Source organism: Microtus pennsylvanicus, chromosome 12 (genome assembly GCF_037038515.1).
Source record: "Microtus pennsylvanicus isolate mMicPen1 chromosome 12, mMicPen1.hap1, whole genome shotgun sequence".
Taxonomy (NCBI): domain Eukaryota; kingdom Metazoa; phylum Chordata; class Mammalia; order Rodentia; family Cricetidae; genus Microtus; species Microtus pennsylvanicus.
The window spans coordinates 91,557,989-91,678,106 of NC_134590.1; the positions used below are offsets into that span (position 1 = coordinate 91,557,989).

General features: G+C 52.3%; 4 protein-coding genes across 6 annotated transcripts; 3 read left to right on the top strand and 1 right to left on the bottom strand.

The window, feature by feature from the left end:
• The first annotated feature begins 873 nt into the window (after positions 1-873).
• Positions 874-20,439, top strand: Acer1 (alkaline ceramidase 1). The gene is made up of 6 exons (XM_075943572.1): positions 874-1,049; positions 14,848-14,962; positions 15,049-15,190; positions 15,777-15,914; positions 19,152-19,289; positions 19,533-20,439. Exons 1-6 carry the CDS (start codon positions 957-959, stop codon positions 19,699-19,701), a joined length of 795 nt encoding a protein of 264 aa, XP_075799687.1. The 5' UTR covers positions 874-956; the 3' UTR covers positions 19,702-20,439.
• A 9,209-nt stretch (positions 20,440-29,648) lies between these two features.
• Mllt1 (MLLT1 super elongation complex subunit) lies at positions 29,649-72,162 on the top strand. Of its 3 annotated transcripts, XM_075942582.1 has the most exons (13): positions 29,649-29,847; positions 38,493-38,673; positions 45,101-45,183; positions 58,766-58,909; positions 61,554-61,679; positions 64,208-64,741; positions 66,814-66,901; positions 67,814-67,922; positions 69,555-69,654; positions 69,745-69,816; positions 69,910-69,981; positions 70,060-70,213; positions 71,368-72,162. In XM_075942582.1, the coding sequence occupies exons 1-12, from the start codon at positions 29,836-29,838 to the stop codon at positions 70,186-70,188; spliced, it is 1,650 nt and encodes a 549-aa protein (XP_075798697.1). In that variant the 5' UTR covers positions 29,649-29,835; the 3' UTR covers positions 70,189-70,213; positions 71,368-72,162. The 3 variants fall into 3 exon arrangements, with proteins under 3 accessions (XP_075798697.1, XP_075798695.1, XP_075798698.1); XM_075942580.1 differs by having other exon boundaries at positions 70,060-72,162; XM_075942583.1 differs by lacking the exon at positions 61,554-61,679 and having other exon boundaries at positions 70,060-72,162.
• A 2,385-nt stretch (positions 72,163-74,547) lies between these two features.
• Positions 74,548-85,004, bottom strand: LOC142832418 (long-chain-fatty-acid--CoA ligase ACSBG2-like). Its single transcript, XM_075942818.1, has 13 exons — positions 84,872-85,004; positions 84,309-84,532; positions 82,408-82,496; positions 81,950-82,070; positions 80,711-80,791; positions 80,225-80,377; positions 79,923-80,129; positions 79,444-79,625; positions 79,127-79,360; positions 78,008-78,225; positions 77,707-77,846; positions 76,272-76,518; positions 74,548-74,630 (listed from the first exon to the last, which is right to left on the bottom strand). The coding sequence occupies exons 1-13, from the start codon at positions 85,002-85,004 to the stop codon at positions 74,548-74,550; spliced, it is 2,112 nt and encodes a 703-aa protein (XP_075798933.1).
• A 3,639-nt stretch (positions 85,005-88,643) lies between these two features.
• Positions 88,644-115,859, top strand: LOC142832816 (long-chain-fatty-acid--CoA ligase ACSBG2-like). The gene is made up of 13 exons (XM_075943573.1): positions 88,644-88,698; positions 93,755-93,984; positions 96,373-96,461; positions 98,169-98,289; positions 99,414-99,500; positions 102,271-102,420; positions 105,620-105,796; positions 112,129-112,310; positions 112,399-112,632; positions 113,766-113,983; positions 114,747-114,886; positions 114,981-115,227; positions 115,786-115,859. Exons 1-13 carry the CDS (start codon positions 88,644-88,646, stop codon positions 115,857-115,859), a joined length of 2,004 nt encoding a protein of 667 aa, XP_075799688.1.
• The last annotated feature ends 4,259 nt before the right edge of the window (positions 115,860-120,118 follow it).

Consider the following 120,118-nt stretch of genomic DNA (forward strand, 5'->3'; position numbering starts at 1 on the left):
ATTAGCTCAGTCTGGCCTCAGACTTACTCTGTAGCCTTAACTCGGGATTCTCCCACCTCCATCTCCTGAATACCGGGTTGACAGGTGTATGCTGTCATCTCCCGCCATGGATCCCGGGGCTTCCTACAGGCCAGGTCAGTGCCTCCTCCCCAACAGAGTCCAGCCCTGCTCCTCCTGAGACATTTTTAAAGTGCTATTTTATTCTATGTGCTTGAACATTTGCTTGTTTGTAGTCTGTGTACCACGTGCGTGTCTGGTGCCCCACGGAGGCCAGAAGATGGGAGTCTGGTCCCCTGGAACCGAGTTATGAGTGATGGCTGTGAGCCACCGTGCGGGTGCTGGAAACTGAACCCAGGTCCTCTGGGAGAGCAGCTGATGTTACATTTAACCCCTGAGCCATCTCTCCAGCACCTTAGCCTGATTTTTACCTTTTCTTTGGAGATGAGGTCCTCACTACGTAGCCCAGTCCAGCCTTAAATGCCCCATCCTCCTGCCTCTGCTACTGAACTTCGGGGTGACAAGCGTGTCCACCACAACTAGTTCCGTAGGTGCTGGGATAGACCTCGGAGCTTTGTACGTGTTAGCGGAGCGCTCTACCCAGTGGGCGCTGCTCTGTATTAAAGTATTAATACACAGTATTAAAGCTGTTAGTCCCTTCACGTCTTGCTCCTCAAGTGCCTGCTTTGGTGGCCTCCACCCTTCTCATTGTCGCCCAACCCGAACAGCACCACCCCCTCAGCCGCTGCCCAGGGCGGCCTCGGTGCCCTCCTGTGCGCATCTGCCAGGCTACCTGGTGCAATATTTGAGCCGTCCAGCAGGTTTTTCCTCTCAGCCTGCTCCAGGGGCCCTGAGCTGTTCTGTCCCCACCTCGCCTGGGCTGGGCACTCGTAGGCTCACTCACTCGGCTGGCCCGCCTCTGCCAGGCACAAGACGCGTGCACCGATTCCAGAGCAAAGATGTCCAGCATCTTTGCCTACCAGAGCTCTGAGGTGGATTGGTGCGAGAGTAATTTCCAGCACTCGGAACTGGTGGCTGAGTTCTACAATACGGTAAGGCTCTGGGCAGGGGCTCTGGCCAGGGTGGGATGGGAAAGGCTTACCGAATGTTGGATTAAGACACAGCTCCTCCGCAGGGAATCTTGTTTGAGCAGTTGGCTGTCTCAGCTTGTATCCATTCATTCATTCGTCGTCATGTAGAACTGAGATCAATGGTAGGTTTTTAGACTCACTTCTGAGAAATGGTGCTGTGATGGTGGGTGCATTGGCAGCCTTTGGAACTCCCAGAGGAGGCTCTTGGAGTCAGTGAGGTTGAACCTAGGTAGACTTTCTGGAGGAAGTAAGGATGCCTGTTCTTTTATCTGCAATCCTCCAGCCAAGGATGTTCAACGCATCCCACTTTCCCCCTTCCATGATCCTATTTGAACCACTGCGATTTTTACCTTCCTGTACCTGCTGACACACAGCACTGGGCATGCTCAGCTCTCAGTCTTCATACGCAGCGACAGTGTTGGAGAAACTTGAAAGATGCAGGCAGATAGAGGAGGCGACACGAGCTTGCTGTCACTGCCTGGAAGACAGCTGCTTAACCACAGCAAGCATCATCACTTCCCTTCTCTGGAGACAGGTTCTGGAACATGCAGCCCGGGCTAGCTGCCACGCGTGTCCTCTGGTGTTTGGATGCGAACGCTGGGACTGGAAGCCCGCACCCACCACACCCAATGCTAGCTTTTACTCAGCGCTTGCTGTGTGTACATCATACAGACCTTTCACCTCCACAATCTCATTTGATCCACACAGCCTTGTGGGGAGACGCGGAGACGCCAACAGGTGCTCCAGGGGACCAAGATAGCTGGAAACTAGCTTAGTACCTAAAACTAGACTTTGAGCTTCAGCTTGGCAGATACAAGGCACACTTCTGTGTGTGCATGTGTGTGTGTGTGTGCATGTGTGTGTTTCTGTGTGCGTCTGTGTGTTTCCTTGCAACAAAATGCAGAAATGGCTGATAAGATGGTTTGGGGTAAAAACCAACAACCTGAATTCAATCTCTGGGGCTGACATGCTGGAAGGAGAGAATCAAAAGTTGTCATGTGACCTCTGCCCTGCCTGGAACCCCCCAGGGGGGGCTGGTGCATGGTCAGTGTGGAGCCCCTGCCTAGAATCCCTCAGTGAGGGGCTGGGGGTGTGGTCAGGGTGGATCCCCCCCAGAATCCCCCAGTGAGGGGCTGGGGGTGTGGTCAGGGTGGATCCCCCCCCAGAATCCCCCAGTGAGGGGTTGGGGGCGTGGTCAGGGTGTAGCCCCGCCTAGAATCCCCAATAAGGGGCTTGTGTCTGTGTGGTCCGTCCATGGTTCTCGTTACCACCTAGTGTTTAGACCAGTTTGAAACTGGTTAGATCATTTGGGAGAGGCAGGAGAGAACTGGGTTTCTACAGTTACTCTTTCTGCTCTCCCAGACGCCCTTATGGCCCAGAAATTCTCTAGTCATCTCGGTCCACTGTGGTGGGTCCCCAATAAAAGGTCCCTAGCGTGTACTGAGTCAAGTTTGGCTGGGCCCCGGCCTCTCATCTCCAAATGCCCATCGTGCAGCCCCCTCAGCAGCCCTAGTGGGCAGCAGCGCCCATCACACCTGGTCACCACACAGCCCAGGACAGGGAGACCTCACACCCTCAGCCACTGGGACATTTTCACGCGCAGTCCGGAAATGAGAATGAAACGTTCCTCAGTATGAATCCATTTGGTTTTTTGGTTTTGTCTGGGGCTCACTCTGTAGCCCAGACAGCGATCTCGAGATCCACATCCATTCCATCAGAACTCAGCCTCCCAAGTGCTATCAAAGGCGCCTGCCATCACACCTGACCTTATTTTTAATTTTTCCTAATACATCTTATTTATCCATGTATTTATTCTGTCTCTGCACGCTCGTCTGTGTGGAGGTTGGGGGACCAGAGAGACCTAACTGATGAGAGTTTCTGGCTGTGCGAACTGGGTCTTTTTCCAGGGTTTATTTCCACTGCACCAAGGCAGAGAGCCCTGAGGGATATGTAAATGAGCCTGGATAAGGTTGTAAGCAATAAAACTTTATTGGCAGAAGCAGGGTGTGGTGATGTCCCATGCCTGCCAACCTCATGAAGCTGAGAGGCAGGGAAGATTGCCAAGAGCTAAGCCACCATGGCCTGGGTGGTGACTTCCAATCTAGCCTGGACTACTGGATGCAGCTGTCAAAAGGACAGGGTGGAAACTGAAGGGAAGGGAAGGAAGGAAAGAAAACCAATCACGGTGCGCCTATCATCCCAGTGCTTCAGAGACTGAGGCAGGGGGATTATCCCCAAGAGCGCCTCAGCTACATGGTGAGTTGAAGGCCAGCCTGGCTACAGGAGACACTGTCAAAAAAGAGAAAAATAAGTGTGTTTGTTTCTTTGTTTTGGAGACATAGTTTCTCATTACCGTCCTGCCTATCCTGGAACTCACTCTGTAGACCAGGCTGGCCTCAAACTCACAGAGATCCGCCTGCCTCTACCTCCCAAGTGCTGGGATTAAAGGCGTGCACCACCACCATCCAGATACAAGTTTGTTCTTAGTGTATGTGGGCTATCCCCTTCTTGTTGCTCCATGTTGGCATACAGTACATAGACTGTAGGAACCATGGTCCAGCCTTGGCTAGTCAGTGCACCCTGACAATTAGTTTTAGCATGAGAAACCATCTCAGCAGACAGGATTTATAAACTTAGAAAGCAATTCAGGCCGTCGAGTCACACTGCCTATACACATAGATGGGAACAGGTGATGGAGGCTGTGACCACGTGAATGCATGTCTGCAGCTGGCGTGATCTGAGTGTGGCAGTCAGCTCTGGGCAAGCGCCATTGAGGAACAACACCCGAGGTTGTCCCTTGTCTTAGTTAGGGTTTCTATTGCCGCGAAGAGACACCGTGACCACGGCAACTCTTATAAAGGAAAGTATCTAACTGGGGCTGGCTTACAGTTTCAGAGGTTTAGTCCTTTGTCATCCTGGGAAGAGCAGGGTGACATGCAGGTAGACACGGTGCTGGAAAAGGAGCTGAGAGATCTATGTCGTGATCAGTGGGTAGCAGGAGACTGAGATATACTAGGCCTAACTTTAGCCTTTGAGACCTCCACAGGACACGCTTCCTCCACTAAGACCACACCTCTTAATAGCACTACTCCCTATGGGGCTATAAATCCCAATTCCATTCAAACCTCCGCTGATAAACACACATGGACAAAATAAAACAAGCGAATCACCAGAAGGCTCTCCAGGAAAAAGTGGAGTACATTTACAGTGATCTCCTGAGCCACAGCCCAGAGTAGGAGAAGGTGGCTTTGAGAATGAATCACCTGCACTTGTCACAGGGTCTGGCTCATAGCCCAGGCTAGTCTAACTCAAAATTCTCCTGCCTCAATTTCCCATTTGCTGGAATAACAGGCAATGCCACTGCACTGGTCTTCTCTTTTTTCTTTTCATTTTTTTTTCTGCGGGGGGCGGGAGAGTGGTGTTCCTCACAGGGTTTCTCTGAGAGCTCTGGCTGTCTTGGAACTCACTTTGTAGGCCAGGCTGGCCTTGAACTTATAGAGAACTGCCTGCCTCTGCCTCTCAAGTGTTGGTATTAAAGGTGTGCGCCACCACTGCTCAGCTTTCTTGTCTATTATTATTATTATTATTATTATTTTGGTTTTTCAAAACAGGGTTTCTCTGTAGTTTTGGAGCCTGTCCTGGAACTAGCTCTTGTTGACCCAGGTTGGCCTTGAACTCACAGCAATCCGCCTATCTCTGCTAGGATTAAAGGCGTGCACCACCACTGCCCAGCTTTCTTGTCTATTCTTAATATTTTTTTTCTTTAGACAAGGTCTCTCTACATAGCACTGGCTGTCCTGAAACATACTATGTAGACCATGCTGCCCTGAAACTCACCAAGAACCGCCTGCCTCTACATCCAGAGCTCCAGAATTAAAGGAGCACGCCACCGCCACCATTCCCACTGAACAAACTTTTAAATTACACGTTGCAAAGACTTATTTTGGCCAGGAATGGTAACCAAGCTTTTAATCCCAGTGCTCCAAAACCAGGCAGGATCTCTGTGAGTTCAAGGCCAGCCTCGTCTACATTGCAGGTTCTAGAACAGCCAAGGCTATATTAAGAGACCCTGTCTCAAAGTAACCAATAACTTCTTTAAAATTTTAAATTATGCATATGTGTGTGGGTGTGGGGGGGTACGTGCATGTGCGTGTGGGTGCCCTCAGAAGTGTGTGTGTGTGTGTGTGTGTGTCAGGACAAGCGGAAGATACACTACACAGAAGCCGGGCGTGTGGCCGAGGTTCCAGGCACCTGACTGCTAACTGAGGAAAGGGGTAATAGAAATGGAAATGGCGGCACCAGGAAATCAGGATGGGAGTGAAAATGGTCTGAGACCACGGTGCCCAGGAGAAGGGTGTCTGGCTGGTGGTGTGGAAGAAATTAGAGACCAGGTTGTATGCGGACGGAACCAGGGCCAAGCCAGAAGCAAGGAGCCATGGACCCTCCTTGAGGGGTGGGCGTCAGAGCACGACATCGGCTGGGGCACCTGGATGATGCATGTCCGTGGGCTGAAAGAACCAAGTAGACCTGTGGGAAGGCCCAGGAGAGCTGGCTGCAGTGGGGTGGAGGGTGCCCTACACTGGCCGGCTGGCTTTGGGTTTGCCAAATGCTTGGAGTTTCAAGGCTCCCAGGCTCCCAGGGACTATATTTATTTACTTACCTGCACATGTGTGTTTGTTTGTCTATGTGTCTGTATATCTGTGTGGGTGTGTGCTATATGTGTCCAGGAGCCTTGAGAAAAAGGCACTGGCTGACTCGTGCTGGACTTACAGGCGCTGGTGAACTGTCTGATGTGGGTGCTGGGAACTGAACTTGGCTCCTACAAGCAGAGCAAGTGCTCCGAATTGCTGAGGTGTCCTCTCTCCAGCCCCAAGGGGGCTGGGAAGATACATGGGAATCATACAGCCCAAGCACACACAGGGAGGTAGGAGCAAGCAGGAGCGGGGGGCCAGGGCAGAGCGCTGGAAGGGCCATGGACTGCCATCCACCATTCCCTGCCCATGTCGTCCTCAGAGCTAGCTACTGTCGGTCACTTCTGGCTCGTCCTTGAGTGCTGTGTACCAAGGCTGGGAGTCTAGCCCTCTCTGGTCTACTATCTGCAGCCTCTGCTTTCCTGCTTCTCCACTGGTAGAGTAAGGACGGCTAAATACAGGTTAGTTCAGACAAAGAGACAGACAGATATGGAAATGGGCACACCCACAGTATTCCCTGGCAGATAAGAGGCCAGAATTACATAATTGCTAGTGAAGGGTGTGTGCCCCAATCCAAAGAGATAGACTTCTCTGGAGTGTGTGTGGTTGCGTGTGCATGTGCGTGTGTGTGTGTGTGTGTGTGTGTGTGTGTGTGTGCGCGCGTATGTGTGTAAGCCAGAAGTCAATGTCAGGTGAGGTCCAGCTTGCTATTTATTTATTTAGGTTTATTAGAGACAGGGTCTCATTTTGTGAATTCCACCTGTCTTGGAACTCACTACGTAGACCATGCTGGCCTTGAACTCATAGGAATCTGTCTGCCTCTACCTCCCTCGTGCTGGGACTAAAGGTGTGTGCCACTGAACCTGGGTTTTCTGGGAGAATGGCCAGTGCTCTAACCCCTTAGTCATCTCTCCAGCCCCTACCTGGCAGGATGATGGTGTCCACCTTTAATCTCAGCACTCAGGGGGCAGAAGCAGGTGGATCTCTGAGTTTGAGGTCAGTCTGGTCTACAGAGTTTGCAGGACAGCCAGGGCTATACAGAAAAATCCTGTCTCAAAAAAGAAAACCAAACCAAATCAAATAAAAAAAAAACAAATGAAAAGAAGAGGAAAAAAACAAAGAAAGAAAAGAGTTTGAACTCACAAGGTGCATACTTGCTTACTGAGCCATCTTCCCAGCCTCTAGTTCTCTGTAAGTTGGTGGCCTCTGCCCTGCTGGGCTCTTGGGGTGGATGGAGACATCCAGGTAGATGGGACAATAGTCTCTTCATTTCCTTCTTCACCAGCCAAGGAAGGAAGAAGCTGCCAGCATCTTCTAGGCTCTGGGACATAGAGGGGACCAAAACAGATAGAAAACCTTCTCCGGGTGGATGTGGTGTTTTAGAAGGGGAGAGAGACATTGCTGCTGTCAAGGGGATCAAGAAGTCAGGCCAGGATCCTGGATGGGAGAGTTGAACTTTTCCATTCTCTGTCAATGACTGAACGAATGAACTGTTGTTTTGAGATAGGCCTTGTGTAGCTCAGGCCAGCCTCTGAATGACCTTGAACTTCTGATCCTCATTCCTGCACCACAGCTAGGCTGACACCACTAGATCTAACCAGGCAGTGTTGGTGAAAGTCTTTAGTCCTGGCACTCAGAGGCAAAGGCAGGGAGATCTCTGTGAGTTTTAAGACAACCAGGGCTACACAGAGAGACTCTGTCTCAACAGAACAAAACACAAGGAAGTACAGACAGGAGCGAACGAGCCTCTATAGCTCGTGGTGTGTTGAAGCATTGGATAAAACTTGAGACTGTGCAGCGAGAGGGCTTGGCAGGAAAGGGGCTTGTAGCTAAGCATGATGACTTGAGTTTGATCCTCAGGACCCATGTGGTGAAAGGAAAGGACTGACTTTCATAGTTTGCTCACTGACTCCACAGGTATGTCATGCAACCTCTTACCCCAATAAGCAAATAAATGAAAAAATAATTGAAGCTATTTCCACAGCAAACATGATTGTAATTACCACTGACATTTATTAATCCTATCTAATGCAGTATATTTAACTGTAACCCTCATAAAATGCCTTTGAAGTAGCTACTCTTTTCCACCCTCTGTTTTGCTACATAGCCTGGACTGGCTTAGAACTGGTTATCCTCCAGCTTCAGGCACTGAGTCCTGAGATAAGAGACTCTTTCCACATTCTAACAAGAGGGAAATAAAGGCTCAGAGAGACTTAGCTACTTTCCCAGAGTCACACAGCAGAACACTGCACAGGAGCCTGGTTGAAAGCCCTTCTTGCTTAACTGGGCAGGGAGGTTGCCTGATTACCACCACGTGGACAGTAATTCCTACAGGTAAGTCTTGTCCTGAAGCAGGCGCTGCCTCCAGGTACTCCGCCCCAACCCACAACCCAGGCAGACAGTGAATGGCAGCGAGTGATCCTGGAACAGGGGGAGAGGACAGGTGAGTGAGAGAGCCAGAACGTAGGACAAGGGTGTCAAAGTGATTCCTGCAGACAGTTCCTGACTCGGGACACCCAACAGGCTTTCCCTACCACCTCTCCCCGCCTCCTTCAGAGGCACAAGAAGTAGGGTTGACTACAGTGATTGTTTATTGGCTTACAGTACTGGGTATGAAACCTATGACCTCTTCAAAGCCAGGAGCTCTAGACTGAACAACACACCTGTCTCCTCATTGGGGGAATTCTAGGCAGGGTTCCACCTCTGACCACACCCCCAGCCCTCTCACTGGGGGATTCTAGGTGGGTACTCCAACTCTGAGATGTGTCCATCTTCTGTTGTTACCTAGTCCAAGCTACTTTTATTTTTCTGGGGTCTTTTTGTTTCTTTCTCTCTTTCTCTTTCTTTCTCTCTCTCTCTCTCCTCCTCTTTTTAAACTACTAAGTCATTGTAGCTGTACTTGTTTGTCAGTTTGACACAAGCTTGGGTCATCTGTGAAGAAGAAACTTCAGCTGAGAAAATTCCTTCCTCAGATTAGTCTGGGAGCAAGCTGTGGGGTTTTGTCTTCATCAAAGATTGATGGGGAGGGCCCAGCCCACTGTGGGAGGTGCTGTGCCTGGGCTGGTGGTCCTGAATTCTATAAGAAAACAGGCTGAACAACCCAGGGTGAGCAAGCCAGTAAGCAGCACCCTTCATGGCCTTTGCGTCAGCTCCTGCCCCTAGGTTCCTGTCTAGCAGTCCTGCCCCAGCGTCTGTTCACGATGGTCTGTGACGATGATATAAGCTGTCTACCCTCCAGGCTGCGTCACTCATGGTATAGCTCATCACAGCAGAGAAAGCAGGCTGACGAGAAACAGGCCTGGAACCCTGGCTGCCTCACAGGGATCTGCCGGCTTCTGCTGCTCAGGCTGTGGCTAAAGTCATGCTCTACCTCACCCAGTCTTGTTTATTTTTTTAACTTTTATTTAAAAGAATTTTTAGGGGGGTTGGAGAGATGGCTCAGTGGCTAAGAGCATTGCCTGCTCTTCCAAAGGTCCTGAGTTCAATTCCCGGCAACCACATGGTGGCTCACAACCATCTGGAATGAGGTCCGGTGCCCTCTTCTGGCCTGCAGACGTACACACAGACAGAATATTGTATACATAATAAATAAATAAATATTTTAAAAAAAGAATTTTTAAATTTAAATGTGTTTTGATCATAATCTTCCCCTCTAAATTCTTCCAGATCCTCTCCTCCTTCCTACTCATCCACCTTTAAGTTCCTTCTCAAAAAACAATTAAAACAAAAACAGCAACAAAAACACCAGAGGTGGGCTGGAGAGATGGCTCAGAGGTTAAGATCACTGACTGCTCTTCCAAAGGTCCTGAGTTCATTTCCCAGCACCCACATGGTGGCTCACAACCATCTGTAATGAGATCTGATACCCTGTTCTGGCCTGCAGGTGTACATGCAGGCAGAATACTGTATACATAATAAATAAATAAAGCACGAAAGAAAGAAAGAAAGAAAGAAAGAAAGAAAGAAAGAAAGAAAGAAAGAAAGAAAACATTAAAAAAAACCCACCAGAGGTGGTGGTGTATGCCTTTAATCCAGGAGGCAGGTCTCTGAGTTCAAGGTCAGCCAAGTCTACAGAGTTCCAAGACAGCCAAGGCTACACAGAGAAAATTTGTCTTGAAAAAAAAAAACAAAACAATCAAACAAATAAAAAGATAAAACAAAAACTGTCACGAGAAGTTGAACAAGACAAACCAACAGAAGGAAAAGAGCCCAAGAGCAGGCACAAGAATCAGAGACCTACATGTTCACACACTCAGGAGTCTTGTATAAACACTAAGCTAACAGCTGTAACGTGTATGCAGGGTCATGTATGCAGGGTCCTGTGCTTGCTGCTGCAGTCTCTGTGAGTTCATGGAAGCCTTGCTTAGCTCTCCTGGTGTCCTCCATCACCCCTGGCTCTCCCCCTTTCTGCCTCCTCTTCCGTGCGGTTCCCTGAGTCCTGAGGGGCAAGGATTTGATGGAGACATCGCATTTAGAGCTGTGTGTTCCAAGCTCTCTCTGCATGATGTTTCAGTCTTAGCTCTTGGTAGCAGATGTCAATTATCTGGTGTAACGGGTTCCACCTAACACTTTCATACATATACAGCATGTTCTGACCAAAGCCCTTCATCCTCGCTTGCCCTCCCCCCACTCCTGTGGGTCCCCTTCCTCTTCCCAACCAGTCCCCTTCATCTTCAGATCTTTTTTCTCTTATCTTATAACCTACCTGTTTGCATGAGCATGGGTATATTTTTAAAAACCATACCTATTTGTGTGTGTGTGTGTGCATGTGTGTGCACATGCACATGCCACAGTGTGCATGTGACTGGCAGAGGGCAGTTTATGGGAGTCGCTTCTTTCATTCTACCATGTGGGCTCCAGGGATCAAACTCAGGTCATCAGCAAGCAATGTTTGGCAGCAAGCACTTTTAGCCATCGCACTGGCCTGAGGTCTATATCACAGATCACATGTAGACACTGGAGAATATATATATTTGTGAATGTGTGCGTGCACTCATGTGTACGGATGTGGGACACACAGGCCATGGCACGCGTGTGCAGGTCAGGTGACAGCCCTGGGTGTCAGTCCTTGCTGTCCACCTCCCTTAGAGGTGCCTCTCTTGGTTGTTTGCCTCTGAGCTGAGCACACCGGGCTGGTGGGCTTCTGGTGCTTCTCCAGTCTCCATCTCTTGCCACTCAGTAAGAGACCTGGATTCAACTGCCTATCTAGATTTGCATGGGTTCTGGGGATTTGAACCCAGGTCTACATGCATGGCACTTCACCCACTAAACTGTCTCTGGGGCTGCCTTTCATCTTGGTCTCTTGTGCCGGCTTCTGGAGTAGCTGGGCTCACAGGCAGTTCCAGAGCCGCCAAGTGTTCTTTTATGTTTATTTTATTTTTATTTTATGTGCTTTGGTGTTTTGCCTGCATGTGTGTCTGTGTGATGGTGTTGGATCCCTTGGAACTGGAGTTACAGACAGTTGTGAGCTGCCCTATGGGGGTCACGAGTTGAACCTGGGTCCTCTGGGAGCGCAGCCAGTGCTCTTAACTGCTAACTTGCAGGTGCTCTTGACTAGACACTGTAGCCACAGAGACCAGTAAGTCCTGGAGCCTTTGAGTCAGCAACGTGAAAGGGGACTGTGTCTATTTCACAGATCAGATGTGGGTGCTGGGGAACCAGTTACCATTCTAAAGCCTCACGGTTAGTCAGCAAGGTAGCAGGGATTAAAGCCCATGCCACTTAGACCCAAAGTGTGGGGATCAGAGGAAGCCCTAAGACTGTGTGTGATTGACTTGACCACAGCTGTGTCAAGGACCCTGATGCCTCACATCCAAGGAAGCAGCAAAGCCTTCTGTGGTGAGACTCAGGGAACCGGTGGAGTCAGCTGCTGGTCCAAGTGTGGATGCTGACTGTGTGCAAAAACAAGCCATCTAAACTCCCTCCACAGAGATCACCACAGCCTGAGATGGTCCCCTTACAGAGACTTCCCTGGGAACCAGGTGAACCACATCTCAGCTGTGTACCACAGCCCTGCCTCCTCCACCCGGAAAAATAGAAAGCATGTGGAGTATCTTGGCTGTTGCTGGTACATCTCCATCAGAGGGCATGGCCCATCTGGCCCCAACTTTTCTCTAAGTTTCTGTGTCTATGTGTTTTCTTGATTTCCTCATTGTTGTGTGGAGTGGAGGCCTGCGTTCCCACTCAGCTCCTGCATGGCTAGCTTTATACCCGAAATAACAACACACAAATTGTATTCTTTTAAACATTGCCTGGCCCATTAGTTTTAGCCTCTTATTGACTAATTCTCACATCTTGCTTTAACCTATATTTATTAATCTGTGTAGCACCACGAGGTGGCTTACCGGGAAGGATCTTAACCTGTGTCCGTCTTGGACAGGAGAGCTATAGCGTCTGCCTCACTGCCTTCTTCCTCCCAGCATTCAGTTCTGTTTACTCCACCTACTTAATTTTCTGTCCTATCAAAGGGCCAAGGCAGTTCATTTATTAACCAATGAAAGTAACACATAGACAGATGACCCTCCTCAATCACCTCATGGCCCCTATCAAGTCTCCAGGAATAGTCTGTGCAGGACTCGGCACCCACACCTGTTAATTGTGACTCAATAAAACCTCCAGGGGCTGCAGAGACGGCTCAAGGGATAAACATACTCTTCAAGCAGATGGGCCTGAATTCAAATCTACAGCCCCTGCATAAAAAGCTGGGCATAGCTGAGCGTGCATAAAGCCCAAATTGCTTGGTTCAGCCAAGCATGGTGGCACCACCTGCCATCCTGGCATTTGTGAGATGGAGGCAGAAGGATCAAGAGTTCAAGTTCATTCTGGGCTCTCTCACAGCACTAAGGAGAACACTGCTTCATTCCTTCTTTATTAATTCACATGTGTGCACACATTCCCATGTGCCACAGCATGAAATATGGAGGCCAGAGGCTTGCTTTCATGAGTCAGTTTTCTTCCAGCACATGCGGTCCTGGGGATGGGATTAGGTGAACAGCCTTAGCGACAATCATAAGCAGTGTTACCCGCATGGCCCTCTTGCCGGCAGCCCATTTCTACCTTTCTGCATTTCTACTCACGCGGCAGGGCACATTTGTAACATCTGCCCTCAGGAGGCTGAGTCAGGATGCAGAGTGAGAAGGAAAGAAAGAGAGGGGAAATGGGAGAGAAGAGGAAAAGAGGGAAGTGGAGGGGAGGGACAGGAAGTGGAGAGAGAGCTAAAGCAACTCCCGCACCTTTAGAAACACAAACAGGAAGCAACAGTTATGCCTGCATCTCATTGGTCAAAACCAAGACACAAGGCTGTGTGTAGCTGCAAGGGAGCTGGACAAGTACTTTCGCTACAATAGAAGAAAGCACAGACTCAGATCAGCGTGGTTTAGGTGTTGTTAGTCTCTAGGATTTACCTTTTACATGACTAAGCCACAGCATATCACCATTTAGCCAAGAGGGAAGAAGAAAGGATGGCGGTGAGGAACTCATGTGGTTACCTATTGTGTTTCTGTGAGAAAATACTTAGCAAAAGCAATTTAAAAAGGAGTTTATTTTGGCTCTCAGGCTTTGTGGTTATGGAATGCATGCATGCTGGCAGAGCTGGCAGGTGACATCTGTGGGAGTCAGTTCTCCCTTCACTATGTGGGCTCCAGGAATCTAGTTCAGGTCATCAGGCTTGACAGCAAGCACCTTCATTGCTGAGCTCTTTCAGGCCCTCATGTCCCTTTTAGACAATGGTGGAATGTTAGTTTTGAGCCTGGGTAATGCCCCCATAGTCTTTAAATATCGTTTAGATAGCCTTCTCCTCTTCTCCTTAGACAAGATAGATGCTGTGCACAGGTATTGCTGAATTTACTTGTCTCTGACAGCTCTGGCTGTCCTGAAACTTGCTCTGTAGACTGGGCTGGTCTTGAACTCACAAATATCCACCTGCCTCTGCTGGGATTAAAGGCTTGTGCCACCACCGTCCAGTAAAGACAGGGACTTACAACATAGCTCAGGATGGCTTGAAACTCCTGGCATTCCTCCTGCCTCAGCTTCCAGATCTGTGAGATTACAGGCATGTATCACCACACTGAATTTTGGTTTTTGAAACAGGGTTTCACTGTGTAGCCCTGACATGTCTGGAACTCATTCTGTAGACCAGGCTGGCCTCAAACTCAGAGATCCACCTGCCTCTGCCTCTAGAGTGTTGGGATTAAAGGCATGCGCCACCATGTCTGTCCTGAACATTTTTAATCCACTAAGGGAAAAATGAGGGAGAATATCTGCAAAAGATTTAGTGAGTCCTCAACACTACCCTCACTGAGTAAATGAAAGAACCAACAGAATAATGGCTGGAGTGAAGGAATGGACGGCAGGATCAGTGGGGAGCGTGGTCAGAATAGAGCCCCTACCTAGAATCCCCAGTGAAGGGGCTGGGGCGTGGTCAGGTTGGAGCCCAGCCTAGAATCCCCCAGTGGGGGGGGGGCTGAGGGCGTGGTCATGGTGGAGACCTACCTAGAATCCCCCAGTGAGAAGTTGAGGGCATGGTCGGGGTGGAGTTCTTTTTTAACAGTATGCCAAAGGTTCAGGATTCCATTAGAAACAATGATTTTTGCTTGTTTGTTTGTTGAGACGGTCTCAATGTGTAGCCCTGGCTGCCTGGGATTTTCTATATAGATGAAGCTGGCTTTGAATTCACAGAGATCAACCTATTTCTGCCTCCTGAATGTTAGGATCAAAGTCTAGGAATACTAATGAATAACATGTTTTTTTAAATGAGGGGAAGGCTGGTTGGTGGCACACACCTTAAATCCCAACATTTGGGAGGCAGAGGCAGGTAGATCTCTGTGAGTTTGAGGCCAGCCTGGTCTACATAGCAAGTTCCAGGACAGCCATATCGTGAGACTCCGTTTTTAAAAAGTAGTAAACTAAAATCAGGAAGATGCTCTGGGAAGTTGATATTTGAGTGACAGACAAATCCAGGTTCTTTTCTGGACAGCCCGGATGATGGAATCGCCATGGGGGAGCTCTAGGTGGACGGGAGTCCCTGCTCTGTTCTTGTCTAACCAGCCTGCTTCTTGCTTCTCCTGCAGTTCAGCAATGTGTTCTTCCTCATCTTTGGACCTATCATAATGTTCCTCATGCATCCTTATGCCCAGAAACGGACCTGGGCCATCTATGGTGTCTCGGTCCTCTTCATGGTCATAGGTATGTGCTGGTGTGTGAATTTGTGAAAGTGTTCTGGAAACAGTGCCCCTTCTTGACAGCCTCTGCTTGCTTCTGCCTCCCCACAGGTTTGTTCTCCATGTACTTCCACATGACACTCAGCTTTTTGGGGCAGCTGCTGGATGAAATTTCCATCCTGTGGTTGCTGGCTAGTGGCTACAGCGTGTGGATGCCCCGTTGCTACTTCCCGAAGTTCATCAAAGGAAACAGGTAGCGTACATGCGCCCTCTGTGGACCCCGTGTGACCGTCTCCCATCCCAGATCCTCCACTTGAGACCATTCGAGAGCGCTTCAAGTTCCTTCTCAACACCAGGCCACCTGAGAATTCTCCAAAGATCTTTCATGACTTTCCTGGGTTTCCACATACCTGTTCCTCTACCGCCAGAAAGGCAGGAAGTTTTTCCTAGTTTTAAGTCACCTGTGGGAAGGGGAATCCTAGGAACCCATGCCAAGGGTCCTCTATACCCAAAGAACCCTCGTGATCCTTACACTGATACCTGTTCCCCATCTTCTGAACTCTCCAAACTTTCCTGAACCCCTCATCTGACATTTCCAGGCCCCTGAGTCCTCTGACTTTTTCATCCTCCCAGCTCACTCCAGGCTTTCTTTAGTTCTGGTCTGGTATCTCTGGGTTCTCTTGAATCTTGTCCTTCCTGAGCAGACCCGAGGGAACCCGGAGGTTCCTCCTGAGCCCAGCTGAACTCCTCAGAGTTCTGGGTTTGTAGAATCCATTTTGGCTGCCCAAGGTGATTCTCCAGCACCTCTGGGACACCTGCCCATCCCTTCCCTCCCTCAGGTACTACTTCAGCTGCCTTGTAATTACGACCACTATCATCAGCACCTTCTTGACGTTTGTGAAGCCCACGATCAATGCATATGCGCTCAACAGCATCGCCATACACATTCTCTACATAGTGCACAAGGAGTACAAGAAGTGAGTGGGGGGGGGAGGTTGGAGGCGTGGTCATGGTGGAGCCCCGCCTAGAATCCCCAGTGAGAGGTTGGGGCGTGGTCATGGTGGAGCCCCGCCCAGAATCCCCAGTGATGGGATGGGGCATAGTCAGGGTGGAGCCCCAGCTTAGAATCTCTCAGTGAGGGGCTGGGTGCTCAAGTGTAAAGTCCCTGCTTAATATATAGTAGTATATGGGTTCTATTCCCAGCACCATTTTATTTTTTAAAAAAGCAATTAATTTTTATAGAACACAAGTGGTGGTTGTAGCTGCCTAGAAGGGTTTTGGTTCTGAACCCCTTGGAATCCTGTGCTCTTAGCGGTCATTGACTCCAGTCTCCTGCAGGGGGCGCCCATTCCCCATGATGACCCATTAACAGGACGGGTTCAGAGCAGTCTGTCTGTCTGCCTGAAACATTGTCTACCTAAAAACAGGTTTTATAGTCATTCATTCGTCTTATTTAAGAGCGTCACAGTGATGTGTGGAGGCCAGAGGTCAACGAGTGGGTCCTGCTCATCAGACTGGGGTTGTCAGGTTAGCGGCAAGCGCCTTCACCTGCGAGCCATCTCAGCCGCCCAGAGTGTCTTTTTTAAATTTAGCTTTGGGGTTTCACGGACTCAGCGCACCTGGACTGGCTGTGAAGCAGAGAAGGGCTTTGATCTCCTGTTACTCCTTCCTCCTGGCCATACAGGTGTGCGGCACCACATTGGGCTCACAGCTCACCCCCTTTCCTTAAGACACATGTTCTTTTGGTTCTTTTTTTTTTTTTTGACACAGGGCCTCATTGCGTCTCCCTGGCTGCCCTGGAACTCTCTATGTAGACCAGACTTGCCTTGAACTCACAGAAATCCTCCTGCCTCTGCCTGCCCTTGTATTAAAGCAGAATTTAACTTTTTTGATAATTATAGTTCCCCTCCCTTGCCCCAAGCGCTGGGGATTGAACCTAGAACCTCTTTTTCTATTTTTCTTTTTTCTTTTTTTTTTTTTTTTTTGGTTTTTTTGGTTTTTTCTCTGTAGCTTTGGAGACTGTCCTGGAACTAGCTCTTGTAGACCAGGCTGGCCTCGAACTCACAGAGATCTGCCTGCCTCTGCCTCCTGAGTGCTAGGATTAAAGGCGTGCGCCACCATCCTCGGGTAAACCTAGAACCCTTACACACTAGCCAAGTTCTCTACCACTGAGATAGAGCCATGATAATTATGTTTTGTATTTGTAACTCATGCTGGGTCTTAGCAATTCAGGGCTACTCAATAGGACAAACTGAGAAACATTTCAAAAAAGGAGATTCTTTACAAAAAGAGAGGACAGAGTGAAGGAAATCCTGAGAGTGGGGCTGGATCCTTGTGGCCATAAGGGTAGCATCTCTGGGTATTGGGAGACTCGAGGCAATGGTACTGGGGGATGGGGAAAGATGAGCAGCAGAAGTGCAGGATCCCGAGGCAGGAGAGTCATGAGTTCCAGGCCAGCCTGGGCTGGTGAGCTCAAGGGCAGCTTCACATCCAAAATGAAAATGTACACTAAATTCAACTAAACTAACTTGAATTGGTAATAGGTAATCCTCAGGATAGCACCACCTTGGCAGAGATTCTGGCCTCCAGCTGCTGGGACAGCTGGATTGAGAAGCCATAAGAAGGTGGCTAGGGAGAGTGTCCTTTTACAGGGCCCTGATCCAATCCTTCCAGTTCCTGCTGGGACTCCACATTGGCCAAGCCAACTAGAAATCATTGGCCAATCCCAGCAGAGGTCACTGGTCTACCATACTGTAAACTATAGTCCAACCATCTGGAAACCATTGGTAAATTCAACAGTGAACCATAGGTCAAGCCAACAGCGAACTATAGGTCAAGCCAACAGGGAATCCTAAGTCAAGTCAATAGGGAACCCTAAGTTAAGTCAACAGGGAACCCTAAGTCAAGCCAACAGGGAACTCTAAGTCAAACCAACAGCAAACCATAGGTCAAGACAACAGCAAACCATAGTACAAGCAGACAGTGAACTACATAGGCCAAGCCAACCACATAAAATAGGTCTAAGTGACTGTACCATAGGTTGAGCCAACTAAAATCTATAGGCCAAACCATCCAGAACTCCTAAGTGAAATTCCTATGAAGCATAGGCCACACACTGTAAACTACAGGTCAACCCAATTAGAAGCAATTGATCATGCCCAGAAACCACAGAGCAGCACATGTGAAGACTGTTAGTCAAGCCAGCTGGAAGTCATGACCCTATTGACTGGGATGGGATTCCCACAACCCCCTTTGAGAACACATTGTAAGTGACCTAAAGACCTCATCTAGGCTCCTATTCTGAAAGGTTCCATCCCCTCCCTACAGAGTGGAGGCGAAGAAAGATCTTTTAATACAAGGGACTTTGTGGGACACCTCAGAGCCAACCTACAGCAAACCAGGTCCCTAGGAAACACTTCTGCTCCTTCCCTCTCCCAACCTATGAGATACATCTCTTGGATAGAGGAATTTCCCATCAGTCACTTAGGATACTGTGTTAATGCAAATGTACTCATCAAACCTTTCCTACATCTTACACCCACCCACCTATCCATTCACATGCCCACCATCCATCCACTTATCCATCCACCTGCCCATCCATCCATCCACCTGCCCACCCATCCATCCATCCATCCATCCATCCACCTGCCCATCCATCCATTCATCCATCCATCCATCCATCCATCCACCCATCCAACCATCCATCCACTTGCCCATCCATCCATCCATCCACTCATCCATCCATACACCTGCCCATCCATCCATCCATCCATCCATCCACTCATCCATCCATCCACCTGCCCATCCATCCATCCATCCATCCATCCATACACCTGCCCATCCATCCACTTATCCATCCACCTGCCCATCCATCCACCTGCCCATCCATCCATCCATCCATCCATCCATCCATCCATCCATCCATCCACACATCCATCCATCCATCCACCTGCCCATCCATCCACCTGCCCATCCATCCACCTGCCCATCCACACATCCATCCATCCATCCATCCATCCATCCATCCATCCATCCATTCATCTGCCCATCCATCCATCCATCCATCCATCCATCCATCCATCCATCTGCCCATCCATCCATCCATCCACCTGTTCAATCATCCGTCCACCAACCACACACCTATACATCCATCTTTCTGTCTGTCCATCCATCCACCCACACACCCTTGACTCAGCCATTGTTTTTGTCCCTAGGACCAGCAATGGGGACCTTCGGCATCTGATTGAGATGTCTGTGATCTTATGGGCTGCTGCGCTGACCAGCTGGATAAGTGACCGTGTGCTTTGCAGTTTCTGGCAGCGGATCCACTTCTCCTACCTGCATAGCATTTGGTAAAGCACCCATTTTGGATCTGAAGACCCCCCAAGTCAGAGATAAGATGCCAGAGTTTAGAGCAGAGGTCTGGGATGTAGGAGGGGAAGAGGAACAAGACCCAAAGACTGGGCTGTGGTGGTGGTGGCAAGAGGTTACACCTAGCAGTCTGGAACTATAGATACCACTCAGCATCCACAAGAATCCAAGAAGACTGGGCCGGGCCATCTCTTCATTTCTTACCACCCTTCCCTTACCCATAGGCATGTCCTCATAAGCATCACCTTCCCTTACGGTATCGTGACCATGGCCCTTTTGGATGCAAAGTACGAGATGCCAGGTCAAACCCTCAAAGTCCACTACTGGCCCCGGGATAGTTGGTTCATTGGGCTACCCTATGTGGAGATCCAGGACAACGACAAAAACTGCTGAGCCTTGGTGGGTTCTCCACTCTCCGACCAGCCACTCAGATGTCTGTGCTCTGAGGACAGAAGACCGGGACTTACTTCAGTTAGGACGCTTGTGGTTGCTTCTCCTTTCCCTCATCCACACTCCTTGTCCTGCTGTGGCCACAAGATGAATTTTCTTGTGGCGCAGAGTGCTAATTTGGTGACTGAGGGGTGGGGGATGCCTGGTGTGCTGCATGACTGGCCTGTGTCCTCCTTCAGCCTTGGAACCGCAGCTTCTCCACAGCCACGATGCGGTGGTGGGTGGGTAGGGTATGTGGCTGATACAGCACCTGCTTGAAGCACGGTGCTTGTTCTTTGGCATCTCACACATCTGGGACTATTTATGAATGTTATAGATTCAATGTGAGCATGACCGTGTTCTGGGAAGGTGGGAAGTATCCTAGAAAACATTCTAGGCTCCACCCCTAGGCGCAGGGATATGTACTCTGAGCCACTCACACAAGAGCCGTGGGAGAGAACAGAGGGCCAACCTGAGTGACATCATGGAGCAGGATGTGTGAGAGGGAGCATGGTGGCCATTCTAGGCACTTAGAAGGAAGGCTACTGAGCACAGTTGGTTTCCATGGTGACGAAGAGTACGGAGATAGACATACCTACATCTGACTTTCTGCTCCACAGTATTCAGCTTGGATAGTCGTGAGGGTGTGGCCTTTCCTAGTGCAGATGTTCAAACACTGTTTCTAAATAAAATTTTCTTCCTCCTGGGGTTTCTGTTGATTAAAATTAGCTCATGTGTGTGAAGTATAACCTTGGGAATATCCATTCTCACACCCATCACCCATTCATCATCCATCCATTCAACAACCCATCCACTCGCCCAATGACCACCCACCCACCCATCCACCCATCCATCTACCAATCTATCCACCCACCTGTTGACTGAGGTTTTCTGTCCCACCAGGTCCCACAGCCGTTTAGTCCCAAAGAAATTCCACAGACGTACATATTATTTATAAACTGATTGGCCTAGCAGCTCAGACTTATTACCTCTTATAACTTATATTATAAGTTATATTGTTCTTGTCTATGTTAGCCACGTGGCTTGGTACCTTTTTCGGTGAGGCAGTCACATCTTGCTTCCTCCGTGGCTGGTTAAAGACTGCGGACTGCACCCTCTTCCCAGAATTCTCCTGTTCTCATTGCCCTGCCTCTACTTGCTGCCTGGTGGCCCTGCCTATACTTCCTGCCTGGTTACGGGCCAATCAGCATTTATTTAAAATATAATTAACAGGATACAGACCATTGTCCCACAGCACCAACCCATCCACCCACCCATCCACCCACCCATCCATCCACCCATCCATCCATCCACCCACCCATCCATCCATCCACCCATCCATCCATCCACCCACCCATCCACCCACCCATCCATCCACCTTCCTCCTTCCCTCTATTCCTCCCTCCCTTAAATCATCACCTACATAAATTAAAGTTGCAAGTGTGGGTTAGTGAGAAGGCTCGGATGGCTTGTGGTCCAGTCTGATGAGCTGAATTTGATCCACAGAAGTGGCATGGAAAGAAACTCCTACAAGTTGTCTTCTGCCCTTCGCACATATGCTGTGGTTACACACATTGCGACCAGTGTAGTAGATTTACAGACAAAAAATCCTAAAACGTAAAAGATGCAAATAAGGAGCTGGAGGCATTGGCTCAGCAATTAGAGCACTGGCTGCTCTTGCACAGGACCCAGTCTTGAGTCCCAGAACCCATTGAAAGCTCATAACTGTCTGTACCTCCAGTCCCAGGAGATCCAATGCACTCTTCTGGCCTTTACGGTCACTGCACACCTGAAGTGCAGACACCCATTCAAACAAACGTTCACATACATAAAATAAAGAAATCACAAATGAACTCTCCTGATTTTATTTTTAGTTCACTCTAATCTATAGGATGCCATCCTCTCTGTCCGACAGCAGACATAGAGCCCCCTACTCCCGACATGGTAGCGGTGACATGAAACCACACGGGCACTCGCGGACACTGATATGTGGTTCAAAACCAGAGTGACTGAAAATGCTCCTGCGGGGTCACACGGGGAAGGGGCTCCCTTCATGGGTGGCAGGCGGGATGCTGCTGCGGGGTCACACACGCAGGATCACACACGGGGAAGGGGCTCCCTTCGTGGGTGGCAGGTGGGATGCTGCTGCAGGGTCACACACGGGGAAGGGGCTCCCTTCATGGGTGGCATGTGGGAGTGCCCTCCTCAGAATTAGCAAGCCCTCCAGTACCTTGGCGGCACAGGCAACCTGGGAAGAGAGGCAGGCTAGCTGTCGCTGCCTGGAGCCGAGTCTGAAGTGGCAGGACAAGTGTTTCCTCAGCTCATCCAGGGAGAAAGACTCGTGGCATCAGGTGTTGTTGTGAGTTTGCAAACAGGGCTTTTCTGTTTAGCCCAGGCTAACAAGCAGGTTTAACTGTGCCTGGCTTCTCACAATGGATGGGATTTTTTTCATCTGTGGTTCATTTGGCATCCGCCACAAATGTCTGGACATGCTACCTAACCCTCTGCCGTGCAGTGCTTCAGACGCACAAGAATACTTTCCTTTTACTATGGCTCAGAGAAGGCATATGCCCTGCCCAAGAACATAGCCTGGACTTCACGTCAGATCTAGCCTTCCCAAAAGCTTCTTGGACTGCTTGAGTGGGATGGAACCGGGGCCCCTGCTTCTAGGTTCCCTCTTTCTGTTTTTAAATCCAGATGTTCTTCAGATGTGTCCCAAGGATGTCCAGTCTTGAGCGAAGGAGGAACTCCTGTGAACCTATGACCCTCTCTCTCTTTATTTTTTTCTGAGACAGGGTTTCTCTGTGTAGCCCAGGCTGTCCTGGAACTCGCTCTATAGACCAGGCTGTCATCGAATTCCCAGAGACCTGCCTGCCTCTGCATCCCAAGTGCTTGGGTTAAAGGTGTGTGCCACCACCACCTGGTGTGAACCTGTGATGTTATCAGTAAAATTGTTGCGTCTGAGGGAAAGGTGTTTGATCCTAGAAAGTTAAGACTCCCAGTAAAAGAGCTTTTGAGGCAGGGGGATGAAAGGAATAGCTTTGCGGACAGTTTTGTGTGCTTTCTCCCTTTTCTGTGTCTCTGTTGGGAAATCAACTGTTGTCCTAAGTCTCAGGAGGCATCAGGATGACATTTCTTTTTCTTGAGAGTCAGGATCATATAGCTCAGGCTAGCTCTAAACTCCCTATTTAGCTGAGGATGACCTTGAACTCCATACCTCAGAGATCCTCCTGCCTCTGCCTCTTGAGTGCTGGGCTCAAAGGTGTGTGCCACCACCCAGCCCAAATCTTAGTAAAATAAATGAATAAATCTTAGTAAATAAAGTTCTGTTTTCTTGGGCATGGCATGTTTATAGGCTACTTTACTTTAATTGCAGCATTTGGGAAGAAGCAGGTAGATCTTGAGTGAGTTCCAGGCCAGCCTGTACTACACAGTGAAACCTTGTCTCATAAAAGAGAGTTATTTGCCGGGTGGTGGTGGTAGCAGGTTGCTATCTGTGAGTTCGAGGCCAGCCTGGTCTACAGAGCAAGTGCCACGACCCTGTCTCAAAAACAAACAAAAAGGAGTGATTTATTTACTTATCTTTTTTCATTAGGTTGGCTTTGGTTTTTTTCAGAGAGGGTTTCTCTGTGTCCTGGAACTCACTCTATAGACCAGGCTGGCCTTGAACTCGGAGATCTGTCTGCCTCTGCTTCCTGAGTGCTGGGATCATCATGTGCCACCACACCTGGTTTATTTATTTATCTGGTGTGTGTGTGTGTGTGTGTGTGTGTGTGTGTGTGTGTGTACCCCACGTGCATGCAAGAGTCTGTGTAAACCCGAGAGCGCATCCTGTGGTGGTTTGTCTGAGAGTGGTTCCAGCAGGTTCATGGGTTTGACTACTTGATCCCCACTTGGTGAAACTGTTTGGTAGGAATTAGGGAGGTGTGGTCTAGTTGGAAGAAGTTTGCCACATGGAGTTGAGCTTTGAGGGTTCAAAAGACTCCTGCGATTTGGCTTTCATTCTCTGTCTCCTAGCTGTGGATCTAGAGATGAGCTCTCAGCAGTTCCTGCCTCCCTGCCTTTGCTCCACCATGATGAACTCTGAATGATGTGAGAGTCCCCTCTGTATGCTGTGAATGTTTTTTTTTGTTTTGTTTTGTTTTTTTGTTTTTGTTTTTTTGAGACAGGGTTTCTCTGTAGCTTTGGAGCCTGTCCTGGAACTAGCTCTTGTAGACCAGGCTGGCCTCGAACTCACAGAAATCTGCCTGCCTCTGCCTCCCATGGGATTAAAGGTGTGCGCCACCACTGCCCGGCATTAATTAATTAATTGTGTATACACTGTTCTGTCTGCATGTATGACTGCAGGCCAGAAGAGGGCACCAGATCTCTCTATCGATGGTTGTGAGCTGCCATGTGGGGTGCTGGGAATTGAACTCAGGACCTTTGGAAGATCAGGCAGTGCTCTTAACCTCTGAGCCATCTCTCCAGCCCTCTGTGAATATGTTTTATTACCAATGGTTAATAAAGAAGTTGCTTTGACTTATGATAGGGCAGGATGTAGCAAGGTGAGAAATCCAAGCCGAGACAGAGGAGGAAAGAAGGCAGAGTCAGGGAGATGCCATGTAGCCGCCCCAGAAGCAAGAGGTAACAAACCACAAGCCTCATAGTAAAATATAAAATAATAGAAATGGGTTAATTTAAGGTGTAAGAGCTAGCTAGAAGTATGCCTGAGCCATTGCCAAACAGTGTTGTAATTAGTATAGTTTCTGTGTGATTATTTGGGTCTGGGGCAGCCTTCATTTACATCTGACCCTCTGGGACTGCAAGCCCAATTAAGCCTTTCCTTCTGTAAGTCATCCTGGTCATGGTGTTTTATCACAGCAATAGGAAAGTACGAATACAGATGCCCTAGAGCTGGAGTTTCATGTGGATGTGAGCAACCTGAGGTGGGTCTGGGAACCAGACCATGGTCCTCTGCAAGAATAGGGTGTGTTGTTAGTAGCTGAACCATCCTCCCAGGTCCTGGTTCTCTATTTTGATTGGTAGATTAGGTCATATAGCATTTTCTATTGTCCATGTCCGTTCCCATAATGTGATTATGCATCACACATAGGCATACAATGGTAAATAAATGGAAAATAAGGGCTTTCCCCAGAAGGCTGCCAGAAGACACAATTTTGCCTTACTGTGTGCATGCACCCCAAACCAGTTCAGGGCAGACTGGCCTTTCTAATCGTCAACGCTGGACACATTGGGAACACACTGGAAGAGAAACTCTCGGGGGCTGGAGAGATGGCTCAGAGGTTAAGAGCACTGGCTGCTCTTCCAAAGGTCCTGAGTTCAATTCCCAGCAACCACATGGTGACTCACAACCATCTGTAATGAGGTCTGGTGCCCTCTTCTGGCCTGCAGGCATACACACAGACATAACATTGTATACATAATAAATAAATATTTAAAAAAACACTCTCCCAATTCGATTGTCACCAGAGGTGGGGAGGCGTCCCCTCGTTTGGGGAAGGGAAGGTGTGCAGCCTGATGCAGATGTGGACCAAGGATTCCAAGTCGCTCTGCGTACTGTTTGGAAACAGGTGTGCTTGCAGAGTACATTCGGGAATTTGGCCACCAAGTGAACTATTAAAAGAAGTGGGTGAGCATAACCCAAACCCAGTGGGAGTCCCAGAGCACTAAACTGTCGCCTGGGCTTGCCTGCCGTTCAGGTGAGTGGCTAGCACACAGCAGTAACTGCCACATGACTGGGTGATGTAGGGGCTGCAGAGACGTCAGCTCTCGCAGAGGGCCCACAGTCGGTTCCCGGCATTCACGCTGGGCCCTCACAATCTCTTACCACTGCTAGGGGACGCAGAGCTCTCCGGCCTCCATGGACACAGTGCAGAGCACTTGCAGGGACCCGCTAGAAAACAGGAGCAGTCGTTGAGAGCCAGGCCTACGGCTGTCGTCTCAGCACCTCTGATGCAGAGGCAAGAGGATGGCTAGAGATTTGAGGTCAGGCTGGAGTGCAGCATGAGACTCGGTCAAAACCCCCAAATAACACAGATGTGGTGGTGCACATCTTTAATCATAGCTCTTAAGGGGTAGAGGCAGGTGGATGTCTGTGAGTTTAAGGCCAATTTGATCTACAGAGGGAGTTCTAGACCAGCCAGGCCTACATGGTGAAATCCTGTCTTCAACAAAAGAAAACTCAAAAGTTGAAAAAAACCCAAATAACTAGATATGTAACTCACTAGAAATTTCAAAATGGTGGTCCCCCTCCCCCATGACTTTTCTATTTTTATTGCTTGGGTTGGGTTTTCTCTGTCTGAAGAGCTCATTCACTGAGGCTTGATTTTGTGCCTTTGAGTGGAGGGAAGGACTTAAGACAGGCATCACCTTCAAAGGTTGGTGGGTTTTGTTTTTTTTATTTTTTATTTATTTTTTTAAATTTTTTCCATGATATTTATTGAGCTCTACATTTTTCTCTGCTCCTCTCCCCCCTTCAAACCTCCCCCACGGTTCCCATGCTCCCAATTTACTCAGGAGATCTTGTCTTTTTCTACTTTCTACTTCCCATGTAGATTAAATCTATATAAATCTCTCTTTGTGTCCTCATTGTTGTCTAAGTTCTCTGGGATTGTGGTTTGTAGGCTGGCTTTCTTTGTTTTATGTTTAAAAACCACCTATGAGTGAGTACATGTGATAACTGTCTTTCTGGGTCTGGGTTACCTCACTCAAAATAATGTTTTCTAGCTCCATCCATTTTCCTGCAAAATTCAAGATGTCATTATTTTTTCTGCTGTGTAGTACTCAATTGTGTAAATGTACCATTTTCCTTATCCATTCTTCAGTTGAGGGGCATTTAGGTTGTTTCCAGGTTCTGGCTATGACAAACAAAGCTGCTATGAACATAGTTGAGCACATGTCCTTGTGGCACGATTGAGCATCCTTAGGATATATACCCCAAAGTGGTATTACTGGGTCTTGAGGAAGGTTGTTTCCTAATTTTCTGAGAAATCACCACACTGACATCCAAAGGGGCTGTACTAGCTTGCTTTCCCACCAGCAATGCAGGAGTGTTTCCTTTTCCCCACAACCTCTCAGGCATAAGTTGTCATCAGTGTTTTTGATCTTGGCCATTCTTAGAGGTGTAAGATGGAATCTCTGAGTTGTTTTGATTTGCATTTTTCTGATGACTAAGGATGTTGAACATTTCCTTAAGTGTCTTTTAGCCATTTTAGATTCCTCTGTTGAGAGTTCTCTGTTTAGGTCTGTACTCCATTTTTTTATTGGATTATTTGTTCTTTTGATGACCAATTTCTTGAGTTCTTTGTATATTTTGGAGATCAGACCTCTGTCTGATGTGGGGTTAGTGAAGATCTTTCCCCATTCTGTAGGCTGTCGTTTTGTCTTGTTGACCATGTCCTTTGCTTTACAGAAGCTTTTCAGTTTCAGGTGGTCCCATTTATTAATTGTTTCTCTCAGTGTCTGTGTTGTTTGGGTTCTATTTTGGAAGTGGTTCCCTGTGCCAATGCATTCAAGTGTACTTCCCACTTTCTCTTCTATGAGGTTCAGTGTGGCTGGCTTTATGTTGAGGTCTTTGGTCCATTTGGACTTGAGTTTTGTGCATGGTGATAGATATGGGTCTATTTTCATTCTTCTACATGTTGGTATCCAGTTATGTCAGCACCACTTGTTAAATATGATTTCTTTTTTCCATTTGATATTTTTTGCTTCTTTATCAAAGATCAGGTGTTCGAAGATGTGTGGATTGATATCCGGGTCTTCTATTCAGTTCCATTGGTCCTCCTGTCTGTTCTTATGCCAGTCCCAGGCTGTTTTCAGTACTGCAGCTCTGTAGTAGAGTTTGAAGTCAGGGATTGTGATGCCTCCAGAAGTTCTTTTATTGCCCAGGATTGTTTTGGCTATCCTGGGTTTTTTGCTTTTCCAAATGAAGTTGAGTAATGTTCTTTCGAGGTCTTTGAAGAATTTTGCTGGGATTTTGATGGGCAAGGTTGATGTTTTGAAAGGGTTATTGAGATACGGTTTTATTTTGTAGCTCAGGCTGGACCTGAGACTGCCCTCCCTCCGTTTCTCAAGCGTTGCTCGCATGTGTTTCCAGCTCCGCCCCCTGGGAGTGGGATGCTGCAGTGTGTATTCTCTGGGTCTGGTCCACGCCACTGAGCATCATGTCACTGGAGCTAGGACATCCTTCCATTTGTCTGCAGATGTCCTAGCGTACCGTCTTCTTCTCTGCTACCCTGTGGAACGCTGTGTTTAGTCAGTCACCAGCCACACTGGGGTGACTTCCCCATTGGCTCTTGTTGGGCGCATGGGCATGCCTGTCGTGACACACACGTGGAAGCCAGAGGAGAACGTTTAGGAGTTTGAGTCCCTCCAGTCTAACGTGAGATCTGGACAACTAGACCCGAGCCCTCGGCTCACCTCTCCAGGACAGTACGCAGATGCCACTCCCTTCTAGCCCCTCTCAGCATTCACACGGCTGTCCCTCCTCGGTTATGTCCCTTTACCCGACCTAGTCTCTCTGAAAGTGGCTTAGCGCCCTGACTCTGCAAACACGGGAGGGCAGGGAGCTTCCTCCCCATGCTCTTGCACTCACAATCTTCCTGTCTCCACCTACCAAGCACTAGGAGAACAGGCATGTGCCACTGAACCTGGTTTATGAGGTGTGAGGCTGGGACCCAAGGCTTTGACATTGAGTCTAGGCTATCGACTTAAGCCCCAGTCCTGGCCTTTAAATAAAAAGTGAGAACAGGTCTGTGTGTGCAGCGTGAAAGTGGGGGCCTTGGGTTCAATCCTCAGTATGGCAGGGTATTCAAACAGCCATAGTCATAGTCGCTGGCTGTGGTGGCACACACCTTTAGTCCCAGCACTCTGGAGGCAGAGGCAGTAGGATCTCTGTGAGTTTGAGGCCAGCCTTTTCTACAGAGCGAGTTCCAGGACAGCCAGGGCTACCCAGTTAGACTCTGTCTTGAATAAAAACAAACAAAATTAACCAGCCAACCAAAAACAAACAAACAAACAAACAGCAAACAGCTCTAGTCTACAGAAGAGCACCAACTCGGTCCTTTCCCGGGGCTGAGACTGCTGACCATTTAGAATGGCACCACTTCAAATGTGCACTGTTACAGCCACAGGAAGAACCACTGGACAGTCCTGCATGTATGTTTTTCAAAAGACTTAAATTAGGGGGCTGAAGAGATGGCTCAGAAGTTAAGAGTTCTGAGTTCAATTCCCAGCAGCCACACAGCCATCTGTAATGACATCTAGTGCCCTCTTCTGGCTTGCAGACATACATAGAGGAAAAATACTGTATACATAATAAATAAATTAATCTTAAAAAAAAGACATATTATCTTAAATTCTGTGTGTCTGTGTGCAAGCTCCTGCACCTGTGTGCAGTGCCCGAGGAGGCCATAAGAGGGCGCTGAAGTTACGTGTCTCGGCTGCGGGAGACCCGGGATTGACGCCACCATCCGGATTTTACAGATGCACAAACTGTAGACTTGGGAGGGAGAAACGCGCTCAATCCATTAGATTTGTACGACCCAGATCGGCAAACTGACCTCCCGCTGCACCACACGGCAGCGACTTGTCGCCGGCGTACCCGAAGCCGTAGTGCCATTTCGGGGCCACTCGGGGCCCAGTGCGCAGGCGTCACACCGCCGCCTGGCCCCGCCCCCTCCACGTGCAGCGCACACTTCGCGCCGCTCGACCGAGCTCGCCTCGCGCCTTCCTCCCTCCCTCCGCCCGCCCCCTACGGCGCCTGCTTCCTATTGGCTGACGGCTTCGTCGCTCGGCCTGCAGCCTGGCGGGCCCCCACCAGTACGGAAGTCCCGCCCCGCGCGCGGCTGTCCGGTTTTCCGATAGGCTCGGCGGCGTGTCTGTTGGCGAGGCCGGGGCCCGAGTCGGCCGCTGGGGGCCCGCGGTCGCTGAGCGGCCCGGGCTGGCGGCGGTTTCCGGTTCAGCGCGGCTGGCGGGCGGGCGGGCGGCCCGGAGCGGCGGCGGCGGTGGCGCCCGACAGACAATGAGGGCGGTGGGGCGGCGCTGAGCGGCGGCGGCGGGAGCGACGCGGGCCCGGGGGCGGGGCGGGCGCCAGCCATGGACAATCAGGTGAGAAGCCGCCGCCCGGGACCGGCCTCCCGTGGCGCGGCAGCCGGCCCTGCGCGCACACAGCTCCGCGCGCGCTCGATGTGCGCGTGCACGGCCCGATTCTCCCCTCCCCCCCTTCACCGCGACCCCGGGACGACCCTACCCCATCGCCATATCGGGGCGCCCTTCCCCCATCGCGACCCCACGCGCCCCTCCCCCACCGCGACCCCAGGTCTGCTACGGAACCCCCTGGGGGCATTCCAGCACCCCAGTGACATCCACTCCACCCCGGAGAACCCTTTTCTTGAGTGAGGAATCTACATCGCTCTGGAGCCGCCACGGCATCTTGGGCAACACAGCCTGGCCCAGAGCCCCCTGAGACACCCTTTAGAACCCCTTGGGCACTACTCCGGACCTCAGGGCTTCAGCACTCTGGGAAACTCCATTTCGTTTCAGAGGTCCCGGAGGCATGCCTTAGAACCCCAGTGTACACACAGACTCCCGAGGCGCCTCTCAGGATCCCAGGGCTTTAGCACCCTGGCCATCCCAGCCTGTTCGGAACCCTTTGGGATTCCCCCTTGGAGCTTTAGTGCTACCATAGCACCCTGGGGATTCCCTCGCCGGGTCCACAACTCTCCAGGAAGACTTGGAACCCTATAGCCACCCACAGCACCTTAGGGGTCCTATTCTGGTTCAGAATCCTCAGGAATCCTTTGGCGTCCATCAGAATTCCAGAGCCACCCAGGCTGTCTGGGAACCCCTGGGTACTCACAGTTCCTGTGGATCAAAACCTAGGCAGACTCCCCTCAGAGAACTCCAGTGCATCCCACAGCCCCTGGCACTCTTGTCTGGCCCAGAACCCTTGGAAACATGTCTCAGAGCTCCAGTGGAACTTCCAGCCTCTGGCATCCCAGCGTGGCTCTGAACCTGTGGAGACTCGAGTAAAGTGTCCAGGAACTCTCGGTCTGCCCAAATCCCCTTTCATACCCTTATATGCCACACACTTCCCCATATCTGGCCCTCCCTCTGCAGAGGGAATTCTTCCTGAACCTGTGGCCCTAAGGCTTCCCAAACTCCATGAACCTCCAAACAGGTACTTGTGTACCAGTTGGCCCCAAATGTTTTGAATGTTTCTTGCCCCAGTTAGACCCGCTCCCAACTGAGATACTACTTCAGGCCACGTCCCCATTCTTCTGCATGGCCTGCCCCTGCTCTCCTACCCCTGTGCACATGACTGCCTCCGGGAACTGACTTCTGCTGCCCCATTGACCCACCCTGCTGCCCACCCTCCTCTGTGCCCAGTGCTGAAGGGTGGCACCTTCCTTCAGACACAGACCAAGGGCAGTCTCTGCTCTTATCTGGTACCCCACAGGCTCTTCAGACCCCTAAGATTCCTGTTACGTCCCTTGGGTTTGGCCACCATTGCTCCTGGACCTGTTTTAAGACTGTCCAGTGATCCTAGTGCAGCTTTGTCCTCCATATGACTGTGTGATCTCGGCCAGCCGTGCTGTACCATCTTTCCTTCCCCTACCCCACCCCTCCCCTCACACTCCCATCGCTTGTCAGCGTCTCCTAGTCACAGGTGGATTCCCCAGGCTCCCACTGGCAGCCCTCCCACTTGGTAACCAGCGCTGCTCTTGGTTCCTGAGTCCCTTCTGGCCCCTGTGCCCGTATCATCCAGATCTCACCAAGTGAGCTCCTCCCCATCTTCAAATTACTCCCACCAGGGTCACATCTCCCCCTTCCTTCCCAAGCCCGAGTTTTCAGGGGCGCTCGTCCTGGGAAGGTATGGGGCTGTGGGGGTGGCAGCTGATGGCTTCCTCTGCTGTTCGCAAGGGCAGGTTGGGGCATTCCTGACTGCTGGCGCCATGGAGGCGGCTTTGTCTGGTTTGGCCATGTGGCTGTGTAGTTTCAGATGCATGGGCCAGGGACCTTCCTGTGTCCCACTATCCAAGAGCAGGTCGCAGGTGCCATCACTCTTGGATCTGGTGTGTTTGGCTTTCTGCTAGCGAACAGACAGACTGCTTTGCAAGCCTGCTTGCTACCTGGGCTCTTCCTTGATTGAATCACACGCAAAGTCTCTGTCCCTTCAGCACCCTCTGCACTCAAAAGTGCAGGGCATGGCCTCTGTCCCTACCAGAGTCTCCACCAGAGATTGGAGGCCATTCCCTCTGTGATGTGCTGGGTGCTGTCACTTCATGGCTGGGATGCTGAGTAAAGGTGGCAGTCTCAGGGGCAGTGGGGAAAAGGTTCCTCTCAGCCTGAGCTCAGCTGTGACTGTAGCTGCTTTTAGCTTTTAGCCAAGTAACGTGAAAAATTGAGACTTCAGGTCCCAGGCAGCCACCATGACTGAGCACCTGGCCATCCCGGAGGCTGTCCAGACAGGACCCTGCCGTCGGAAATGCTCTGGTGGCGCTGAGCTGGGTTGTTGGTCTGCAATGTCATCTGCCCTTCCTTCTCTGCCAGCTCCAGAGAACCCAGCAGCTGCCCCCATTGCAGCTGGGAGACCTGTGTGGGGAGTGCAGGTGCACAGGTAGAGTCCCAGCCTCCCTCCATCCAGGGCTGTACCCTGCAGGGAAGCAGTGGGCTGGACCCTGGGTGCTGATTCTAAGGTCAGTGCAGAGGCAAGCACATAAGTCGTAGTTTGCTTTTTCCTCTGGGCTTCTTGCTTCTCTTATGGATAGGAAGGCCGGGAAAGTGTCTGAGATGTTCCCTTTGTGCCACCCTGTCCCCTCCAGTGCTGTCTGTTGTATTGGATTTCTATGCTGAGCAGGGCCATGGCCAGGACTGCTACTCACCTTGGGGATGGATGGAATGGAATTAGTTTGTTGGGTACAATGCTGGAAAATGGGAAGGGTCTGAGAGTCCAGTGGGATTCCCCAGCAGACAGCTAGAGAGGGTGTCAGCATCCAGTGTTCCTGATCCCCAAAGAACCTGGGAGCCCCCTTCCCAGAGTCACAGGCCTGGCCTCAGAAGGGGTGCAGTGTGGCCGCAGGTGGCACACAGGCCCACAGCCTGGCTGTGCTGCACACCAGGAGCAGAGACTTGGCTCAGGTGGGGAGGTTGGGACAGTCGGAGCCAGCATCTTTTCCTGATGTCCTGAGTGTTACTGCCTCTCCATAGGAGGCTGTGGGTAAGGTGCTGGAGCTGGAGCCACATCCCTGGTCCTCTGAAGCTAGTCTCAGGCTTTCTTACTCTGCTTTGCAGGGGTGAGGGGCCTGGACTGGGATTGCCGACAGTTGAAACACCCCTGCCCAGGGCTGTTGTCCACATCCCTAGGAGACACATGGTGTCTGTCCTAGTGTTGTGGACACTCCCCATCTGTCTTCAGTACCGGGCATATCCATGTGGACAGCACACCCCTTCCTTCCCAGCCTCTTCTCGTCCCTCTGTCTTGAGTCTTGTGCCCTTTCAGAAGGGGTGACAGTGGTTGGCGCACGGGGCCAGAGCTGCTGATTAGATTTATTTATTTATTTATTTTTGGCTGTCCTCCAGACTCATCTTGTCTTTTAGTCCGGTGCTTTTCGCTTTAGTGATCATCTTAGGGCACCTGCTTTCCCCGGAGCCCTGTCTGGGATTAGAGGGACAAGGTTCTAGAGAGTTCAGTTCACTTGGTCTTGTGTCACCGATGCTCTGTGGGATCCTGGGTCTGGGTTCTGGCTCCTTCCCCATCTGTGTGTGTGGACCTTGCTATGGGGCGGGCCTGACGTTTTTTCTTATTAAAGGGGAGAGCCAGGTACATACCAAGGTACTGGCTCCAGGAGCCAGGTGATAGGTGTAATTACACCATAGGGTAACATGTGAATTCCCAGAGGAAAGGGCATTTGTTACAAAGAATTCCCTTCAGAAATCCGGTGAAAGCCTATAGGAAAATTAACAGCTAATGACTGCCTCCTGGGCCCCAGCTGGGCTGGGTGTTTGGGTGTGATAGAAGTAGTTAGGTGGGAGAAGACAGATGGGTGGATGCGGTGGGTTGATGTGTGGGTGGGTGGGTGAATGAATGGATTGGTAGGTGGATGGGTGGATTGGAGGATATGTGAATGTATGGTGGGTGAATAGATGGATGGGTGGATGGCTGGATTTGGAATCACACAGACCTGTGAAATGCGATATTTTGGCCCTTTGCCCATCCACACCTAGAGAGAGCAGTCTCTCTCAGGAAAGCCCCACGTGCTGGTTGCGTGGTGGCTGGATTGGGATTCTAGATCTGAATACCCTCTGCCAGTTGGCTTGGCAGCATGAAGCCTCCAGCCCGAGCTTAACTGTCCCCAGATGGCACTCTGAGCCTTCAGGCCACTGCATCCCTTGGCTTCTGATCTCCAGCAGCAGGATGGGTGACACTTTCCTGGGCAGGTCCTGGGTTTCCTGGGTGCAGGCAGCAGGGTCGCTTTAGTTCCCAGTTCTGGGTTGTGCAGAGGCATCCATGCAACAAGTGCTCACAGTGCGGAGGACCTTCTAGGGCAAGGCAGTGTGAGGAGAGCTGTGCTGGCTGTGGGAGTGCCGTTTGCATCAGCACCGCTCCTGGAGAACCAGCTGCTCACTTTGCTCAAGTGTGGCTCTGCTTCTGCTGGGCTCAAGGGTTCCAGGTAGAGGACAGCAAGGAGGGGCCTGTGCGATAATGGCCCCTGGGTGGCTGGGGCTCAGCTCAAGCTGCTGCAGCTTCAAGTTCCTTTCTCATGTTGGTGGTACAGGTCCTGTGCTGTCCCACTACTGTTGTAATAGGAGCGGCGGGGCTGCATCCCCAGCACCCGGCCGGCCACATGGCTAGCTCTAGCTTATTCCCCGAAATAATTACACAGAAACCGTATTCTTTTTTTTTTTTTTTTTTTTTTTTGGTTTTTCAAGACAGGGTTTCTCTGTGGTTTTGGAGCCTGTCCTAGAACTAGCTCTTGTAGACCAGGCTGGTCTCGAACTCACAGAGATCCGCCTGCCTCTGCCTCCCAAGTGCTGGGATTAAAGGCGTGCGCCACCACCGCCCGGCCTGAAACCGTATTCTTTTAAACACCGCTTGGCCCATTATATCTAGCCTTTTCTCGGCTAACTCTTGCACCTGGACTAGCCCATTTCTTATAATCTGTGTAGCCCACGAGCTGGCTTACCAGGAATGATCTTAACCTGCGTCTGCCTGGAGTGGGAGAATCATGGCGACTCCTCAACTCAGCTTCTTTCGCCCAGCATTCTGTTCTGTTTACTCCGCCTACCTAAGGGTTGGCCTATCAAATGGGTCTAGGTAGTTTCTTTATTAATAAGAAATCACTCCCACATCACACTACCACTATTTTTGGAAAGTTGTGGCTTCTCAGGGTCCAGCTCAGGAAGGACAAAGATGGTTAGGTATGGGAGACTGGGACGCTGCTGGTCCAGACTGTGGCGTCCTCGGCTAGGGGTGTTGTGGCTCCAGTTGACACCGGCCCCTTGGGCATCACTGTCGTCAGCCAGTGCTTTGGGCACAGTCTACCACAGCCTTGAAACCTCCTGTTTACTTTGGCTGGTGCCGTGAAGTTCTGGCGTCTGTGTCCCCAGCTCCGATGGAACTGTGGTCATATGTTCTTTCGCAGTAGCCACTGTGCTGCCTGTGCTGTGACCCAACTGGGAACCCCATGTCACCAGTACTGTCAGACTGCTGGCCCAGGGCTCAACTACAAGTTGTAGATTGAGGGAGACAGGCCCACAGCAGACCGAAATTCCAAAGTGGCTCAGAGAGTAGGCTCACCAGTGTTTAGGAGTCCAGGGAGCCTCCAGCCAGCAGTGGCCCTATTGATCACAAATGGCTGGGGTGCTGGCAGTATTGCTCCAGAGTCAGGTTGAACATTCTCCATCCTGTGCTCAGTGTGTACACACAGGCATCCATGTAACACAGGCTGGTCCTCTGCTGAGTCACTGGCAGGCACCAGATCCAGCTATGTGTGTCTAGGAGTTGATGTGTAGTTCCCCTGGATGTCCCCAGTACTTGCTCTCCCCTCCTTGCAGAGTTGCAGCCCTGCCCCCTTGTCCCAGAGATAGGTCTCTGCGCTTAGGTCCAGCTGCTTTCTCCTGCCAGTCCTCCGTTCCCTTTCAGCCTCTACCCCACTCACCATTTGTGGTCGAGCACGTCTTTCAGGTGGCCCTGCCTTTACTTACTCCCTCGCATCTCCTACCTGCCTGCCCTCTTGCCAGCCCTCCAATAGACCTAGAACCATGGAGCTTTTCGTAAGAAACCAAAGGATGCTTGTCTTGGCAGAGATCTGAGAACACAGATTCTGGAGGGCTATGTGGTCAGGTGTCGGGAGAGGAGTTGGGGCATAGGTGGGACCTCTAGGGTCTGGGACCCTGGAGAGGGCTAGCAGAGACCAGTGTGTGGAGTTCCTGGCAGGCAGCCTGGACCTCCTGCCTGATTGTCTTGCTTATCTAGGTAGAGCACTTAGCAAGCCAGCTTAGCCTGGGTGACTGTGGGGTCAGACAGGAGAGAAAGAGATCCCAGCTCACAGCTGCCGAAGGGTGGGGAATTCAAGGCCAGCCTGGGCTGCTTGGTGAGACCTTGTCTTTAAAAAAAGGCTGGGGTAAAGATGGGTGTGGTGGTGCGTACCTTCAATCCCCGCAGGCGGACCTCTGAGTTTGAGGCCAGTCTGGTCACAGAGTGAGTTCCAGAAACCCTGTTTTGGAAAACCAAAATAATAAATGTATAAATAACTAGAAGCCTAGGATAGCTAGTAGTGATAGCACATGATTATAATCCCAGCACTCAAGAGGGAGGAGGAGCTCTGAGTTCAGGGCTAGCCTGGTATAGAGAGGGTGAGTTCCAGGACAGCCAGGGCTACATAGAGAAACCTATCTGACCTATCTGGTGGTGAGTGGAGGGAGAAGGCTAGGGTGGAGCATGGTGGTACATACCTTAAGTCTCACCCCTGCATCCAAGTCTGGTGTACAGGGCAGGTTCTAGGCTAGCCAGGGTTCCATAGTGAGACCCTGTCTCAAAAATCAATGTCTAGGGAGCGCCTGGTGCTGTAGCCCAGTGATACAGTGCTTGCCTATCATGCATTAAAGCCTGTGTTCAATACCCAGTACACACCACAACCCCCCCCCCCCCCCGCAAAAAAAAAAGAAAGTTCTCTTTGGGCTGAAGGGGTGACTCAGTAAAGAGTAAAAACTGGATGTAGTGTGTATTCATGATTCCAGCCTTGGGGAGCTGGAGAAACTCAGTTGTTAAGAGCACTTGCTACTGCTGCAGAGGGCTGGAGTTGGGTTCCCAGCATCCTCAGGATGACTCACAAACATCTATAACAGCAGTTCTAGGGGACCTGGTTCCCTCTTCTGCCCTCCCCCGGTCCCTAGCCCCGCACACACAGATACACAGATAAACACGTAAATAAAGTAAAAATAGATCTTAAAAAAGGTAAATAGTATTGCTGAGGTGTCGTTCAAAGCTGTCCACTATCTCCATGTATACACACATGTTCACCCACCTATGCACATACACTACATTAAAGACTTAAAAAGGCTGAGGAGATAGCTCACTGGCTAAAACACTCACTGTGCAAGTATTGAAGGTGGAGTTGAGCTCCCAGCACTCATATCAAAGGCAGACCAGCGCTGGGGAGGCAGAGGTCTCATGGCCTGTTCGTCCGGCCCTCTGTTGCTGGTGTAAGCACGATGCCCAAAGATAGCTGGGGCAGGAAAGGAAGGGTTGATTTTGCCAACCTCACAATCTCAGCCCATCTCGGAGGGAAATTGACTCCTGTTCCCCGTGCTCTCCTTAGTTCTGCTTTTTTATACGTCCCAGGACCACCTGCCCATGGTGGACTGGGCGCTCACATGTCAATCATTAATCAAGAAACACCACAGGCCAATCCAGTAGAAGCCTTTTCTCAATTGAACTTCCCTGTTCAGAAGACTCTGGCTTATGTCGGATTTTTAAAAACTAAGACCACCTGAGCAAACTAGCAACATGTAATAGCCAGACAAACATGCTCTTGGCTCAGGCAAGAGGCCCTTCATCGATGTATAAGGTGGAGAATGGTGGGGAAGAACCCAGTGTCAACTTTGGGCCTGTGCACACCACTCACACACATACACGCACGTGTGCACAAATAATGTGTCTAGAGAGGGTTTTCCGTGTTGCAGACATTCTAGTTGATTGCCTTTTGGAGGTGGCCCTGCCCTTGTGTTGGGAATCTCTTGGAGTTTAGTGTCTTTGCATTTACTTTGGGGCTGGCCTGAGCCACCTGGGTTTCAGGATCCCGTGCCATACACCCTCAGGAGTGGGGAGAATGAGAGCGCTCCCTCAGGAGCTGCTGTACTGGCTAGGCCGGCACCGTGGGCCCTTCAGCTGAGGACCTAGCTGGGCTCTGTGAGGTCCAAGTGGTCAGCAGGGGACACAGAGCCTGTGGGAGGTGACCAGGGAAAACTGCCCTGTGGAGAGGACCTTTCTGTCCTCTTAGTGATGAATCAGCTGGGATGTCCATGGAGTTGAAGGGGCCACAGCTGCTGTGCTGGTGGGAGGAGCCAGGACCTGCGCCCTTTTTCATGCTGAGAGTGTAGTACATGTGTATTTGCATCCTGGAAGCACACAGAAGCTCCCACAGCCAGCATTGACAGTGTCTCGGAGGCCAGAGTGCAGGGTAGCAGTGTGTAACTCTGCCTCCATGCTGACCTGGCCCTGCCTCTCTCTCTCTCTCTCTCCCCCTCAGTGCACTGTCCAGGTGAAGTTAGAGCTGGGGCACCGTGCCCAGCTGCGCAAGAAGCCCACCACTGAGGGCTTCACCCATGACTGGATGGTCTTCGTACGTGGCCCTGAGCAGTGTGACATCCAGCACTTCGTGGAGAAGGTCATCTTCCGACTGCATGACAGCTTCCCCAAACCCAAGCGTGGTGAGTGCCCTTTCCTTGGTCCTCCCTACCAGTGCCCCTCCAATTCTAGCCTGGTGGTGTGACTAGTGACTGCTCCGCCCACTCATGGGAACTGGCATAGCCAAGAACCAGCCCAGGCCAGAAGCAGTCAGGGTTATGGTTTAAGGATTCTGAGGGTCTTGCTGGGTAGACAAACCACTCTTAAGGGCAGCCCCATGCCCAGCAGTAGATGGCCAACACAAAATGAACTCAGTAGTATTTTGGGAGGGTTTTTTTTTTCCCTTTATCTTACAGTGCTTTGGGTCCCCCCCTCACAGATCTTTGGCTTATGTTACTTGTGGGATTTCTCTGTGTGTGAACGTGTATGTCTCAGCATCTGCAACTATTTCTTGTGCTTTCTCTTTAGCTCCTTTTTTTCTTACTGTTTGCTTTTTTCTATTCTGGTTTGTTTGTTTTTGTTTTATTTTGTATTGTTGCTTTTAGATGCCTGTATTCTTATGAAAGAGGGGAAGAAAGGATGTGGATTTGGGTGGGTGGGGACGTTGTGGGGATCTGAGAGGGGTTGGAGGAGGGGAAACTAATCAGAATATAATGTATGAAAGAATCTATTTTCAATAAAAACCGTATACTCTTTAGGGTAGGATTACAGGCACTCCTATATCTACTGTCCTTGCACATGCATCTCTTTCTGGTACTGTTTCACCGAGGCTGCGGCACCTGCTTCCCATCACTCTTCTCCACATTTCCCGGGGGACTAGTCTGTTGGGGTTTTTGATTAAAGGTGACTTTTCAGTGGAAAGTCATCCTGGCAGACTTTGGCAGATGGTCTCTATCAAGTATGTGTGTAGGCTGGGTCGCCTTCCGCGCTGCTGAGTCTCCGCTCTGCTCAAGCTGAGCACACTCCTGTCCTGCAGTGCATAGCACTTTTCTTTTTTGTGCTGTGTGATGGTGGAACACAGGTTTGCACTTCAGGTGGGTGCTTACAGCTGGGTTACACCCCAACTCCAAGGATGGTGGATTCTATGCAGGGTCTCCTCACTGTGGGGGATCAGCTACCAACAAATACTGTTTTCTTGGGTGTGTTAGTAATGGACAGAATGCTTTTCTGTAGTGAAGATCTATTCTTCAGATGGAGAGAGCTGTTCCCGGACCATTTACCTTCGACATTGCTATGTGGACTGTAGCTCATGGATATTGACTATGGGCCCGCAGTGGGTGACGGATGTCACATTGAAGGTTATGCTTGGGGCCAAGCACTTCTTTTTTTTTTTTCTTTTTTTCTTTTTTTTTTGGTTTTTCGAGACAGGGTTTCTCTGTGGTTTTGGTTCCTGTCCTGGAGCTAGCTCTTGTAGACCAGGCTGGTCTCGAACTCACAGAGATCCGCCTGCCTCTGCCTCCCAAGTGCTGGGATTAAAGGCGTGCGCCACCACCGCCCGGCTTGGGGCCAAGCACTTCTAAGGGCTGTGGGGGTTTCTCTTTTCTGCTTTACTATTTTTTCTTTTTCTGACTTTGTGCTGTCCGTCATAATTCTCCCCCTGTGCTCATCTTCTCTATTTCTACCTGCCTTTCTTTTTCCTTCTCTTCAGGTACCATCTACTGACCTGCCTGCCACTTACCATTCCATCGCCCACCCACACATTTGTCACCACTCTCCCCACCCACCTAGCCATCTACTTGCTCCCCTACCCAGCCACACAGCTATCCCCCATCCCTACCCGCCTGCCCACCCATCCATCCTTCTAGCCATCTACCTAGCCACACGGCCATCCACCCGTCTGCTTCCCTCATCGTCCCCCAGCACCTTGGTTTCCTCCATCTTAGAACATAACAGGCAAGGCTGCCTTGCATAGCAGGTGTTCGTGGATGTGTCAGACGGGCACCTACCTCCTGACAGCCCTCATAGGTGAGCATTCAGCTCAGCGGTGCAAGCTGCCTGTCAACCTGTGTTTTAAAGTGAGGTCAGCTGGCTGCAGTGATGCATTCCCTGCAGCCTCTGTACTCTAGACGGTCATGCATTGATGGATATGCCTGGACTATACGACGAGGCCCTGTGTTGCTATCTAGGCTAGTCCTGCTCGTGCCCAGTGCCAAGCTCACATCAATTGCCCTGTCTGTGGGACTGGCATCTGCAGAGACCTGAGTCCTCCACAGTGTTTACTAAGTACACATGGCCTCTTTTCCATAGACTTGTCTCTCTAGGAACCTCCACAGTACTCTTGGCGGGGCTGCCCCTTACCCCACCATGGTTCTACATTCATGCGCTTCCCCCTTCCAGAGTTGGGGGGTGGTGGATAGTGAGGCTGATTGTACAGATTGCAGCTCTGACTACGGATCGGGCTCAGGGTAGGGTCAGCTGGTTGTTCTCTGGACCTCACCTCTGACTTGAGGTGAGAGCACTTGAGGTCATTGCAGGGTCAGAAGGCTGGTGCTTTTCATCATTTGTGGTTCCCTGAACCTCCTGAGTGCTGGAGTCACAGGTGCCCCACCCTGCCCCGCAGTGACATCTTCTGTGGCCTGGACTTGGTTTTGCCCTGGGTGTATTTGTCTGCCCTCCCTTCATCCTGTAGAGTTTGTGGTGCACTGCAACTACCCTCAGGCCTCCCTCACAAGATGTTCCTCTGTGCCCTCCACCACTGCGCCCCTCCCACTCTGGGACCTTGGGGGACTTTTAATGAGGAGGTTGTTCCTAGTCAGCCCAGTGCCTCCATGACCACAAGCCTTGGCTCACTGGAAAGGCCATTGCCACCCAGCCACACTGTGCTGGTGAGGTTGGACCTTTATTGTTAGTTTTTTTTTTCTTGAGCCTGTGGAGGCTTTCAACTAGCCCTGCAGCTGAAGATGACCTTGAACTCCTGACCTGCCTGCCTCTGCTGTTGGACTGCTGTGTGGTAACAGGTGTGAATACACCAGACTGCCACACCCAGGTTGTGGAGCCCAGGGCTTTCTGCTCCTTGGGTAAAGACTACCAAGTGAGCCAGGCCCAACCTGTTGAGATAGGAAGTCACTGTGTCACCCAACTTGGCTTCAAACTTTGTGGCAATCAGCTTGAGCCACCTCTGCCTGGTTCATGATTTTTTTAATTTTCTTGAGTCAGGGTCTTGTACCCCAGCCTAAACTGACTTCCAGTTTGTAGCTGAGAATGACCTTGAACTTGTACCTCTGACTCCTCTGTCCTAGAATGCTGTGCTGGGAGCACAGCACAGCCTACCACAGCCCAGCACAACCTAGCACAGCACAGTACAGCACAGCACAGCCTAGCACTCTCCACTTGAGCTCTAGGAACCTCCTCTCATTCCAGGGCAGCCAGGCTCATGTTTTAGCCATGCCCACTTTGCCTGGCAGTCCCACCTGCTTCCTTCTGGTTTGCACTCATGGTTGACTGAGGAGCCCAGCCCTAACCCCTGCTCCTGCTCACTGGCTTTCATGCTGTAGTGCCTGCCATGTACTTACCGAACAGCTGTCAGTCACCTGAGTTCTGCTGCTCCTGCTCACTTTGTGCCCAAGCAGCTTCCATTGAATTTACTCATCTTTAACATTGTATTCTTTAAATATTTTACCAGTTTTACATTTCTCATTCTGTGTGTGTGTGTGCGTGCATGCGTGTGTGCGTGTGTACCAGAGTGCAGGTGTTCCATTAGGCCAGAAGAAGGCATTCAATCCCCTGGGGCAGGAATTAAAGGTAGTTGTGAGGGTGCTGGGAACTGAACTGGGATTCTCTGCAAGATCTGTCATTTCTCCAGCTCCTAAAAAAAAAGAAAAAATACGTTGATTAATTTCTTTTGTGTGTGTTGGGGGAGGGGTGCTCATGGTGCCTGTGTGAAGGTAGAAGACAGTGTTTTCTCTTCTACCATGTGAGTTCTAGGTCAGTTCCATGGCAGGCTCCTTTTCCTTCTGAGTCATCTTGCTAGTCCAGATTTCTGTTTTCTTTTTGCCTTGTGAGACTTTGTGGCACAGGGAGTCCCTGCAGAGCCCTGTCTGTCTCTGGTGGACACTGGAGGAGGGTGTGAGGTCTTTTCGGAACCTTAGACACACAGGAGGGCTTCTTCCTTTATGTGGGTGGGCTGAGATGTGAAAAACTTGGAGAGATTCCCCCTGGAGGTCAGAGACCCTGGGAACCCAGACCTCTCCTGCTGGGACGTGGCCTTTCATACACAAGACCTAAAGGTCCTGTTGAAAGGTGTTGGGGTTAGAGTATGTGGGTAGGGATGAGGCTCAGTGGTGACTGTAAATGGAGATTTTCCTGTCCTGACTGCCCAGTCCCAAATAACCACTGATCAGCTGAATAGCTTAGGCTTATAACTAACTAGCTCTTATCACTGAACTTGTTTCTATTAACCTACATATTGCCACGTGGCTCGTGTCTTTACCTGTCTTCTAGCATGTCTGCTTCCTGTGCGGCTGACTGTCATCTCTCTTGACTCCACTCTCCTTCCCATCCCAGTTGACTTTCCTGCCTAACTTCCTGCCCATCTACTGGCCTGTCTGCTTTTTATTTTAACCAATGAGAGTAATATATATGCATAGTGTAGAAAAGGATTGTTCCAGCCGGGCGGTGATGGCGCACGCCCTTAATCTCAGCACTCGGGGGAGAGGTAGGCAGATCTTTGTGAGTTTGAGGCCAGCCTAGTCTACAAGAGCTAGTTCCAGGACAGGCTCCAAAGCTAGAGAAACCCTGTCTAAAAAACCAAAAGAAAGAAAAGAAAAGGGTTGTTCTCAGCAGTTAACAGGACTTTTCGTCTCTGCCCTCCATCTTGACACAGACCTCATTGAGAAGTGCTCTGAAGCTTTCAGACTGTCAGTGGGTTGGGCAGTGGAGAGTCTGGTTTGGTTTTCTTAGGAAGATGTGGAGAGACTGGCTTGCCTTAGCTAGTGGCACGTGGTGGCTGCTTTCTGAACTGTTGTCTGTGGAGAGTCCTAGAGATAAGACTAAAGCAAAGCAGCTTGTGACTTGGAAGGATGGAGCAAGATTTACACCCAGTATGTGAGGAACACAGTACTGAGCTCTGTGTGTGTGTGGGCGGGGTGGCTTTTGGCCATTGCTTGCTCAGTAGGACTGGGACCTAGGAACCGGTGCCTATCTTTGGAGAGTCTAAGAGTGGTGAAGTACCTTGCAGGTAGCTGGAGCCAGGAGGTGGCCCCTGGGTTGGTAGAGAGCCACAGTGGGCACCATGAAGGGGAGCCAGGTGCAGGATTCAGGTGATAGATTGATTGGTTTGTTGGCTGATTGAGCAGAAGCTGCCCAGCAGGACCTGGTGCTAGACAATGCAGGGGTGGGTAACAGCAAAGAAACCCTACCTGCAGCACTTAGTGCACCATGGGCCCATCTGGAGCTGTTGCCATGTTTGGAAGTTGACCAGAGAACAGCCTGGTGGCCTTGAATTGGGGGGGGGGGGCAAGACTGAGGACCTTAGGAGAAACAGTGGGGGGACAGGCACCAAGACTGGGGACACTAGGAAGAACAGTTCAGGCACCAGGAGGCCAAGGTATCTCCAGCAGGAAGCCTGTATGGGGAATGGAAGCCAGACTAGTGGGAACCAGGAATTGGGCCACACTCTCCACCTCCATCAGTTCAAAGATGCTGCTCTCCCAGGAACAAGCAAGGGTGGTGGTTGCTGCAGTGGCCCGTCTGACATTGTCCTAGCCCCTCTGCCCCAGGAACACCGCGGTGAATGGAGAATGAGTGAACAAGCATAGGCATTGCTTTGTGGCTGTAGTGACTCATGTGTTGTCCCCAGGAAGTGCTGGTGAGGTGTCCCCAGGCTACTACTAGAGCAGGGAAACAGGGTAACCCTGGAGGAAACAGTGAGTGTGCTGCACAGCCCAGCCATGGCAGAGGAGGGAGAAGGGAGTCTTGAGCCTGCCTGTCCCATGCCTGCCCTGCAGCTCCAGTCCTGAGGAGCCACAGGCTAGCCCAGCCCTTACAGTTGCCTGCCTGGGTCCCATGCAGAGTTGTCTGCCCAGTTTTGCCTTCAGGGGTCCCTAAGCCCCATAGGGCTTGCTAAGTCTCCACAGTCACACAAATTGTAGAAGGTCATTGTCATCTCCTTCTGACTCCTGCCGGCTCCCTGTCCCCCTTCATCTTCCTTTCTCCTTTCTCTTTTGCTTCCATGACTGCTGTCTTTGAGCAGCCTCACGTGGGCAGGGTGAATGGAGACTGGGTAGACAGTAGAGCAGGCTTTTCAGGCTGGTGTGTCTGAGGATCTTGGGGAGGTGCCCCTGAGCCCCTTGCCTGGCATTCCTGGTGCCAAGGTACTTATCACTGGATGTGCCCTCTGTTGACCATGCAGAGACCCTGCCTTGCCTTCTTCCTGACCCCACTCTGCCCTGTCATTTCCCAGAAGCCCTGGCCTGGAGTGCCATCATCCCTGGAGCCAGGTCTCCTGCAGAGCAGCCTGAGGGCCTGGAGGGGCTGTGGTGGGCTGATGGAAGATTTTTACTCTCTTTACAGTGTGCAAGGAGCCCCCCTACAAAGTGGAGGAATCGGGCTATGCAGGCTTCATCATGCTCATCGAAGTGTACTTCAAAAACAAGGTGAGAGACCGGGTGGGTGGGGGGTGGGAAGTACCTGTGACTATGGGTGGAGCAGGACAGTGTATGAAAGAAATGGGGTTAGGGGCAAGCACCTGTCAGCCCAGCTCAGAGGCTGAGGCAAGGATCATGGTCCCAGCCCACACTGCCTAGGGGGACACTGACAGGAAGAAAAGCAGAAGCAAAACTGGAGGTTGAGCGAGCTTCAGTCCCTATCAGCCCAGAGGAGCAAGTGGATCTTAGGCCACCTGATCTAAGGGAGCAGAGTGGGAATGAAGAAGGACACAGAAATCTCCAGTCCAGTGAACTGGGCGGGACTCAGAGAAACAGAAATTGCATCCTGGGGGCGGGGGGGGGTGATATGAATGCAACTGAGCAGGGAGGCTGGACAGGGTGGGGAGATGTTTATGCACACAGTGTGACAGGGAGGCACATTTAGCTACTCTCTATAGGAGCAATCTTAGTAGGGGACCAATTTGTAGACTATCAGCACCCAAGGGGAGAACTTGTAATTGCTGTGTGGTGTGTCCCCCAACTAAGACTTTCCTATCCCTTTGAGCCTGAGGCTATGGAGTTAGGAAAGAACCCCACTCTCCTGCACAGACCTACTAATTCTCTAAATGCCCTAGACTGGCAAGTGGGGAGGCTGGGGAAGCTTTGTCAGTGCTCCTGAGTGAGTGGGGCACACAGGAGTAGTGGACATGCAGAAAGGGACTTTTTTTTTTGCGAGGGTCAGCGAGGGCAGCACACAGCATGAGTGCATTTTCAACAGCCTGCATCTGTACTGCTCCCTCAGTGCATACAGCAGCCAGCAGTGGCACAGGGCACCCAGGCATTTCCATCCAGATTTCACTCTGGATGCTGGGAATCTGCGCCGTGCCAGTTTTCTTATAATTCTCTGTATTTCTTATAAGTATTTACTCTGTGTACACACTCGAGTGAGACACACATACACGCTTGTGCAAACACGCACTCACTTAGAGGCCAGAGGACAACTTGTGGTAATTGGATTCTCTCCTTTTACCAGGGGGCTTTGAACTCAGGCCTTCAGGGTTGGCAGCAAGCACTTCCACCCGGTAAACCTTCTTATACGCCCTCTTTCAGTTGTTTGGAGGTCTGTGATGCCTTGTGGACCCCTTGAATGGTGGTACAGTGAGAGTATGTTTTCCTGAAGTGTGTATGTGGGTATGCTTACACGTGCGTGTGTGGAGGCCAGAGTGTGTCTTCAGAGACTCAGTGGCTCTCCATCCTACTGTGTGAGAAAATGGCCTCTCTAGCTTGGCTGCAGTGAGCTCCAGGCATTGTCTGTCTCCCAGTTTTCAGGCTCAGGAGTAAGCAGCCTCATGCTTGTGAACTTTCACAGTGAAGCCGCCTGCCCAGGCCCTGTTGCGCATCTGGGAGCATCACACTTCATTCTGTTTATATCAGGCCTGCAGGAGATTTGAGAGTAGCAACAAACCGTTCTGTTGGCAGGGACTTCTGGGGACAGGCTCAGGTGTGCTGCCTCATGGGACCAAGTGCCATTTCAGTGGATTGTAAGCATACCAAGTCTCAGCCATGCCGTGGCAGCAGGAATGAAGCCAAGGTCATGAGTTCCTCCCTGCAGCCCTCAGTGATTGAGCATTAGGACACACACGACCACTTCTGGGTCCCACGTCCTGGAGTCACAAGGGCTGTTTGTAAGCCCCCTGTGCTCAGAGGCCTGACATCTGTGGGCATCTCCCTGCCTGGCCAGGCATGTGGGATGGTTGGGCTCTGGTTCTTAGGCACCGTTCCAACCCAGCTCCCCACAGCCCTCAGAGGTTTGCTCTAGAGCCTGTCGTGCTCATAGCCTGGGAGACTGTGGTGAACATGTCATGCCATGGAAAGCACAGTGCTCTGAGCATGGGTAAGGTCTTGGCTTTGTGGCTGGCAGAGGACAGAGTGGTCTGGCTTTCTGATTGCAAGGTCGTAGTCAGATATGTCCCTGTGTCCTTACATGCTGTTGGTATTCCCAGTTTCCAGGGGTGGGACAACATGGAGTTCCTGGACTGGGGCGCTGTACAGTGGCCTGGGTGGAGGCTGTTATCTCCTGTTGCTGTCCCCCAGTCTATCTGAGGCACTTCCTAGGGTGGGGCTATCATCTGTATCCTGGTGTCTTGGACAGACCTCATGCTGAGGGTAGCCAGGCACCATTTAAAATAAAGGGAGTGTCAAACTCCTGGTGTTTCTTAGTTACTTTAGCCATGGTAGGATGAATCAGGGCCACTGGGTGGCACCCAGCACATTCCTGGGCTTCAAAAGCAGAGCTGTGTCTGCACCTGGCTGGTCAAGTGTGTCAGCAAGATGGGGTGGGCTCCACTATGAGCTTGGTCTCTGTTTCTCATGCTCCTTGGGGAGGGGCTCTCAAACTTCCAGCAGCCCGCGGGTGTGATGAAGTACAGGCTGAGCTGGTTGCTCATGTGCCACCATGCCCTCTGGGCCCAGAGCTCAAGGTGCCTCTGTACAGGTCTGCTTCACCCCACAACCACACCAGGTACCAAGGCAGCTCTGTCCCTACACCCTTTCCTTAGGAGAGAGGTACTGCTCTGGGACCTCAGGAAGGTGCAAGACAAGTAAGTGGTTGAATTCTCTGTCCCTGAGTGCTCTTCAGGGATCCCTAGGGCTTCATATGAGCTGCAGGTCAGGCGCTGTCATGAACCCCTTGTTGTCTCTGGGCTGCTGATCATGCACACAGTGTTATGTCCCCATATGTCCTGGGGCAGTTCTTGGCTCTGACTAACTCCTCACGGGTTCTCTCAAGTGGTGAGGCTCTTGGAGTTTGTATGGACATCTATATGATGGTTTCCTGCCTGTGCACACACTCCCAGGACAAAGGCTGGCCCAGGGAATTGTGTCCCTTCAGGAGTGAGTCCCCTGGAGGGAGCAGCCTGAGCTTTGGTCACACCAACAGTGCTTAAGTTGAGCATGGTCCTGCCTCCTCATCACCCATGCTGTAGATATTGGCATGCTGAGAGACAGGGAGAGGAGCTGCTCTGAGTCTGCAGGTCAGTGCCGTGACCTCAGTGTGGTCTGCAGGTTGTGTTCGCACATTGCCTTGTGGATCTCTTCTAGGGAGGTTGGCTGGGGAGGAGTGTCAGTTAAGCACCACACTGGAAAAATTTTGAGCCAGGCCCTAGTGCAATCACGAGCTTCCTGACTGTAGGCCTACACCATTCTCCACCATCTCCTGCCTCAGGGTGGCGCCATGCCAGTCACACAGCTGTGGTTTGCATCTTGCTCTGGGTGGCTGCTAGACGTGTAGGTGACACACTTGAGGCACTCAGATCTACCTGCCACCGTACCCCTGATGTGCGGAACTGCACATGACGTGCAGATGTACATGGTCCTCGGATGTTGTCAGTGTTCTTGGAGGCCAGGCGGGATTACGGGGCACCCCCCCCCCCGCCTCAACAACAGCAGAAAAAAACACGGGCTCTGGTTGGCATACTATGCTTGGATCTCAGGACTGATGGTGTCACAGTGGCTAAGTGACCTCTCAGGGCCTCAGGCTGTGAGCTTAGGTTCTGATGGGTTAGTGGACAAGGGCCCCTTTGTGGTGCATTCCATGCACATCTATTCATGTGTTTCCAGGGCTTTCAGCGCCAGCTCTACTTAGAGACTGGATAGTCAGTCCCAGGGGAAACCACGTTTTCATATCAGCCCTTTTGTCTCTGGTCAGTGGGTGACTTTGTATGTGCCTCATTAAATGTCTGTTGATTGTGGACATCATTGAGGTGGCTGAGCCGCCATTCTTGACCGGCCTGAATCATGCTGAGTCTAACAGTGTTTATCAGGATGTAGAGAGCACCTTGGCTGTTTGCACGTGGCCAGCCACACCTGAGGTCCATCCCACCTGGTCCTGCACTCAGCATACTCTCAGGGGCTACCTTAAACACCCTTTTGTCAGAAAGGATGAGATTTGTCCAGAGGCACTGGCAGCAGACAGGTTTGTTGCATGTCAGACTGTCCTGCGGAAGTTACAGACATGGGACCCCAGGTGGGGATCAGCCCTGCAGCTTTTCACCTGTTGTTGGGAATGGAGTGACCGTGGCAGCCACAGTGGCGTCTACGCACTTGCACTGGTTCGTTCTGGGAGATGCTGGTGGAGGCACTGGCAGGGACCTGGGAGGAGTGGGGGGAGTGGGAGGAGTTGGGTTCTGGCTTCACTCTGTGACCAGCTCCTTCATGGTGGTTGCACCATTTTTCTTTTCACCTGTGATGAGACTTCCTGTGTCTGTGTGGCTGCAGCCATGCCTGCTCTCTATTTAAGCCATGGCCCTCCCCAAGGACGGATGGATGGATTCTCTTGTTGAGATTCTTGACATTCCCCGTTGGCTCACAGGGCTGGCATCTTCTGGTCACTGGTAATTTCTCTTTAGAGAACATGCTCCATTCTCAGATCTGCTGTTGCTACAAGCTCTTTGTGTATCCTGGCCTGATGCAGCCGGCAGGTGTCTTCTTCTGTCTGCAGTTTTCTTATTTGTGTCCTTATGTACAAAGATCGCACCTTTCTATGAAATTTGGTTATCTGATTGCTTTTTTCAAGACAAGGTTTCTTTTCTGAGTTCAAGACCAGGCTGACCTTGAACTCAGATCCACCTACCTCTCTCTACTGAGTGCTGGGATTAAAGGTGTGCACCACCAAGCATGGTTTTTCCATATATATATAATTTGTGTGTGTGAATGACTGTGGTATCAGGTCTGTGACTCAGTTGCTGTCTGAGGTCATAGAGGCTGTTTTAGTTAGGTTTCTATTGCTGTGACAAAACACCATGATCAAAAAGTAAGCTGGGGAGGAAAGGGTTTATTAGGCTTAGACCTCAGCATTGCTGTTCATCATCTAAGGAAGTCGGGATTGGAATTTAAACAGGGCAGGAGCTGATGTAGAGACCATGGAGAGGTGCTGCTTACTGGTTTGTTCTCCATGGCTTGCTTGCTCAGCCGGCTTTCTTATAGAACCCAGGACCCAACATGGGCTGAGCCCTCCTGTATTGATCACTAAATGAGAAAATGCCTTATATTTCTCATGGATCTCATGGAGGTATTTCCTCAGCTGAGGCTCTGTCTTCTGATGACTTTAGCTTGTGTCAAGTTGACACGAAACCAGCCAGTATAGAAGCTGACCCTGAACGCTACACAAGTTTCACTTGTGGACTAATTTGGTGCTGGGGAAGGAGACTGGGCTTCACACATGCCTGGAAATGTGTTCACCTGTGGAACCCTGACCCTCCAGGGACAGTGTGTTTTCACACTTGTTTTTTTGAGACAAGGTCTTACTATGTAGCCCTGGCTGGCCTGGAGCTCGCTATGTAGATCAGACCCCCTGGCCTTCCGTTCACAGAGATGAGTCTGTCTCTGGTGTGCTGAGATCAATGGCTTATGCCATCATGCCCAACTTCATTTTTATGTGCATACATTTTATTATGCTTACTTATTTTGTGTGTATGCTCACCAGGAGGCCAGGGCTCAACATACAAAAATTCATTCTCGCTTTTCACCATATGGGTCCTGGGGATCAAACTCAGACTTGGCAGTAAACACCTTTACCTCTGGGACCATCTTGTTGAACTGTTTGGTTTATTTTAATACAGCACAAGGTCTTGGCACAGGGAGTGATACCTCCCACAGTGGGCAGGTTTTTCCTAATCAAGGTAGTCCGCATGGGCATGTCAGAGTCCTGCCTCCCGGGTACCTCCAGATCTTGGCGATGTGACAGCTGGCTGAGCCATCACAGCCCCACAGCTGTGCTTCAGTAGAGCCATTAGTTCTGAGCTTAGGTGTGTGTGCATGGATAGGGTTTCCTGTGTGTCCTTTCTGTCATCCACAGCCAGCTCCTCATTGCTCTGGTGAGTTTCCAGTTGTTACTGTTGAGCGGGACATCTGTTATGGGTCCATTGTAAATGACCACTATTGGATTAGGAAGCCCAGTTCTAAAACTAAAAAAACAAAAGCTTTTCCTGCCTTTGTACACATGGTCCTGCGCAGTGTCTGCACACAGCACCTGTGAGTGCAGGGACCTCAGCAGCATCTGTGTCAGTTCAGTGGGAGCTGTTTCCTGACCACGGAGGAGGTGGCAGGGACTAACACAGCTTTCTTATATCACATCTGCCCCTACCTTCCTGTGCAGTTCTCTTTCATGATGAAGAGGTATTAAACTTTGTCAGAGGCTTTTTTTCTGCCACTATCAAGAACACCCTGAGGCTGCTCCCTTCCTGTCTCCAGTGCACCACTGCAGGTAGCTTTGTGTGTTCTGCCTTGCACCCCTGCCTCTCTTTGGGTGTGTGATGTATACCGTCTTCAGAGCTTGAGTCCGCATGCTTGCCTAGTGTTTTCCCACGGTACTTGCATCTGTGTTCATAGGCAGTGTCAGGTGGTGGCTTCCTGTGGTGTCCTTGGTTTCTATATGGGTTGATGCCAGTCACATAAACTGTGTTAGGGAGTGGTCACCCCTCTTCTTACCCTGCTGAGCTCAGTAGGATGAGTTGTCGTCTTTGTATGTCTCGTAGGGTGTGCCAGGGAGGCTTTGTGGTCCTAGGTCCTGTTTGTCTGTGTCAGGATATGTTTATAGTCCCAAGCTGGTCTAGAATCCACTGTCCTCCTGCCTCAGCCTGCCCAGTACTGAGATGCAGGTGTTACTTCTGGCCTGTTGTTTCCAGGGAATTCCTGACAGCTGCCTGAGTCTCTTGTGTATGCTGAATCTTTTGAGAATTTCTACTTTTTTGTGTGAGGGAAAAATTTCATTTTATGTGTTTGAGTGTTTGCTTGCATGTCTGTCTGTGCACCGTATGTGTACCTGGTACCCAAGGTGGCCAGAAGAGGGCATTGGATCCCGTAGGCCTAGAGACTGATGGGTGCTGGGAACCAAACCTCGATGCTCTAGCTTTTGAGCTGGCTCTCTTGTGACTGGTCTGCTTTGCTGTAGAAAGATGCATGTTTTCTCCAGGTGACTAATCTGTCCATGTGCATTGTTCATAGTGCCCCCTTAAGTTTCACTCTACTGTGTGTGCTCTGTGTTTGGTGTGTGAAGGCCACAGGTCAACATAAGTGTCTTCCCTGCCTTGCCCCTCATTTTAAGAAATTATTTTTACTTTATCTTTTAAAAAAAGCTTTTTTATTTTTACTTTATGTGCATTGGTATTTTTCCTGCCTGTGTGTCTATGTGAGGGTGTCAGAGCCCCTGGAACTTGAGTTACAGTTGTGAGCTGCCATGTGGGTGCTAGGAATTGAACTCAGGTCTTCTGGAAGAGCAGTTGGTGGGTGCTCTTAACCACTGAGCCACTTTTCCAGCCCCTCTGGTCCTTAATTTTTGACACAGGGTTTCACTCCCTGAACCTGAGCTCACTGGTGGCTGGACAGGCTGATGGACAAACTCCAGGGCCCCTGTCTATGCTTCTCCATGGCTGGAGCCACAGACATGTGCTGCCATTCCTGGCTCTCACACTTGGGTCTTTGTATGTTCTGTTTTAAGAAGCTATCTTATTTTATGGGCTTTTGTTTGTTGTTTGTTTGTTTTTAATGTACAAGTGTGTGTACCATGTGTCCAGAACCAGCAGGGATCAGAAGCTGGTACTGGGTCATGTGAGTGCTCTTAACTGCCTGCCGTGCTGTCTCCTGGCGGATTTGCCTACTACTACAGGCTGGTTACAGTAAATGTCCTCACACAAGCCAGTTGGAGCTGAATGAGTCCCCCCTCATCTTTGCTCTCAGTGCCGTTTTTCTTTTTATTCCGAGTCAAAGCCTCACTCTGTGCAGGCTAACCTGGTCTTTGCATCCTCCTCCTTCAGCCTCCTGCACACTGGATGACAAGTGCTACCTTGTGCCCAGCTCCCTGGTGACTCTTGTCTGAGTCTTTGCTTGCTGAAGAGTGTGTCACATGGTTTCGGCCTGGCATGAGGTTTCCCGGCCTCTCCCCCATCTCCATGGAACACCTGGCAGTCCTTCTTCCGGGGGTCCTACTGCATCTTCCTGTTCTGTTGCTGAACCCTGTGCTGTTGCTAGGAGCTGCTTCTCATGTTGTGATTTGGAGAGCAGCCTGTGTCCCATCTCCACCTCACGCTTTCCCTGCACCTGTCCCAGGAGACCTCAGGGCCTTACACTGGAGGGAAGGAGGCTGGGGCCAACTAGGGTTGTGCTCAGTGTCCCTGTCCCGCTCCTCTTGGGGACTGAACCAGGAAAGCCCTTCTCACAGCCACATTGATCTCTGGCGGGTTCCGAGATAGTTGTTCCCTGCTGACAACCACATGCCAGTCAGTGAGTCTCTTTCTTGGTTTAGGGCTGTGCACCTAGAAGCTGATTGATCTGACTGTGAAGATGGATAGACCCATGTGTCCTCAGTCTCCTAGGTCCATTGTGTGCCACCACAATCTCTCCTGGAGTCACATACCCATCACACTTGCACACTAAATAGGGGCCCACATGTTGGGTCTATAGTGGTTCTGATCCCCCCAGTTCCCCAAACACGGCCTGTTGAACTCATTCTGGCAACCTCTCATGTGTTTCCAGTCTCCACCTCCGCCTCTGGGTTGTCAGGCGGCGGTGTGAGGAACCCTTGGCTCTGGCTCTGCTGTATGTGGGTCTGGGCCTAGCTTGGCAATGGATGCCTTTATAAACACTTGTCACTGGGCTTCGGTTTATCGGGGCAAGATGTGTCCAAGCTCCCAGTTCTTACATAGGTCTGCTCAGGCTCCGCGCTTTGTTGAAGGTATTCCCAACATGTAATTCCTCACCTGAGCTGTGCACTGTACGCTTCCTGTGGCTCTCCTTACTGCCCTGCTGTCACAGTGTTCCTCGGTGGCCCAAGTCCTTCCTCCTCCTGTCTGTTGGCTTTATTTTGGGTCAGGGCTTTGTGCAGTCTGGCTATCCTCAAGTTCTGTGTGGCCAAGGATGACTGAACTCTTTTGTGCTTGGGGTCATTCATTCTTTCTTCTCTTTTCTGCAAGATTTGTTTATTTTTGTTTTATGTGTATGAGTGTTTGCCTATGTGTATGTCTGTGTGCCGTGTGTGTGCTTGTGCCTGTGCAGACCAGAAGAGGGTGTTTGGTCCTCAGGAGCTGGAGTTATCAGGCCATTGTGAGTCATGCTATGGGTGCTGGGAACAAGTGCTCTTAATCCAAGTCATCTCCAGGCCAGGTGGTGGGTCCCTGGACTGTCTCAGGATGCTTCCCGCCGTAACATGGGTCCTCTGTCCTGCAGGGTCCGTTGCTGTTCAGTCTTTCTCTTGCCGTTACTTCACTGTCCCTCACACCCAAGGACCTCCTGTCCTCCAGTCTCTTGTCCTGTCTTCCTTCAGGGTAGATGACACTTCTCTCGCTGTAGCAAAAGTAGGTGCCAGTGCACATTGCTGGGGCCCTAGAGGGAAAGCTTTTTCACCAGGTCTCTGGGAAGGCCTTGTGGGTATGGGTGGTATACCTACATGTGGCCTGATTCTGACCAGATGCCAGTGGGGCTCAGATTGTCCCTGATGCTACAGAAACCTGGGCACATAGCAAAACCTGGTGGCACAGGTGACCCAGGGGAGGGCAGGAGAAAAGCCCATAGGACACAGCGGGTACCAAAGAGCTCTGAGGAGAATGTGACAGAGCTGGGTGTATGCACTGAGCAGTTTGTAATATAGAGAAGTGTAGAATTTGTGCAGAAGTGGAGAGCAGTCTGCCAGCTGCCAACTCGCCTGCAGCGCCTTTTCGCTACTCCCACAATGTTTGGACGTGAGCCCTGGCGACTCAGCTGGCTCAGTGTGTGACCTGTAAACAGTCCACTGCGTGTCTGTAGGAGATAAGACTGATGCCTCATCAGGGCGTCTGCAGACTGCACTGTGCTTCCTGGTACCTCATAGATGGTCAGCCTGTCTGAAGTGGTGGCTGAGGGTAGAACCCAGGGCCTCTTACATGCCAAGTACATGCGCTGTTATTGAGCCTCACCCAACCCAGGTGTGTGTCTGACTCTGTTTGTATCTGTATGTCTGTGTGTGTATCTGTCTCTTTTTCTCTGTGTGTATCTGTGTTTGTCTATCTGTCTACCTATATGGTTTTTCCGCTTTGTATCTATGTTTTACTAGTCCATTTTGCTCAGGATTTAAATCAGCAATCAGGACAGGTCTTGGCTCTTTGGCTGGGTCTCAGAGGCTCTTTTTCCCCTCCCCTCCCCTCCCTTCTCCTCTCTCTGCCACCTCCCATCCTTGTTTACTCTTTTTCAGTGATGCTGCTTGTCACATAAGGGCATGATGCTGAGGATGGCCCCATTACAGCATCTCTTGTGAACTTGCAGTCATTTCAGGCCACACTCAGAATTATCTGACTGCTAACTGTGAGTCTGCGAACCAAGCTCGCAGCATACTGGGGTCCTCGTGATGGCTGCTGTTCTCACAGTCAGGGTGGGAGATGGGCTCAGGTGCTTGGAGCCAGCCTGTCCCAAAGCCCTTTCTCCTGAGCTGTGTGCACTCCTGGCCTCCTTGGCACCAGCACTGGTCTGGCCAGTTGGGTGGCATTGCATTTGTCTGAGACTAGAGAGATGCTGGCTCGCTGCCCACTGTGGCGAGTACAGGTGGCTGCAGTGCATACACGAGGGGCCTGTGCTGAAGCTGCTTGGAGTTGAGGCAAATTGGGGGTCGACTGAAGTGTCTGTGAGCCTTAAACTTGGGGGATGGTTAGCACACTGCTGGCCCTCATGTCCTGGAGTATAGCTCTCAGATGCTGCGTCCTCGCGGAGGCCCCTGTCTCCCTCTGTCATCCCTCACCTGTCCTGAGTCAGCAGGGGTGACTAAAGTGGAGAACAGGGCTCAGCCAGGAAGGAGCTTGCCATACTGGCATGAGGACTTGAGCACTGCGTGTGTGTTGTGTGTCTATAATCCCTATGCTCCGATAGAGACCAAGGGTAAGTTCCAGATTTGGTGAGACCTTGCCTCATAAAATAGGGTACAGAGTAACTGAGGAAGACATTTTACACACACACAGTGTGTGTGTGTGTGTGTGTGTGTGTGTGTGTGTGTGTGTGCGCGCGCGCGCGCGCACACGCACATGTCCAAAAACTTAGCCTTTTTCCCCTGTTGGGCCAGCTCTGCACAACCCTTCAAGGTACTGCCAGAGAGCAGCAGCTGGAAACGATGGGGTGCAGTTGGCCTGACCCTCCTGTTGGTGACTAAACTGGTGGTTAGTCCTCTTTCCTCTTCCCATCACTGTCTCTGAGCCCCTCCCCCCACTTTGTTTGCTGAACACCCAAGGTATCCCTTTGGTGCTGTCCAGTCCCACCCACTTGGGGTATTGATTCATCTTGTGAGCAGTTTTTCTCAGCTGGGCACTGGATACCAAGGGCACTGTCTGAGCTCACAGACCCTGTGCTGCACAGTAGCAACTCCCTCTTCTGTCGCTCCTCCTTGGCCCGCTTGTCTCCCTGATGTCCATTTTATAGGGAATGCAGGTTGACTGCCCGGTCATCTCCACAGCTAGACAGGACCCCTCTGTGAATGGAGTGATATCTGGGACCCAGTTAAGGGTGGCCAGGGGAGGGAGTCAGTGCAAGATGCTGGCTTCTTGTCGCATCTGTGCTAGCCTGTCCCCTCATCTTCTGCTTCGTGTTGTGGCCAGAACAAGAGGTGGGCACAGTCCCCATTCATCTAGGCCAGCCTGTCTGTTCCACCAGCTCTGCAGAAACCCGTGTCCAAAAGTGAGATCCCCATCCTCAAGGTTAGCCTCACCACTGTTGCCCTTCACTCGCAACACTAGAGGACCCATCCAGTGTCAGTGTTAGTGTTAGATGAACAAGGACATCCAGCGGTCACTCTGCTGCTGAGGGTTGTCACATAGCTGACTGACCCTGCTGTGAGTCACCCTGGGTCTCCGGAGCTTACACGCCACCATTGAGCAAACTGTGACCTACATATCCCCAGGAAACCAGGGAGACCCTGCCCCTTCCCTCACCCACTGGAGGAGCACTTAGCAGACTGGGGCCTGCCCTGCTGCCGCTCACAGAGGTTTCCTGTCCTGCAGCCTGACTTTCTGTGTGAGGTGTTGTTGTTTGCTAAGATTGCTTTTGTTTTCTTGGGAGCTGAGTGTTTACTTTTAAATCTCACTGGTTAGCTAACATGTAGCTTACTGTGGGTTTAAATTTCCCGCTGCTGTCATTTGCTGAACTGGGCCCATCTCCATAGAATTGGGAGTAGGGAAGTGGGGCCAAAGGCCTCTTATCCCTCAGGGAGTACTGGTCCTCCATCAGGGATGTTGAAGTATCTGTGCTCTCCAGCTAATACATCCAAAGAAGAAATCAGAGGGAGGAGGGGCTCTTTGAGGCTGGCCATTGTCTACCCAAGAATCCCCAACACCTGGGACTGCACGGACTGACTAGACACTCCGCGATGAGTCAGACGGGAGACTACTAGAGCCTCTGGTGTTCGGCTTGGAGGTGTCCACCCTGCGTGCCCAGTACTTGGCTGCTATGTGATGACTACTTCCCATCAGCCATGAATGGCTGCAGCAGTTACAGCTCCCATCTGGGCCTTGGGCATCTTGGATGCCCAGTTTACAGTCACCTTCTTGAACCTTCAGGTCTCAGCAGCTTCTGGAACTTTTAGGAACCAGGACTATCCCTCTTTGCTTGTTCCTGGTTGGTTTATGTGTTCCTTCCTTTCTTTTCTTTCTTTTTTTTTCTTTTTTTCTTTTTTGGTTTTTCAAGGCAGGGTTTCTCTGTAGTTTTGGAGCCTGTCCTGGAACTCGCTCTGTAGACCAGGCTGACCTCGAACTCATAGGGATCCACATACCTTTGCCTTCTGGGATTAAAGGCGTGTGCCACGACCATCTGGTGTCCCTGGTTTCTTAAACTTGCCACCATCTCCATCCACCATGTGGGTCCTCAGGCTTGCATGGTCAAGTGCCTGTCTCTGCTGAACCACTTTCTGGTTGCAAGGTGAGGTGGGTTCCGTTCTGTTTCTCTTCATGTTGCTATCTAGTTGTACCATCACCGTTGTTTGATGAGGTTGTTTTGCCTCCATGAAACTGCCCTCACACCCATGTCACAAGTCAGTTGTCTGCCCTGTATCTGGGGATGGGTATCAGTGTGGCAGTGCTCTCCTTATCCTAGCTGTCAGGAAGTGGAATCAGGAACACTGGGAGTTCAAGGCCAGCCTGGAGTGTAGTTTGTTTACACACACCTGGCAGTGGGACATCTAGTCACCATGAAAATGGTTCCTTGTGTCTTCCACACTACTGCACATAAAAAGCCTCTGGGTTTTGGTTTCTGTGGTGGCTCCTGAGGATCTCCTGTGGTAAAACCATGGGATCTGACCCCCATTCCTGCACTGCTCACAGGATTGAGACCCGAGTAGTGTGTTTGTGGGGGTCTGTAAGGAAAGTGCAGGGAGTGCCTTACTGTATGAGACTTGAAGAAGAGCAACCTCACTGGTGCTTCGCGAGATGAAGGGGAATCCCAGAGGCTCGGAGCCCTCTCGGGAGCGAAGGGCTCTATTATTAATGGCTGGAGAGATAGGAGGCGTGGGGCAGGCTTGGGAAGGCCCTGTCCTGTCCAGTGCTCTGGCTTCCTTCTCACTGCTGATGGAATTCCATGTTCTGTGTTCTAGGAGGAACCGAGGAAGGTCTGTTTCACCTACGACTTGTTCCTCAATTTGGAGGGCAACCCTCCTGTCAACCACCTGCGCTGCGAGAAGCTCACCTTCAACAATCCTACCACAGAGTTTCGCTGCAAGCTGCTCATGGCTGGCGGGGTGAGTGCGCCTGCCCGCCACCTCTGCTCTGTGCTGGCTGCTGGCATGGCTGGGCCTGGGTGGCCCTTAACTGGTGGGGCAGGCAGCAGCCTGAGGACGTGGAGGGGCCCATGGACAAGGGCAGACAACTACGATTCAACTGGCTGCTGAAGGAGAAGGTCGCAAAGCCACTTTCGGTGACCTAAGGTCACAGAGCATACCAAGGTGCTAGCCTAGGCCTGTGATGGTCTGGCAAGGGGTGTGAGAATATGGGGAGGGGCAGTGGGTGGTTTGTATGGCTGCCTGTCGTCTTGTATGTCAGTGCACATGTGTGCATGCAGGTTATATGTGGCACCTGCTTAGGAGATCATGGTGTTGTGAGCTGTAAGCACATCATGTGGTGTATCAGGTGCAGAGGTAGAGATGGGTGGGCTGTGTGGTGTTGTGTTTGAGATGTGTGTAAACATAGGGCAGAGTATGTGGTAGTGTCTGAGATTGTGTGTGTGTGTGTGTGTGTGTGTGTAGGTATGGGGGTTTGTGGTATGGTAGGACTGGGGCTCTGGTGGTATCTGAGTGTGTGGCTAGCCCTCTTCCCCAGGTACATGGCAGCCAGCATATGTTTCTGGAGTCAGGCATCCCCTTTCTCTTGGTTCTGTATAGCCAGGTCTCTCAGGACCCTCCTCAGAATGGAAGTGGTTGTGTCCAGGCAAGGGTTTAAGTGGGTTTCAAACCCTGCGTGCTGCCGATGAAGCTCTCTGACTGCCTATGTGGTGGCAGGGCAGTGGCAGCCTGGGATGGACGTGCAGACACGATACTGCTCTGCATTCAGGTCCTGGAATGACTGAGGGTATGTGGGTGTGTGCAGAGGCAGCTCCACCCTCTGCTGCCCTACACTAGGAACTGCGCATCCACAGCGTGTGTGGGCGTCCCCAGGGCCCCAGGTCAGCTTCTTGGGAGCGTCAGCGTCTCAGGCCTCTCCAAGCCTCTCAGGTGCCAGGGGAGGTATTACCCACACTGTGGAGAAGGTTCTCAGGGCATCATCTGACACAGCATAGGAGGAACAGGGAGGGAAGCTGTGTTCAGCCGGCCTTGAAGAGAAACTGCAGTGAGGTCCTAGAGTGCTCCTAGGGAGCTGGCCAGCCAGACACTTTCAGCCTCAGGTGGCCTGGCTATGGGACGATGGCTCTCAGGTGACTCCCAGGACCAGGTAACTGTGACTCTGTGTTGTTGGCCTTCTGGGTTGTGAATGTCTGTGGGGGTAATGCTCGTCTACGAGCTGTGGGCACTGGGGAACTGGAGGTGACATCATGTTAGGGTCACATGTTCTTGCAGTGGCTCCAGGTTCTATACTTGACTTTGTCCCTAGGAAGGAGCAGACTGGGGTCCATCACTGCCATAGCCAGGCAGCCAGCAGTGCCCAGCTTGGTCTCGTCCGCTTGTGGCCTGGGGTTGTTTGTACCAGGTAACCTGGCCCATGTGGCGTCTTGTCTGTGTGCCGTCCCCATCTGGCCTCGGGCATCTTGGCAGGGAACACCAAGCTGCTGGCCCTGGAGGCCAAGCTGGCTGGCAAGTGGAAAAGAATGTAAGCCATGCAGGGACCATTGAAGCCTGGCTACCCTGGAGCTGGGTTTTCCTGCACTCTGCTCCTACCCTGTCCTGGAAGTCGCTTTCTCATAGGACCAGTGTCCTGGGACTCGAACCTTGCAGGTGCTTCTAGGAACTGGTGTTCACAAGGCCCAGCTGGGGACACACAGCCTTCATAGGAGCCTCACCTCTGTTGTGGTTGGGCAGGCTCCAGTGAGCAAGTCACAGCAGGGCAGGTCAAGTTCCTGCCCTCTTCCAGTGCAGTGTCGAGTGGTGTGGGGCATCCCCATCCCCAGAGGACAGGTGTGTCTGGTTGCAGAGCCCAGGTGCTCAGGGCTGAACGTCACTTTTTTGGCCAGCCTGAGCCCTTTTCTTACAGCCCCATCCTCCCTCTGTTTGCTGCATTCTATGCAGTATCGTGTCCTCAATGGTTGGCCTCCATCTTTATGTGACTTTGCTGTTTGGAGTCCATTCCCAAACTACTTACTGCTTGTGTCTTGAGATCTGCTGAAGCCGGGCAGTACTTCTGGGCCTCAGGCCAGTCCTCATCTCAGCCCGCGACCCTGAGCTGGCTAGTGCTCGCAGTGACCAGCTCTGGCCACTTAAGCTTTTCTCTTACCCCCTCTTGCCCTTGGCCCTGTTCTTGGCCTCTGCCTTGCTGCTTGGGCTCTATGTGGCCAGCTGCAACTGCCTGTACCTGAAGTGAGAAAAGTTTGTCCCCAGCCACATCTGTGCTAATCCCTCAGAAGCCACTTTGCTGCCACCGGCTTCTGCCTCTCCTCCTGTGCCTCCCTCCAGCCTCCTCCTCTGTGCTCAGCATAGCCTGTGGCCCCAGCTGCATCTCTTGCTTTGCCACAGACTCTGAATCTTGTTGACCAGGGTTGCAGTCTGCTGGCTAGGGTCCATCCTGGAGGCCCTAAGGCCATCTTGGTCCCTACCACTGTCCATCGTAAGGATAAACCTGGGACTCTTCTGGGCAGCTGGCCTCCGCTTCCTTCTCCCTCCCCAGGAGGCCAGCTCCACGGCCGCCAGCCCATCGCCTGGGGCCTGTGGATAATCTCTGTCTCTTCTTTGTCACTAGGTGATGGTAATGCCCGAAGGAGTGGACACGGTGTCCAGGCCCAGCCCCGACTACCCCATGTTACCCACAATTCCACTCTCTGCCTTCTCTGACCCCAAGAAGAACAAACCGTCCCACGGCTCCAAGGTTAGTGAGGTGGAAGGCCAACGTTGCGGAGCATGGACCTGGCCACTGGCAATTGCAGGCCATTTCCACCATCTGCTGAGCCTGGCCTGCACACCTGCCGCCTACATCCCGAGCCTCTGCTCCTGATCCTTGTCGCTTCGCTAGCTAGCGTCAAGGAATAGTGCTTGTGATCTGGCTGTTCATCCTGCACCCTGCTCCTCTTGAGTCAGGCCTCCTGGGCCCTCTTTCCTGCTCAGCAGTGATTTGGTCACTGGGCAGGGCATCTCCATCAGTGGTCCCTTAGCTACCTTCTAGCTCCAACAAGGCCAGGCCAAACCTGCCCTTGCCACTTCTAGCTCTGCTGGTTAGCAGTGCTGGCCTGAAACCGATTTGGGGGATTCAGGGAATAGCATGTATGCGATTGAGCTGAATCCCAAGGACACGTATTTCGTTCCATCACTTGGCCTTCCGGAAGGTTCTCGGTGGGCCTCCTGGGGCAGCCACCCCAGCCACACACTGCCCAATGCTATCAGCACCACCATGACATCTGAACCTAGTACCCTGGGCCCACCACCCAGGCTAGGACCACCCAGACCTCACAACATGTGGGCTTGGCCTTTTGGGGACACTTCTCGGCGTGACCTTGTCTATCCTTCATTTCACATTCTTGCTTCACTTGCCTGTAGGGCATTGTCAGCAGGGCATCTGTGAGACTCAAGCACCCTTGGACCATCTTATCCATGGATACCACAGGAAGAGAAGCAAGCACTAGGCAGGCTCTTTCCAGCTCTTTCCACAAGGCTAGCAGGCCTGTATCATCCTCAAGCTGGTCACATCTTCGAGTCCCAGCCAGGCCCTGATGTCACCCTTGACTGACTTTTGAAGGTTGCAGGAGAGGCCAGGCTTTGCTAGCAGCCTGGGGCTTCTCACTCAGCCATTGTTGTTTAGGGTCCCCGGAAGTGTTGAAGGCTAAGGGTGCTGTGTCTCCTGTGCACGTGCCTCCCTGGTGTGCAGATCTTCTGTACCCACTTCTGTGGGTGCTGCCTGGGGCTGCACAGATTTCTAGGCAGCACAGCTTCTTCTCTGTGACTCCCAGAAGCCCCAGCCTTAGAGCATGGTCCAGACCTGAGTGTCAACCCCTCTACTAACTTGACTGAGCAGTCTGTCATGGCCTGTGGCTGGAGCTAGGACCACCCAGACCTGTCCCCTGGAGGCACAGATTGTGTCACCTTGATGGGCACCAGGCCACCAGCCCTTGGCAGCCTCTCTGAAGTGCCTGTCATCACTGTTGAAGAGAGGGCAGCATCGAGCCCATGAGGGTTCCATCCACACCAACTGCATTCGCAGTGTTTGAGATTGGGTCTCACTGTGGAGGGCTAGTTGTGGAACTCTGTAGTTGCCCAGGCATGGCCCTAGGGAAGTGGATCCTGTCAACCTCTCACAACTGTGGGCACATTCTCGTTGGCCACTCTTGCCTATAGACTTGTCCTCAGCAAGAGAGGGTGAGGCCCGCCTGCTTTCCACTTCTTGCCTTCCTTGTGACTTGCTGGGACACAGTCTTCCTCCCTCCAGTTCCTGTGGTGCATTCATCGCCCTGCAGTGTTCCTTGTTAAGTTTGCAGGAACATGGCCATGGCACAGGCCACAGTCCTGAGGCAGCTTCATCTGTCCCTAGACACCTGAGTGGTCTAAGCGTGTTGCAGAGCCCTTCTTGCCAGGGGCTTGTCCCACGAGCTTGGTGTCCTCTGTGGTACTTTCTCCTGTCTGTGTCCTGGGGTCTGGCCTGCATGGGAAGAGCTGTCACCTGGCGAGCTCTGAGCTATTTTGCCTGGCCACTGCTGTACCTACTGAAGAGAAGTTGGACTGGTGGAGGCACAAGTTGAGCACTCCAGAATGATCTGGTGACTGGGGTGTGGAGAGGGCATGTGAGAGCACTGTCTTTCGGGCTGTGGCCCTGCTGATGCTGTCGTGGGCACTGGCCTCTTTGCTGAGCTCTTGCTCTTTGGAGTAGGCACTCCTTCCCACATTTGGGGGGAACATGGGTGCAGAAAGCTGGGCATTCCCCACTGGTTTCCATGGCTAGAACAGGACTGCTCTGCCTGGGTGGTGCCTCTGTCTCCCTGGGGTGCCCATGCCTGTCAATTGAGCTCTCCTAGTTTTAGAAGAACCACCTGGGTCATGTGCCTTATACTGTACCCACCCCATCAGCTTGGAGGTGCTGGCTGCCCAGGATGGTTCAGCTTCAGGATGGGTTGCGAGCACCAAGAATGTGGACTAGGGCCTCAAAGGAGGCTGACCACACCTCCTGGTTGGTGTAGCCTTGGGTCTCCCAGATGCAGGTAGCTGTAGGCGCTGGTGGCCATAGTGGCTACACAGGTTTGTGGGCATAGCTCTACTGTATCTGTTGGCTGTACCCTTTGACTCTGCAGGTTCTCTCTACACATTTCAGACAGGCAAATCAGCCTTTGCCTGGGCCTGGGTGGTTAAGTCCGGCAGCCCTAAGGTGCCGCTAACACATCTTCCTCACCTTCCCTGCCCTTGGCCTTGCAGGACGCCAACAAAGAGAGTGGTAAGGCGTCCAAACCTCACAAGGTGGCCAGGGAGCACCGCGAGCGGCCGCGCAAGGACTCAGAGAGCAGGAGCTGCTCCAAGGAGCCAGAGCGCGAGCCCAAGAGTGCCAAGGACGCTGTGCGCAAGCTGCCCAAGGAGGAGAAGGCCCCAGCACCCAAGGCTGCCTTCAAGGAACCCAAAATGGCCCTAAAGGAGACAAAGCTGGAAAGCCTGTCCCCCAAGGGGGCACCTCAGCCCCCTACCCTGCCCAAGGCCTCCAGCAAGCGGCCCGCTGCCACGGACTCACCGAAGCCCAGTGCCAAAAAACCTAAGAAGAGCGGATCGAAGGGGACACGGCGTGCCCCTGGCACCTCACCCCGCGCCTCCTCCTCCTTCCCTGACAAGAAGGTGCCCAGGGACAAGAGCAGCAGCAAAGGTGACAAGGGGAAGGCAGACAGTGAGGCTCGGGAGGCCAAGCGGACCCAGCAGGCTGAGGACTCAAACTCAGAGGATGAGGCCTCCTTCCGGTCAGAGGTGAGCAGGTCGTGCTGGGTGCTGCTTGCCAGTTTGCCGTCTCCCCTGCCCATGCAGTAGTAACTGAGGTCCCTAGGTACTATGGGCCATGTAGTACTGAAGTTCAGAACCCCAGCCCTGGTGCCACCCATTGGGCAGGCTGTGACTTTAGTGGCTAGGCAAGCACTGTTGATTCAAGATGAACCTGACAGTTCCCTCTCTGAGGTCCTGCCTTTCTGGTGTGCCTTGACCCTGCTCTCCTCCCATAAGAAGGGAGCCATCCAGAGCTTCTCTGGGAGCCTCCTGTCCCCTGCACCTGTGCCAAGCAGCAGGGTACAGATTCAGTCTCCCTTTTTCTGGGGGGCTGTCTGCCTGTGTCACGGACATGGGCTCCTAGCTGTAGAGGTGATGCAGAGGTGAATGCTCTGTCCCCTGGAGTTCTGGCACTTTGCCTGCTGAGTGCTGGCCACCTTCCACAGTTCTCAGGGAAGTGTCTCAGCTCTGCAGAGACAGAGCAGAGTAGTCTGTCAGCAGCTCCCAGGGCTTATCCCTCAGGCGCTGGGCTGTGCGGGACCACCTGAGCCAGGGCTCAGCCTCTGCTATATGAAACTGTGGCTCTGGGTGATAAAACACCCTCCTCCAGGTACCAGGGCAGAGCACGGCACTTAGGGCAGCTGCACTTAGCCCACCTTGCCTGAGCTGTGGGCTGGTATTCTGGTCCCAGGCAGGGCTCACAGGCCATTCTGTGGGTACTTCCCTCTCAGACTGGAGCAGAGTGTAGACAGTATATGGCCCAGGAGCACCCCAATCAGAGTGTCTGCCACAGCTGCTGTTGTAAGCTTGGTGGCCTTACCACTGTGCTTGGTCCCAACTGCTGTCCACACCCCAGGCTCTTGTGGTTGTGGGAAGTGTGGCTGCAGTAGGATGACGGTACTCTGCTCCTGGGCTCTCTGTGGTAAGAAAGGTACCAGGTCTGTGGACCACCACAAGCCCACTGAGGCCTCGGAGGGGCACCTGTCCCCATCAGTTCCTAGCCTGTGCCTAAGCCTGCAGGCTTGAAACTGGAGCCTACCCTGACCTGGTGCAATGTCAGGTAGCAGCCATCTTTCTTTATTTTGCTGCCCAGGGAAAACAAATGGGGTTGGGTGTGTTCAAGGGAGGGTGCCCTGGCTCCAGGCCCAGGCTGTGAGGTCCTACCCTGAGAGCCTTACAGTGGAAAACAGTCATGGATGGCTAGGACAGGTTCCCTAGGGACTCCGACTAGCCAGTGGAAGGTGGGTGAGGAGAGACTTCACGGGCACACCTGGCCTCCAGTAGGCCAAGCTGCAGTGGGCCCTGAGCAGGACAGTTCTGCCTTTAGCCTGGAGTTCCCTTCCAGGCAGGGGACTCTGCTTTCTGCAGACTAGGTACTGTCCTGCCCCATGTTCTGGGCAGGGCTGAGAGCCACTCAGCTCTGTCCTGAACTCTACCACAACAGGTGTGTTCTGTTTCCACACTCACCTTTGACCAGGGGAAGGGCTGTAGCCACTCGGTCCCAGGTAAGGGACAGGCTCTAGAAGATCTACTAACCTGCTGCTTTTTCTGCTTCCTCCCGTAGCCAGCCTCTTGCTGGTGACCGCAGTAACTAGTCTACCCCCACCGTGAATGTGTGTCAAGATCATGTCCCCCCACCATATACAACATTGCATACTACAGACCTCACACCACAGATCACACCTGAGGTATTGTACACACCACACACACCTTTCCCAGCACTCACTGAAGGACTCAGTGGAAGCCTTCTGCCTTGTCTTGTCCTGACGTCATTGCCCCCTGGTGGCCAAGTCCATCCCTGTGCAGCCACAGGAAGACCAGGCAAGGTGTGCCCTGCTCCAGGACGTGTAACACACAGCTCCCACCATCACTCCTGTGCATCTGGTGGGTGGTAGGAAGGCTTGGGCAGAGTCTGGACTCAGTCATCACTCAGCCCCAGGGAAGCACGTCCTTCCTGTCCTAGCTCCTTGGGGCCATGTGGCCACTTCACTGCCCCTCCTCTGACTAACAAGATGACAGTCTCTTCTCTCCCTCTTTGCTTGCCCTGGCATGGACTGAAGTCGGCCCAGTCAAGTCCAGCCAACGCCAGCTCCAGCTCTGACTCCAGCTCCGACTCAGACTTTGAACCATCTCAGAACCACAGCCAAGGTGGGTCTGAGGGGGAGATGGAAGTGGTAGATGTGGATGGAGGTCGACAGTAGGCACAGCCCGGGAGAGGCATGGCTCTCGGGAAATTGGACTGCTTGTTGCTTTAGAAAGACAGCCTGGGCTTGCGCTCTTTAGCCAGGCCTTCCTTTGGACTGGCATCCCTTCTCCTGGGCCATGCTATCAACCAGTAGTCATGTCACTCCCTGGGAACCACAGGCCTGCAGCCATAGAGGTGCTCGCTCCTGAGAAATGGTCATCAGCATTGTAGAGCCAGCCTGTTCTGATCTATCTGTGTGTTGGGCCTTCCCAGGGGCATTTAGGCTGGCTTCTGTATTCTGCCTCAGCAGACTGGGATCAGGTCCAAGCACGGCCAAGCTGTTTAGATGAGCCTACCTCCCATGGTGGCAGCCTCCTTTGGGGACAGGGGCTGGACTGGGGGATGGAGTCCTTGAAACTCATACTCTCCAAGGTTCTTGCCTGCTAGTTAGGGAGGGAACCAGCTGAATTGGCATCACATGACCAAGGTAATTGAGGGCTTTGTGTCCCTTTGTTGCCTTGGCAACAGGAATATAAACCAAGATGCCGAATGTAGGGGACTGGAACTGGGTGCCTCTGAGAAAGGGGAGGACGGTAGACCCAGAGCATTATACAGGGTTTCTGAGGCGCTGAGTACCCTCACAAAGGAGTGCAGGCTGGGTGGGGCTGTGGTCCCAGACAGAGCTATGGGCCACCTGGGACTCTGAGCTTTGGCTGCTGTGATGGAGGGGTCTTTCAGGCCAGTCGCAGATCAGGAGCCTGAGACCTGTGAGGAGGGCCAGGAAGGTAGGGGTCGGGGACCCTATAGATGGTGATGAGTCTGGGGTGGCCCTGGGGTAGGCAACCAGAGGCTTAGCTCTCCCCTGTCTGCTGCAGGCCCCCTGCGCTCCATGGTGGAAGATCTGCAGTCTGAGGAGTCGGATGAGGATGACTCGTCGTCAGGAGAGGAGACCACTGTCAAGGCCAATCCAGGCCGAGAGTCCAGGTGAGGAGTCTGGGTGGTGCAGAAGCCGTCTGAGTGTTGGCCTTCACTGTCAGGACAGGTTGGGGGACTCTGGAGCTGGCCAGGCTGTCCTTTTGATCATGGCATGCACCACCCTGGCTTAAGGTTAGCTGTCTGCTGGAGAACTGGGTATAGCAGAGGCGTGCTGGAGAGTGGGAGGCATGGGGTCCGGGTGAGCCAGCATTAAGGCAGCCTTCCTCCATGGTGAGCGTGTCCTTACTTAGAGGAGCCAGAGACAGAGCAGCATAACCCTCCCCCTTGCTAAGTGTGGCCTTACCCAGGTAAGTCAGGGTTAAGGCAACCTTTCTCGTTCCTAGTAAGCATGTCCTTACACTGGGTCCCTAGAATGGGAGTTCTGCCTGGGTTCTCCTTTTCAGGCCTCCAACAGGCTGAGCACTAGGCTGTGACAGGCAGAACTGGGCATGCTGCTTAGGTTAGTGTATCTAACGGTTTACTGTGGAGAGTCCCAGAAACTTTGGCCATAGCTCCTTCCGCGTCATCCAGGGCTATAGCTTTTGCGTATCTACAGTGAGCCACCCCGCACAGCACCCTACACCCAAGAACCATGAGATTCAAGCCTAGCTCCCACAAGGATCTGGCCTCTGCTCACAGAGAGGACTTGACCCTGGGAGAAAAGGGGGAAGCAGGTTCTTGAGAGTCCACAGGCAGTCCCCTCCAAAGGGGCCATAGTTACCCTGTAGGGACATTATCTTCAGGGTGTTTGTGAAGGCCTTGGGTGGGAGCCTGCTAGCCAGCAGAGCTGGAATTGTCCCTGTTGTTACGAAAGGGTCGCACACAAGGATGCCTTGCTCCCTAAAGAGATCTGAAGCCCAGCATCCCCAGGTGCCACCTATTGAGCACAGAAAGAGGCTGAAGTAAGGGGAGCCTGAGGCTGTGGTTGCTTGGTAACAGCCTGGCCTGGAGCCCCACTTGTGGCCTTAGAGCAGAACCAACTGACTGGGAGCTGAGGGAGGAATTGCCGTCCTGGTGGATGGTTCAGTGGGTAAAATCACTTGCCACCAGGCCTGAGGACCTGGGTTTGAGCCCAGAGCCCACATGGTGCAAGGACTAATGCTGGAACCAAAGTGTGCTGTTGAGTGTGCCAGGAGACGACTGGCCACTGTGCTTGCCCGGGGTCCCTCAGGAACTTCTTGCATACTGAGAGGATGGAAGCAGGAGTGAGCTGAGAGTGTAGTCTAATCAGTGAGTGACGACCGGACATGTTGTAGTCAGGGTACCGTGTGATTCAGTACTACTGCCTGCTGTGGGCTAAGATACCTGTCACTTGGGTACTCAGATCAGACATCATTTTGTGTGATGTCTGCACAGACTGCTTTGCTGGAGGGGTTACAGCAGGGCTGCAGCAGGGGCTAAGACTTGCCCCAAGGGTCTCTGGCCCTCAGCACACATCCCTCCCTGCTAAGGACAGCGACCAGCAGAGCTGGTCACTAAAGTGTTCAAGGTCAGCATGGAGTCTTCTGCAGCTAGGGGCAGGTCAGACAGCTCTGGAGCTCAGCAAGGGGTGAAGGCAGGGCAGTGTGAACACGGGGCACTCCATTCCCACCAGTGTAGTGTAGCATGAGTCAGCTCTGACAGCACCTGCCTTCTCTTTAGGCTGAGCTTCAGCGACAGTGAGAGTGACAATAGTGCTGACTCCTGCCTGCCTGGCCGTGAGCCCCCGCACCCGCAGAAGCCACCTCCTCCCAGCAGCAAGGTGAGGGGTCAGGCTCTGAGCCAGGCCCTGTGGTTATCCTGGGAGAGTTGGGGGGCCGTGCTAGAGCTCACAGGTCTGGGGTCCCCACAGGTTTCTGGCCGGAGGAGCCCCGAGCCCTGCAGCAAACCTGAAAAGATTCTGAAGAAGGCTACCTATGATAAGGTGGGCGTGTCTGGGCCTGTGAGGATGGGGGCGGGTGGGTCCTGGAGCTGTACTGCCTGAGTGACCACAGCCCATTGATGTACTTCTCCCCAGGCTTACACGGACGAGCTGGTGGAGCTGCACCGGAGGCTGATGGCTCTGCGTGAGCGCAATGTGCTGCAGCAGGTACTGCGCCTTCCCCTCCCGGGCCTGGGCATGGGGCACCCAGCTCTGTCCTCTGAGTCCACCAAACCCACCTTACAGATCGTCAATCTGATTGAGGAGACTGGTCACTTCAACGTCACCAACACCACCTTCGACTTTGACCTTTTCTCCTTGGACGAGAGCACCGTTCGCAAGCTGCAGAGCTGCCTGGAGGCCGTGGCCACATGACCCCGGCCACCACTGTGGAGCCACGGTGGGCATGGGCACGGGAGGGGCTGGGCATGAGGGCTGGCCCGCCATGACTCCCGCTCCCGGTACCACCCCCAGCTCACCATGGTGCCCTGGTACCCCTCAGTGGTTGGTGTTAAAGGGGCTGTGGGCCACACTTCCACAGGAGGGGGTGACACAGGACACATGTGGCTTACAGCCCCTTGTTTATTCTGCCAGTTATCCACTGTGGGTGGGGCTGAGTGGCAGGTTATTGCCTGGGCCTCTCTGAGTGGCCAGGATGACCAGTCTTCCATGCAGTTCACAGACCTCCCTCTGTGGCCTGCCTCCTAGACTCGAAGGTCTGTCAGCATGGCCAGGGCTGGCCATGAACACATGGCTCTGCCTGGCAGGCCCTGTGCCTGGTGTCCTGCCATGCAGCCTTGTGTATTGTGTGTGCTCCAAGTGTGTCCAGCAGCCGGGGAGGCTCATGCCACCCCTGCTGGAGGCATGGAGGATCTCCCCTCTAGATTCCAGGATGTCACTGCCTCTCATGGCCCCAGGCCAGTGAACACTACGATGGGCACCAGTCTTGGGCTCCCAAGGGCCACCTCTGTAGCCATGTGCCAGCCAAGCACCCACAGTTCCAAGGCTGGCCGTGCTGGCACGCCTGGGCCACCATTTCCCATGGGCCACCTCCTCTGTTCTCTCGCTGATCAAGTCTTTGAACTTTGAAAACGAGCTTTTGCCAAATATGATAGGATGGTGTGTGCGAGGCGGGCCCAGCCTCAGACTGCCTCTGTCCCCAGCCAGATGGCCTCTGTCTCCACAGTGGGCCTTGAGAGGCTTTGGGCTTATGCCCTATAAACTGCCGAGGGCCGGGCCAGCCCCTTTCCCATGCCTGAGCTTGGAGTACTACCCCAACCCCAAGTCCAATTGTTGTCAGTGTTCGTGCCCCAAAGTGTTTGAAAGTGGCCAGAGCCCAAGCTGGCTCACAGTTGCCTCTCTGATGTTGCTTCCTCCCCAATGTGGGTTCACCCCTGGAGGCCTGGCCTCCCAGCTCCCTCTCCCTGTCAGGAACACCCCAGCCTCTAAGGCTTCCCTTACCCCCAGGAAAAGGAGAGCCCCACCCCCACCCCCAGCCCCTTTCTGACTCCCTCCAGCTGAGGAGGCAGGGCTTGGGTCCACATCTCTTCCCAGACAGGCCGACAATACTCTCCACCAGGCGTTCTGCAGCCGCCAAGCCTTTGGTCAGAAGGCCCTGGCATCGTGGCAGCCGTCGGCATCCACAGGGAATGTGCCAGGGTCACAAACAGCCTCAGCCCAGGGTACCGTTCTTCCTCTTGCGGTCACCAGTGGCCCAGCCCTCTTGATACCCTGGGCCTCAGTGTCCAGCCCTTCCAGATGCTTCCGGGGCCCTCCTGGAAGCACCCACCCATCTCAGTTACCTCCTCTGGCCAGAAGGCCACACCACTGTCCTCCAGAGCCACTCTGGGGCCCATACTGGCTGTCTGGAAGCCTAACGAAGCAGCTTGCACCCAGAGCCCTGAGGGCTCTAGGGACCGGTCCATAGGAAGGGGTGGCACCAGGACCACCCCCATCCCGAGTCCCTGTGCTGCAGCCTCCTGAACCAGCTCACCACACTGGGTGCAAAGGTATTGGATACCTGTCCCTCCCCAGGGCTTCACAAGACATGTCTCCAGGAATAGACATGTCACCGGCCCAGACGAGCCCTGGACAGAGGGACAAAGAGAGCCGTATTTGTAATGAGCTGCAGGGCTGTTTGTCCCGCATTTTAAACTTTTTGTTAAATTGTGAAATTATGGAGGAGTTTTATAGAAAATAAAGTGAGATGGGAGTAGTGGGTCGCCCACCTTTGATTCAGTCACACTGGAAAGAGCCATACCAGGAGCCTGGGGGGAGGCAGTTGTGCTCTTCCCTTGGGAACAGGTATTGAGGGCTGGTTACAGACATAGCTTGGGGTTGCAGAGGGGTCGGTGGGTCGACAGAAGGGTGGAGATGGGAAGGAGGGGGTGGAGTGGAAGGAGGGCACCTTTTGCAGGGACCCCCAAGTTCCTGCACCTTGTAGAGCCTGTGAACCTCTGGTGTCACCCTCACAGGATCTATTTTCACAGACTTTGGATATGGGTGGCATACAGAAACCCAAATCCTTGGCCACCATGCCCATGGGGCAGCCACCTCTTGAGTCCTGTTAGCAGGTAGTAGTAGCTGGGGATTCATGCTCAGCAGTGAAAATGGACTCTTCTCGGGCCTCTAGGGCTTGACACTTCCTTCCCAAACCACTTTGCTTATCAGGATACAGCCCGCTAGACATGGTTCCAGAAAGCTGTTGTGTGGTAACTGTCAGACGAGTGTTCACTCATGTTTGCTGTCTACCCCAGGTGGCAGGGCCTGCAGAGAGATCCATGGGCAATTCAAAAAATCTGAGAGCTGGGAGACATTGAGAAAAAAATCACTGTATAAGCCTGGGAACCTGGGTTCCATTTCAGAATCCACAGTCCATGTGTAACAAAGTGTGTGTGTGTGCGTGCGTGTGTGTGTGTGCGTGTGTGTGTGTGTGTGTTGGGAAGTGCTGGTGTGGACCAGAGGACAGATAGAGCTGCAGGTCCTTGTGAGCTGTGTGGTGTGATTGTGGGAGGGCAGCGAGCACTCATTAGCACTGAGCCCTCTCCACCCCATCCCCAAACAAGGCAGCAAAAGGGGGCTCTCTGGGGCTCAGTGACAGCCAGTGAGTTCAGTGAGAGACCCTGTTGTATTTTAAAAGATGAGAACAGTTCCCAAATGAGAACAAAGGTTTGCTCTCTGGTCTCCACAAGCATACATGTGCACTGTTTTTATTAAAGATATGTATGCACATAAAGTTTGAATTTACTAAATTTGGACTTAGCCAAGTTTGTTGGGAATCTGGATCACTGAATAATACTGTCTGTGGCTATAACAAATGACCTGAGACTGGGTAATTTGTAAATAAGAAAAGATTTGTGTGGCTTGCAGTTCCGAAAGTGAGTTCCAGTCAGGCTGCTACATCAGCTTGGCTTCTGGCGAAGTCTTTATGTACGTTCCGTGAGTGCCTGAAGAGTTGGTGTGCACATGAAGAGAGAGGGCACCCAGAATCCCCAAACCTCCCAACAGCCATGGAGAGCCAAGCTCTGTGAGAGTGCTGCTGAGGGCAGGCCATGTTCCAACTGCAGCCTCGCCTTCTTCACACTCCAGTCATTTTTTGTTACAGTGGTTTTGTTTTGAGACAGTGTTGTGTAGCCTTGAACTCCTAGTCCTCCTGCTTCTCCCTCCTGAATGCTGGGCTGGCAGGTATGCACCCCACACTGGTCTGTATGGTGCTGAGGATGAGAGCCCGGGAGCCTGCACTAAATGAGCACTTTGCCCTGCACTCAGCAGCAGCCTGTGGTAGTGCTTACTCAGCTAATGTCCCAGTGGTGGTGATATCCCTTGAGGGATCATTGATGTTCTCATGTGAACATGACTGCTATCCTGGAGGCCATCCCGTCCCCTGAGCTCACCATATTTCTCATGTGTTCTTGCCAGTGTCCCCTACCTTATGACACTGCTACAGGACCATCCAAAGCCTCGCCTTGAAACTTAACCATGAACCACTAGTCTGCCTCACACAGAGGTGTCCCTTCCTACTAATGCTGGTCTGGACTGCCAGCATTGTCTAGATCACCATCTCCACCTCCAGACAGGTATAAGAACTACCCATACTCAGGGGTTTTTGCAACTGTAGGTCTCAAATTCCTCAACTTCTCATTTAGTATAGTGTGTAAGTGGATTAGAAGCAGCTCAGTAGTTAGGAGCATTTGCTGCTCTTACAGAGGACCCACCTAGAATACCCCAGTGAAGGGCTGGAGGCCTGACTGAAAACTATCCTGGTGTAAGGACCTGTGCACCAGACTATGGCCAAGGGAAAAAAGAGTGTAGTTTTCAAAGTAAAAATAAAGTCTAGGGTGGGAGCCATTTCAGTTTGGGAGTTTTGCTTGAGGTGTCAACATGATCCTTGGGTCAGAGGTCACTACAATTTAGGATCTTACCCAGGCTTCTGAGGGGCCTCGGCCCTGCTGAACACTGGGCAGTGTCCTGGACCTCCACCCGCTTCACACCAGTCACGACAGCTAGATGTCACCCAATGTCCCTTGACAAAATCACCCCTGGGTGAGAGCCACCTCTTAAGCAAACACATTTAATTATTCCTTTACAATTGATCCCAACACTAGAGGGCAGGATATGCCTTCCACCCAGGCCCTCACCCAGAGCACTTCCCCCACTGTAGAAATTGTCCTTTAATAGGCAGAATGAAAACCACGAACTACCAGCACCTGAGTGAAGACGGGCTGCATGGGGCTGCTAGGTGCTTATCTCGTAGAACTTCTGGATGTCCTCCTGGTATATCTTCTTCACAGTGGTCCTGTTCAGTTTGGACATGGGCCCTGTGACAAAAGCAAGGCTCTGAGAGTCTCCTCGTATTCTACCCCAAGAGTTCTTCACAGACGCCTGAGCCATGTGCATGTTAGGGGTGCATGGGAACTGGGGTTGGGAGAGAACTGGAGAGTAGAAACCCACTTTAAGGTACCTCGTGAGTCCTTTCCTTCAGTCATGGGCCAGTGGTTAAAACAGGCATAGAGATGCCACCCCAGGGACCCAGGATCCAAACAGCCTCGTGCAGTATTTTGTGGGCCCAGCCCCAAATCCTCCAACACTCAGATGCTGCCTCTTCCCCCCCCCCCCCAGAAAGTCAGGAATTGTGTCTGGAGTTGACCCATCTTCATCTGTGATGAAAGTGTTGGGATTGGGATCAGCACACTGCATTTTGTACAAGCAGGGATTGGGTGTTGGAGGTGTTTTTAAAGGTTTATATTACACTATGTGTTCCTGTGTGTGTGCATATGGAGGCCACAAGTGGGCGTCAGATCCCTGGAGTTGGGGTTAGCAGGTGGTTATGAGCTGCCCAGTGTGTGTGTGGCCACTGGAAACAGAACTTGGATCTTCTACAAGAGCAGCAGATCCTTTTAACCTCTGAGCTCACCCGGCCCAGGGGGCATCAGATGTCATGCTTCATCAGCTTCATCACTCTCAGAGGGGCTCTCGCTCAACCCTGAGCTAAGCTGCTTGGAAGTGAACCCCGGGGATCCTCCTGTCTCTGTCCCCACAGCACCCGTTTTTACGTGAGCCCATGTAGTCCTCAGGCACCAGCTCCCTTAGCCCACTTAGCTAGCATCTCCTGAGAGCTCCCGATGGCTTTGGTTTGGTTTGGTTTGGTTTTTTTCCCAAGGCAGTCTCACTATGTAGCTCTGGCTGTCCTAGAACTCACACTATAGACCAGGCTGGCTTTGAACTCACAGAGATCTGCCTACCTCTGCCTCCTGAGTGCTAGGTTAAAGGTGTGTGCCTCTACTTCTAGCCCCACCCCCGGTTTTTGGAAATGGTCTCATTCTTTGACATGGTGCTGACCAAGTAGGCAAAGATGATGGTTTAGGGAGGATCAGGGATTCTCCAGTCTCAGCCTCCCCAGCCCTGGGAGATAAGTCAGTGGTTAGAGCACTGCTGCTCCTGCAGAGGATCTGGGTTCACTTCTCAGCACCCACATGGTAGCTCACAACCACTGTGACTCCAGTCCCAGGGAATCTGACGCCCTTGTCTGGCCTCTGTGGGCACAGGACAGACATGGTAGATCATTCATACATTCATACACATAAAAATAAAAGCAACTTTAAAGGTCAAACAGCATGCTCTGGTTTGTTGTTTGCTTGTACAAATGGCATCTGGGGACTCAAACTCAGGTCTTTATGGTTGCACAGTCAGCACCCTTACAAACGGAGCCATCTCCCCAACCCCAGGGAGACAGGATCTCACTCTCACTCTACCCTGGGCAGCTCCTGAACTCTAGATTCTCCTGCCTGGCTCCCATGTGCTCGGCTCATAGGCGTGTACCACCACACTTGTTTTAAATGTGTTTTGTTGGAAAAATCAGCTAAAGCCACATGACCACAGACCCTTCCCATACTCAGCGGAAGCCTGGGGCTGGGAGGCCGAGCGGGCCCATGACCCACCCATGCCTGCTGTTCACTCACCAAGCTCCCCACCGCCAACAGAGAAATCGCTGTCTAGAATGACCCACTTGATGATCTTGGCGCCCTCCGAGGGTGCCTCCGCATTCACATCCTGGATGCCCTGGTTGATGAACTCTGTGACCAAGGGGTCACGGTTTTCTAGGACATCTGTCAACCAGGTGGACCGGCTCCGCAGCTTCCGGCAGCAGGCCACGGCCTCGCTGGTCAGGGCGCTCCGAGCCTCTCCAGTCTCCGGATTGATCTGACACTGCGGAGGCAGGCGGGCAGAGTTGGTGTTCTGTGAGCATCCTTCCAGGCCCATTCCCATGGTACGCGCGTCCTTCAGGCTGCAGTGGCCAGTGTATCAGAAAGTCCCGCCAAACCCACTAGGAAGGGGCAGAGCATGCCGCTCAGAGGCCATGCAAGCCTACAGAGGCATCTGGGAGTCAGTTCTCGCCTTCCACCATGTGTGTCCTGGGGATGGAACTCAAGTCATCAGGCTTGGCACAGAGACAGCTCTCCAGTGCAGCCCACCTTCCCCTCAGCCTGGCTGTGGTTGATATCCTCAACTTGGTACCTTGATGCCAATGGCCCTATGTTCATGCTTTGAGGGACACTGGTCTACAGGGAATATTCTAGATTCTTCTATGCTCTGAGGCACTCTACCTCTCCACAGAACCCACAGCCAGAGCTGGGGTGTGACTCCACAGGAAAGCTGACAGAGGGTAAATGTTTAGTGTTGACAGAACAGGATCTGCAGTCACCACGACAACACACTCCTGGAGTGTGTCTGGGTTTCCAGCATAACGGAGAGGAATGTGGGCAGGGGTCCCTGGGGGGAGCAGGGCTGAGAGGTGACTCAGTGGGTGAAGGCCCTGCTAGGCCAAGGCAGTGGGTTCCATCTCTGGGACTGTGTACAGGTGGGAGGAGAGGATGCAGTCCACACAGGTGCTGTGGTACATGAACACAGACACTCAATAAAAAAAATTAAAAATTAAGCCAGACGATGGTGGTGCACACCTTTAATCCTAGCACTCATGAGGCAGAGGCAGGCGAATCTCTGTGTTCGAGGTCAGCCTGATCTACAGAGTGCGTTCCAGGACAGCTTGAGCTACACAGAGAAACCCTGTCTTGAAAACTAAAGCCAAAAAACAAAAGTGTGTGTGCACGCGTGCATGAAATTCAGAGAGCATCAGTGCATTCCTCTGGCACTGTCCTTTTTTGGTTTGAGGCATGGTCTCTCGTTGGCCTGCAGACTCGCCGGTGTGCTCCAGCGTGCCCAGGCTCCGGTACTCACTTTATGGACCGTCTCCCCTTGCCCTTCAATGGCTCTGGTTAGGTATTTAGTCACAGAGACAACAGCCACCAAAACGGTGACTGAGGAGCTGAATGACTCCCATCCAGCCCATCTCATTCGGTACTGTCAGAGCCTTGCTCTGGGGGAGCCGCTGGGTACCTTTAACGTGAGGAGGGCGCACAGGTATGGGGCATCCTGGCCCACCAGCATCACGTAGCGCACAATGGGGATGCGCGTCTTCACTCGCTCCTCAATGGGACTCGGGTTGACCATTTCGCCCGAACTCAGCGTGATTATATCTGTGGCAGGAACGACAAGTGTTTGTCTCTGAAAAGGCACATCAAGTGGTTTCTTGGGGCTGCGTGGGGTACATCCCCTGAGATCCCCTCCTGGAGAGAGTGGGGCCAGCTCTTCTTCTTTGTGTCATATGCAGCCTGCACCTCTGTGCCACGTTCCTCACCGTTGCTGTTCCCCATGACATAGAGGAACTTGTCAACATCCAAGAAGCCCAGGTCGTTCGTGTGTAGCCAGCCCTGGTTGTCCATCTTCTTCTCCGTGTTTGCCTTGTCTTTGAGGTACCCCATGAAGATGTGGCGGCCCCACATACACAACTTTCCGATGCCTTCGCGGTTCTCTTTTTCCACCTTTGTGTGACAGTTGGGCAGTGCCTTCCCACAGCTATGGGCATGGAGGGGATAGCAGGGATGGCATGCTCCCCACCAGGACATGATACCCCCTAGGGCCTCCCCTGTCTCCTCCTCTCCTACCCCCTTACTGTCTCTCAGTCAAAACAAAACAGTGCAGGAAAATATGAAATAATTAAGGTTAAGGTGCCAACGTGCAGTCAGGACATACAACCAAATGTCCCCCTGCCTCCTCAGGATCAGACCGAGGCCCAACAGGCTGGTCATCCACCTCTCTCCACTGGGCGCATCCTAAACAACCAATCAGAATGGGTTTGCTGTTTTAGCATTCAGCCCAAAGCTGGATGTGATGACACCTGCCTGTCGTCACAGTGCTTAGGAAGTTGAAGCAGTAAAGTTTACTGTGTGAGACTAACCATAGCGTGCAGGAAGGTCCTGTCTCAGAAAACAAAATGCAACAAAGCCAGGGAAGGGGTAGGGGTTGGTGGCGCACACCTTCTATCCCAGGACTTAGAGACAGAGGAAGGCAGATCTCTGAGTTCGAGGACAGCCTGGTCTACGGAGCGAGTTCCAGGACAGGCTCCAAAGCTACACAGAGAAACCCTTCAAAACTGCTGTGTCTCTCCTCAAGCACAACCCGAAGCAATGTGTAGAGAGGCCCCCATCTCCCAGTCTGTTGCCAGGCTTGCTCTGAGGGAGGTTGCCCTTCATGTGTGGGTGCCCAGCACCTGCTTGGTACTCAGAGGGACCTGGATTCCACCTCCTCTCACCTCTGCCCCTCGCCGCAGAGAGAAACATCCAGGAGAAAGGTGAAGGGAAGCTTTGCCCACGGGACGCAGCAGTCCCTTGCTCAGGGGTAGCCTGGATCCCGGGGACCCCTGACCAGCTGCTGTCCCTAGGGGTGGGGAGGAGACAGAGCCTCCCACCCGACCCACCTCAGGAGTCGGAAAGCCTGGTGGCTGGACAGAGTGTGCAGTCCACTGCTCTCGGTGAAGCCGTACAGCTGAAAGATGGGGATGTTCAGGCTGAGGAAGAAGTCCACCGTGGCCCTCGGCAGCCCCAGACCCAGGTTCAGGAACTGCTGGCAATGGTTGAGACCCAGGAACTTCCTGGCAGGGTCGAAGGTCAGCCTCTTGGCCATGCCGAAGCACAGTGGCTGGTGGATCTGCCTTTAGAAGTGGAGCCATGGCCATGGTGTGATTGCTGCCCCGCCCCTGGTCTCCGTCCTCCCTGCCCCCAGCGCCCGCCGCACCTCTGCAGCCGCCTCCTGTGGGTGCTGAGTCCCACACGCATGGCCCAGCTGTCGATCTTCCTGCGGAAGGCGGTGGAGTCCAGGTGTTTGGTCTTCAGGTTGTCCAGCATACGGTCCCACACCCACGGGATGCCGCAGAACGTGGTGGGCTGGACTTCGCGGAGCATCTCTGTCAGGAAGCCCTGGATGGGACGGGATGGGGCGCTGGGGGACCCCCACGCACACAAGGGTCATGAGGCGGGAAGCTTCAGCATGGGGGCCAGGATGGGGCCAAGGACAGCACAGGTGACAGGCAGCGCCAGGCCACAAAGGCCCCTGTCCTGAGTGAGGGAGAGAAGAAAAGGGCCAGAAATGGGGAGGACAGAGGCTGTACCAGCTCTTGTTAGTTCACCCCATGCTCATACCTGCCTCAGCTGGCCCAGAGACAGCAAAGGATCCTTAGCCCCCTTTCCTTTGCTGCCCTCACCCCCAGAGCTCACCGTGCCAGGGGCTCGTGGTGGTCCATTCCCCTTCCCTGCCTCCGATGAGGGGAAGTAGACTGTTCCAGCCACGGAGATGGCCACCCACACATCCAAGATCTGGACCCTAGCGTAGCTGAGCGGCAGGTAGCTCACAAGGACCTCCTGACCATCAGGCGGACACTTGTACCCCAGGCTCTGAACGGTGGCTGCTGTGGTCCATGTGATCTGAAAGGCATTTCGCTGAGTCAGGCCTGGATCCTTAGTTCCAGGAGCCACCACGCTGGACCGGTCCCTCAGGTCCCTCGGGGAGCAGCACTCACGTTGTCGTGGCTGAGCATCACGGCCTTTGGGGTCCCTACGGTGGTGCCCTGGTTGTACACCAAAGCACAGCACTGGTTAGGCTTCTGTGAGTCGATGATTTGGTCCAGTTTTTCATCCGAGATGCCATCTGCGAGGTCCAGGAAGCCTTTCCACTGTAGAAAGGCTAGCCAATGGGCTTTGGGGGAATCAAGGCTAGCCCAGAGACCCACCCAGCCCAGCCACCTCAGCTCCATCTGTACCCTGGAATATCAGTCAGGAAAAGGAAGGCCAATTGATAAATGTTCCAAAATAGAGGAACTACAAGAACATAGTGCCAGACACGTAAGGACACACACTTAAAGAATCCCACTTGGGGTGGGGAAATTAAAAAAAAAAAATCCCACTTTGGCTTTGCTGGACTCTCAATGTCACCCAGCACCAGGCTTGGCCTCTCTGTCTGGGCCTGTGGCTGGCTTTCCATCTCTGACGTCCCTGTCTGGGCATACCGAGTATAGATTGGGCTGTACTTCCTGGATGTCTTCTCTGTATTGTATGATGGCCTTGAGATGCTTCAGGTAGCCCTGGATCTGCAGGACACCATGGGGTCAACACCAGCAAAGGGGGGGATGCCTGTAGCTCAGGCTGGACTCAAACTCACTATATAATGGAAAGTGACCTTGAAATCCTGACTGGTCTTGCTACCACAGATGGTTTCCATGTTGCTGGACATGGAACCCAGAGCCTCATCCATGCCAGGTGAGTACTGTGCCCACCGAGCTCAGTCCCAGTGTTGAATATATATATTCATTCTTAAAATACATATTCTTTTTAGTTTTATCATATGTGCGTCTGCACTGCTCCTGTACAAAGTGGAGGTCCAAAGGGGGCGTCCGGAACTGGAGCTACAGTAGGTGGTCCCAAGCCACTGTGTGGGTGATGAGAACCCAACCTGGGTCCTCTGCAGGTGCGGCCAGCGGAATGCTGCAAGTGCACACGCTTCTGAGCCAGCTCGTAGGCCCCTGCCCCAGCAGGCCCCACTGCTGAGACACGCCACCAGCCCGGTTTCTTACCATTCGTTTCTGTTTTATTTCACTTATGACTGTGTGTGTGTGTGTACATGCACGAATGCGCATGCTCACACATGCATGGCATTGCTGTTTTCCTCTATTGCTCTCCACCCATAGAATTTTTAAAATTTAGTTCTCTTACTGTGTTCATGATGCAGGCATGGTCATCCGGGGTCCCAGACCCCACGGACTGCCCAACAGAGTCCCAGATCTACATACCTGAGTGGAGGGGCACGAGCTCACTCAAGCATGTGGCTGGGGCAGGCCTGGCCTCTCTCCCCCACTCTCTCTGCCTTGAGATTGCATTGCTAAAGCTACGTGCCAAGGTCTGTTCCCTTACTTGCCCACTTTCTCCTTCTGTGACTGACTACCAAGGTCCAGCTATCAAAGTATGGAAGTCCAGCAGTCAGAACCCCCCTTTGGCTTACTTAATTAACATGGACAATTAAAATGAAACACCTCTTCCTACCAGGGTTTCCTGTTTTACCTTTATAAACCGCAATTTTCCTATTGGGTCCTGTCCTTTGTCCTCTGGGACAAACACCCTGCCCCTCTCCGTTTCCTTCACCTGCCTTCTCTTTGTCTCTCGGTTTTGGGTGTCTTATGCCGATACCTGTCCTTTCCCTGAGAGCACCCAGAGCCCATGCGCCCCAGGCTCTCACCTGGACAGGCTCTCACCTGGTTGACTTTCTGGAGCTGTTTGTCATTGTCCACCAAGATGATGTCCATCTCGGAGGCTTCGGCAATGACCTGGCACGCTTTGGGTGAGTTGCTGCACAGGATACCCACAGAGATGCCGCTGGAAGCAGAATTCAGGGGCTGCAGACCTCGTGAGTGGGGGCTTTGGGGAACTGTGTGGTTCTTGGGGTCCTTCATGCCTCCTTGGAAGGTGGGGTTCGGGGTAACACCTTTCAAAGCTTCCACTAATGTTCCACGTGAGCTCAGGGATGGCTCAGTGCTAGGATATTGAAAGAATATCTAGAGGCGGGGGCATGAATGTTGGGCTCCAGAGAGTGTATATGAGTTTGATGGGGGAGAGAATGTCTGGAAGGGAGAATGAGCATAGTAAGGGCTGTGTCATTGACAAACCTTGTCAAGAACTAACTTCCACCTGGGCCAGGCTGAGTGCCCCTTACCCTGCCATGATGGCTCCAATGCTGGCAATCACCCACTCCATGGAATTGAAGCCCATTATGCCCACGCCATGGAAGCGTTCCAGGCCCACCTGAGAGAGGAGACACCTTTGAGAGACTCGGCTCAGCTATCCTCACCCTGACTTCACAGGAGTCTTTAGCTGGTAATCTCAGCCTCCTTCCCTGGACCATTCCTTCTCCAGCTCCAGATGCCACATAGAAGTAGTGCTAAGCAGGGCATCTCTACCACACTCTTCCGTACCCATCTGTCCACCTGCCTATTATCCTCAGTGCTGTCAATCCACCACCCACCCACACATCCATCCGTCCATCCACCCATCCGTCCATCCACCCATCCGTCCATACATCCATCCGTCCATACATCCATCCGTCCATCCACCCATCCGTCCATACAACCATCCGTCCATACATCCATCCGTCCATACATCCATCCACCCACCCATCCACCCACACATCCATCCGTCCATCCATCCATCCGTCCATACATCCATCCACCCACCCATCCACCCACACATCCATACATCCATCCACCCACCCACGCACACATCCACCCACCCACCCACCCACCCATTGTCATCTCCCATGTTTCCCTACTCCCCAGGCTGTATCATTTGCATAGCACGTAGCCTCTGGCCCAGGGCTTTTGCATGCTGTGTGCCCTTGGCCTGGTATGTTCCTCCCTAGATTTCCTGATAGCTGCTTCTCCAACTTGGTTGAAATTTTACTGTCAGTGAAACCCTCCTTGGCTATCACACTTTAAAAATCCACCCTACCAGCACTCGGGAGGCAGAGGCAGGTGGATCTCTGTGAGTTCGAGACCAGCCTGGTCTACAAGAGCTAGTTCCAGGACAGGCTCCAAAACCACAGAGAAACCCTGTCTCGAAAAACCAAAAAAAAAAAAAAAAAAAAAAATCCACCCTAACCTCCTGCTCTTTCTTCGTCAGACTCCAGATCACCCATCCTGACCTTAGTTACCAGTTTGACCCCGCAGGTCACTTCAGGTTTTGTGCCCTTCCCCATTCTGAAGGATGGACGTTTTTAAAGTCATTTACTCAACAAACGCCAGGGGGTGGGATGGTAACTTCCAGTGGAAACAGCCAACTAGCAAAGATGCTATCACAACACCAGGTAGCCAGAAAGACAGGGCAAGGAGATGGCTGTGCTGGCCACACACATAAGACACGTCCAACCTTGCACTGACTGAGAGTTTTTTTTTTAGCAGAAATCATTCTTTCTTAAAAGACGTGCCTACATTTGTGCCTGTACACTGTGTGTGCCCACAGAAGTCAGAAGGGGCATCTGGGTCCCTGGAGCTGGAACCACAGACAGTTGGGAGCCACCACATGGAGGCTGGGAACTGAACCTGGTCCTCTTCAAGAGCAGCCGGTGCGCTAACCACTGAGCCACATCTCCAGTCCCTACTTCTCTATATTGCATGTAGGAAAGCATATAGTATACACACAACACATATGCCCTGTGTGAAGGTTCTCATATTTATGAGTATCACACGCTAGATTTCAATATTTATATGAATATATTTTTCTGTATGATATGGCAGTACACATGGGGCACACCTGATAGAGCTCTGCATTTTATACACTTATAAGATTAAAAGACACAAAATACATGTAATACAGAAACTTGCAAAACTACCCTCGAGCTCTGTGGACTCACACACTAATGCACGTCTGATATGCAGAATGACTCTTGTATGTGGGGAAACTGAGGCAGGGAGTGGCAAGTAATCCACATGACTAATGACTAATGGCAGATGTGACCCTCAGTGGTGCGAATGAGCAACCGGAAGTCGAGGGCGACAGTAGCCACGTCACGCGGTCCCATGCCGCTGGCAGCGCAGCAGGTGGGGTGCGCACGCGCAGTACCTTGAGGAAGGCCTTGGCTGCGCGTCGGCAGGCCTCGTAGTATTCGATGTAGGTGAGCAGCTGCCAGCTCTTCTTGTACTTGGAGCCTATCGCCAGGTAGTGTGAGTACTTGGTGGCAGCGTTCATGATTAGGTCCGGCACTGTGACCGGAGGCTCATTCTCCACATTCTTGCTCATGCGCAGCTTTACCTCACCATCAAGCTCTGTCGTCCAGTAGCAGCTACCTGTGGCAGGGTCAGAGATCACTCCATGGGACGGGAGGAGGGATGGTGGTCACTGTCCCCAACACAAGAGGGCATGGGGTCAGAGGTCATTTCTTCCCCTCACCCCGTGAAGGTTGGACCGTAGAGGTCAGGGGTCACTGTCTCCAAGCCCTCCAAGGCCAAAGGACAGGAGGGTTGATGTTCCCTGTCCCCTGACCCACAGAAAGGAGGACATGGAGTCACGGTGACTACGACCACAGGTCGACAAGGTCTGGATAGTTGGTCATCTGGCCATAGATACCATCCTTCCCCCGGTACAGCTGCCCCCTTCACAAGGTCTCACCCCCACTGGCCTCCCACCTGGGGCCTTTTTCTCTGCATCTTGAGGTCTTTGTGACTTCTTCATTTTGTTGTAGATTTTGGTCTTCAGAATGGCTTTTGCTACATGAATGCTCCCACGCTCTGAGTCACCATGTTCCTTAGGGTCAGACATCCTCTTGCCAGGGACCAGGCACACGGGTGTTCAAACAAGGTGACAGGGGTCGGGTTGTGGGGGGAGTCAGGTGGACACAGCAGAGGTCCTGCCCCCTCACAGAGTTAAGTAGACAGTGGCAGAGTTGGCCTGGCAAAGATGTGAGAACCTACAGACCAGCTATGGGTGCTGGCACGGGAGACGAAACAAACTGGGTGTTAGCGAGGGCATCTCCTGCGTGGGAGGTGTGTGCAGGCGTGTTGTGGCCAGAGGTTGGAGGCGCGTGTCTTCCCTACCCACATCATCGGTCCCCACCATGCCCCCAACCCAAGCCTGGAGTTTGCCTGTTGTTGCTAGCTGCCAGTGCAAACTAGGGCTCCTCTCACAGGGGTGTGCTTTTACCCGGGGGTGGGGACTGAACTCAGATCCTCAGGTGAATAGCTACAGGAGACCCTGGGGAGGGGAGGAGGAGGCAAGAATGGGGTTTCTCAGTACCTTCTGTGCCTAGTGGACTGCTGCCAGGCGCTTCCCGAGAGAGGCTGGGGCTCATGGGGCCTTCAGCCCTCCCTCTCCCCACTGGCTCTCACTGCCTTGTCATCAGTAGGGCGGTGGTGACTCTGTCCGGCTCTGACACCACCTCCCGCTTTAGCCACAGAGACTTCAAGCACCCAGACTGGATGTCCTCTGGAACAATTCCCTTCTGCAGCCCGGCCCTTGTGACATCACTGCGTTCCATGAGCCAGGGCCGCAGTGGCAATGTGGCCCAAGGCCCCTTTTCAAGAAGCTAGCTTTGGGGGAACAGGAACAGGTGCAAGACAGGAGACTTTGCCTAACCGCCACCAGCCAGGGAGCTCCCAAGGCCCTGGTCCCCAAAGGCTGGTGGCAAAGTTTTGGGCTCTGGTCTGACAGCCTGTGGGACTCCAGTGTCCCAAGGGCATGTCGGCCTACAAGAGATCCTGTGTCATAAAAATGTAGAATGGCCCTGTGATCTTGAGTCCCCCTTCTGGGCATTTGCCCGAAACCATCAAAAGAAGGGACTTGGGGACGTTCCTTCCGTATCCACACCCATGCTCACTGAGAGATGAGGGATGGAGGGTGTGGGCCCTCCAGTCTCCACCCCAGATGAGGGCATGCGCACCACTTGTAGGCTCCTTGAGCGAGTCACAGACAGGAAGTGCTTGGAGGGGTCCTCGGAAGGGAGGGGGTTGGGGCAGAGCTTCAGTGTGGCGAGATGGAAGGCAGGTTTTGGCACCGGACAGTGGCAGGGTTACACAGTGTGAAGGTGTTTTGTTTGTGTGAGGCAAGGTCTCACTTAGTTGGGACTGCCTTCGAATTTCCTGTGTCCTAGGATGACCTTGAACTCCTGATTTTCCTGCCTCCACCTTCCCCGGTGTTGGGACAGGTGTGTGCCACCACGCCCAATTTGTGTGACCTTTGGCGTGGGCCTGGGCCTTGTTCATTCTGCACAAGCGCCACCCACTGGGCTACAGCCCCAGATGTGATGGTAGATTTGTATGTGTGTGTGTGTTTGCTTTAGGACTCCCAACAGGTACTTGAATGGGCCTGTCTGGTTTCATTCATATTTCTAACCTGTGTAAGGCACAATGCCCAGCCCTGGAACTGTAAAAAGAAACATAAACAAAAACCTCACAAACACAAATGCATGAACGAGAGGGTGGGTGAGTGACTGGCTAGATGAGTAGATAAGTAAGTACATTGCAGGGTGAATGCTGGGTAAAGGGAGCCCATGCTCCCCCTTTCCCGGAAGCACTTTCCTCCTACAGCTGGGTGCAGGAGAGGATGGCTAGTGATGTCACAAGGGGTGACCTGAGTGGAAGGTTCCAGAAGCCTGAATGGGGTAAAAGCTTTGTGGGGCAGGACAAAACCATCTACTCTAGTCCCACCCTCCACCATCACTATCACCCTGGCTAGACTGAGGGCATGACCAGGGCTTCTGGGGCGACCCGCCGCTGACCAACTCTGTGCAAGGAGGAATACCTAGGTGACCAGATGTCTCCATTTGTGACCCCTGTCCACCTCGGCCAGAGTGGCATCTTGTGAAGGATGGCGCTTGGTAAGGTTCCAGCGACGATCCCTGCATGGGGCACGTGACCATTTCAGAAGAGAACCCACACTAGGGAAGGCAGAAGTTCAGTGTTCCCCACAGAGGGAAGATGACCTTGAACTTCTGATGCTCCTCTACTTGCTCACGGAGTGAGGCTTGAGTTTAGGTTCCTAGACACACACAACAGCCAGGCACGGTGGGGCCCTCCTGCAAACCCAGGACCTGCAGTGTCAAACAAGATGCCCTGTCGTGGGTGCTGTAGCAGGGTGCACTGTTCTTTTCTTTTTTTTTAAATATTTATTTATTTATTATGCACACAATATTCTGTCTGTATGCCTCAAGGCCAGAAGAGGGCGCCAGACCTCTTTACAGATGGTTGTGAGCCACCATGTGGTTGCTGGGAATTGAACTCAGGACCTTTGGAAGAGCAGGCAATGCTCTTAACCACTGAGCCATCTCTCCAGCCCGAGGGTGCACTGTTCTGAAGTCTGTGGGAGTACACGGGCAGTGTCTGAAAGCCACTGTGTATGTGTGTAGAAGACAGAGGTCAGCTTGACTGCTGCCCTTCCGGCACCGTTCACCCTGTGTTTGGAAACAGTGTCTCTCCTAGAACGGGAAGTTTGCTAAGTGGATCGGGTGGCTGGCAGTGAGCCCCAGCAATGCCCCTGTGTCTGCCTCTCCAGAGGGGGGTTACAGATGCATGCCGCCACACCTGAGACTTGGCATGACTGCCAGTGTTTCAAACTCTGGTCCTTGTGCTTGGACTGCACACATTCTCCCACAGAAACATCGCCTCAGGGGACCTTGCTCTTGAACTCTGTTTTGTTTTGTTTTGAGACAGGGTCGCTCTGGGTAGCCCTGCCCATCCTGAAACTTTAACCTGTCTGTAGACTAGGCTGGCCTTGAACTCACAGAGATCCACCTGCCTCTGCCTCCCAAGTACTGGGATTAAAGGTGTGCACCACCGCGGCAGCTTTTTATATTTCTAACCTTGTGGAGAATTAAAATGTTTTGATTATTGTTATTGTTCAAGAGCAGGTCCTGCTGCATTGTTCAAGCTGCCTTTGACTCTCATCACTGCCTTCCAGACAGCTGTGGTCACAGCGCTCACCTGCCTAGCGACAAACTTTTACAACTTACTTTATTATCTGTGTGTGTGTGTGTGTGTGTGTGTGCCTGTCACAGGTGTGCCACCGTGCACGTTAGATGTCACAGGACAACTTGGGGCAGTTTTTCTATCATGTTGGTCCGAGAAATTGAACTCCCTACAAGCTGTCTGGATGGTCCAACAAAAATTCTGAGAAAAAAAAGAGAGGAGAGGAGGGGAGGGGAGGGAGATGGGGAGGGGGAGGGGAGGGGGAGAGGGAGAGAGAGAGAGGTTTCTGAGATCCTCACCACTGAATACATTCTAACTTAGAAATAATTCCAGGCTGAGACTACACAGTCCTGAGCCAGGGTCTAGGAGACATCGCAGCGGACGGACGGTGGTCAGCTCCTCTGCTCTTCTTGCCAAACTTCATCTGTTCCCTCATTGGCTCAGCGCCTGTGCAGTGTGTGACGCATACTTCTTGTGACCTGGAAAGACTGAACCACCAATGGCTCAAGAAAAGAAGGTGGAGGACCCCGAGAAAGGCATGGATGCCACCCCAGGTCTGTGATGGCCAGGGAGCACTGGGGAGGGAGTAGATGCCTCGGCCTGCAGGGCCATCTGGCCATCTCAACCAAGCTTGTCTGGCCTGCCGGGCTATCACAGTCTTCCTGGCTGGGTATAAAGTCGCAAGTGATTGGCAGTTTGAAGCTTGGTCACTTGGGTCACAGGTGACACCTAGGGGCCTTTGTCACTTACGGAGTATCTAGCTTCTGGTGTGATGATAAGACTGGCCTAAGAGGGAGAGGGTCAACTGAGGTGGGTGACCCCACGTCCCAGGCGTGCCACAGGCGCAGTCTTGACAGCTCCCCACTGAGGTTTGCCAGGCTAAATAGTGTCAGTTGACAACACTAATCACTCAGATACTTTTTCTTTTTCCAAGACAGGGTTTCTCCATGTAGCCAACCTTGAACTCACAGAGATCCACCTGCCTCTGCCTCCTGAGTACTGAGATTAAAGGAGTGTGATACCACGTCCTGCTCACACAAATACTTTAAAAAAAAAGAAAAAGAAAAGGCTATATGGGGCTGGAGAGAGGGTTTGGTGGGTAAGATCCCTGGCAGCTCTTCAGAGGACTTTGTTTCCCTTCCCAGACCTGTGTGGTAGTTCAGGATCATCTGTAACTCTCTGACGCCCTTGCCACACCCTCATGGGCATCAGCCACAGACATACATTCAAAAAAACGTTCTTGAACGTAAAATTTGAAAAAAAGATTGTGTGTGTGCATGTGCATGTGTGTGCATGTGTGTGCACGTGAACATGGTCACACGCATCTCCACCATGAAGGGCTGACAGCACCTATGTGTTGAGACAGTGCCGGGGTGTGGGTGACATCCCAGGAGCCATTCCTGTTAGTGACTTGTGGTCATCATGCAGGGACCACGAGATGCACTGAACAAACCTCAGGGTCAGTGTGTGATCTGAATGGCTCTGCTTACCCCTGCACCAGCCCTTCTCAGAGAGGTTGGGGTGAGTGGCAGCTTCTGTGACTCCTTCTCCAGCAGTCCTGATCTTGCGAAAACTCGTCTCGGGGCTTGGGAGATGACTTCACAAGCATGGGTGCCTGAGTTGGACCCACAGCCCATGGCCACATGCAGTGGCTCCCGACTGTGACCCCAGCACTGAGGAGGACACAGCTCTTGACCTCTGGCCTACATGTGCACCTGTATATATATGCACTCATTCACACAGATGTGCATACACAGGTACAGGTATCCACACGTAAGCACATGACCATCAACACATATGCGCAGACACACGCGCGCACACACATACTGTCAGCCAACCTGAACAAATACCTACTCACCCTCTTTGTGTGACCAGAAAGACTTTTCCTGAGGAGCTGCAGCACTCAGGGCCACTCCCCAGGTAGGGAGCCCACAGCAGACGGAGTACAGACACCACCCAAGTCCCACTTGGTGGACTGTGAGCTTTACTGGGGTCACTGACAGGCCTGTGGGTGAGGAGAGACAGCTGCACCCCCAAAGCCACCCCAGTGTAGGTGACAGCTCACAGAGCTGGACATCTGGAGCACACTGCACAGCCTGCAGGCCACAACAGGCTGGAGAGCATCCTTTGCAGACGCCTCAGCTGCTCTGAGCCTCCTCCAGGCAGCTGGGCGGTTCTAAAAGCATCTCTCGGCCGTCCTCACCACTGTACACATCTGAGAGGGTCTTAGCTAGGGTGCTGGTTACTGGGATAAACACCGTGACTAGAAGCAACTTGGGGAGGAAGGGTTTATTTCATCTTACAGCTCATAGTCCATCATGAGGGAAGTCAGGGCAGGAGCTGAAACAGAGGCCCCAAAGGGTGTTGCTTATTGGCTTGCTCCCCGTGGCTTGCTCAGCCTGTTTTCAGGAATACCTGCCCAGGGAGGTGCCACCCCAATTGCCTGGACCCTCCCCCATCAGTTATTAACCTAGAAAGTGCTACCCAGACTTGCCTACATGCCAATCTGGTGGAGGCATTTTCTCAGTCCAGGTTTCTCTTCCCAGACACGTTGTGTCGGGTTGTGTCAGCTTGACAAAAAACAACCAGCATACAGAGGGAGGAATTGGTGAACCTAGTCAGTTTCAGGGACTTCCTGAAGGTTCTGAATGGTTTACTTTCGCGTTCATGAGCATTCTGGGCTTGGCAGAGTGTTTTAATCTACTCAATACAATGTCCATAAACACGCATACTGCAGGCCACTCCCCTCCAGCTTGGAGTTCAAGTCCACGCTCTGCTGATGCTCTGTGGCCCAGGACCTCCTCTCTGGCTTCTCTGATCCTTGGTGCATTGGTCACTTCCTGTGATGCGATGATACCACGACCTAAGGCAACTTAAGGAAGAGTTTATTTGGTTTGCGGTTCAGAGCAAGAAGAGTCTATGCTGTGGGAGGCGCGGCGCAAGCCGCAGGGACAGAAAGCTGAGAGCTCGCGTCTGGAGCCACTGGCAGGAAGCAGAGAGCAAAGCAGAAGTAGCACAGTCTGCCCCAGTGACGTACTTCCTGCAGCCGGGTCACACCTAACCACTCCCCAAACAGTACCAGAAACAGGGACCAAGTATTCAAACATATGAGCTTATGGGGGCCATTCTCATTCAAAATACCCAAGAAGTCAGACAGAACAGGAACCTGGAGGCAGCAACTGTTGCAGAGGCCATGGAGGGTGCTGCTCACTGGCTTGCTCCCCATGGCTTGCTCAGCCTGCTTTCAGGACCATCACCCCAGGGATGACCCCACCCACCATGGGCTGTGCCTCCCCATCAATCACTGATTAAGAAAATGCCCTAGAGCGAAACCTTCAGGTGGCGTCTTCTCAATCAAGGCTCCCTCCTTTCCGATGATGCTGTCTCTGCCTTGTGTCAAGTCGACACAAATGTAGCCAGCACCTCTTTGAAGCCACAGACAAAGAATCCAGGCTTCGTTCACTCCTGCCTGCATCCTTTGTCCTTTCAAAGTCAGCCCCGCATCGTCCACTGTGCTACCAGCCTGGGACGGACAGCTCCCTGGGACCACAGCAGCTGCAGTTTTCCCATCCATTTTACCAGGAGCACAGAGGCCCTCAGGAGTTAGAGCTCAGCTGGGTGACCTGAGGGCCCTCCCTTGGATTCCAGTGGGGGGGAGGGGAGCCTTTACCTCAGCACCAGCCTGCAGGGCAACATCAAGTTTCCTGGAGCTCTTTTTCTCTGCCCACTGCACATGTTGAAATTCTCACTGCCCCACCAGCTCTTTCTCATGTAGACCTTCATGGAGAGCGATCTCTCTGCTTAAAGCCTCCTGCAACAAAAAGAGGAGTTCTTACTTTAAGTTGTTTGTGTTTTGCTTGCATTCACACCGATTACAGTTTAGTCCAAGGTCCCTGCAGGGGACAGGCTCATTTTCCACTTCCAGGCCTCCAGGATCGTGAGCTGATATTGTAGCCTCCCAGCCTCAGAGGTGCCATCATAGTGAAGGAAAACACACCGAGGCACGGTTTGAGAGTTTGAGTCTTTGATCCAGCTGCCGGGATCTGAGTGAGAAGTTTCCCTCACGGTCCAGTCCAGGGCCTAGTAACTCGGGTCCCCCCAGCCGGTGCTGCAGGAAGGGTGTCACGGGGGCGGCCTTTAACCCAGGAAAGCCCTGTGCTGCTCCCGGTGTACCCTGTATTTCATTTGTATTTTAATTAATAAAACTTGCCTAAGTTCATAGTAAAACAGTGCCACTGGTCAGCCTTACAGACCAGGCACTGGCAACACACTAGTTTGCCATAGAAACCGAGCAGTGCACGCCTTTAATCCCAGTGGCGCATGCCTTTAATCCAAGAACTAGAGAGGAATATAAAACTGAAGGAGACAGCTCAGTCTCAGTCTCATTCTGAGATTCCTGGAGGCAGGATCACCATTTTCAGACTAAGGTAAGAGCCAGTGTCTGATTGCTTTGTTTTCTGACCTTTAGGTTGAACCCCAGTTTCTCTCTCTGAGTGCTTCAGTGCCCTCCGCTTCTAGCCAAAGCAGCTTGCAAAACAGTTCCAACACACACGGAGCGGCCCTGCTTCAAGACCCTACACGTGCGAGGACTGGCCTAGCTGCGATTCCCTCTTTATTTTTATTTTTAATATAACTTTATTTTATGTGCGTTGGTGTGAGGGCATCAGATCCCCAGGAAGGCCACTGTCTGGTCTGTCTGTCTTCTATTATCTATCATCTATCTGTCTGTTTGTCTACCTAAATCTACGTCTGTCTGTCTGTCTGCCTGCCTATTTGAGTTACAGGCACACCATGCTGCCCCTGCTTTGTTTTATTTTTTTAACCTGGGCACATATGGACCTAAACGCATGTGCATCAAGCCCTCACTGAGCGAGCCTGCTCGTAGTCCCCAAGTACTAAGTTGATAAACAGGAGCCGCTGTGCCTGGCTCCTCTTTTTAAAAAAAATTAAATTTATTTGTCTCTTTTTAAGGGTGGGGCATACCACTGTACTGTATACATGTGGAGGCCAGAGGGCCACTGGCAGGAGCCAGCTCTCTCCACCCCCTTGGGCTTTCAGGGGCTTGAACTCAGGGCAGCAGCTTGCACCTAGCCACTGAGCCTCCAGCCCCTTCCTGTTTGCGTGGAACTCCCTGTGGGGGCTGGAGATGCTGCCCAGTAAAGAATGCTTACTGTTTCCTCTGCTGGCCACAGTGGGTACTGCAGGTGCAAAGTGCTTAGACTTCACCTCGAGTTCCAGGACAGTCAAGGCTGCACAGAGGAATCCTGTCTCAGAAAAAAACAACAAAATAACCAAAACAAAAACCCCAGAACTGTTTTGAAAATGCCTGTGAGGGCTGAGGCTGTGGTTCGACTGTGGAGTATTGGCCCGGTGTATACAGAGCCTCTAGCTCCAACCCAGCACCACCTACACCTGTGACTGACTCTTGTTTGTTTGGTTGGCTTTTTTGAGACAGGATTTCCATGTATAGCCCTGGCTATACTGGAACTCGCTCTGTAGACCAGGCTGGCCTCAAACTCACAAAGATTTGCCTGCCTCTGCTTCCCAAGTGCTGGGATTAAAGGCGTGTGCCACCATCGCCCGGCGAACACCCGTGACTCTCTCTTACAGTTCCTCTCAAGCTGTGGAGCAGTCACTGTGACGGAGAGGTGCTACTGAGGCTCTCACGACACGGGCCAGGCCATGAGACCCCGATGACCATTCCTGAGCTATTTCAGGAGTCTGTTGAGCGATTCAGCGCTTACCCAGCCCTGGCCTCGAAGAATGGCAAGAGGTGGGACACATTGACATTCAGCCAGTACTACGAAGCATGCCGCAAGGCGGCCAGATCTTTCCTCAAGGTGAGCAGCCGCCTCTGTCAGCCATTCAGAAGCAGTGGTTCATAGGGTGGAGTGGCAGCCTCTGGGGTCCTAGCATACAGGGAGTTAAGGTAGGAGGCTCCTAAGTCCTGAGCCAGCCTGGGGTACTGAAACCCTGTCTCAGAAAACAAACATAAGGTTTAAAAGAGGTTGGGCAGAGCCTCAGTGACCGCAGTAGTCTCTGGGTGTGCGCAGAGTCCTGGGCTCATCCTCAGTACCTGATAAAACTGGGTGTGGTGGTGCACACCCATCACCCTCAGGAGTGGCTGGAGCAACAGAAGTTCAAGGTCATCCTCTGCAACAGAGGACCTAGCCTGAGGAAACACCTGTGGGGCTGGCTTACCATCCCAAAGGGTTAGTCCACGGGGAGCATGCGGGATGCTGGGTGCTGGAGCCACCGCTGACAGCTTACATGTTATGGGTAAGTGGGAGGCAGAGCACAAGACTTGACCTGGGGTGAATCTTTGACACCTCAGAGCCCACCCCCAGTGACACACCTCCTCTGACAAGACCACACCTCCTAATCCTTCCCAAACAGTTGGGTCAACTGGGGACCAAGCATTCAAAGCGTACGAGCCTGTGGGGCCATTCTCAAATACCACTCCCTGACCCATCGCTTGTGGTCACAGAATGCAAAATACATCCAGTCCACCTCCAGAAATCCACATAGTCTGTCACAGTCTAACACTGTTTCAAAGTCCAAAGTCTCTTCTAAGACCCAGTGCAATCCGTCACGTCTTTCCAGCATGCAGTGACTCAAAACGTATATCGTCATTCCAAAAGGGAGCAAAGAGGGCATAGCAAGGAAGCCCTGCCCCAGAAGGACGGAAATCCAGCGGTGAGCTGGATTACTCCACGTCCTGTCACTCTGGTGTCAGAGAGCGCGGACAGCTCTTTGGGTCTCTGCTCTTCCCAGCTTCGATGACAGTTGCACACTTCCCTCCCTTGGGCTGGCTCCCCACTTGATCTGCGGCTCTCCTTGGCAAGTATCCCATAGTTCTGGCATCTCCATCATCTTGAGGTCTCTAGTACAATCCAGGCTTTTCTGTCACAGCCCCCACGCGGGGACTCCCCTGCCACATGCCTGGCCTCAGCGGCTTCTCTAACCACAGAGGGAGTCCAGAACCGCATGACTGATACTGCCAAGTCCCACTGCTTGCTTGGGATGGGCCCTGGCCACCCCGGACCAACGCTCCTGTGATTTGAGTCGTTGCTACCGTTCTTTGTTGCATAAACCTTCCTTTAATTCCTTTCTTAGTTGCAAGATTGACTGGGTGGGATCTTGCTCTGTGAGTGCCAATCCTCTTTTTTTAGCATCAGGCTTTTCTTCAAGCTTCTCGTGCCCTTGAGCGCAGGACGTGGCCCCAACATTACACTTCCTGATGCCGCTCAGTGCACGTTTTGTATTCCTTTTTGCCCCGCTCACTCCTTTTGCCATGTGACACAGTCAATATTAGGCTGTCTTGAAGTCTCCTTTGCCCACAACATTGGTTCAAATTGGTTCAAATCTCTTCACTTTAGCCTTAGACAGAAAGCAGGTACATTTTTCATCAAAATATCTTTTTTTTAAAAGATTTATTTATTTATTAAGTATACAACATTCTGCTTCTATGTATGCCCGCACACCAGAGGAGAGTGCCAGATCTCATTACAGATGGTTGTCAGCCACCATGTGGTTGCTGGGAATCGAACTCAGGACCTCTGGAAGAGCAGCCAGTGCTCTTAACCACTGAGCCATCTCTCCAGCCCCTCATCAAAATATCTTAAGAGTGGTCTCTGACCCTGTTGTTAATATTGCTCCCCTCTGAAGGCCCTCGAGCTAGGGCTCCACAGTCTACAGTCCCCCAGCAGCTGTCTGCAAACCTTCACATGCACACGCACACACATCCTCATAATCAAAACGAAGGGCATGAAGAAGGGTGGATCCTGGGTTCCCACCAGCAGCCTGGCCTCTATGCTGAGCACCAGGGAAAAGCCCGGGACCTTGTCTGAAAAGACATGAGGGCCCCCGGGGACAGGATACTCAGTACGGTGGGTGAGTCTTACACAAAAGGCACACACCGCAAGATGCCATCCCAAGGGGTTCACAGAGCAGCAGACCCACGTTGTCAGGAGGCCTGGGGAGGGATGGAGTTCGTGCCAAATGGGGGTGGAGATTCATGTGGGGACAATGGAAGGTTCCACGTGGATGCTTGGAGAGAGGTGACCCGAGCTTATGGCACCAGAGTGCAGGCTGGACGGCAACTTCCTGCTCTGCGCAGGCGCTCCACTCAGGCGCTTTCCTTTTTCTTCTCACCTCACGATCAGATCTTGAGAAGCGGACATGCCCAGGAGCTGATGGTGGCTTCCTTCTGATTTATTTCCCTCCAGCTGGGCCTGCAGCGCTTCCATGGCGTTGGCATCCTGGGCTATAACTCCGCTGAATGGGCCATCAGTGCCCTTGGTGCTGTCCTGGCTGGGTATGTTCCCCCTTGGGGTCACGTGGACGAACCACCAGCTGCGCAGTGCTGAGTCTGGGAGTCGCACAAATATTGAGGACGAGGCCACCAAAGTTAGATGAGCTGAGGCAACTATTCCACCACCACGGGGTACCAGAACTTCCGACTAGTTAGGGTCATGGGCAGCTCGGGTTCTGACACTGTGACCCGGAACAGAGGGAGTAGTCTCTTTTTAAACCAAAAGTCACGAGTAAGGGGGTCAGGGGTGATAGAAGAAAGGATTTTTACAATTTGAGGTTCAGTCCCAATGACGGTGACGGTACTTTCCGGGAGCTTACGACTCAGTAACACTTTACAACTAGAAGATCCAATTTGTGAGAACTCGGAGCCAGCGCAAGCTGGAGAGGGGCTTGCTGGCTCAAGGCTATGGTAACACAGCTCCTGGCACAGCTGGAGTCCTGATGTTTAACCAGCTGTTGTCGTCATAACTGCAGAGAATATGGGACGCTCAGGCAGAAGAAGCAGGCTAGGTGGCTGGTGGTTTTGAATTATTGTGAACTCCACACTCAGCACAAACCCCGATTCAGTCAGAGCCTGGCGGTGGTGGCGCACGCCTTTAAACCCAGCACTTGGGAGGCAGAGGCAGTCGGATCTCTGTGAGTTCGAAGCCAGCCTGGTCTACAAGAGCTAGTTCCAGGACGGGCTCCAAAGCTACAGTGAAACCCTGTCTCAAAAAACCAAAAAACAAACAAACAAAAAACCTGATTCAGATTCGGAGGTCAAGAGTAACACACCTTCCACCCGTGGCCTTGGCCTCATCTTTCTTTTAAAAACCTCTTAAATTTAAATGTAAAGAATTGTGCAGATGTGTGTGTGTGTGGTGTGTGTGTGTGGTGTGTGTGTGTGGTGTGTGTGTGTAGATGTCTACAGAGGCCAGGAGATGGGGTGAGGGCTCAGATCCCCTGGAGCTGGAGTTATAGGCCATTGTGAACCAAGTGGATGCTGGGAATTGAACTGGGGTCCCCTACAAGAGTGGCCAGCCAGCTCTCTAATCACTGAGCCATCCCCAGCCTGGGCTGAGCTCTCACTGCTGGCGACCTCCACAGAAGGCTGGTGGTTTGGGGCTCTGTGGTACAGAGAGCCTCTTAACACACACACACACACACACACACACACACACACACACACACACCCGAGCTGCAGCAGGGTAGCCGCTTGGATGCTAACAGCCTTACTTACGGCGCCAGCATGAAAACCCGAGTTCAATTCTGAGAAGCCATAGAAGATGCTAGCACTGGCTGGGAGATGCCGGCTCGGTGGACAAAGGCACCTGCCATCAAACCTGCTGATCTTAGCTCCATGCTCTGGGTCCCCAGGGTGGCAGGAGAGAACCCGCTGGCTCCCCCTGACCTCCACTGTTCGCCGCGGGGTGAGTCACCGCATCCACACAAATACCTGTGATTTGAAAAAGGATAAATTGTAGGAAGAGCCTTGGCTGCTCCTCCAGAGGACCCAGGTTCTCCCAGCACCGCATGGCAGCTCACAACCATCTGTAACTCCAGCTCCAGGGGATGTGATATGTCCCTTTGGCCACTCTGGGTGCTTTACATACGTGGGATACACAGACATGCAGACAAAACACCCACATACATAAAAAAAAATTAAGAATGAATTCTTCCAAAAGCACTGTCTGTCCACACTTGAGTGTGTCTGCTCTGCTGTCCCCAGGGGCCTCTGCGTTGGCATTTATGTCACCAACTCGGCCGAGGCCTGCCAGTTCGTCATCAAGCATGCCAAGGTGAACATCTTGCTGGTGGAAAATGACCAACAGCTGCAGAAAATCCTGTCGGTGAGTGGGACTCGCGGCGGGTCGGTGCTGGGGTGCGCTGTGGTGCATCCACAGACCTCCAGAAAAAAATTGCTTGGGGGCGGGGAAGGTGATTGTGGGTGCTGGTTCACCTCACTTTCTAGCATCCCTCTGAAGAATGCATTCGCGGGAGGCTGGCATGTCTGTCTGCCAGCACTATCCTGTAGCGTTCATGTTCATACAGATGTTCATACAGATGTTCCAGAAACGCCTCTCATTCCTCACCTGTGCACAGGTGCCCAGCACCTGCCTGGGTTTGCAGGATGGTCTGGAGGGAGGGTCCCTGGAAGGAGAGCCCAGGGGGCCAGGCGGATATGTTGTTCAGCTTGGCCATGAGTAGCTGGGGAGGTGGCTCAGTGAGGACCTGAGTCTGTCTTCACAGTGTGAGGATGTCAGACAGGACCCTTGGCCAGTCAGTTATTGAGAGACACTGCCCGAAAAGACAAGCAGAGAGTGATGGGGAAGATGCCCAACACTGTCCTCTGACACACGGACAGACAGACACATACATAGACACCAACGTTAAAAAACAAAACGCAAGAGCTGCCGTGACAGTTGGCTCTGTGTCTCTAGGCTCGAGTCAAACATTCTCTAGAAACAACGTGAGCAGGGACATGTATGTCTACCCGTGGTCTAGCTGTTGGTCATGTGTCCCCAGTGAATTCCTTCTTAGGGTGGCTGGAGTCTAAGGCCATGTGCAACAGCTCCCTTTGACTCCTGGTTGCCAGCATTGAGCTGGGTCTCATGTAGCCCAGGTTGGCCTCGAGCCCACCGTGTAACTGAAGCTAGCCTTGGCTTCCTGATCCTCCCGCCTCCACCTCCTGAGAGCTGGAGTGACGTGTGCTGGGTCCAGACCCCAGGGCTTTGTGAGTGCTGGTGACTGTTCTGCCCACTGAGCACAACCCCAGCCTTCATTTATAAAAATTACTTTCCTTTTTTTTAAAAAAAAAAAAATGTTTATTTACATATGAATGTGTCCGTATATTTGCCACGGTGTGTGGAGGACAAAGAACAGCTTTGTGGGGTCGGCCCTCCTCTTCCACCATGTGCAAACGCCTTTACGAGCAGTCCGGTGTGGACCCTGAGCCCACCGGGAACTCTTTCAGATTCCACCGGACAAGATGGAGCCCGTGAAAGCCATCGTGCAATTCAGGCTGCCCTTGGGGGAAAACATCCCGAGGAACCTGTACTCGGTGAGTACGGGAGGAGGGGGCCTGTGGGGCGGGGCCTCTGGGAAGGACGGGGCCTGCGGAGCGACGCGTGCCCTGTGTGGGGGCGGGGCTTGCGAGAGGGGCGGGGCTTGAGTATGGCTGCGAAAGTAGGTGGGGACGCAGAGGTAAATAGGCAGTGAAGGGCAGGACTCCTTGAGGAACTGTGCAAAGTGGGGCCTTAAAGGAGGAGTGGGTGGGGCCGCTCTCGGGAAGGAAGTGGACAGGCCCACGCGAGTGAGTGGGGCTCCAAGAGGGAAGTGGGCGTGGCTACAGGGACAGGTGAGTAGTGACAGAAGATGAGGCGGGAACTCATTATTTTGTGCCTGTCAGAAAGTCGAAGGAGTTGAAAAAAACAAAACAAAACAAAACACCCAACTTGAAAACTAAGCGGATTAAAACATGTTATTTAAAACCTTATTTTCAGCTTCCAAGGGGAAATTTTGCATATATGTATTTGCATGTTTTATCTTTTTGAGACAGATATTCTGTATCATAGTTATTTAGAGCCTAATATATGCGTTTTCTCTTTTCTCTTACGAATCTTACCGCATTTATTTGTGTTAGGCGTGTATGTATTGTGGGAGGGGGCATGCGGGGAGGTCAGGAAGGTCGTCCCATTCCATCATGCAGGTCGTCAGGCTTGGCTGAGCTGTCACACCTGTCTACAACCTAATACTTAACATCTGTGTACACTGTGGAACGACTACATTGAGGCAGTTAACACACATGGCTGTACATTGAGAGTTCAGGACAAGTCAGGCGTGATGGCACACACCTTTAATCTCAGCACTCAGGAAGCAGAGGCAGTTTCAGTGTTGTGCTTCTGTTCGAGTCGTACTCTATTATGTGTATCCGGATTTATGAACGTTTCCTCTAGCTGCTGGGTCTTTCAGGCACAGATCAGTCACAGGTCATTAGAGGGCCCATGCCACTACAGCAAGAGTATCGTGAGTCTTGGATCGCTTTAAGGTTTATGTTTGAAGCAAGACTAGGGACACAGGCCTGCCACCCTAGCTACTATGAAGGTTCAGACAGGAGGATTCTAAGTTTAAGGCCTGCCAGAGCAACAACTAAAAGAAGAGGGCTGGGGGCGTGGTCAGGGTGGAGCCCCGCCTAGAATCCCCAGTGAGGGGCTGGAGGCGTGGTTGGGGTGGAGCCCCACCTAGAATCCCCCAGTGAGGGGCTGGGAGTGTAGACGTCTGGTGTTTTCTTGCCTGGTGTGTGATGGGAGAACCTGAGTTCAACTCAGCATTAAGCTGAGTTTTAAAGGAAAGAAAAAGCAAAAGCAAACCTCCTTAGTTAGATGTACCCCTGACCATGGTTGGCACTCTTGAATTTGGGGCAGAGGACCCTTGGCAGGGATGGTCCTGGAACCTTGCCTCTGACCTTTAGCCACTAGGTGGCAGCAGCGGTTGTCCCAGAGGAACGAGTCAATACATAGATTGGCATGTTCCCTCTGGGCGGCGGTGCCCCTAACTGGTACACACACAGGGGGTGGTTCTGTTGTGCCCCTTACTGGTACACACACACACAGGGGGTGGTTCTGTTACATAGCAGTGTATTATCTACTCTAAGGTGGCTGGGTGGCCCCATGAGGTTGGAGTGGAGATAGATCTAGATATGTATGTAGCTCAGGCTAGTCCTAAACTCACAGCCCAGCTGGCCTAAAACTTGACATCCTCCTGCCTCAACCTCCTGTGCGCTGGGACCATGACAGGGGTTCAAGCCTAGGTTTTAAGATTCAGTTTAAGAATACACTTTTTTAGGACCAGCGCCTCAGTCTGCTTAGCTGCCCTGGACGATCATCTAAACCTGAAGGATGCCATTGCCTTTTGTCCGTTAGCAGAGGCAGGCAGATCTCTGAGTTCAAGGCTAGCCTGGTCTGCAGAGTGAGTTCTAGGACAGCCAGGTCTACACAGAGAAGCCCTGTCTCGAAAAACAAAACAAAAGGCCAACTCCAAATGTCTTGAGCAAGGAAGGTCATTTGCCAGCCCCTTTCCCTGCAGCTTAGAAGGTCTGGTTTTAGGCAGAGGGCTGTAGCCAGGGGCTTGCATCCTCTGGGGTCCTATTCTCTAGCCCCTGGGGACCCTGCAGCCCCTGGGGACCCCGCAGTCCAAGCTGTGCTAGCTGCATTCCTCCTCTTCGTGAGCTCTAGCCCTGGATTGACGGGATACTCCGGCTTCATTCAGTCAGGGATGACAGCTGAGGTGAGGAAGCCTGGACATGTGAGCTCAGGAAAGCCTAGGAGCTCCCCTCCCAGGGTCACCAGCTCCTGGGGGAGGGACCAACGAGAGGGCTTGATCCTGGGAACTCACATGGTGGCAGGAGGGATTCCCCAGACATGCACCCCAAAATAAGTAATTAAATGTAACTTTAAAAGGTTTTGTTTAAGTGTTTTGAGGGTCAGTCTTTTGTTACTTACACCCATGTTGTTCCTTCAGGATAGTGTACACACCAGAGGGGCTGTGAAGAGACCACAGGTGCTGTCCAAAGCCAGGCACAGCCAGGCAGTCAGTCAGTTCTCAGGACAGCCCAAAGAGAGGGGCTAGCATCCCTGTGCTGTGGATGAGGCCTGTCTGAGCTGACAGGCCCTGGGGAGGTGGCTGGAGTGTGGAAGTCCTGGGCATGTCTCTCCCAGCCCCTTGGCCCTTCCTCTGTACCAGCTGGCAACATTCCTGGGGGTAAGACGGCAGGACGGGGTCTAACAGTAGCCATGCGGGTCCCCACCCTCCACCCTCCTTCCCGTCCACAGTGGCATGACTTCATGGAGCTGGGGAATGCCATTCCCAATGTGCAGCTGGATCGCATCATCCTGAGCCAGAAGGCCAACCAGTGCGCAGTCCTCATCTATACCTCGGGCACCACAGGGAACCCCAAAGGGGTGATGCTGAGCCATGACAACGTAAGCCAGGGTTCCCCTGGAGCATGCTCTCCCTGGGCAAACCAGAGCAATATGGAGGGGGGCTGTGGGTCTGTGTGGGTCTTCTTCCAGGGGACCTGGACAGTTGGTGGAACTGAAGGCTTGAAAGTAGGCCTGAGTTCAAACAGGGCTGAGCAATCTTGGGCAAGAAAACTGATGGTGCCATGCCTCAGTTTCCCTGTCTGTGAAATGGGAGTTGGCTTTGTGGTTTCTATCAGGTGGGTGTCTGAGTGAGTGTGAGTGTGTGTGTGTGTGTGTGTGTGAATTCTGAGTGAATGTGTGTGTGTGTCTGTGTGTGTGTCTGTGTGTGTGTGCAGGCCAGAGCCTGACCTCAGCTGTGGTCCCTCAGGGCTGTCTGTCTAGAAACCCACCTCTCTAAGGCTGGCTCTATTGGTGAGCACCACCACACGGGTTCTGGGTACTGGAACTCAGGGCTTTATGTAGGACAGGTTCTTTTTTTTTTTTTTTTTTTTTTTTTTTTTTTTTTTTTTGGTTTTTCGAGACAGGGTTTCTCTGTGGCTTTGGAGCCTGTCCTGGAACTAGCTCTGTAGACCAGGCTGGTCTCGAACTCACAGAGATCCACCTGCCTCTGCCTCCCGAGTGCTGGGATTAAAGGTGTGCGCCACCATCGCCCGGCTAGGACAGGTTCTTTACCCACCAAGACATTTCACCGGCTTCATTGGTTTATTGTATTTTAAGATTTTATTTATTTATTATGTATACAGTATTCTGCCTGCATCTATGCCTGCAGGCCAGAAGAGGGCACCAGATCTCATTATAGAAGATTGTGAGCCACCAATGTGGGTGCTGGGAATTGAACTCAGCACCTCTGGAAGAGCAACCAGTGCTCTTAACCACTGAGCCATCTCTCCAGTCCATTTTATGTTTATTTTTTGAGACAGGGTGCCATGTAGTCCAGGCTGGCCTCAAACTTGCTATGTAGCTGAGGATAGCCCTGAACCCCTGATTTTTCTGCCTTCACCTCCTGCGTGTTGGGATGATGGCGTGCTTGTGAGAACATGTGTGTATGATGTATTTCTCGCTTGTTAGGCCTCCCATTTGGACCCAGGGTCACAGGTTCAGCTCATGTGTCTCCACCTTCCAAGTGACTGGGATTGAGGGTGATCACACATACACTGCGCTGTTAACTTGACACAAACTGGAGCATCGGAGAGCAGGGACCCTCCAGTCAGAAAAATGCCTCCCGAAGACTGGGCTGTGGAGAAGCCTGTGGGGCACTTTCTTAGCGATCTGTAGTAGATCTGACTTTCTCTTTTGGGCCACTAATGTGCTCCCAAATCACAACACTGAGACTTATTTTAAGTTATGAATGCTTGATCTTAGCTTAGTTTTTTTTTTCCTGGCTAGCTCTTAATTTAAATTAACGTGTTTCTCTTTTATCTACCGATTGCCTCGGGGCAGTTTGCCTTCTTTCTGTGTGTCCTGCTCTGTGTGTGTGTGTGGGGGGGGGGCTGCCTAGCTTCTGGCCCCGTCTCTCCCTCATTCTCTCCCTCTCCTCCTCCTTCTCTCGTTTTTCCTTTTCTGCAGCCTAGATTTCTCCTATGTATTCTGCCTGCCAGCCCTGCCTATCCATTGTCTAACTGTTGACTTCAGTCCTTTGTTAGACCAATTGGGTGTATTGGGCAGGCAAGGCCAAACAGATGCAACACATCTTTATAGAATTAGACACATTTTGGGGCTGGAGAGATGGTTCAGAGGTTAAGAGCACTGACTGCTCTTCCAGATGTCCTGAGTTCAATTCCCAGCAACCACATGGTGGATCACAACCATCTGTAATGAGATCTTGTGCTCTCTTCTGACCAGCAAGCAGACAGACAGAACATTGTATACATAATAAATAAATCTTAAAAAAAAAGAATTAGACACATTCTTACATTGTTAAACAAATACAGCATACACAAAAGTAACACAACTTTACACAGTTAAAATAATGTTCAACAACAGTGATCAGTTAGGAAGGCCCAGCCCACGGTGGGTGGTGCCATCCCTGGGCTGCTGGTCCTGGTCTCTGTAAGAAAGCAGGCTGAGCAAACCATAAGAAGCAAGTGAGTAGGCAGCACCCTCCATGGCCTCTGCACCAGCTCCTGCCTCCAGATTCCTGCCCTGTGTGAGTTCCTGTCCTGACTTCCCTCGGTGATGGTCTGTTATCTGTAAGCGTGAGCCAAAGAAACCCTCTCCTTACCACGTTGGCCAGCCACCAAGTCCCAGGGCTCCTCCTGTATCCACAGAGACAGTAGTGCAGTGCTCTCCCGCCAGCATGAGGTCCCCAGTTCAGTCTGCGACACCCAACCGTGACAGTGATGGGGGTGGAGATAGGAAGATCCTGGGGGCTCACTGGCCAGGCAGCCTCCTCAAATTGTGGAGCCCCAGGTCCAGTGAGAGACCTTGAATCAGAAGACAAGGCAGAGTGGGCTGGAGAAATGGCGCAATAGTTAGGGGTGGAGTTTGGAACCCAGCACCCACATAGCCGTCCGGGTGTTACATGAAGCTGCCACCTCCAGCTGAGAGTGCAGCAGAGACACGAGGGTTACAAAGCTTGGTGGGTCTTTTCTAGGCTGGCCACAGAGCAGGAGCAGCTGCTTTGAGAAGAGAGCCTGCCCCAGAGTCTGTATCTTAAGAAAATGCATGAGCGTGTGTGTGTGTGTGTGTGTGTGTGTGTGTGTGTGTGTGTGACTTGGTGGCTGGCTAGCCTAACCACAGGTGAGCAGCAGGTTCAGTGAGAGTCCCCAGAAGGTGGAGAGTGACTGCGCACTCCCCACACTGCACACTGACAGACTCCCACGTATGCAGAAGCACCCAGCAGGTGGGAGGAAGGAACGAGGCTGGGGAGACCACTTTGTGGGTTCATCTAGAATGCCACCCTGTAGGGGTTGGGAGATGGCTCGGCTGCTAAAGCTCTTTTCACATGGCATCTGAGTCACCATGTGGGTGCGGGAACTGACCAGATCCTCTGCAGGGGCAGCAAGCCGCTGAGCCATCTCGCCAGCCCCAGTAAATAAAATTTTAAAACAGTAAGGTAGGAAACAGTCGAGGAAGAAAACTGATCTCCATCTCGGGCCTCCTCACATGTGCGTGCACACACACACGCACACTCGTGCACACACGTGCACAGTGGTCCTCAGGTAAGGCACCAGAGCTCTGGGTTATCCTTGTTTTCTAGATCACGTGGACCGCAGCTGCCACAGGGCGGGAGTTGGAGCTGAGCTGCGCCTCAATGAAGCAGGAGACAATAGTCAGCTACCTGCCCCTCAGCCACATTGCACCCCAGATGATGGACCTCTGGTGTCCCATCAAGATTGGGGCGCTCACTTTCTTTGCTCAGCCAGATGCACTCAGGGTAAGGCTGGGCGTGGGCGCCACCAAGTGTCTGGGGGCCTTCAGGGGAGTGGACAAAGTCTAAGAAGTTTTTCTCCATCTTCATTTTTCCGCTCTGTTCCACAGCATTGAAAACAGCTGGGTAAATCTTAGTTTTATCTTGCTGTGTGGTGCAGTTGTGTAGAATGTACCCTAAACAAACTCAGCTAGAGGCTGTGTGACGTTGAATGTCTGTACTTTCGGTATTTGTGTTTTACTGGGGATGCGTGCCATGGTGTGCATATGATGGTCAGTGGACATTTGAGCGTCTATTCTCTCTTCCACCCTGTGATTCTGGGGACAAACTCTGGTCATCAGGCTCGGTGGTAAGTGCCTTTACCCACACAGCCATCTTGTGAGTTTTCCCTTTTTAAAAGTGTGTGCTTGGAGTGTGTGTGAGTGAGCATGCTCCTGTGAATTCCCAACCTTTAGGCTCAAGTCTGGGGAGAAGATTCTGGCCTGAGAAGCACCAGCTGCTCTTGCAGAGGACCCAGGTTCGATTCCCAGCACCCACATGACGGCTCAAAACCGTCTGTAACTCCAGTTCCAGGGATTCAGTGCCCTCCATGGGGCCAGCCATATACACGCATGTGGGCAAAACTCATGCTTATATATATAAAAAAAATCTATAAGCCAAAAGCCTGGCCAGTGTTTCAGCTTCCCCCCTTAGCAGACTTAGTTCAGAAGTGATTTCTTTTGTATTCAACTCCAGCGTTCTGGAGTATATAATGTTACCATTTCTGGATTCATCATCTGGTGTTTTCCTATGTGTTAGAGGAGGATTCAGCTCCTTCACTGTCTCCCCCCTCTTCCCCTTCTCCATCTTCTGAAAAGAAACTGTCCCTTGTCACGGCAACAAAGGGCTGACTACGAGGCCCCAACTCTGCTGCAGTCCTGTCAGGATTTCTCAGAGTGATCAGTAGGCGAAATATTTGTCTCTCAGGGTTTCTTCCTGTTAATGTTCTGCTAGGAGCTGGGTGGCTCATTGTTTGTTCTAGATTGGGATAACCGAAAGCAAGACCTGAGATGCTTCGTGACTTATTGGAAGGAAGGGAGCCAAGCAAGGGCCGGGGAGAGGACTGAGCCAGGAACAGAAGGCTGAGCGGAGTGTCAGGCATGACCACAAGGACACGGAACCTGTGTGTCTACCTGCAAGGTGAACACTGACACAAACGCAGCATGTGGCTGTGCCTGTGGGCACTAATGCAGTGCTGTGGGCCATGAGAGGTCAGGGCAGGCTCGAGTGGTGCCCTCGGCATGTTGCCCTGCAGGCCTCTCCCTGGCCTGTAGTAATAAGGAGCTGTGGGGCTGCGTCCCCAACACCCCAGCCGCCTGCCCGGCTAGCTTATGCCCCGAAATAATTACACGGACACTGTATTCTTTTAATCATTGCTTGGCCAATTAGCTCTAGCCCTTACTGGCTAATTCTGATATCCCGATCAACCCATTTCTAATAAACTGTAGCACCGGTCTTACCGGGAAGATTCTAGCCTAAGTCCATCCTGGGTCGGAGCTTCATAGCGTGCATCTTCCCTGGAGCGGGGAGCATGGCGTCTCTCTCTGAGGCATCTGCTCCCGAGAGGAGAGCTGTCAAGTCTGACTTCACTTCCTCTTCCTCTCAGCGTTTTGTTCTGTTTACTCCTCCCACCTATCTTCTAACCAATAAAATGGGCCAAGGCAGCTCCTTTATTAGCCAATGACCTTCCTCCATCATTAGGCGTCTGCTCCCGAGAGAAGAGCTGTCGAGTCTGACCTCACTTCCTCTTCCTCTCAGCGTTTTGTTCTGTTTACTCCTCCCACCTATCTTCTAACCAATGAAATGGGCCAAGGCAGCTCCTTTATTAGCCAATGACCTTCCTCCATCACTGCCCCCAGCCTGGGCCTCTTTACCGGGGTCTTTGCAGTTGTCTTCCTAGTTTCTTGGTACCATTCCTTCACGTTGCTGGAGATGACCCTCTGGTAGGCTTTTCAGAATAGTTATGGGAAAGAAATGTCTGGCTCCTTTCGTTCCAGACTTTGCCAAACTTCACGAGACTGCATGAGAAGTCTGGAGTCCACATCACCCCTAGTTGACAACTGGTGACGAGAGAAGCCAGTTAACACAACATACAGTGTCCTCACGAGGTCTGGGCTACAGGTTCAAACTAGGCTGTCTCGTGGCTAAAGTGGTTGTCGTGGAGCCCTGGGGAGATGCATTCTCTGCCTTTACCAGGTTCTAGAAGAAAGGCTGCCTTTATTCCTCAGCTTGTGGCCTCTTCCTCTTTGTAAAACATGTCATTGTGTGTTTGTGAGTGTTTACTGCATGTATATATGTGCCCCGTTGTGTACTTGGTGTCCATACTAGCTAAGAGGGCATTGGTCCCCCTGGAGCTGAAGTTCCAGGTGGTTAAGAGTTTCCATGCAGGGGCTGTGCTTGTGCACCCAGCCCTCTAAGCAGGGAGCCCTCTCCAGCCTCCTCTCCCTGTCTGTAAAGCCGAGTGCACATTACCTGCCAGGTTCACCACTAACAAGGCAGAGAAACACAAACGTCAATGAACAAACGTCAATGTGTAGTAAGGAGCAGTGGGCTGTGTTCCTGCCACCCGGCTCCCGGCCGCCTGGCTAGCTTATACCCCGAAATAACAACACACAAATTGTATTTATTCAAATACTGCTTGGCCCATTAGCTCTAGTCTCTTTCTGGCTAACTCTCATATCTTGCTTTAACCCTTATCTAATAATGTGTGTAGCACCATGAGGTGGTGTCTTACCAGGAAGATTCTAGTGTATGTCCATCTTGGGCTGGAGCTTCATGGCGTCTGACCCAGAGAGGAGAGCCATGGCGATTGCCTCATTTCCTCCCAGCATTCTGTTCTGTCTACTCCACCCACATAAAAGGGCTGATCTATCAAATGGGCCAAGGCAGTTTCTTTATTAACCAATGAAAGTAACTCCTCATCACACATGTATGTGACCACAGAAAAGCATACATGAATACAGCTCATGCATTCAAACACGTGAACATACCCTAAGCAGTCACAAACAGACATAGACAAATATGTATGTAAACGCACTGTCTCAGTTAGACATTCCGTTGTAGTGATAAGAAGACACCTTGACCCAAAGCAAGCTGTGGAGGGAAGGGTTTCTCACACTTCCACGTCGCAGTCCGTCACTGAAGGAAGTCAGGACAGGAACACACACAGACCAGGAACCTGGAGGAGCTGGTGCAGAGGCCATGGAGGGTGCTGCTTACTGGCTTCCTCAGCCTGCTTTCTTATAGAACCCAGGACCAGCAGCTCAGGAATGGCCCCTCCCAAGGTGGCCTGTGCTTCCCCATCAATTACTGATTAAGGAAATGCCCTAGAGCCAACCTGGTAGAGGCATTTCCTACTGGGAGTCCTCTTCCTAATGGCTCGAGTTTGTGTCAAGTTGACAAAACACTAACCAAAATACATCCAAACATAAGCCTAGACATACAATACAGTAAACACATACAATAAACACATAAATGTACATTTACAGGCAGTGGCAAACACGTAAGTGCAAGCGTACAAACACAGACATGAGCATGTAAACACACTCAGGTGCCATACATACCTGTGTGATCACCCGGCACACACATGAGCCTCAGTCCCTGCTGAGGCTCCCGCCTCCTCCCATGTGGACTCTGGACAGGACACTGAGCCACCTGATCACCCAGAAAATCTGACTTCTCAAGATCCTTTATTTATTGTTACTTTTTGAACTTGTATTAAAGTTTAAATTTACAGTGAGTACTGGTGGGGGGGGGGTGAAGGCGTCAGGGTCAATTACAAGGGGAACAGTGGGAACAGTGAAGCATGTGGATTCATAGACATGGAGCCACATAAGACATAGATACAGCCATATGCAGACACAACCACATGCAGACTCAGACACAGCTACATACAGACAAAGACAAAGAACCGCACACAGACACGGAGCCATGCGCAGACACAGAACCACACGAGACACAGAGAAACACGCAGACACACAGAGAAACATGCAAACACAGAGACACACGCAGACACAGAGTCACACACAGACACAGAGACACACGCAGACACAGAGACACACGCAGACACAGAGACACATGCAGACACAAACACACGCAGACACAGAGACACATGCAGGCACAGAGACACACGCAGACACAGAGACACACGCAGACACAGAGTCACACGCAGACACAGAGACACACGCAGACACTGAGACAGAGACACACAGACACAGAGACACACGCAGACACTGAGACAGAGACACACAGACACAGAGACACACGCAGACACAGAGACACACAGACACAGAGACACACGCAGACACAGAGACACATGCAGGCACAGAGACACATGCAGACACAGACTCACGCAGACACAGAGACACACGCAGACACAGACACACGCAGACACAGAGACACACGTAGACACAGAGACACACGCAGACACAGAGACACACGCAGACACAGAGACACACGCAGACACTGAGACAGAGACACACAGACACAGAGACACACGCAGACACTGAGACAGAGACACACAGACACAGAGACACACGCAGACACAGAGACACACAGACACAGAGACACACGCAGACACAGAGACACACGCAGACACAGAGATACATGCAGACGCAGACAGAGAGACGCAGACAGAGACACACATAGACACAGTCTCGCACGGACGCAGAGACGCACGGATGCAGAGCCACACTGCCTGATGAGGACCCTGTAACCATGAATCTGATCCCCAGTCTCCACACAGAAGAGAGAACTGATTCCTTCCAGGTGTCCCCTGATCTCCACAGGAGCACCATAAAGAAAGTGAAGGAAAAAGAAAAGCCACATGTGGCCAGGAGTAATCCAGATAACCAGGGCTCTGAGGTTTTCAGAATAATACCTGCTGTGATGTCATCACATGCAGCCTTTCTGGTGGCATGCATTCCCTCCTCCAGGCCGCAGGGGCATTTCATACCACAAACAGTAAAGCTGCAGGGACAGCTCAGCTGTAAGACCGCTTGTATTCAAATGCCCAACACTCAGGTAAAAATCTGAGCGTGGCCACCTGCACACCCATAACCCTGGTGCCGTGGAGTGGAGCAGGTCTCTGGGAATCACTTGGCCGCCCAACCTCGGGTTCTGGGATCGAGTAGCCTCAGAACATGGCCTTCCTCCTCTGCCCTTGTGTGTGTGGCCGTGTTGATCTCGGGTGTTTTGTTTGTAGAGGGATGGGATGCAGGGTAAGTGCCCAGCACGGAGTCCTGTGCAGTGGAAACACCTTTGAGTGTGTCAGGTGTTTCCACTGCCCCAAGGGGCTTGAAAGTTTCCCATTTTCGGACATCTCTATCAAGTGTGGATGCCTGCTTCTCCATCGCCTCCAGTGCAAGTCATGTATCCATTTTTAAAGTGTCGTCGTCACTCATGTCTCCAGGGGGTGAGCTGGCAGGCAGGTCACCACCTCTGCTGGTTCTTCTTTCACTGTAAATGATGATGAGCATCTTCCCATGGGCACACTGCTGCTTGGGTTTCACCTTTTTGGTTCCAGCTGTTTGTGCCTCTCTTTTCTTTTTCTTTTTTCTTCTCTCATACAGTCATCTTGACCGCAGCCCCCGCTCTGCGTCTCATTGGGCTGTGCTTGCTTGACACCACTAGGAGCCTTGCTCTTCTCTGCAGGGAAATGGAGGACTATCTGGATTTAATTTCTCTTCAGATCTTTTGCATTCCAGGTGTTCTCAGGTAATGAGTCCTTACCAGATGCCACGGTTGGCAATTGCCTTCTCCTGTCATCTGCTCTCTTTCGTTCTTCCCATCGCGGTCTTTTGAAGCGGGAAGGAAGCCTGGCTTTGATGAGTTCAGTTTGCTGCTGTCCCCCATGCTCTGCTAGGACAAAGCGTGCCCGTCTTCCTCGATGTGCCGTCTGCTCTTAGCTCCTCACTTAGAGTTGATTGTCGTGCTAGGTGAGAAAGAGGGCTGAAACCCACGCAGGGCTGTCTGCTTTTGTACACGAATATCCTTTCCCAGACGCAGGAAGCTACTCGGGGGATGCATGCTGAAAGCACGTGATCATGAGTGTAAAACGTTGTCTGTGAACCTGTTTGTATGTTCTCGCACACACATGCACACATGTGCCCAGGTGCACACACGTGTACACTCATGTATTTGTACGCATGTGCACACATGGGGTGGGGTGGATGAATCTGAATCTGACTGGCTGCTGTGAAGCCGGGGTGGGGGGTTGTCCCCGTGTTCTGGGGAAAGGGGGAGGGACATGTGTGACTCCTGAAGGTGCCACGAGGCCTCATGCGCCCTGTCCTGCACAGGGCACCTTGGTGTACACTCTTCAGGAGGTGAAGCCTACCGTTTTCCTGGGGGTGCCTCGTGTCTGGGAAAAGATGCAGGACACCATCAAGGAAAATGTGTCGAGGTCCTCAAGTCTGAGGAAGAAGGCGTTTGTATGGGCAAAGATACTTGGCTTAAAGGTCAACACCAAGCGGATGTTGGGGTAGGCGTGGTATCCTGGAGTGGGGGAGAGGGATCACGGAGGAGCTCTGTCATCTGAAGCTGGCTGTCCTTGATGATGCCGTTCCCAGGAAGAGAGACATCCCCATGAACTACCGCATGGCCAAGGCCCTCGTGTTCACGAAGGTCAGGACGTCCCTGGGTCTGGACAACTGCCATTCCTTCTTCAGTGGGGCCGCTCCGCTCTCCCAGGAAGTCTCGGAGTTCTTCCTCAGTCTGGACATCCCTATTGGTGAGATCTACGGGATGAGCGAGTGCTCTGGACCACACACAGCCTCCAGCAAGAACAGATACAGAGTTCTGAGGTACCCCAAGTCCCCAGTGTCATGGGTGATGCCATGAAGGGGGTGGTGACCTCTGGCAGAGACACATCCTGACCTGGGTATCCTGACAGTCCCATTCTCCAGCCCTCTGGCTTATCCCACAACCTTCCAGGAAGGGCACTCGCTCGAGAGCCACCTGTCATGTTGTGTGACTTTTCCTGGGGGAGACCTGAACGAATGTGTGTTTAGCCCAGATAGAGCGCCAAAAATACCAGAGAACACTTCCTCCCAAGTACAGCGTACCACGCTTCTGGGGTGGTGGCTTTCTGCCTTTGCTTGAGGTTTCTAGCGTACAGGATGCAAGCGAGGGACCAAAATAACAATAATGATAAAAATGGAGGAGGAGGGATGGCCAGAACTTGATGGTGTCCCTGAACTGCAGACACCCTTGGGTGCACCTCACCTGAACATGGCCTTCTCCCCCGTGGCCACATCATGCCATTTTACCAGGACACTAGTCGTGCTGTGGGCTGGACTGAGGAGGAGGCTCCTGTGTCCACCCCCAGCACTAGGAGGGCAGGCAGATGGCCAGTGATAGAGCACACAGTGCGTGTCTGTAAGCCAGTGAACGCAGAGTGCTGCCTCAGTTTCCCTCCCGTACCTCTTCTCCATACGTTTCCTCTCTGCGGATATTCCACCTTGTGGTGCTTTACACCGCCGTCCTGGCCATCACAGGGCTGTTGCCCCCAGTGTTCTCAAAGGGGAGGTGACATCGCCATCCCGAGGTCTTCAGGGATTTCTTTTCTCCACGTAAGTGGATGTAGAGCTGGGCGGTGGTGGCGCACGCCTTTAATCCCAGCCCTTGGGAGGCAGAGGCAGGTGGATCTCTGTGAGTTCAAGGCTGGCCTGGCCTACAAGAGCTGGTTCCAGGAAAGGCTCCAAAGCTACAGAGAAACCCTGTCTAGAGAAAAACCTAAATAATAATAAGTGGATGTAGAAACAACTTCCGGTCCTGCGGGGCTTCCAGACGCACAGAATATGGAGAACCTGACCACTGGGTATCGGAGGGACATGAGTTTAGCTGGGACAGTAGACGAACCTCAGGACTCTGGGCTGCTGGTGTGGGAGGACCCAGGGTTGGCAGCACCGTGTCCCTGGTGGTCTCCTCCCGGCAGCTGCGGCAAGGTCTTCAATGGCTGCAGGAACATGCTGTATGGGCAGAACAAAGACGGCATGGGCGAGGTGTGCATCTGGGGCCGGCACGTCTTCATGGGTTACCTGGACATGGAGGAGGCCACGTTGGAGGCATTGGATGAGGACGGCTGGCTGCACTCTGGGGATATGGGCCGCGTGGATAGCCAAGATTTCCTCTTCATCACTGGCCGAATCAAAGGTACGACACACCTTTGGAGCAAAGAAAGCGAGGTGTGCTAGGGGAACTGACAGGTTACCAGGAGTACAGGCAGTATGGGAGACATCAGGGTGCCTGATACTAGGGACACCCCAGGTCATGGGGACCTGTCATACTGGGGGCAGGTCGCTCTGGAGTGAGACTGGAGCCCGAGGCCAGGAGGTCCCAGCGAAGGTTCAGAGAGAGTGGGGGCAACCCTACCAGCACAGCCCTGGGAAGGCTGGGGCTGGAGAGCCGCAGCCTGGAGCTATCCTGGGCTACACAGTGAGGGTCAAAGTGCTCAGGAAGGGAAGGGTTTCTTCAGCTCACAGCTCAGGCCACATGCCATCATCCAGGGGGTCAATGCAGAAAGCAGGAGCTAATGCAGAGGCCGTAGAAGGGTGCTGCTTACTGGCTTGCTTGCTCAGCCTGCTTTCTATAGAACCTAGGACCAGCAGGACAGGAGTGGTTCTGCCCACGGTGGACTGGGCCCTACCACATCAATCTCTAATTGAGAAAATGCCCCACAGGTCAATCTTGTGGAAACATTTTCTAGCTAAGGTCCATCTTCCCAGAGACCCCTGGCTTGACAAGTTGACCAAAGCTAAGAGGACAGATTCTGTCCACGTGGGGTCCTGAGAACATAAATGTTGGGAGGGAAGCAGGAGTGGGTGGGGACTTGGGGTGCCTGCAAGGAAGCCATATCAACCTTTGCCCTGGTCCCAGGTTGGGGGGGGCACTGTACCAAGCTGGGATCTCGTTCCAGAAATGCTGATCACGGCTGCTGGTGAAAATGTGGCCCCCATTCCCATCGAGACCCTAGTGAAAGAGAAGATTCCCATCATCAGCAACGCTGTGCTGGTAGGCGACAAGGCCAAGTTCTTGAGCATGCTGCTGACGCTGAAGGTACCCGCAGGCGGCCGGAGCTCTGGGTCTGGGTCTGGGTTGGGGTCGGGGATGACCAGGGAACGTGCATGGTGACAGCTTTGTCCTGGGGCAGTGTGAGACAGACCGAATGAGTGGGGAGCCGCTGGACAACCTGAACCTGGAGGCCCTTAACTTCTGCCGGACACTGGGCAGCACGGCAGCCACTGTGTCGGATGTAGTGAAGCTTCGAGACCCACTGATCTACACAGCCATCCAGCGTGGCATAGACAACGTCAATCAGGAAGTGATCTCTGACTCGCAGAGAATTCGGAAGTGGACCATCTTGGAGAAAGACTTTTCCATCCAAGGTGGAGAGCTGGGTGAGTAGCCTGGTCTGGGCCTTCAGAGGGCAGCTCTGGGCTGTACCCTTCCCTGGTGGTCAGGTCTGTGGGACCAGCTAGAACATGGGACATTTACCAGATGCGTCCAGCTCCCGACTGGCCTCCCAGTGTTGCTTCTTCCCTAGGACAGACACATTTATGCTCTGGAGCTAACGTCAAAACTCTTCACCCTGGGCTGGAGAAGTGGCTCAGTGGTGTGTGTGCGTGCACATGCATGTGTGTGGTGTGTGTGTGTGCGCGCATACACACACACGCCAGCCAGAATTCAGATCCCAAAGTCTGTAACTCCAGCTGCCAAGGGATCGGATAGTCTCTCCTGGCCTCTTTTCACAATGCATTCAAATGTACACACACACACACATAGTTAAAAACTTTCTTCTAGGCAGAACCGTCACTACACCAGTCCATTGGACATCTCACCCTCTCACTGAAAGCAGGAAAAGCCCCAGTCCAGCCGTGGGACCCTGTCCCTAGGTGCCCACAAGAAGTGTGGAACTTTGCCTTTCTCAGTTTGACTAACCTCTCATTTCTCCACAGGGCCAACAGCGAAACTCCGGAGACGTATCATAACCCAGAAATACAGAACCCAGATCGAAACCATGTACTTGTGACTTCTGGAGCAGAAGTGTCCTGGCCCCCCTCATGGTGAGACCTGACGGCCTGGCTTAACGGGACTGGGTGGCGAGGGCCGCTAGCAGAGCGTTCTGCCCCTTCTGTCTTTGCTGTGGTCAGGGGACAGTGGCCACCGGCCTTGATGGCCCACCACCTTCCAGGCCCCCTCCGAGGGAGCCCTGCTGGACCTGCTGGGTCGTAGGCTTTTGCTCAGAGGAGGTCTGGGCTGTAGAAATCCCGACTCACCACACCTGCTATCTGCACCCCCAGGATGGGTCCACGGGGAGCATGGGGGAGGAGTGCTGAGCGCAAGCATAGCACCTATAACCCACTCTAAGTCAGCTGACGCCTTGTCTTGAGACTGAGGCGCGGGCCGCCCAGGAAGGAACACCACAGCTGAGCCCCGGTCCACCTCCATACACGGACAGAGCTGTGTGTGTGTATTTTGAGATGGGGTCTCCCGCTAGCCTGGGATTTGCCAAGTAGGCTAAGTGGGCTAGAGAGCCAATGTGCGGGGGGGGGGGGGGGGGTACGAGTATGCACCACAGGTAACTGGCTTCTAGCTCCTCTCCCCTGGCCCTCCCTCTCAAGTTTGCTGAGTCTTTACCCACTGAGCCACCTCATCTCCTCAGCCCTTTTTAAGGACACTGTCAGACTGGATTAGGGCTCACCCGCTGGTCATTTCCAAATAAGGTCAGTGTGAGACGGGGGCTCCGGCTGCACACTGGCCCACAGCACTCAGCCCTTAGGTTCGCTGCCAGGCAGAGCAGGGTGCAGGGTGCAGCTCATAGAGAGCTGCCGCGCAGAGAATCGGAGCTGCAGAGCGCAGCAGCAGCAGCCGGGGCTGTTCCCACCCACGTGCATGCACAAACCCCTTCACCTTGAAAGGCTCAGCCTAAAGGTTTAAAGGGATAACCGAGGTCAATATTGGTCAGAGTGTGTGAGAGAGACATGCAGGCCAGAGGGCTACATCAGGCGCCCTGCTCTTTCTCTGAGACTTTACTCCCTTGAGACTGAACTAGGCTGATGGCCTACAGCGCTCGTCACAGGCAGGAGCAGCCCTCCTACCCACAGAGTCATCTCCCTAGCCCGCCATTGGATTGTGACTGCAGACGGTGTCCACGGTGTCCACGTGGCTGTTCTCTCAGGGTCGATGGATGCTCTTTCCCTCCAGGGCAGTTACTGCCTAGAGCCTCAGGGTGTCCCACCAGGGACCCCACAGACTAACTCGGCTCCCTCCTCTCCAGCCTCCCCCAGGTAGACCTCATCTTAGTGGGCGACTCCCCGCCTAGGAGACCCCTCCTGTGCAGAAGAGGCCAGATGTCCCCCCGCTTCTCTGTCGGTGCTGCCTTAGCTTCTGAAGCAGGAGGCCCAAAAAGGAGGCACCCTAGATGACAAACCTTCCCGGCTGTGAGAGGCAGTGCGACCACAGCAGGCTCTCCCTCCCCTAGGGCTGTGTATTCGGGAAAGAAATGCTTCAGTGGTGTGAAGAAGCGGACCTCAAACACCTTCCCGAGAGCAGCATGGAAACCCTCAAATAATTTGTGGTCAGGCTCCCCTCTGCCTTGAAGCCTTATTCTTCCGTGGTGCAAACGCCACTCCACTTGGTGTGGAGAGCAGGGTGCTGCAGTCAGCTGTGGGCTCACCCTCCTGAGATTGGAGGCTTGGTTGCCTGGACTCCTTGTGTGGTGATTTTGGTGCCTGTTATAAATATGTTTGTGTGTGTGTGGTGTAAGGTGTGTGTGTGGTGTAAGGTGTGTGTGTGGAGTGGTTTGTGTGGTGTGTGTGTGTGTGTGGTGCAGTGTGTGTGTGGTGTGGTTTGTGTGGTGTGTGTGTGTGTGTGGTGTGGTTTGTGTGTGTGGTGTGGTATGTGTCATGTGTGTGGAGGCCAGAAGTCAGGTGCCTTGCCCTAGGGCTTTCCACTGCAGTGTTTAAGACAGAGCCCCTCACCCCTCTAGACTACCCATCACCCAGCCCCAAGGATACCTGTCTCTGCCCCACTGGTTGGATCAGGTCCAGCTTTTTACAGGGTTGCCAGGGATTTGAACTCAAGGCCCTCACAGTACTGCTGCAGAGGACTATGCTACCCTGTTCTTCCTCACTTCCTTGGGTCAGAAATCGCTGGAAACACCACTGCTGGGTGTAATGGCACACGCCTGTCGTCCCAATAAGAGGTGCAGGACAGAGGGTCAGGAGTTCAAGGTTACCCTCCACAGCTTGAAGATTTGGGTCCAGCCTGGGCTATATGCATCCTTATCCTGAAGGAAGGAAAAAAAAAATAAAGAGAACAGGGCAGTTTGAGGACTTGATAAGAGGCATAGCGGATCCTGTTAGCTCTGTTATCTTCTTGTTATGAGGTTGTCAAACTCCAAAGGGCAAAGTGGACGCAGAGACACTAGCCTGGCCAGAGTCACTGGATACTAAGCCTCTGGGACGCTGGTGTCTGCTTTGTGTGGATGGAGGTTGCAGGTGGTCTCTAGCGCTCTCTTCAGGTGTCCGTGGTTTGTATCCCAAAGGCTGACTCCAGCTTATTTCCTATATTTAAATATTTTAAATTTTACCTTGTAGATGGCCCAGCCTTCTGGAGAGTTTTGAGACTATGTTTTCTGGCCTCCAGTATGTTGGTGTGTCTCTCGATTCTCGGACTGTCACAGATGTCCACAGGGCCCCTTGATGCTCTCAGGAATATGAGGGAGCCGGAGTACAGCCGCGGAGGTCACCGTTAGAGACCCGCCCCTGTCGGGCGGTGGTGCACACCTTTAATCCCAGCACTCGGGAGGCAGAGGCAGGGGGTCTCTCTGAGTTCCAGGCCAGTCTGATCTACAGAGCTAGTTCCAGGACAACCAGAGCTACACAGAGAAACGTTGTCTCGAAAAACAAAACATAAAAAAGGAAAGAAAGAAGAGGAAAAAAGAGAGAAAGAAAGAGGAAGGGAGGGAGGAAGAAACCTGTCCCGGATTACCCCGGATGCCAAGCCTACTGGGCACAGGCCCTGGGCAGTGGGCTTTGCGGGGACTCATGCCTGTCAGGCTGGCCTCCAGATCACTAGTGGACGATGACCTTGAACTGACCCTCCTGAATGCTAGGCTGACAGGGGGCCACACTCAGTTTATGGGGGGCTGGGGACAGACACAGCTTCATGAACCCCACAAGTGCTGAACCAATGGGCCACATCTCCCCCCACCCCAGGTGGTTTTGTTGGTCTTTCTCTTTCCTTGAGACAGTGTCTTGCAATGTAATCCAGGCTGGCCTTCAGCTTGCTACTCTCCTGCCTGAGTCTTCCAGGAACTGGGCAAACAGATCTGTGTCTCCATCCCTGGCTTGAGCTATTTACAGGTTACCTGGTCTCTGATATGAGACCTGGTTTCGTTTTCATATGAGACACAGTCTCAGGTAGCCCAGGCTGACCTAGAACTTGTTGTGTAGCTGAGGATGACCCTGAATCCCAGATCCTCCTGTCTCCACCTCCGAAGTGCCAGGATGGCAAGTGCGGCCGACCACGCCCACTTTGCTCCCCCACCCCCATCCCTTTCTCTCTCGTTCCTATCTCCTTTCTTTCGTTTGCCTTCAGGTCTCCATCTTTCTTCCTTGGTCCTCCCAACCGTCCATCCTCCCTCTCATTTCCAGTCAGCTTTTCCTTATTTCCCCAGGTTGCCTGGAAGGGGTTAAGGCTGTCCGTGGCTGGGCAGGTCTTTGTCCACCTGCCACTGCCACTGCAGCCTCCTGCGGCTCTGGGTCAGGTCACAGAGGACGGTGGGGACTGGTGGAGAGGAGATGCTGAGCCCCGAGTACCCTCTGTCCACGCAGAGCCCGCTCCTGGGGCTCCTCCTCATTCAGTTTCCTCCCAGGGAGTCATGGGCGGGACCCCACTGTATGTGTGGAGGGAGAATGTTCAGGGCCAAGTGTCCTGTAAGGTTCTGACCCTGCATGAGCAAAGAGGACAAGGCCTGTCAGAGAGAAGAGAAAGGCCCAGAAAGGGTTCTTGGGAGATCTGTGGGCGCCTCCTTCTCACCCTCACGGTTGCCTTCTGGGTCTCGTGGCTTCACCGGCTCTTCCCTTCTGAATGCGCCTTTAATTTTGTTTCTAAAACAAAATAAACTATTGTTTATTTCGGTTACTTATTTGTGGGGGTGGGGATCTCTGCATGTGGAGGTCAGAGGCCAACTTCAGTTTTCCCACAGTGTGGGCCCTGGAGAGTCCAAGGCAGTTCATCTCCCAGCACTCAGGTAGCCCAGGCTGGCCTTGAAAACTGTCAGCA

Coding starts and splice junctions, on each gene's coding strand:
- Acer1 (XM_075943572.1), top strand. CDS start 957: ATGTCCAGCATCTTTGCCTACCAGAGCTCTGAGGTGGATTGGTGCGAG. Junction 1,050..14,847: donor TGGCTGAGTTCTACAATACG/GTAAGGCTCTGG, acceptor CTTCTCCTGCAG/TTCAGCAATGTGTTCTTCCT. Junction 19,290..19,532: donor TCCTACCTGCATAGCATTTG/GTAAAGCACCCA, acceptor CCTTACCCATAG/GCATGTCCTCATAAGCATCA.
- Mllt1 (XM_075942580.1), top strand. Junction 38,674..45,100: donor CTTCCCCAAACCCAAGCGTG/GTGAGTGCCCTT, acceptor CTCTCTTTACAG/TGTGCAAGGAGCCCCCCTAC. Junction 67,923..69,554: donor AATCCAGGCCGAGAGTCCAG/GTGAGGAGTCTG, acceptor CCTTCTCTTTAG/GCTGAGCTTCAGCGACAGTG.
- LOC142832418 (XM_075942818.1), bottom strand. CDS start 85,004: ATGTCTGACCCTAAGGAACATGGTGACTCAGAGCGTGGGAGCATTCAT. Junction 84,533..84,871: donor TGCAGAGAAAAAGGCCCCAG/GTGGGAGGCCAG, acceptor ACCCTGCCACAG/GTAGCTGCTACTGGACGACA. Junction 74,631..76,271: donor TGTTGGCGGTGGGGAGCTTG/GTGAGTGAACAG, acceptor CTTTTGTCACAG/GGCCCATGTCCAAACTGAAC.
- LOC142832816 (XM_075943573.1), top strand. CDS start 88,644: ATGGCTCAAGAAAAGAAGGTGGAGGACCCCGAGAAAGGCATGGATGCC. Junction 98,290..99,413: donor AGCTGCAGAAAATCCTGTCG/GTGAGTGGGACT, acceptor GAACTCTTTCAG/ATTCCACCGGACAAGATGGA. Junction 99,501..102,270: donor TCCCGAGGAACCTGTACTCG/GTGAGTACGGGA, acceptor TCCCGTCCACAG/TGGCATGACTTCATGGAGCT.